The following is a 144,179-nucleotide window of genomic DNA, read 5'->3' as shown; positions in this document are numbered from 1 at the left end:
ATATTAGGGGTTAATAACATAATGTAGGTGGTGGCGGTGTAGGGGGCAGATTAGGGGTTAATAACATAATGTAGGTGGTGGTGGTGTAGGGGGGGCAGATTAGGGGTTAATAACATAATGTAGGTGGCGGCGGTGTAGGGGGGGCAGATTAGGGGTTAATAACATAATGTAGGTGGCGGCGGTGTAGGGGGGCAGATTAGGGGTTAATAACATAATGTAGGTGGCGGCAGTGTTGGGGGGCAGATTAGGGGTTAATAAGTATAATGTAGGTGGCGGCAGTGTAGGAGCAGCAGATAAGGGGTTAATAAGTATAATGTAGGTGGTGGTGGGGTCTGGGAGCGGCGGTTTAGGGGTTAATAACTTTATTTAGTTGCGGCGGGGTCCGGGATCAGCGGGATAGGGGTAAAACAGTTTAGTATAGTGTGGGTGTTTGGTGACAGTATACCAATAAAGCTGGGAAAAAGCTGAAGAGCAGCGAGATCGATGACTGTTAGTTAGCAACAGTCTGCTGCTCATCGCCCCGTACTTGGTGCGCGGCTTTTTGACAGCTTTTTTGGTAACTTTGGAGAACGTATTCAGGTCCGCGGCAGCGATGTTAGGCGATCTTGGGCGAGCGTATTGGTGCCAGAGAATGCAAGTAAGTTGACGAGTTGATAAATAGGGGCCAATGTGTGTCCATTACTTAGTCCATCCTATATAATAAAAGACAAGAGTTTGTCTGAAGCCGTCATGCGCAGTTCAGACAAACTCTTGCCGCGAGGACCCGGCAGCTCAGCTGACAGACAGAGGCGCGCGAGGACCCGGCAGCTCAGCTGAAAGACAGAGGCGCGCGAGGACCCGGCAGCTCAGCTGAAAGACAGAGGCGCGCGAGGACCCGGCAGCTCAGCTGAAAGACAGAGGCGCGCGAGGACCCGGCAGCTCAGCTGAAAGACAGAGGCGCGCGAGGACCCGGCAGCTCAGCTGAAAGACAGAGGCGCGCGAGGACCCGGCAGCTCAGCTGAAAGACAGAGGCGCGCGAGGACCCGGCAGCTCAGCTGAAAGACAGAGGCGCGCGAGGACTAAGGATACACAATGGGTAATAATGACATATGGGGGTACTAAGGATACACAATGGGTAATAATGACATAAAGGGGCACTAAGGATACACAATGGGTAATAATGACATAAGGGGCACTAAGGATACACAATGGGTAATAATGACATAAGGGGGTACTAAGGATACACAATGGGTAATAATGACATAAGGGGGCACTAAGGATACACAATGGGTAATAATGACATAAGGGGCACTAAGGATACACAGTGGGTAATGACATATGGGGCACTAAGGATACACAATGAGTAATAATGACATATGGGGGGTACTAAGGATACACAATGGGTAATAATGACATATAGGGGCACTAAGGATACACAATGGGTAATAATGACATAAGGGGGCACTAAGGATACACAATGGGTAATAATGACATAAGGGGGCACTAAGGATACACAATGGGTAATAATGACATATGGGGGTACTAAGGATGCACAATGGGTAATAATGACATAAGGGGGCACTAAGGATACACAATGGGTAATGACATATGGGGCACTAAGGAGAGAGAGAGAGAGAGAGAGAGAGAGAGAGAGAGAGAGAGAGAGAATGAGAGAGAGAGAGAGAGAATGAGAGAGAGAGAGAGAATGAGAGAATGAGAGAGAGAGAGAGAATGAGAGAGAGAATGAGAGAGAGAGAATGAGAGAGAGAATGAGAGAATGAGAGAATGAGAGAATGAGAGAGAGAGAGAATGAGAGAGAGAGAGAATGAGAGAGAGAGAGAGAGAGAGAGAGATTTAAATATAACACAACACAACACGGCCCGTGTTAACGGGCTTTAGGACTAGTAATAAATATGTGACATTTATATACTGTATAATGCAACATTTAATCATAAATATATAGCCAGAAAGATAGTGGTAGGATCAATCTTTTAATAAGCCTAAATTCTATTCTGAGGCAATATTATTTAATACTATACAATAAATAAAAAAATTATTGCAAATATTTTAAAAAATATTTTAAAAAATACATTAAATTTATGCGCATTACATTATGGAAAGTTACTAAAGTTGGTCTCATTGATCAATGGGTGAGTAAACCCCTCTAATGTGCAGTATATTGAAAATATTGTGAGTAAGCAGAAAAGACCCTTCAACAAACCTAACTCATAATTGCATGTCAAGCATTTCTGTCTAGTTCTCTATGTACCCAAATTTTGTAATTAGAAAGTCACTGTTCCTTAATTTATGCAGAATTTGAGATCAGGTAGGTAGCTCAGTTCATCTGGACTCACAGTATTTAGTCTAAATATCCATTGTGCTTCCTTTTGAAGAAGTACATTGTCTCTATATTGTGTGATTAGAGGAAATTGTGTGTTTATGTACCAGATACATTCCTGTTGATCTGAATGTTGCTTTCCCAGTGCTTGTCTTATTAAGGATTTATGATGGGCCATTCTGTCTAGTAAGGAGATGTTTAATTATCCAGTTATCCAATATAATAATTTTCACATGGACAGGTAAGTGACTGTTGAAAACTTCTATTATTCAGACTTTGTCATGTCACATTCCAGTGGATAACCTTCTTTATTGGTTTGGAGCAGTACACAACTAATTGGACACAAATAACATACTGTTTGCTGAACATTCCTAAGATTGTACTGTATTTATTATTTTGTTATTCTGGCTTTGCCTTGTGGCACCCAGATAGTAACATAGAATTCCTTTTGTGACTTTCCTTAGAAATAACAGTGTACCATGTGAACAAGGCGATCCAGTGCTTTATCTGGGGAGGTAGGAGGACACATATAGCGACTAAAATCCTACAACAGCCGTACCTTAATGGTGGTCTGGCACTCCCTGACCTCAAATTTTACAATTGGGTGGCTGTAGTTCGCTTGGTCATGGATTGGCAACTGAATACGGCACACTTTATAGACCCAGCTCTGGAGATTGCTATCGCCTCTCCACATACCCTTACCTATTTACCGTATATCCCACTATGAGACCTGCCCCTAGAAATAAAAAATAATCCTCTATATAAGAATGCACTAAAAGCTTGGTGGCTCACCTTCAAACACCTTGGAAATAAATCCCCCTCCCCGAAGAATATACCTCTGATAGGAAATAGGGAATTTCCAGCAGGGAATGAAACAGCTGCCTTTCGTATCTGGAAATCTCGAGGAATACACTCGATTGGTGAACTTCTGGACCCGCTGTTGCACATGGCCAGGACCTTCCAAGATCTTAAAAACAGGTACAACCTACCCAACACACAATTCTATGCATATTTTCAGGCCAGACATTATACCCTAATGAACCAACATCCAAATTCCTGGGAACTTACCCCACTTGCTCATATACATGTCAGTTACAAAATGGGTAGCTATTCTCTATCCCCCATCTACCACTTGTTGATAGTATATGCCTTGAAGGAGGTCTTGGAGGGTATCACTTTTAGACTACAAAAGGAAGACTGACATAGGAGAAGTCACAACTAAATAAATACTCACCAGTTTAGAAAGGACTAAAACAGCAAGCTTAGCAGTTTCCATTAGAGAAATGCAGACCAGAATGATAAACAAAGATTACATTACTCCCGCCCGTAGATCACACTGGAACAAAGACTTTCCAAATCAATGTATCAAATGCTCATTACCTGAACCCGCACTTAAGCACTACTTTTATGACTGCCCATTTATCAAACAATTCTGGTGTCAAATACAATACTGGGCTACAACTACTTTTAAAATTACCATACTCTTCGGTGCAAAAACAAAATATTCCTACTCTCTTGGGATACATACCCCATACTTATGTTATGTGCCCTATTAGCACAATGTATCCTGGAATTATGGATCTCCAAAAAAAAGCCCCACTATAGCACAGTTTAAGAAAAACGACTCCGGCAGCTATTTATTGAACAACTGGACTTCAATCTAAACACTAAACATAGGTTACGTCATTTCTTAAATAAGTGGGGAAAAACTTATCATAACCTTACTTTTTCCCCTACAACGTCAGATATTAAAACCTTTCAAACACCATGAGATATTTCTGGAGGCAACTCTTAGAGGAGAATGGAATAACATAATATACTAGGCTATCTGAATATTACCCCATTACCACATTTCGAACTGAATGGACACCGAGGGTATCACTCAAAGTCTCAAATGTATAATTGAAATAAGTGGGGCCTATTGATACAGTCCTGTAACAGAAAGGTACTGAAAACACAATGCCACTGCACAAGCCTTCTTGTCTGAACCTTAGACCACAGTCTTTAGTAGAAATTGTTAACTGATCATCTACTTATGCCTTCATTGTTACTTACTGTTAATATTTCATAGTAGAATGTTTAGATGTTCTTTTTGTTCTTATTTTTGTTTTATAAAAAAAAAAATCCTAGGAAACTCACATGGACTTAATCAATGGAGATGAGTTTCATACTTTTATTATAACACTCAGACTTCTGTTAATAGACATGCTAACTACGTCTAACTTTGTAACTTGACACCAAAGATTTTTTCTTTTCTGTTTCTCTCTTTATGTATATATGTTGTCTGACAACATAAAATTGTCAATGTGTCAAATTGTATGTCTATGTGTGCTTCTGAATAAATAAAAAAAAAATAATAATAAATAACAGTGAAGGTTATATTATTGAAGTTGCGGATACAGAGCTAGCACTATTAATTTTGCAGTTTACATTTTAATATTATGTAAATATCAGTTAATTAGCAGGATTACCACTATGTAGAGACTGTGTTGCTATCGATAACGATAGGGTTAAAATTAACACTTTATTGACATATATACTATAACGAACAATTAATCAAATTGGATCAAGTTTTAAGAAGTAGGTAATCACCATCTACTTCTGTAAATTCATGTAAAGGTGATCCAACAAAGTTAAAAACAATGTATAGAGGGGCTGTGTGTCTAGGTGTTGCTTTCACTAGAGATCCAGGAGAGAGAGTGAAGGTGAAATGCACAAAATGTTGTGTAAGGGATAATAGAATCATACAAATCACACAGACTATGCGCTCAAAGGCGTCCTCCTGCCTGCGTACTGCTGGGATTGAACCCAGTCAGCTGATTGCTAGATAGATTCCCTATATCTTTCCACAACATTCACACTGATCAAAAGTTCAATAAGGTCTGCATATGGTATAATGTGCATATAGTATCACTATATAATCAACTTTCACTCTTATGGCTTGTATTCGTATGCATACAGATGTATATAGTGTGTCACCGTAAATCACTTGTGTAACACAAAAATTCAATAATGTTTCATCTGTATACTGAGTCTATGTCCCCACAAAATGTTACAAAAGAATATACTTCTATATTGATTAACGGTACTCAAAAAGTCCCAAGTTCCTCGCTATTACACATTATATGCACTCAGAACTAGTGCCGTTTTAAAATCAAAGTTGCGCTTCAAATATTAAGTCGCTAAATTGCATCATTTTAGGCTAAAGGGACAAGCCGTAACTCCTCTGAATAGCAATAGCAACGCTAGGACACGCCCACCGACGCGTTTTGTCACTAGTACGTGACTTTGTCAGGGCATAGGGGCGGCCCAGCCATTCAGTCCATGTAATATAGTATTTCGTTACCATGGAAACAGTGTATGTATGCGGAAGTGTTCCCCGCAATCTTTCGGCGATCATGGATATCGAAAACTTGATTCACAATATCACAAAAATGTAGATGTACATGTCCACTTGCTATAATAGTCAAAGGATTATTAAGTATTGGGATCAAAAACGTTTAAAGTATAAATATGTTAGTGTCCGCATTTAGCCAGTAACGTATGTGTGCTTATCAGATTCCTTTTGGTCCACACATATTGGCAAAAACATGCGACTTAAAGTAGCCACTATGTGTTGTGGCGTGCCTCTCAGTGTGCTCTAATGTTTAATAAAGGGCGCATAGATTTAAAGGGACAATCGCAATTTGTATTATTATGTTATTAAATTTTTAAGCCATGATGTTGATCCATTGTTGTTGACATCTCTTAATTCATAATTTATGAACAGCTATAGAATATTTCTAACACACCTGATCTGTGTGATCTTAACAAATATATAAACCTTGTCTATAATATTAATCTGGCATTAGCATAAATATATAAAGTGTAATCCATGGTCATGGTAATCAAGGGGGAGTACACATTCAGCATATTTTCCATAATACTAATGTTCACTGGTTTATTAATTATTGTGCATTTAACCCATAGATGGCTTCTCTAAGGCTCCCAGGATCGTGTGATGTTATTTATCTGACATATGTGTATAAACAACTGTTCATTTATTATGGGATGGCAAAAAAATCATGAGATGCATGGATTATAGAAAGCTCTTATATGAAACTGCTTCATTAAGACCTTTGGGAGATGCAGATTGTAGTTCATATATCCATTTGCATTCTTTTTGCAGAAGTAATTTATTAATATCTCCCCTTCTTCCTCTCAATTTGAGCTGTTCAATTGCAAAAAAATGTACTTGATATTTGTCTTCTTTATGTACAGTATTCATATGTTTGGCTACAGGTACATTGCGATTCCATTTTATGTCTCCAATATGTTCCAGCACCCTAGTGCGTAATTCACGGGAGGTCTCGCCTACATAGATTAGGGGGCATTTGCACATAGCAACATATATAACTCCTTTTGTTCTGCAATTCATAAAATCACTTATCTGATAGCTTTTCCTTGTCTGGGGGTGTACAAAGGTTTTCAAAGGTGCCATATTTTTGCAAGCCTAATAACGGCCACATTTAAAGAAACCTTTAGTTTCTTGAAGCCATGTCCTTTGTTTAGTTTGGGAAAAGTGACTCCTTGTCAGAATATCTTTAAGATTTTGAGATCTCCTATTAGTTATATTGGGTTTCTCAGTGATTACTTCTGACAAGTCAGGATCATCCAGCAAGACGTGCCAGTGTTTTTGGAAAATATTGCGAATAGTATTATGCTTTTCGTCAAAAGTGCCAATTATTCTAATTTTATTGGTACTCTCATCACCTTTATTTACCTTTCTTTCTTGTAGTAAGGTAGGTCTCTCAAGTGCTTTTGCACGTTGATAGGCTTTTTTGAGGCATCTATTAGGGTAACCCCTTTCTTTAAACCTCTTCCTCAGTTCCTTAGCTTCTGACTCAAAATCTTCCATGGTACTGCAATTACGTCTGGCCCTTAGGTATTGTCCAAAAGGAATACCCACGGATTAGTCATTTTCTGAAAATACTGTATAAAATCATATGTTCAGGACACCAAAGATGTATTAAAATGTTTGGAAAACATTTATGTACAAGAAAATACTTTACTGGCAAGTATAGATGTTGAAAGCCTATATTCTAATATCTCTCACCCCTTGGGTAGAGAAGCTATACAGTATTTTCAGAAAATGATCCGTGTGGCAGTGAAGAAGATGATTTTATTATTGACCTCTTGGACTTTGTGTTACAACACAACTATTTTTTGTTTTATAACAAGGTATATCTACAGAAAATGGGCACAGCAATGGGCACATGCTGTGCACCTACCTATGCAAACCTGTTCTTAGGGTGGATAGAACATACACATATCCTTAATCAAGATATTAATCCATTTATGAAGTTTATGGATTTGTAAATTCGCTACATCGATGATGTCCTTATATCATGGACAGGCTCCAAAAAGGATTTCACAGACTTTATGCATTGGCTAAATGACAACAAACATGGCATGCATTATACCTCTTCAATTGAGAAAACCAGTATCTCTTTCCTAGATTTAGAGATTAGAAAAGAAACTGATGGGTCATTATGCACAAAGCTTTTCAGAAAAAAGATATCTACTAATAGCCTCCTTAATTTGAAAAGTTACCATCCGAAAAGTCAAAAGATGGGTATTCCTTTTGGACAATACCTAAGGACCAGACGTAATTGCAGTACCATGGAAGATTTTGAGTCAGAAGCTAAGGAACTGAGGAAAAGGTTTAAAGAAAGGGGTTACCCTAATAGATGCCTCAAAAAAACCTATCAACGTGCAAAAGCACTTGAGAGACCTACCTTACTACAAGAAAGAAAGGTAAATAAAGGTGATGAGAGTACCAATAAAATTAGAATAATTGGCACTTTTGACGAAAAGCATAATACTATTCGCAATATTTTCCAAAAACACTGGCACGTCTTGCAGGATGATCCCGACTTGTCAGAAGTAATCACTGAGAAACCCAATATAACTAATAGGAGATCTCAAAATCTTAAAGATATTCTGACAAGGAGTCACTTTTCCCAAACTAAACAAAGGACATGGCTTCAAGAAACTAAAGGTTTCTTTAAATGTGGCTGTTGTCAGGCTTGCAAAAATATGGCACATTTGAAAACCTTTGTACACCCCCAGACAAGGAAAAGCTATCAGATAAATAATTTTATGAATTGCAGAACAAAAGGAGTTATATATGTTGCTATGTGCAAATGCCCCCTAATCTATGTAGGCGAGGTGAATTACGCACTAGGGTGCTGGAACATATTGGAGACATAAAATGGAATCGCAATGTACCTGTAGCCAAACATATGAATACTGTACATAAAGAAGGCAAATATCAAGTACATTTTTTTGCAATTGAACAGCTCAAATTGAGAGGAAGAAGGGGAGCTATTAATAAATTACTTCTGCAAAAAGAATGCAGATGGATATATGAAATACAATCTGCATCTCCCAAAGGTCTCAATGAAGCAGTTTCATATAAGAGCTTTCTATAATCCATGCATCTCATGATTTTTTTGCCATCCTATAATAAATGAACAGTTGTTTATACACATATGTCAGATAAATAACATCACACGATCCTGGGAGCCTTAGAGAAGCCATCTATGGGTTAAATGCACAATAATTAATAAACCAGTGAACATTAGTATTATGGAAAATATACTGAATGTGTACTCCCCCTTGATTACCATGACCATGAATTACACTTTATATATTTATGCTAATGCCAGATTAATATTATAGACAAGGTTTATATATTTGTTAAGATCACACAGATCAGGTGTGTTAGAAATATTCTATAGCTGTTCATAAATTATGAATTAAGAGATGTCAACAACAACGGATCAACATCATGGCTTAAAAATTTAATAACATAATAATACAAATTGCGATTGTCCCTTTAAATCTATGCACCCTTTATTAAACATTAGAGCACACTGAGAGGCACGCCACAACACATAGTGGCTACTTTAAGTCGCATGTTTTTGCCAATATGTGTGGACCAAAAGGAATCTGATAAGCACACATACGTTACTGGCTAAATGCGGACACTAACATATTTATACTTTAAACGTTTTTGATCGCAATACTTAATAATCCTTTGACTATTATAGCAAGTGGACATGTACACCTACATTTTTGTGATATTGTGAATCAAGTTTTCGATATCCATGATCGCCGAAAGATTGCGGGGAACACTTCCGCATACATACACAGTTTCTATGGTAACAAAATACTATATTACACGGACTGAACGGCTGGGCCGCCCCTATGCCCTGACAAAGTCACGTACTAGTGACAAAACGCGTCGGTGGGCGTGTACTAGCGTTGCTATTGCTATTCAGAGGAGTTACGGCTTGTCCCTTTAGCCTAAAATGATACAATTTAGCGACTTAATATTTGAAGCGCAACTTTGATTTTAAAACGGCACTAGTTCTGAGTGCATATAATGTGTAATAGAGAGGAACTTGGGACTTTTTGAGTACCGTTAATCAATATAGAAGTATATTCTTTTGTAACATTTTGTGGGGACATAGACTCAGTATACAGATGAAACATTATTGAATCTTTGTGTTACACAAGTGATTTACGGTGACACACTATATACATCTGTATGCATACGAATACAAGCCATAAGAGTGAAAGTTGTTTATATAGTGATACTATATGCACATTATACCATATGCAGACCTTATTGAACTTTTGATCAGTGTGAATGTTGTGGAAAGATATAGGGAATCTATCTAGCAATCAGCTGACTGGGTTCAATCCCAGCAGTACGCAGACAGGAGGACACCTTTGAGCGCATAGTCTGTGTGATTTGTATGATTCTATTATCCCTTACACAACATTTTGTGCATTTCACCTTCACTCTCTCTCCTGGATCTCTAGTGAAAGCAACACCTAGACACACAGCCCCTCTATACATTGTTTTTAACTTTGTTGGATCACCTTTACATGAATTTACAGAAGTAGATGGTGATTACCTACTTTTTAAAACTTGATCCAATTTGATTAATTGTTCGTTATAGTATATATGTCAATAAAGTGTTAATTTTAACCCTATCATTATCTATTCTATTAGTATCTAATTCAGCACTTGGCTTTAATGCCATAAATCCTTTGAATTTCTCTAACCTATGTGTACTGTGTTGCTATCCATAGATACTTAGATAAAAACTTATAATATCTTTCTTCAACTTTGAGTATAGGAAATCAACACAAAATATACAATCAAAACACAAATCTCCAAACTTGGACATCTGTCTTTATGACACCCTTGAATTAGGTGTGAATTTAGGGTGGTTCAAGATGAAGAAATCTGGGTTTGAAAAGCTGACCAGAGTTTTTTAAAACTATTTTCTTCTTCCTTTACCTCTCTTCATGTTGTATATAGAGCAATGGATGTGTTAAAAAAAAAAAAGAAAAAAGATGGCGCTACTGGAAAATTCAAAGAAGTTGCAACATTTGAGGTTTGTAGGTGATACAGTAATGAATTGAAGTGCACAAAACACCCACTCCCTGTTAAAACCAGCCCTGTAGCCACTCATTATGAAATTGTATTTGTAAAATATGTGCACATTGTTTTAAATGAACCTTGTTATATGTACTCTAATGCTCTTTGCAATAGCTTGTAATTGTCTATAAAAATCAAATATTTGAAGCTAGTTTATCTCAACATATAGTTTCAGTTATCTTTCCTATAACATACTAAGATCATCATATGCCATTTTGTTACATTCTGTTGCAATGCTCACATCTTACATTTCAGTCATTCCATCACCTGCTACCTGTAATAGTTGATTTTGCTCAAGTTTACATCATAGTTGGCCGTAGTGTTAACTGGGTCAGAGTCAACATTGCACCTAATGACCTGACCTTTCTTGGGCAGAAGGTATTTATAAACTTCTGAGCTTATCTATAACCAGCAGATACACTCACAGTCTCTGTTGTAGCTAAATTACCACTTCAAAATAGTACCTGATCCATAGTAGCTTCATAGTATCCAAAAGATAATTTAACATGAAAATAGATGACTGCATCAAAATAATATAACCTTTGATGATAGAAGAAGCTTAAAAATGAAATTTACTGAAAGAGCAATTATGTTTGATAAGAAAAACTGAGGCTGTCTTACACCATAATTTAAATTGAAAACACTTTTATATTACTTTTTATATTTATATATTACTGAATAAAATTATCTGAGGGGGTGGGGGATAAAACTAATATGAACAAAATAAAAATAAATGAAAATAAAAGTGAATATTTTTAAAAAAACACAACATAACCTGTATTCAATAGAAGTACGAGGATGACGTAGTCACTTTTAGCTGTAAGCTACACAAGCAAAATAGCTTTCTGGTATATATAGTAATTTTCTTGTCTTATTTCAATGACTTTTCTTATGTTGTAAAATGGCTTAGCTATTTTTTTTATACATTTTAAGTGTACAATTAAAATGTTATACATTAAAGAAAAAATGCTAAAATGGTATTTTACACTGAAATGGTATTTTCCCAATGGGATGTTGAAAACAATAAGCTATGAAGCACTCATATAAAATAACGTGCACATTTAACTGTATTTTACCACTCAAATGCAAATAAAAATCTGATTGTAACATCTGATAAAAAATACAAAAAGCAGTTAAGAACATTGAAGCTTTAAAAGAAATAATATATTATATGTTTCTCTAAATTTAAAGCAAAACTGTGGTTGAATGATTATTCCATACACCATAATGAGCATTTTGATCATTCCGATTTCTTTTTTATAATGTTTCTAAGCTTTGCAGAAAGAGAAACAAATAATTACTAAAATAAAAATCTAAATCTACTGAAATGGGGGGCAGAGCGATGAGTTGAGCCGGCAAGACGCACCTTGGGGAAGCTCTTGAACCTCATATAGATTTTATGAATATTTTATTGCCTTTATTCGACATTTGGAAATCTATAGGGGGTATACATATAAGCAGCTCCACAGGAGAATAAAAAAATTGTCCTAAGGTGTGTCTCTAGCCTATGCTGTTCACTCAAATGGCCATGTTACTAGATGGAACGGAGGTCTTAAGCTACCACACACGTACTACATCACATTTTAGTTGGTCTCATATATGGCCAGGAGATGAATACTGAAGTGCGCCTGTTCTAAGATGTGATCAGTGAGGTATTGGCAGAGCATATATACAATCTGACCATATTAATCAGGCAATGCTTTAAAAATATTTCTGTACCACGAGGCGCTCAAGATGGCGGCAGGACAAGAGAGGCCTTCAACAATCACAGCGGACCATACGAGGAATGTAAAGATCTCCAGGGGTATGCTGACAAGACGGAACCCACGATGATAACCGCAGATGCAGCCACTTCTGTACAGGAAACGAAAAGCTGCGCCCCGCTGGTTGCGAGGAAAGAGATCTGGAGGTATAGTAACAATACATTAGACGGTACATCGGATCATGATGTAGTGTGCCAGCTGAGTACTCATCTCCAGCTTTCCACAGAGACGACATCACGTACCCCTAGAACTACAACCGAGTTGCTTAACTGTGTAATGGATCCGGGAATCAACCCAATAGACCTATCTAGGTTGGCAAAAGATTATACATCTGCGCTTACTCTAAAGGCCATAGTTCAGGGTATGCTCTCTGTTTCTCCTGGGCTGGACACTTTGCGCACCCTTCGCACCGCAATCATTGCTCTGCCGCATAGTTGTACTACTCCACAAGACCTGAACATATATACCTCAGATCTAGAAGAGCGCAACCTACAAACAGTCCCATCATATTGTCATGAGATGTGGTCGGTGGCGAGGGGCCCTAGCTATCCGGCCGTGTCTCACCTCATCTGTATATGGATGTTATTTGAAGAGGAGTCTACTAGGGGTACACACGGAGCAGTAAGATCTGGTTTTCTTCATGGACCCACAACCCCTAGACCCTTGAATCTTGCTGCCGTCATATGTACACGCTATAGGACAGACCATCTGGATTACCGGAGTGGGGTAAGATACCTCGCCCCACATGAAAGCGACTACACTATTTCTTGAATATGGTGTCTTGTCTTACATTTTGATAGCAGCCTATCACTTACAGGAACTTTTTATGAAGACATATGTCTGAAAATATGGACCTGTAGCTATATATGGGACAATTATCTGATTTAAGTTAGTTTATAGGTCTATAGGTATTGCATATGTATATTGTTGAATCTATTCTTTTAGATTTTGAGTTATAATAAATGGCTAGATTACGAGTTTTGCGTTATGGCTCATAACGCTGCTTTTTCACTACCTCTGGTATTACGAGTCTTGCAGGTATAGGTGTACCGCACACTTTTTTGGCCGTAAAGCAACGTAACTACCGCACCTTTCAAAAAGTCATTTTTCAATGGGACTCCCATAGCGTCGGTATTACGAGTTTTGCCTTGGAGGCCAAAAAGTGAGTGGTACGGCCTATACCGTGAAGATTCGTACCGCCATCTAAAGTCAGTAGTTATGGGCTTTGCGCTACCAAGCTGTAGCATAAGACTCATAACTAAAGTGTTACAAAGTACACTAACACCCATTAACTACCTATTAACCCCTAAACCGAGGCCCTCCCACATTGCAAATACTAAAATAAATTTATTAACCCCAATCTGCCGCTCCGGACATCGCCGCCACTATAATAAACATATTAACCCCTAAACCGCCGCACTCCCGCATCGCAAACACTAGCTAAATATTATTAATCCCTAATCTGCCACCCCCAATGTCACTGCCACCACTATACTAAAGTTATTAACCCTTAAACCTAACCCTAAGTCTAACCCTAACACCCCTAACTTTAATATAATTAAAATAAATCTAAATAAAAATTACTATCATTAACTAAATAATTCCTATTTCAAACTAAATACTTACCTGTAAAATAAACCCTAAGCTTGCTACAATGTAACTTATAGTTACATTGTAGCTAGCTTAGGTTTTATTTTTATTTCACAGCTATGTTTGTATTTTAACTAGGTAGACTAGTTAGTTAATCGTTATTAACTATTTACTAACTACCTAGTTAAAATAAATACAAATGTACCTGTAAAATAAAACCTATTCTGTCTTACACTAACACCTAACATTACAGTACAATTAACTAAATAAAAAAATAAAAAAATAATTATCAAATATTTAAACTAATTACACCTAATCTAATAGCCCTATTAAAATAAAAAAGCCTCCCCAAAATAAAAAAACCATGCCTAAACTAAACTGCCAATAGCCCTTAAAAGGGCCTTTTGCGGGGCATTGCCCCAAAGAAATCAGCTATTTTACCTGTAAAAAAAAATACAATCAACCCCCAACCCCCAACAACAAAACCCATCACCCACATAACCAAACCCCCCAAATAAAATCCTATCTAAAAAACCTAAGCTCCCCATTGCCCTGAAAAGGGCATTTGGATGGGCATTGCCCTTTAAAGGGCATTTAGCTCTTTTTCTGTGCCCAAACCCTAATCTAAAAATAAAACCCACCCAATAAACCCTTAATAAAACCTAACAGTAACCCCCGAAGATCCACTTACAGTTTTTGAAGACCGGACATCCATCGTCATCAAGCCAGGAGAAGTCTTCATCCAAGCGGCAAGAAGTCCTCAATGAAGCCGGGAGAAGTCTTCATCCAAGCGGCAAGAAGTCATCCTCAAGGCAGGCAGAAGTCTTCATCTAGACTGCATCTTCTATCTTCATCCTTCCAACGCGGAGCGGCTCCATGTTCAAGACATCCGGCGTGGAGCATCCTCTTCTTTCAATGGTTCTTGAAGAATGAAGGTTCCTTTAAATGATGTCATCCAAGATGGCGTCCCTTGAATTCCGATTGGCTGATAGAATTCTATCAGCCAATCGGAATTAAGGGATAAAAAATCCTAGTGGCTTATGCAATCAGCCAATAGGATTGAGCTTCAATCCTATTGGCTGATCCAATCAGCCAATAGGATTAAGCTCGCATTCTATTGGCTGTTCCAATCAGCCAATAGAATGCAAGTTCAATCCAAATGCCCTTTTCAGGGCAATGGGGAGTTTAGTTTTTTTAGGTAGTTTTTTTTTTGGGGGGGGTTTGGTTGTGTGGGTGGTGGGTTTTACTGTTGGGGGGGTTGTTTGTGTTTTGATTTCTTTGGGGCAATGCCCCGAAAAAAGCCCTTTTAAGGGCCATTGGCAGTTTATTGTAGGCTAGGTTTTTTTTTTATTTTGGGGGACTTTTTTATTTTGATAGGGCTATTAGATTAGATGTAATTAGTTTAAATATTTGATAATTTCTTTTTTATTTTCTGTAATTTAGACAAATGTATTTTGTTAATTTAATTTATTTAATTTTAGTGTAATATTAGGTTTTAGTGTAAGACTGGTTAGCTTTTATTTTACAGGTAAATTTGTATTTATTTTAACTAGGTAGTTAATAATTATTTACTAACTAGTTGAAATACAAACTTAGCTGTGAAATAAAAATAAAACCTAAGCTAGCTACAATTTAACTATTAGTTATATTGTAGCTAACTTACGGCTAGATTTAGAGTTCTTGCGGCCAAAGGGGTGCGTTAGCTACGCGTGTATTTTTCCCCCCGTACCTTTTAAATACCGCTGGTATTTAGAGTTCTCTGAAGGGCTGCGTTAGGCTCCAAAAAGGGAGAGCACAGGCATATTTACCGCCACTGCAACTCTAAATACCAGCGGTGCTTACGGACGCGGCCAGCTTCAAAAACGTGCTTGTGCACGATTTCCCCATAGGAATCAATGGGGCAGTTTGAGCTGTAAAAAACCCTAACACCTGCAAAAAAGCAGCGTTCAGCTCCTAACGCAGCCCCATTGTTTCCTATGGGGAAACACTTCCTAAGTCTGCACCTAACATCCTAACATGAACCCCGAGTCTAAACACCCCTAACCTTACACTTATTAACCCCTAATCTGCCGACCCCGCTATCGCTGACCCCTGCATATTATTTTTAACCCCTAATCTAACGCTCCGTACACCGCCGCAACCTACTTTATCCCTATGTACCCCTATTCTGCTGCTCCTAACACCGCCGACCCCTATATTATATTTATTAACCCCTAATCTGCCGCCCCCAACGTCGCCGCCACCTAACTTCAAGTATTAACCCCTAATCTGCCGACCGGACCTCGCCGCTACTCTAATAAATGTATTAACCCCTAAAGCTAAGTCTAACCCTAACCTTAACACCCCCCTAAATTAAATATAATTTAAATCTAACGAAATAAAATAAATCTTATTAAATAAATTATTCCTATTTAAAGCTAAATACTTACCTGTAAAATAAACCCTAATATAGCTACAATATAAATAATATATATAATATAATATAATAATTATATTGTATTATATTGTAGCTATTTTAGGATTAATATTTATTTTACAGGCAACTTTGTATTTATTTTAATCAGGTACAATAGCTATTAAATAGTTAAGAACTATTTAATAGCTACCTAGTTAAAATAATTACAAAATGACCTGTAAAATAAATCCTAACCTAAGTTACAATTAAACCTAACACTACACTATCAATAAATAAATTTAATAAACTATCTACAATTATCTACAATTATCTACAATTATGATCGGAACAGCCAATAGAATGCAAGCTCAATCAGATTGGCTGATTGGATCAGCCAATCGGATTGAACTTGAATCTGATTGGCTTATTCAATCAGCCAATCAGATTTTTCCTTCCTTAATTCCGATTGGCTGATAGAATCCTATCAGCCAATCGGAATTCGAGGGACGCCATCTTGGATGATGTCCCTTAAAGGAACCTTCATTCGTCGTTAGTCCGTCGGTGAAGAAGGATGGCTCTGCGTTGGCTGCTTGAAGATGGTCCCGCGCCGGATGGAAGAAGATAGAAGATGCCGCCTGGATGAAGATGTTTGCCGGTCCGGATGTCCTCTTCTGCCCGGATAGGATGAAGACTTTGGACCCTCTGGAGGAGCTCTTCTTGCCGGATAGGATGAAGACTTCGGACCCTCTTCTGGACGGATCGGTGATACCCGGCGTGGTGAAGACAAGGTAGGGAGATCTTCAGGGGCTTAGTGTTAGGTTTATTTAATGGGGGTTTGGGTTAGATTAGGGGTATGTGGGTGGTGGGTTGTAATGTTGGGGGGGGTATTGTATGTTTTTTTTTACAGGCAAAAGAGCTGAATTCTTTGGGGCATGCCCCGCAAAGGGCCCTGTTCAGGGCTGGTAAGGTAAAAGAGCTTTACAATTTTTATTTAAGAATAGGGTAGGGCATTTTTTTATTTTGGGGGGCTTTGTTATTTTTTTAGGGGGCATAGAGTAGGTGTAATTAGTTTAAAATTCTTGTAATCTTTTTTAATTTTTTGTAATTTAGTGTTTTTTTTTTTTGTAATTTAGTGTTTTGTTTTTTTTGTAATTTAGTTTAGTTTATATAATTGTAGATAATTGTAGATAGTTTATTAAATTTATTTATTGATAGTGTAGTGTTAGGTTTAATTGTAACTTAGGTTAGGATTTATTTTACAGGTAATTTTGTAATTATTTTAACTAGGTAACTATTAAATAGTTCTTAACTATTTAATAGCTTTGTACCTAGTTAAAATAAATACAAAGTTGCCTGTAAAATAAATATTAATCCTAAAATAGCTACAATATAATTATTATTTATATTGTAGCTATATTAGGGTTTATTTTACAGGTACGTATTTAGCTTTAAATAGGATTAATTTATTTAATAAGATTTATTTTATTTTGTTAGATTTAAATTATATTTAATTTAGGGGGGTGTTAGGGTTAGGGTTAGACTTAGCTTTAGGGGTTAATACATTTATTAGAGTAGCAGTGATGTCCGGTCGCCAGATTAGGGGTTAATAATTGTAGGTAGGTAGCGGCGATGTTGGGGGGGGCAGATTAGGGGTTAATAAATATTATGTAGGGGTCGGCGATGTTAGGGGCAGCAGATTAGGGGTACATAGGGATAATGTAGGTGGCGGCGGTGTGCGGCCGGCAGATTAGGGGTTAAAAAATTTTAATAGAGTGGCGGCGATGTGGGGGGCCTCGGTTTAGGGGTACATAGGTAGTTTATGGGTGTTAGTGTACTTTAGAGCACAGTAGTTAAGAGCTTTATGAACCGGCGTTAGCCCAGAAAGCTCTTAACTCCTGGCTTTTCTCTGCGGCTGGAGTCTTGTTGTTAGATTTCTAACGCTCACTTCAGCCAAGACTGGCGTTAGAAAGATCCCATTGAAAAGATAGGATACGCAATTGGCGTAGGGGGATCTGCGGTATGGAAAAGTCGCGGCTGGAAAGTGAGCGTTAGACCCTTTCATGACTGACTCTAAATACCAGCGGGCGGCAAAAACCAGCGTTAGGACCCCCTAACGCTGGTTTAGACGGCTAACGCAGAACTCTAAATCTAGGTGTTAGGGTTTAATTTACAGGTAAGTATTTAGTCTTAAATATGTATTATTTAGGTAATAATTGTAATTTGTATTTAGATTTATTTTAATTATATTAAAGTTAGGGGTGTTAGGGTTAGGGTTAGACTTAGGGTTAGGTTTAGGGGTTAATATATTTATTTAGTGTTAGTGATGTGGGAGGCCAGAGGTTTATGGATTAATAACTTTAGTATAGTGGCAGCTGCGACGTTGGGGGCGGCAGATTAGGGGTTAATAATTATAGGTAGGTGGCGGCGACATTGGGGGTGGCAGATTAGGGGTTAATAAGTGTAGGTAGGTGTCGGTGATGTCAGGAGCGGCAGATTAGGGGTTAATAAGTGTATGTAAGTAGCGGCAACATTGGGGGTGGCAGATTAGGGGAGTTTAGACTCTGGGTTTATGTTAGGGTGTTAGGTGTAAACATAACTTTTCTTTCCCCATAGGAATCAATGGGGCTGCGTTACGGCGCTTTACGCTCCTTTATTGCAGGTGTTAGGCTTTTTTTTAGCCGGCTCTCCCCATTGATGTCTTTGGGGAAATCGTGCACAAGAACATAAAACCAGCTCAAAGCAGCGCTGGTATTTGTGTGTGGTATGGAGCTCAACACTGCCATATTGCCTGCTAACGCCGGGTTTTTGCAAACCTGTAATAGCAGCACTATTAAAGGTGAGTGGTGGAAATAACTTGCAAGTTAGCAGCGAGCCTGCCATAACGCAAAACCCGTAATCTGTCCGAAAGTTAGTAGATTTTCATAGCTAAGCAGTCTGAGACCTATTCTTAATCCCAACTCTCACCATTAGGTGACAGTCACATCTTGGTTTAACCTTACTATTTAAGGTCTTGGGGAACAAATCTAGGGATTGATATATTGTACATTCTTTACTACTCTGTATTCAATACTTGTAGTTCATAGCTCACAATATGCTATTTAAGTGATTATCTTATCTTACTTGTTATACCTTCCTAGTTACATGCTAAAACATTGGTATTAGCAACTTCACTCTGTTCTGTTTCTTGTACCGCCAACTTCGCCCCCCGCAATATGGTTACATGTTAACCGCAGGAAAATGCATCCTATGATCCACCCCCCCAAAAAAAAATCATTATTATTTATGTAAACTTTGGCAACAACTCAGTCCAAGTGTTCAGAAAAGTCATAGTGGCTATCTATAGCAGATCATCTACTTGATACTCCATCTTAGATACCTAGGATCTATGAGATTTGAATATACTATATAAATTGTTCTTTTTAACCCTCACATACCTCAGTCCATGTTTTTTAGTTAAGACATAGAGCTTTAGATTGAGTATAGTATATGACCTTCATTGAACAACCCAAAAGGTATATCTCATTTGCTTTTACGACCATTTCTGAGCGACCTGACATTAAACTAATTTTATACAGTTGGTTGCCACACTTATTGACCAATCCCTAGCATGGTAGGATGTAGTGGAGTTACTTGAATATACATACCAACTGTAGGATATAACATTATGGGTGAGGGACCCTAATGTATACAATTTGTTCTTGGTTGTTGAACATTACACTGAACCTGTGACCATTTTATTTCCACAATGTTTGATTTTTATTTTTTTTTAGCCCATGGTTTACGTTTCCACCATAGTCATACATCCCTCCACCTGGATTTACATGTGTAACAGCACTCTACTCTATCTGAGATTGATATGTAGGCTATTTTCTCTGTAGTATATGTTATATAATATTTCAAAAATCTGAGGTTTATTTTATGCCCTTATCAATCACATATACAGCGTTACTATACGGGAATGACCTTTGGCGCTTGGATTTATATTTACTTTAGCCATTGAATTGTATGTTATCATTCATATCCTTTGAGAATGTTGGTTCTAAATGCTATGTATCCTACCAATACTGTAAACTACTGCATCCTGCTCTTACAGGATGAGGGCCAATGTAAGTGGCTATTTTGTAATATCTTATTGTTTACCTCAATAAAAATACTATTTAAAAAAAATCTATTGAAATAGCAGTTTTTACATTGATTTTTTCCTTAGAGACATGAAACCCAAAAATGTATTTTGTGATTCAGAACATACACATTTCTGATGATTTGTGGATGCACATATATGCTTATTGTCATTGGCTCAACCAATGTGTTCAACTAGCTCCCATTAGTACATTGCTGTCCAAGAGAATGAACCAAATTTGATAATAGAAATAAATTGGATTTTAATTTAATTTTCATCCCCTTTCTGAATCATGAAGGAAAACATGTGTTTTACGTCCCTTTAATATCCTTTTTAAATAATCCAATAGCTAATTATAAGGACAGACAACATTACAAACTGCAATAGCAACAACCAAAAAGAGCTAAGTCCATTCCTCCTGGTCTCACTGCACACCACTCATGGTCACTGCTTCAAAACACACATAAATCTTCAAACATAATCCAAAGAGTGGTAACATAAAAACATTAATTTATTTAATAGAACACATGAAAAACAATGTAGCAACATTTCAAGAATCCTCCCTTAATCATACTGTGTATCAAAACTGTTACAAACAACATATACATTGAAACCACTAGAGGGCGCCAGTTCAATTTCATATATTAATCTTCAATTTACCATTTTCCCCACACAAAGAGGCCTATTTATCAAGCCGTCAACTGTGCTGCATTAGACGGCACCAATACGCTCTCCTGACATCACCTAACATCGCTGCTGTGGACCTGAATACGCTCTCCATATTTAACAAAAAATCTGTCAAAAGCCGGGCACCAAGAATGGGGCGATGAGCAGCGGACTGTTGTTAAATAACAGTCATCAATCTAGCTGCTATTCGGCTTTTTCACAGCTTTATTTGTATACTGTCACTAAACACTGCCACTATACTAAACTGTTCCGCAGTCACCTACATTATGTTCTTAACCCCTAATCTGCCGCCCCCTACACCGCCATCACCTACATTATGTTATTAACCACTATCCCGACACTCACTGAGCCCACCGCAACTAAATAAAGTTATTAACCTGTAAACCGCCAGCTCCCCACATCGCCATAAACTAAATTAAACTATTAACCCCTAAACCTAACAACCCGCTAACTGTACATTAAATATTAACTCAGAGATGAGATCTTATAATAAATTTAAACTTACCTTTAGATTTAAATTAAACTATATTAAACTATTAATTAATCTACCCTAACTATTATACTAAATTACATTAAACTATATTAAACTAATAATTAACCTAACCTAACTATTAGACTAAAATTACATTAAACTATATTAAATTAATAATTAATCTACCCTAACTTTTATACTAAAATTACATTAAACTACAAATTAAATTAACTATATTATATATTTAAACACCTAACCCTACTCAAATAATTTAAGTTACAAAAAACTAACAACTAAGTTACAAAAAATAACAAACACTATGTTACACAAAAAAATAAACACTAAGTTACAAAAAATAAAAAATAAATTAGCAAAGATTTACACTAATTACACCTAATCTGAGGGCCCTATGAAAATAAAAAATCCCCCCCAAAATAAGAAAAGCCCTAGAAAGGGCCTTTTGTGGGGCATTGCCCCAAAGAAATCAGCTCTTTTACCTGTAAATAAAAAATACAAACACCCCCCAACAGTAAAACCCACCACCCACACAACCAACTCCCCCCAAATAAAAACCTAACTAAAAAAATCTAAGCTCCCCATTGCCGTGAAAAGGGCATTTGGATGGGCATTGCCCTTAAAAGGGCATTTAGCTCTATTGCAGCCCAAAACCTAATCTAAAACTAAAACCCACCCAATAAACCCTTAAAAAATACTAACACTAACCCCCGAAGATTCACTTACAGTTTTGATGATTCGTAATCCATCCTCCAAGAAGCCGGCAGAAGTCTTCATCCAAGCGGCCGAAGTCTTCCTCCAAGCCCGCAGAAGTCTTCACCCAGACGCCATTTTCTATCTTCATCCATCCTCTTCAATCGACGTCTTGTTCCCGAATGAAGGTTCCTTTAAATTACGTCTTTAATGAAATAATTATATAACTCAAAATAAGGATGCAAAATTTGAACTTGAATCAAGAGGTCTTCCAGGAGGAGCAGTTAAACGCTTATGAAGTTTGGGAAGGGTATAAACAACTGGAGTATGAGGATCCTACTTGATGAAGTATAAGATTATTATCAATAGCATTATTAAAACAGCCACATGAGTGGCTCTTTTGATCCCTTTCTGTGTCTCTCATTACGAATTGTACAAAAGTTTCAACACTATGGGGCATATTTATCAATGTGTGAGTGGACATGATACTAAGTAGATTCGTGGCCAATCGGCCGCTAGCAGGGGGTGTCAATCAACCTGATTGTATTCGATTGGGTTGATTTCTGTCCGTGGCCTCAGAGCAGGCAGACAAGTTATGGAGCAGCGGTCTTTAGAAGGCTTTTTGGAAACAAGGGGCATCAAGTTCCATACGAAGCTTGATAAATATGCCCCTATGGCTTATCTGTGTAGGAATAAATTTACTTTTGTTCCGCAAACCTAGTTTCTGAAAATTAAAACAACCTTTATTAAAATCACCATGCCTGAAGACTTGAACAAACTGCATTATTTTCAATCTGATATTACGAAATAACATAAATAAATCTTTTTTGGAATGAAAGTGCCTTTTGCATTAATTGTAACTCTTCATTAGAGATATTAAGCCCGGATATATTTACCACAGTATCCTGTAATTGTGTTACCAGCGTTGGTAATTAGGTGAAGACTGTAACTGCAACTGTCATCATCTTCTTGCTGCTTGGATGATTATTATTTGCAAATTCAGGAACAGCCAGGAGTTCCAATGTTGCCCCAAATTACACAAATATATTTATGAATGTTTATGAGTTTGTGCTTCCCAATGATTTGTTTTTACAATATGACGCCACTTGGTGGCACTTTACTGATAATATGTTTGGTATTTGGTTGGGCGTCATTGGAACCCTGGTAGATTTTGTTAACAAGTTAGGGCTAGATTACGATTAGAGTACTATTTATCGTTCCCGCTTGTGGCTTAACTCCGCTAGACTATGGCTTTTATTACAAGTTGAAAGTAAAACGTTTTTGCTTGTGCGCTAACTCAATGTGCACAAAAAGTTGAAGTCTAGTGGAGTTTGTGCACTAGCTCTGCAAGTTATATTCTTTTAAATGGTCCATCGCTAGGGTTAAACACCTGGGAGTCTTTTTATCGCATGATACTAGAGTTGTATGCACTGCTAACTTTGATCCTCTTCTGAGAGAATTTAAAGATCTTGTCTCAAAATAGAATTTTGCAGAGGTCTTCTGGTTTGGATGAGTGATGGATGCTAAAATGATGATACTCCCCAAACTTACCTATCTATTTCAATGTCTACCAATTATTTTATATTTATTAGTTTCAGGCTATTCTTATATTGTATATTTGGTTATGTAAACCTCCTACATCCTCATTACGACTTCCTCAAAAAACATTAAAGTTGGGGGTCTTTCAGTCCCAAATGTTCATTATTACTACAAAGCAGCCATGCTCTTCCATGTGGTTACATGAAAGATGCAAAGGCAGCAGCATTTGTCAAAAGATAAAAGCCATTTTATTAGTGCAGAGAAAGGTTACATCCACGTTTCAAGAACAATCCCTTAGTCATGAGAACGCTTCTTAGTGCCACCCCTATAGCTATTTATACCTGACAAGTGTGTGAATTCAAAGGTGCATAAATTTACCTCCATAATACACACTTAACAGTACTGCCATCTACTGGGAAATAAATAGTATTATACATCTAACACAAAAAAATAAAACATAATCAAATTCAATTTAATATGTTATACATTTTTACAGCTGAGCCTTAGAATCAATTTCAGTATTGACAAAAAGTTTTTAATTCAATCATTAATTTCTGCTAGCTATAATACATTTAATTTTGCAAAAATAATTTTACAAAAAATGGACACCAGTCCAGATCCCTATTAAGAACCCTAGGGTGGAAGGACTCTCAAGTCAAAATAAACTTTTATGATTCAGAAAGATCATGCAGTTTTAAGACACTTTCCAATCTACTTCCATTATCACATTTTTCAGTCTTTTTATAGTCACACTGGGGAACAAGCATGTGCACAAGCTCACAAAGTATATGTATACTAGTCTGTGATTGGCTGATGTCTGTCACATGATACAGGGGGCCGGAAAATGGGAGAAAAAATACATTTGTCAGAAAAAAATCTGTTTATTTAAAAATCAGAGTAGATGTTATTGTATTGTCTTTTTATTATGCACTTGTTCATTATGCAATTCTTCTGCATTGAGTGTTCCTTTAAATTAAAAATCCAAAAGGCCTCATGCATTTTCAAGACGGATTCTCTGTCACATCCCCTCCTAGTTGTCTCAACCTGTTCAATGATCTGCAACCTTATTTGGGATATTTGGTACCCAGCTTAAACAAAATGATTAGAGATTGGCAGAGCACAAGGTATCATTGTCTTCAGAGGCTGCTGACAAATACTTACCAACACAAAGGCTGTTTTTGAAGAACTGAAAAAAAACTATGAAGACATGGTCTAAATTCATGCATAATGAAAAGGACTATCAGTCTGGTCATGTGTTCAGGTGGACATGTGACACAATGACAGAGGATTGAGGCTCTGGTAGGGGATCATGACACCGCAGGAAGTGGCTGACTCAGAAGGAATCCTCTTCATCTAGCTCTAAATCAGAATATTCGCATGGGGGAATCCGACACTACTTGTGCTTCGAGAGGAGGCACTTTCGCTGCAAGAAAAGAGAGCAAGCAAGGCCGGATATGTATAATATATGAAATTGAATTTGATTATGTTTTATTGTTTTGTATTAGATGTGTAATACTATTTATTTCCCAGTAGGTAGCAGTATTGTAATGTTACGTGTGTAATGTGGAGGTAAATGTATGCACCTGTGATTTCACACACCTGCCAGTTATAAATAGCAGTAGGGTTGGCACTAAGAAGTGTTCACATGACTAAGGAATTATTCACGAAATTTGTATGTAACCTTTCTCTGCAATAATAAAATGGCTTTTATCTTTTGATAAGTGCTGCTTCCTTTGCATCTTTCTGGATTGTTTGTGGAGTGGCTCCCTCCTTGCAGCGTGCACTCTCTGTTAGGTGTGCTGAACTCTACACTATACCCTGTGGTTACATGGGCATTTTAAAGCAACCCCTCCAGATGGAGACTGATTGAATAGGCATATTTTCTGTCTGGAGTGGATCTGGAGGATCTAATCTGGATCCCTGGTCATCCTCCAGTACTACTGTGTATAACTAACAAAATTGTTAATTCATTCCTCTGGTTTTGGAAATTTAACAGACATGAAAATTTCATTGCTCAGCATCCTTCATCTGCACACTCCATTCGAGCTCTGTTATTTTGCCTGACTGACTCGCACCCAGGTTGGTGGGAGGACAATGGGTTTATTTATATTAGAGATTTGTATCATGTAGGAGCATTGTTGACATTGCCACAGCTAATAGATGGATGCAATGTGAATGTGTTAGGTTCCTGGCTATGATCCTGGGGATTTCCTAGTGAGTGCCTTAGAACTCTGACTATGTGGAATCAAAGATGGCTGGCAGGTCATCAACCATACATGGCTATCTCATTTCATTATTAAATAATCCTTCATTGTCAAAGTTTTTTAAGTCATGTCAGACAGACCAATGGGAGAATGAATGGGATAGAGATTTAACTGAGAATGAGATGGGTTTTGCCATTTCTTACACTAGGGTGGCTATCTATTGCACAACACTGTACAAACTGTACTAAACTCCACAGTATTTTCCCAGCTTGTATCAACATCTGTTAGAGAGTTTATGGTAAGATTGGCACTGACCTCCATACTTGGTGGAGCTATCCTAGATTGTAAAAATGTTGGCCCTCTGTAGCATGGACCCTACGAGAGCTAGTTTTTTTCCGAACCCTATTAGCCCCAGAGGTGCTCTTTCACCTGGGTATGCAAAGGCTTTTCAAACAGGCCAAATATTGGTCATGTGTACTTATTGACTAAGTTGGCCATAGCGCGTAGGTGGCTGAAGCAGGAGGAACCTATTTGGATACAAACCCTGGACTTTGTGAAAAATACTAGCACCATGGATGAGTACTCTTTAAAGGTAAATGGCTCTGCATAGTATTATATGGGTTGCCTGGGATGAGTGGGCAAACAAGTCTTAGGATATTGTGCCCCCCTTCTTTTTTTCTCTTTCTTTTCTCTTCTTCTCCTCCTCTCTTGGTCTCAACTCAGCTGTCTCTTGGGCAATGTACATCTCTTTATTTAGAAACCCATGTAATATTTTTTTCATGCATGCACAATATTTTCTTTCCAAAGTTTCTTTTTTCTTCTATTAGAGTGACCATTTTCTTATTCAGTAAGTTCACCAACAATTTTCACTTTTCTGTTTTTCAAAGTTATTATTCAAAGCTACTCTAGATTGTATGTATTTTCTGTTTGCTTAATATAACGCTGTTTTATGGACTACATTTAGAATTGATTTGCCACAGGGTTGTATTTTTTATATTGTCTCTAGTGTATACTTCTAAAGAGTTCATGATTTCGGACTCACTTTTTAAACAATAAATATTTTGAAGTAGACTGTCCCTTTAAGGTAGAGAAGATAAATATACTTACCATTGCTTTCAATGGTTTTTGCAAATCATTAATAGTGGCAGTTTTAGATGATTCTATTTTTTTTTTTCATATCAGTACTTAAAGGGACAGTATACTATAAAATTGTTTTTCCCTTAATGTGTTTCCAATTACTTTTTTTACCAGCTGCAGGGTATAAAATGTATGAGATTTGATTTTTTAAGGCTTATTTGTGTATATGAATTAGCTGATTTTGTGTTTTGAAGTCACAACCTAATAAAATAAGTTGAGCTTGTAGGTATAATCAGATCTCATTACTGTATCACATTGTGTACATATACCTGCTTCTTTATCTTATATCTGTTCGTAAACCAATCACCAATACTTGGAGAGTACAATGGAAAATTAACATTTTATTACCTTATCTCTGGGAGTGTAATTTCTTCTACTGGCTGTGTTAATACAGCTTGGCCTTGTGGCCAAAAACTTTCAGGATGGGTGGGGATACCACAGGCTAAATCAACTAATTCAAATGCCAATATAAGGTTAATGGAAATACTTGTAAACAATGTAATACACTCCAGCAGGTAAAGTGAATCAGTGGGAACAAAGTAAATAGGAGAACTTTTTTGAGTAAACTGTCCCTTTAAAGAGACAGTCTATTTAAAATTAAACTTTCATGATTCAGATAGGGCATTCAATTTTGAAAAACTTTCCAATTTACTTTTATCAGCAAATTTGCTTTGTTCACTGGGTATTCTTTGTTGAAAGCTAAACCTAGATGGGTTCCTATGCTAATTTCTAATTTTCCTTTTAGGCCATCTCATATTTCTATGCATTTTGACAGTTTTTCACATATATTTTGCCATATAGATAACATTTGAAGTTATTTATGAGTCAGCACTGATTGGCTAAAATGCAAGTCTGTCAACAGAATTGAAATAAGGGAGTAGTCTGCAGAGGCTTAGATACAAGGTAATCACTGAGTTAAAATTTATATTAATAAAACAGTATTGGTTATGCAAAACTAGGGAATGGGTAATAAAGGGATTATCTTTTTATACTATAAACATTTTCAAGTAGACTGTCTATTTAATTTCTAATATAAACAATGCATATATAAAATGAATTAAATGTCGCAAAAAAATATGATTAACAATAGAATAAAGCTACCCAAACAAATATTTTTACGTGCTAATTTAAGAAGAAACTACATGTAATGGAATCATTAACTGCTCTAAATTAAGTTTTTTGTTTGTCCCCCCCCCTCAGAAATCCAACTAAAATAATAACCACATGATATGACTTTATTTTTCTTTTACCACAAACTAGAATTCTTTGAAGATTAACTTAAAAAATACCTAAATATTTAAGCATCTGAGTCATCATACCTTAATGATGAGTAACAAGACTTTAATAAAATTTAAATTTCAATCCGCTGTAAAAAACAACTTACACTATTTTATAACTTGATTCTACTTGAATAAAGGATATGAGTAATTTATTATCAACAGTATGTGCAAAGCTTATTAAACTAAAGTTAATCTATGTATACAGTGAATGCAAAACTGTGGAATAAATGTCACCAGTTTCATGACTCCTAAGAATTAATTAACTTTGACAGTTTTTTTTTTTTTTTGGCAGCTGAACTCAAATGTAGTTTGAAAGGTATATCCTGAAACATTATTTCAAAAACAACTATTGAATGTTCACCTGTAGATAATGACATTTAGAGGAAACACAAATATTTCTCACTTACTCAAACACATTTCTTTTTTGGCTACAGATGTTTTGTATTACAAATTTGATTAGCATACAGTAATATTTGAATTGCTACCTTTTATTAACTATTGGCTTAAAGTATAAAGGTGTAGCTTTGAAGTCTTTGGGCTCCATGTACTAAGCAGTCAGCGAGCTACCCGCAACAAATCTCGCGTCAAAACTCGCAAACTGATATGTACAAAGCCGTCAATTGTGTTAAAACTCGCATCTTTAAAATTGCGAGCGTACTTATCCGCCAAACCTCGCTACTGCTCCATTTTTCACTGTAATTAGACACATTTGACCACCAACTCGCCAAAAAACGAATGTACTAAAAAATCTATTTGTCCGCTCGCTACAATTTCCGCTCCCACCTCGCTATTTTTGCCTCGCCACCTTTTAGGTGGCGGGCAAGGTACAAAACAATAGGAAAGTCAATCTAGACGCCAGTCTAGACATATATAAAAGGCAGTAATATCAGCATTGTACTTACAGCATAACTGGCGTCTAATTTGTCTCTCATTTCCATGTACATAAATTGCGCCCAATTTGTCGACTGTAATTAAAGAGTAATCTATTTAAATTTGTATTGTTAGTTGTCAATCTTTATAATTATTTTTATATTAATATTTATATATTATCAGATCCAGATGAAGCCATATCCAAATTGTAAATAAATATTACAAAAATAACGCTCTGTTATCACTCTTCAAAAAATTTTGAACAATAATAAAGTTGTTTAGATAAGTTGAACTTTTATAGGAGCAAAATTCTATTCCCGCGACTACTATGATGTTCGTGACACCTTGCATGTCACGTGTTAATAATTGGCCAGACAATTCAACTAAAAGTTAAGTACCATCAGCTTAGTCGCGGCGAGCGAGGCGTCAAATTTATCAACAATCCGCAACTGCTCGCGGCGGGCTAGACTTGTCTATTTATTGGGGGAATATTAGTACATAGCGACAGCGGACACCATTTCGCCCGCGGCGAGTAACGGCGAGTTTATCCGCGTCTACAATGACGGATGAATTGACGGCTTAGTACATGGAGCCCTTTGTGTCTTTTATTGTGTGTTGAATAAAGTATGAACTTAGGTATATTCAAATGTTTTGAAGTTGATAAATTCATATATTTTAATATTTGTAGTTAAAGGGACATAAAACTCATTTTTTTTCTTTGATTTTTTTAGGTAGAACATGTCATTTTAAACAGGGTTCCAATGTACTCCTATTAGCTATTTTGTTTTGTTCTCTTGATATTCTTTGTTGAAAAGGATACCTAGGTGAACTCAGGAGCTGCTGATTTGTGACTGCATATATATATATATATATATATATATATATATGTCTCATGTTATTGGCTCTCCCAATGTATATAGCTAGCTCCCAGTAGTGCATTGCTGCTTCTTCAACAACATATACCAAGATAATTAAGCAAATTAAATAAAATAAGTAAATTGAAAAGTTGTTTAAAATTGTATTCTCTATTTCAATTATGAAAGACATTTTTTTGGGGTTTCATGTCCCTTTAAATGAAGGCAGTGATTGACCTGCTGCTTGAGTGTAGATTTCTAAATAGAGAGACCAAACATTGGGGTAGATCACAATCTTTTGTAGAAATTTATCAAATGATTTTCAACAGAAAATCACCATTAAAGTCTATAGAAATTTTTGTTGCTAAATCATTTTATAAGATATCCTGAAGGATTGTGATCGACCCCTTAGTAAGTAATCAATTTGCACTAGAGACCTATTTGAAGTTGTACATCTTTCTCCATGCAGCCAATCATAAGATATTTTGTGGATTTACATATACAGGTAGCCCTCAGTTTACGCCGGGGTTAGATTCCAGAAGGAATGGTTGTAAATCGAAACCGTTGTAAATTGATACCCAGTTTATAATGTAAGTCAATGGGAAGTGAGGGAGTTAGGTTCCAGGCCCCTCTCAAAATTGTCATAAGTAACACCTAATACATTATTTTTAAAGCTTTGAAATGAAGACTTTAACCCCTTAATGACCACAGCACTTTTCCATTTTCTGTCCGTTTGGGACCAAGGCTATTTTTACATTTCTGCGGTGTTTGTGTTTAGCTGTAATTTTCCTCTTACTCATTTACTGTACCCACACATATTATATACTGTTTTCTTGCTATTAAATGGACTTTCTAAAGATACCATTTTTTCATCATATCTTATAATTTACTATAAAAAAAATTATAAAATATGAGGAAAAAATCGAAAAAACACACTTTTTCTAACTTTGACCCCAAAAATTTGTTACATATCTACAACCACCAAAAAACACCCATGCTAAATAGTTTCTAAATTTTGTCCTGAGTTTAGAAATACCCAATCTCTACATGTTCTTTGCTTTTTTTTGTAAGTTATAGGGCCATAAATACAAGTAGCACTTTGCTATTTCCAAACCATTATTTTTCAAAATTAGCGCTAGTTAGATTAGAACACTGATATCTTTCAGGAATCTCTGAATATCCATTGACATGTATATATTTTTTTTTAGTAGACATCCCAAAGTATTGATCTAGGCCCATTTTGGTATATTTCATGCCATCATTTTGCCGCCAAATGCGATTAAATACAAAAAATCGTTCACTTTTTCACTAATTTTTTCACAAACTTTTGGTTTCTCACTTAAATTATTTACAAACAGCTTGTGCAATTATGGCTTAAATGGTTGTAAATTCTTCTCTGGGATCCCCTTTGTTCAGAAATAGCAGACATATATGGCTTTGGCGTTGCTTTTTAGCAATTAGAAGGCTGCTAAATGCCACTGCGCAATACACGTGTATTATGCCCAGCAGTGAAGGGGTTAATTAGGGAGCATGTAGGGAGCTTTTAGAGGTAATTTTAGCTTTAGTGTAGTGTAGTAGACAACCCCAAGTATTGATCTAGGCCAATTTTGGTATATTTCATGAAACCATTTCACAGCTATATGCGATCAAATTAAAAAAAACGTAAAAGTTGTCACAATTTTAGGTTTCTCACTGAAATTATTTACAAACAGCTTGTGCAATTATGGCATAAAATGATTGTAAATGCTTCTCTGGGATCCCCTTTGTTCAGAAATAGCAGACATATATGGCTTTGGCATTGCTTTTTGGTAATTAGAAGGCCGCCAAATGCTGCTGCGCATCACACGTGTATTATGGCTAGCAGTGATGGGGATAATTATGTAGCTTGTAGGGAGCTTGCAGGGTTAATTTTAGCTTTAGTGTAGAGCTCAGCCTCCCACCTGAAACATCAGACCCCCTGATCCCTCCCAAACAGCTCTCTTCCCTCCCCCACCCCACAATTAACCCCGCCATCTTAAGTACTGGCAGAAACTCTGCCAGTACTAAAATAAAAGCTATATTTGTTTTTTTGTTTTTATAGCATATTTACATATGCTGCTGTGTAGGATCCCCCCTTAGCCCCCAACCTCACTGATCCCCCACCAAACAGCTCTCTAACCCTCCCTCTCTGCCAGTACCCAGTTTAGTAAAAAAAGTATGTTGTTTTTTTTAATTACCCTTTTCTGTAGTGTAGCTCCCCCCCCAAGACCAACCGCCCACCCCTTCCAGATCCCTTAGATGATTATTTAATTTTTAAAAAAAAAAAAATTTTTTTTTACTTTTATTAACTTTGTTTTTCTGCAGTGTAGGGGTTCCCTCCCGCCCCGTGCACGCGCCCGCCCGCTGCCCCCCGTGCACGCGCACGCTCCCGTGCGCGCTCCTGTCTGTCCTGCCCCCGATTCTGCCCCCCTCCACTCCACTCGGCACATCGATGGCTGCTCCCACCCACCAACGATACCGGCCACCGATGTCCGGTGCAGAGAGGGCCACAGAAAGGCTCTCTCCGCATCGGATGGCCAAGGGGGGTTATTGCAGGATGCCTCGATATCGAGGCATAACTGCAATAAGCAGAAATCAGCTGGAAGCGAGCAGGATCGCTTCCAGCTGCTTTCCAGACCAAGGACGTACGCCACACGTCCTCGATCATTAACTGTATTTTTTTTGAGGACGTATGGCGTACGTCCTTGGTCGTTAAGGGGTTAAATGCTAAACAGCATTATAAACCTAATAAAATAATCACACAACACAGCCTTCACTTGCATTTTTCTGCAAACAGTTCTTTCTATGCATTTCAATCTGGACTGATTTATAGACAGGAAGATCTTGTTCATTTGAAATCTGCTCGATAGCTCAGGTCTGGTTAAACTGATTAATTTCAGCTTGCTTGGCTTTGCTGCAACACAAGCAGACAGCTCCACCTACTGGCTATTTTAATAAATGCACTGCTTCTCAATGCTTTTCAATAGCAGTCACATGATTGGAAAAAAAGGTTGTTATTATGAAAAGGTGTAAATTGAACCGTTGTAAAACGAGGGCCACCTGTACAAATATTTGCCCAGAAAGGAAGAGAAAACTCCTTGATATTTTAATATGTGTAGTAAAACAACTTTGCAATATACTTTCATTGTTTATTGTGCCCGGTTTTTATGTAATTTAGCGCTGAAAATAGTGTCTTTTCTATTTCTCAGAACTCTTAAAGCACACTGTTGACTTCTCAAGGATAACCCTGCTACATATATCTTCCTAATTGGCTTTCTGCAAAACAATGTGCTTAACCCCTTAATGACCGAGGACGTGCAGGGTACGTCCTCAAAAAAAAGGCAGTTAATGCCTGAGGACGTACCCTGCACGTCCTCGGTGTGGAAAGCAGCTGGAAGCGATCCTGCTCGCTTCCAGCTGCTTTCCGGTTATTGCAGTGATGCCTCGATATGGAGGCATCCTGCAATAACCATACATGGCCATCCGATGCAGAGAGAGCCACTCTGTGGCCCTCTCTGCACCGGACATCGATGGCCGGTATCGTTGGTGGGTGGGAGCCGAATTGGGAGGCGGGTGGGCGGCCATCGGTGTTGCGCGTGACGTCACGGGGGGCGGGATCGGGACCGTCGAGGGCGCGCACGGGCGCGCGCGCGTGCACGGGGGTGGCGGGCGGGCGCGTGCACGGGGCGGGAGCGGGTGGGAACCGCTACACTACAGAAAAGTTAACAAGTAAAAGTAAAAAAATAATGTAATAAACTTTATTTTAAAAACCATCTAAGGGATCTGGAAGGGGTGGGGGTTGGTCTTGGGGGGGGGGAAAGCTACACTACAGAAAAGGGACATTTTATTTAAAAAAAAAGCTTTTTTTCACTAAACTGGGTACTGGCAGACAGCTGCCAGTACCCAAGATGGCGCACATTAAGTCAGAGGGGGAGGGTTAGAGAGCTGTTTAGTGGGGGATCAGTGAGGTTGGGGGCTAAGGGGGATCCCTACACAGAAGCATATGTAAATATGCTAACAAAAAATGCACAAAAAAGCCCAAATATACCTTTTATTTTAGTACTGGCAGAGTTTCTGCCAGTACTTAAGATGGCGGGGACATTTGTGGGGTAGGGGAGGGAAGAGAGATGTTTGGGAGGGATCAGGGGGTCTGATGTTTCAGGTGGGAGGCTGATCTTTACACTAAAGCTAAAATTAACCCTGCAAGCTCCCTACAAGCTACCTAATTGACCCCTTCACTGCTAGCCATAATACACGTGTGATGCGCAGCGCCATTTAGCAGCATTCTAATTACCAAAAAGCAACTCCAAAGTCATATATGTCTGCTATTTCTGAACAAAGGGGATCCCAGAGAAGCATTTACAACCATTTGTGCCATAATTGCACAAGCTGTTTGTAAATTATTTCAGTGAGAAACCTAAAATTATGAAAAATTTTACGTTTTTTTTAATTTTATCGCATTTGGCGGTGAAATGGTGGCATGAAATATACCAAAATGGGCCTAGATCAATACTTGGGGTTGTCTACTACACTACACTAAAGCTAAAATTACCCCAAAAAGCTCCTTACATGCTCCCTAATTAACCCCTTCACTGCTGGGCATAATACACGTGTGGTGCGCAGTGGCATTTAGCGGCCTTCTAATTACCAAAAAGCAATGCCAAAGCCATATATGTCTGCTATTTCTGAACAAAGGGGATCCCAGAGAAGAATTTACAACCATTTATGCCATAATTGCACAAGCAGTATGTAAATAATTTCAGTGAGAAACTGAAAGTTTGTGAAAAAATTTGTGAAAAAGTGAACAATTTTTTGTATTTGATCGCATTTGGCGGTGAAATGGTGGCATGAAATATACCAAAATGGGCCTAGATCAATAATTTGGGATGTCTTCTAAAAAAAAATATATACATGTCAATGGATATTCAGGGATTCCTGAAAGATATTAGTGTTCTAATGTAACTAGCGTTAATTTTGAAAAAAAATGGTTTGAAAATAGCAAAGTGCTACTTGTATTTATGGCCCTATAAGTTACAAAAAAAGCAAAGAAGATGTAAACATTGGGTATTTCTAAACTCAGGACAAAATTTAGAAACAATTTAGCATGGGTGTTTTTTGGTGGTTGTAGATATGTAACAGATTTTGGGGTTCAAAGTTAGAAAAAGTGTGTTTTTTTCAATTTTTCCTCATATTTTATAATTTTTTTTATAGTAAATGATAAGATATGATGAAAATAATGGTATTTTTAGAAAGTCCATTTAATGGCGAGAAAAACGGTATATAATATGTGTGGGTACAGTAAATGAGTAAGAGGAAAATTTCAGCTAAACACAAACACCGCAGAAATGTAAAAATAGCCTTGGTCCCAAACGGACAGAAAATGGAAAAGTGCTCTGGTCACTAAGGGGTTAATGCTGACAATGGGTCCATGGCTAACCTTGCCTGCTTCATACTCAAGCCTGGATTAGCTTCTCCAAATGTGCCAAATAGTAGATGGAGTTTGGCTATTGAAAAACAATTGCAGTAAACAAGATGTTAATATGTTTTAAAGACATTTAGCTAGGCTGATCATAAGTGTCTTGTAATTACAAGATTTTTACTTTTCCTTTTAAACCTGCTTGTGAAGAAAATATTTTGCAGAAAAAGCTACCCACCCCTAGTCCCTTTCCTAATTTTCATCATAATTAATGGAGTAGCATCTCATATGGAACATGCTCAGTTGAGTTATCCTTTACTAAAAAGCATATGCAGATAGGGTCAGGAAAAGAAATGCACTATCTAGCTGAACTAGCTGGTGATTGGTGGCTATACCCATATGCCTTATACCAATGGTTCACCAGATGTGTTTAGCTATGCCCTAGTTGTGCATTGCTGCTCTGAAACTAACTTTAACTCTGGGTTTAACCCCTTTGCCGAGGTGTAACACACTAATAGGCAAACAAAAATACAATAATAACACATTAGAGCATTTTCTTTTTGCACTTATATGTCCCTTTAAAAGCAAAAGTTGTCTGTGAAAATATTCCCTTCACAGTGCTTGACAACACCAAAGTTATGACTGCCTCTAACCCTTTCTACTGCCTACAAGTAGACCTCTACTCTGCTGTGGGCATGCTCTTAGCTGATAAAACTACAGTCATGACGCCACATGAACGATATTAAGTTGTATAGTAATGTGCTCTTACCAGCCAGATGGAATACACATTGAACTTCTGATGGCAGATGGCTTTAAAATATGAATTTATATGTGGGATTAAATAGGCTCCTGTGATAAAGCACACCGAGGTGAGCTACATCATTTTTTACTAAAAAAAGGCAAAAGTACCAATTATATATCTATCTTCTATCTATCTATTCATCTATCTATCTATCTATCTATCTATCTATCATCTATCTATCTATTCATGTATCTATCTATTCATCTATCTATCTATCTATCTATCTTTCTATCTATCATCTATCATCTATCTATCTATCTATCTATCTATCTATCTATCTATCTATCTATCTATCTATCTATCTATTCATCTATCTATCTATCTATCTATCTATTCATCTATCTATCTATCTATCTATCTATCTAAGTTTGTTCCTTACTATCTCCCTCACACCGTATCACCTGCTCGTTTGACCCTATGCCTTCCCATCTAATACCTTCTCTGTCTTCCACCCTTACTTCTGCTCTTATTCACATCTTCAACCTATCCCTCTCTATTAGTTCATCCCCATCTTCTTTCAAACATACAATGGTCACTCCCATACTTTAAAAAAAAAAAATCTTCCTTGATCCCAGTGGCGTCATTAGAGTTGGTGTCACCCAGTACGGCATCTCACGGTGTCACTCCCCCCATTAAAATGTATGATATAATGAGAATGAACCATGCATGGTCCAAAAGGTGACTTTTTGAGACTACCTAGTTGCATACCTTTGTTAGAAGACCTAGGAGCGCCTATCAGAGGCAGAGGAAGTAAAATCAACAAAATATAGCTAAGTGTAAACCCTATTGGTCATAAATATCTGATAAAAAATAATAAAAAGTCGCTCTGTGACGTATCAAATAACTCTATTGGCTTAACCGAGGTTAATACAAATTTAATAAATGACAGATTATGTTAAAATCATGGATCCAGGACTTCCGGTGGGTGGGCCAAGGGAGCAGCAGCGAGCGAGAGGAGCTCCCCACAAACCAGCAAAGAAATATTGTTTAAAATCTCTTCTGGACTGCTTTTTTTCGTGCTGCTGTAAGCCCTTTGCCCACTAATAATTCCTAGGCAGAGCTTGCTGCCCGGAGTGGAGGGGAAGGGTGATAGACTACCTCCATATTTATTATAGGAGCTGTGCATCGCTCCACCATCGGAGTCACCAGCCTACAAGAAGCGCTGCAACGGCGCACGACGGATCTACTGTACTAGAGACAGTGGCTAGACCCGACTGACATCACCGGCTGGTGGTGTGGCACAGGTGGAGACCGACCTCGCTGGAGGGACATTGTAATCTCGCGTGGGCCGCAACTCACATCTCCCGCCACACAGCTGCAGGGACTACTACCCGATCTGCTCTGTGTACCCACCTACTACTCGATTCTGAAGCGGATCTTCCGAACACTGAGCACATCACCGGATGTCTTGTCCAGGCCATATCTGCTGGAGAGGAGACTGCACGGGAGAACTGCTTGGCGCGAAATCAGGCGCCATCTTGAAAACAGAGTTTCCATTCCTGGTGCCTGGCACAAAGTCTGGAGAGCATAGGAGGTAAAGTATTGTACACACTCACTGCCCAATGAACCCCTGACATCACCAACGACACCTTTGCTCATTGGGACACACGAACACACCAAAGCCCCGATAATAGATCTGAGGGGCCGGGATCAGCGGTTTTGCCACATTCCCTGCTGCAATCCAAATATGTTATACCTCTAATAGTGGACATTTGGCTCAACACAGTGTGGGGGAAAAGAGACCCTGTTTGGGAAACTGACAGTGCTACTGGCGGAGCCCGCCCCAGGGAACACTACAAAGGGCAGAAAGCTTGAACCTTGCAAAGCCTCCCACTGACAGAAATATTGCAGCCTGACCTTTAACAGTGCCACCTAACTCAATTGAATTGCACTTCTCACTTTTTATAGTAGAATTGTGAACCTAGGCTACTCTGACACCTCAAGTCAGTATTTAAGAGAACATTTGGCCTCTATTCCTTTGAGGGGACATTTGAAAGACTCTGTGCTGACAGACCTATGCTGATATCCTTCCTCCCTGGAGGGGGGAGAACTGTATAACTATTATTGTATTGAATGCATGCACTAACCCATGTTTTTCTCCCCTGATAGGACACTGTTACTATCATTTTGAGTAATCCATATGCACTGTGTCACATACTGGTTAAAAAGGGGTTTAGCAATCTATCATTAGAGCACCATTTGCATAGGTAAACAGCATTGTTATTTTCAGAGGTATATGGAGAGATACTTAACTAATACTCCCATGGCAAGCTGCAGCAAAGCTAGCTCAGGAAGAAACAAATCTGGAGCTGACCCCTCTAACCAGGGAACTAGCGCTGAAGCCTGCCCAGACAATATTCTGATTGACACCCATCCTATTGTTAAGCAGATATCTTTACTTTTTATGCCCAAAATTGATAACTTACAGAGAGGTGTTGATACACTCACAGACAACGTCAAGTAGTTTTCCGCTCGTGTAGCTGAAGCGGAGAATAGAATCTCTGATTTAGAGGATTCTAATGTATCAAACTCTAATAAAATTGAAAACTTAGAAAGACAAGCTATGACCCTGCAATTAAAAGTAGACGACCTAGAAAATAGGTCGAGACGCAATAACGTGCGCCTCTTAGGTCTCCCTGAAACAATAAAACAAGCAGACATCATCCACTTTGTTGAAAATACGCTCCCCTTGCTGTTAAAAATTCCCACACAGGATCTTATGGGGGGGGGGGGTAGAGCGAGCTCATAGAGTGGGCCCAGAGAGAGCTGGCCTAGACAATATGCCCCAACCCCGGCCGATAATGATCAAGTTCCTGCATTTCCAGACCAAAACGGTGCTGCTAAGAGCTTACAGAAGAATGGATAGCGTAATGTATGAAAATGCACGCTTGCTCCTATTTCAAGATTTCTCGTGGATCTTATGAAACGCCATAGGGAATTTTCACCAATTTGTTCAAAGCTTCATAGGGAGGGTAGACAAGCCTTCTTACTTTACCCAGCCAGGCTTAAAATTATGACCCCCAGAGGCCCAAAATTTTTTGACACACCCACCGCAGCTCAGCACTTTCTAGAGGGTGGGGGGGCCTCCCCACGCAGTCCACGCCAGAACCACCCAAGAGGGGATGAGGGTTGAGGGCCATAGCCGGGCAAGAGTTATTCCCCTTAAACAGGGTTTCACTTTAGGACTTAAATTAAGTATTCTGCCCTAATGGCTACAGATATAATTGTAAGTGGGTCTGCGGATACACGCGGACACAGAACTTTGGAATTAAGTTTGAGTTTTATATGTTTATATATTGTCATAGGTTACTTTCACGGTTTGGGCTGCTTAGAATGCATAAGTAGAAAGTATGGACTGTTTGTGTGTGAACAGAGACAGGCTGCAAACCTCTGTAATTCACTTACTTTAAACATAGCCCAAGCCCTGATTATGCCAGAGTGCGCTATATTGATGAGAGATTTATTATGTTCGCTTGTTTGTCGGAAAGACATAAATTATCCGTTAAATGTTTCACTGTCTTTTAACACATGTGTCCATTTGTATCACTTACAGATCGTAAATTATTTGGCCATAGCTCTGCATGAGAACTCTCTGACAATCTGTTTGAAAGTTATTACTCTTCTTTTTTTTTATGCTTCACTACTCATATATCAAAGAGGTTACAAAGTATGTCAAGATAACAAATCTTTTTTTTTTTTCCATCCTAGAATTGTCTTTAGTTCAGAATGTTGGTGGGGGCCTGGCGGTGGCTCACTGTGGTGGAGGACTGAACCGGGAGTCTGTCTACTGCGGTGAAAGGTTTGATTTTTTTTTTTTCTTTCTTTATTTCTATCACCTCCCTTTTCCCTATTCTTCCCCCTCCGGGTCTTTACTCTTGGAATACTATGCACACACCTATACACCAGATGCCAAAACAGGCTTTCAGGATCCAGTTAAAAATTAAGATTTAACCTCTATTCCTGGAATATTGGGGGTATCCACTCCCCAATAAAAAGGAAAACAATCCTCACACAACTAAGGAAAAAGAAAGCGGAGATCACGTTCGTTCAAGAGACGCATCTCCTAGACACAGAACATGAGAAGTTGAGATCTGATTGGGTGGGGAGAGTTGAATACACCTCATATAGCTCTGCTAGTAGAGGGGTGGTAATACTTCTAGGCAAGAGGTTGGAATATGAGGTCAGAGAGGTGCTTAAGGACCCAGAAGGTAGATACATAATAGTGCAAATCTGTGTGGCTGAGAAAATCTACACACTATGCAACATTTACGCCCCGAACCTGAGAGATAGAGGTTTCTGGAACAACATTGTGGCAGTTATTTCCCCCTACTTGGACACCCACATCATACTGGGAGGAGATTTTAACCTCACGCCTAATCCTCATTGTGATAGACTGAGAGGGACACATAGCGGGAAGGCTAAAAAGACACTTAGAATCTCGGAAAAATTTGAAAAGGATATCTTTGCACTACTGGGAAGCTCCCTGGATTTGGTGGATATATGGAGGCAATTAAATCCAGATGGGAAAGATTATACTTGTGCGTCACGTGCCTCACCCTCCCTGTCCCGCATTGATATGTTCCTGGTCTCCAATTCTTTCATTACACACATCATTGACACCAGAATTGGTGAAGTGGCGGTCTCAGACCACGCACCCAAAGCGCTTTTTGTAGATAAGAACCCGTTGGTATGCAACAGGCGGACCTTACGATTCCCGAAATATTTATTGTACTCTCAGGAATTTCAGAGCTATCTGACACATTGTTGGGATGACTACCGGATGAACAATGCTCAGCATATAGATTCACCGGAGCTATTCTGGGCAACAGCCAAGGTGGTCTTGTCGGGCAACATAGTTGCCTACTTGGCGCGCAGGAAAAAACAATGCTCAGAGAGAGTTAGGGGACTGAGGGAACGCTTAGCGGAGACTTACTGCACCTAATGCGCAACGCCCTCTAGCCTTAACTACCGCAATTACATTGACACAAAGAAGGAATATGATGCCTTGCTGGCCAATCAAGCCTCGCAGGCTCTTTTCCGAACTAGGGGTAAATATTATAGATTTGGAGATAAATCGGGGAAACTCATGGCGGCATTGGTAAATATAAATACCTCCTCTAAACACGTCGCAGCCCTGAAAAGTCAGGGCAAGCTTGTGAGAGATGCCGAATCAATAGCAGAAGCGTTCGCGTCTTATTACTCCACTCTATACACCAGTGATGGCTCCCCAGGAGCAGAGCTAAAAGATAAGTTCTGGGAAAATATCAATATCCCGCGGATCTCAGAATCTCAACTGGAGAAGTTGAATGGCCATATAGGGGAAGAGGAGATCCAGAGGACAATAATGTCCATGTCACTGGGTAAAGCCCCAGGCCCAGATGGGCTGCCGATAGAATTCTATCGGCTGTTAAAGATGCAGGTCTCCTCGACGTTGGCTAACTTATATACTTCCTATTTTGAGGGGGAGAGAGCTCTGGTGCCGGATTTCTCTGCAGCATATATCACTCTAATTCCTAAGCCAGGGAAGGACAGCATGCTACCAGAGTCTTACCGGCCGATCTCCTTATTAAACTCGGACTACAAGATACTAACCAAATTACTGGCAGAAAGGCTAAAATTTATATTGCCTGATATCATACATATGGATCAAATGGATTCATGTATGTGAGATCATCAGTGGTCAATGTTCGCAGGGTCCTGCAGGTCGTACAACATTATCGGACTGAAAAAGGTAGTGACCCGGTGAGGGATGGCGCGGAGGCCTTCCTGCTGTCTCTCGACGCAGAGAAGGCCTTTGACCGAGTGGAGTGGGATCACCTCTTTTACACTATGGCTAAGGCCCATTTCTCTGGCCCCTTTCTAACTTTTATAAAAAATTTGTATCGAGCCCCCTTTGCTAATATACTAGTTAATAATATATTCTCAGCAAACATCCACTTACATAGAGGGACCCGACAGGGATGTCCATTATCGCCCCTCCTTTTCAATATCGCCCTCGAACCACTGGCTATCAAACTTAGACAAGCTTTTCATGGCATAGATTTAGCAAGGCACCCACAGCATTTAGTTATCTGACACATTGTTGGGATGACTACCGGATGAACAATGCTCAGCATATAGATTCACCGGAGCTATTCTGGGCAACAGCCAAGGTGGTCTTGTCGGGCAACATAGTTGACTACTTGGCGCGCAGGAAAAAACAATGCTCAGAGAGAGTTAGGGGACTGAGGGAACGCTTAGCGGAGACTTACTGCACCTACTGCGCAATGCCCTCTAGCCTTAACTACCGCAATTACATTGACACAAAGAAGGAATATGATGCCTTGCTGGCCAATCAAGCCTCGCAGGCTCTTTTCTGAACTAGGGGTAAATATTATAGATTTGGTGATAAATCGGGGAAACTCATGGCGGCATTGGTAAATATAAATACCTCCTCTAAACACGTTGCAGCCCTGAAAAGTCAGGGCAAGCTTGTGAGAGATGCCAAATCAATAGCAGAAGCGTTCGTGTCTTATTACTCCACTCTATACACCAGTGATGGCTCCCCAGGAGCAGAGCTAAAAGATAAGTTCTGGGAAAATATCAATATCCCGCGGATCTCAGAATCTCAACTGGAGAAGTTGAACGCCCATATAGGGGAAGAGGAGATCCAGAGGACAATAATGTCCATGTCACTGGGTAAAGCCCCAGGCCCAGATGGGCTGCCGATAGAATTCTACCGGCTGTTAAAGATGCAGGTCTCCTCGACGTTGGCTAACTTATATACTTCCTATTTTGAGGGGGAGAGAGCTCCGGTGCCGGAATTCTCTGCAGCATATATCACTCTAATTCCTAAGCCAGGGAAGGACAGCATGCTACCAGAGTCTTACCGGCCGATCTCCTTATTAAACTCGGACTACAAGATACTAACCAAATTACTGGCAGAAAGGCTAAAATTTATATTGCCTGATATCATACATATGGATCAAACGGGATTCATGTATGCAAGATCATCAGTGGTCAATGTTCGCAGGGTCCTGCAGGTCGTACAACATAATCGGACTGAAAAAGGTAATGACCCGGTGAGGGATGGCGCGGAGGCCTTCCTGCTGTCTCTCGACGCAGAGAAGGCCTTTGACCGAGTGGAGTGGGATCACCTCTTTTACACTATGGCTAAGGCCCATTTCTCTGGCCCCTTTCTAACTTTTATAAAAAATTTGTATTGAGCCCCCTTTGCTAATATACTAGTTAATAATATATTCTCAGCAAACATCCACTTACATAAAGGGACCCGACAGGGATGTCCATTATCGCCCCTCCTTTTCAATATCGCCCTCGAACCACTGGCTATCAAACTTAGACAAGCTTTTCCTGGCATAGATTTAGCAGGGCACCCACAGCACTTAGCGCTCTACGCGGATGATATTCTCCTCTTTGTCCAAGATCCCCAAACGCATATTCCGCATATACTAGAGACCCTCACTGACTTTGGCCTGTTTTCAGGTTACAGTGTCAATATGCAGAAATCGGAGATCCTGTGGCTGCTCAGAAAGACCGGCACTGATGAAGATTTCCCATTCTCGGTAGCTAAACATGATATCACATATCTTGGCATCAAGATCTCCGCAAACCCCAATAAGTTGTATGCGAATAATCTGACGCCCCTATGCGCAAAGCTGCAGGCACAAATGAATAGCTGGAGATTGCTACCTTTGTCACTCTCGGGTAGGATCAATCTTCTCAAAATGGTGATACTCCCCCGCCTTCTCTACCCGTTTCTTATGCTACCTTTACTCTTAAGTAAAGCGGATGTCAAACTGTTAAACTCGGCAGCGACCCGATTCATTTGGAAGGGGGGTAAGCCACGGATTTCGAGAGAGAAACTGAGTATGGGTTTCCTTAATGGGGGACTGGCTCTGCCAGACTTCAGACTGTATAACTGGGCGGCCTTAATACGCCTGGTGGTGGACTGGCAGGTGGGCGCTCATCATTTTTGTCGGCCCTCCCTGGAACAAGCGGTTCTGGGAGACGTCTCCTTAGCATATTTACCACATATCACAAATATGAGATCTGTGAAGGCCCTGGGTCTCAATACGCTGTTCAGCGAACCACTTAAGGCCTGCCACCAGGCCCACAAGTTCTTGAAGAAATCGTGCCATGCCTCAAGCTACTTGCCCATTCTCAAAAACCCAGACTTTCCAGCGGGTTCGGAAACCCAGCCCTTCTTAGTCTGGGAGCAGAAGGGACTAAGATCACTCAAACAGTTGCTAGATCCACTCTCAAAAGAGGTTAAGAAGTTTGGTACCTTACAGAGAGAGTTTGGACTACCAAGGGCTCACTTCTTTGCCTTCTTACAGGTACGCCATTACATTGGCGCCCTGGTTCGGAACGCGCCTGAATTCTGGTAGGGTTCCCCCTTCCGCATCACGCAAACGTTGTACAAAATGTGAAAATTTTCCTTATCTGAAATCTATCAAACACTTCTACAGCAGCGCGCACAGAATGTACGGGATTTGGTACAAATGGGATGGGCACAAGAGGGAAGACATACGAGGAGGCCTAGAAAGAACAAAATCAGCCACATTGTCCACCATGTTCAGGGAATCCCAGATACGCTTTCTACATAGGGCATACCTCACACCGAGAACACTAGCCAAATGGATACCTACGAGCTCTAATGAGTGTGTTAGGTGTGCGATGGAAGCCCCTACTCTCTTGCATTATATGTGGGAGTGTCCGTCAGTTAGGCAATATTGGGGTAAAATGCAATACTGGATTAACCAATCCTTGCAGATACGCCTCACACTTCAACCAGAAACCATTATATTCTTAAATTGGGAAACACAGCATAGGCAACAAGATGCAGTACTGAGTCTAGTAATATTGTTAGCCAGAAAGTGCATTTTAAAAAACTGGACGGTAAGAAAGAGCCCTTCCTTCAAGAGCTTTAAGAACCTACTTAGAACACAAATATTCACGGAACAAATGGATGTTAGGATGGATGTCCAGAATAGGCTGGGTCTATTTCTACGTAAATGGCGCAGGCTTATACTCACTTTTGAACTAGAGATCCAAAGACTGATTTTGATACCATTTAAAGACTCAGTATTTTTTATGGAAGCAGGGTTGAGGGGGGAATGGTAACATTTATTCTAAGCGACAATAGCTCAATACCGGAGATGACTCTCCCCCCCTACCTCGCCCCTCTTCTTGTTTCCCCTCCACCGGAATCTACTTCCTAATCCGCTGACACTCCGGATCCCCCTCCCCCTCTCCTCCTCCTTATGTTATTTTATTTCCCTCCCTCTCTTTTTTTTTTTCTTTTGCCACCGCTGGGTCTCATAACTAATAACTATAGGTTAGGTTAGTTTGGTTAATAATTAGGTTTAGTATGGTATAGATTTAGTTTTAAATTTGAACAGATAACGGAAAATGGGTAAGTTGGGGAAGTGCAAGCACACAGACTGGAAAATTGTTACTTGTGATGGAATCAGAATGTATGTAATCAAGAAATATGTCATGCTCTCAATACTTAGACCTTATTATGTACTATTCTGTATATATTGGAGACATTGATGATTAATATATGAATCATACCAAGACTTGTAACATACAGCATATTGCCTTCATAGGCTGTTATAGTAAGAAAATGTGTATTGCCTTGCCTGACAACAATAAAAAAGATATTTAAAAAAAAAAAAATCATGGATCCATGGTACAATATATTCACAAAATACATAAAACAATATCACAGAATACATAAAGTAATATCATAAATCATGTGATAAAATGATAACATAAAATATATTAACTAAGAGTTGGTATGGTTGGGAAATGATACTCCCTGCGAACAATGTGAAATGTTCAAAAAAACAGTGAGAAAAAATTTAAAATCCCTAAAAGTCAAATCGATGTGACAGTATGGAAAAAATCGTAGAGAAACATTGGCCACTTCTAAGAAATGATGAAATTATAGGGGACAAGCTAACGCCCCGCCCGGTATTCATATACAGAAAAACTAACAATTTGAAATACAATAACCAATACAAGAGATGTATATGGTAGAGAATTCAAGGGATTTTTTTCCGTGTGTGAGTTGCAAAGCCTGCCAGAGGGGAGTGAGAACTAAGGAGTTTACCTCGTTTAATACGAGGGTTACATATAAGATCAAGGACTTCATAAAGTGTAGCAGCAAAGGAGTAATTTATATGATATGGTGTAGTTGTGGTTTCCAATATATAGGGCAAACATCCAGAACCCTGAGAGATAGGATCAGGGAACACCTATTAAAGATCAAACACAAAAACACTGAAACAGCACTATACAGACATTTCTTAACCCACCACCAAGCTAAACAAAAGGATTTTAGTTATATTGGCATCCAATTAGTCACACCAAATTGGAGGGGTGGAGACCAAGAAAAAAGATTACTAACTGCAGAATCAAGATGGATTTTTAACATAGATTGCCTATACCCTAGGGGTTTGAATAATAGGGAAGACCTGTCACACCTATTGAGCCTAAAATGAACTATTTTGGAAGTCAGTTTATTTGAGAGATCACATAATCACTTTGCATGTATTTTCATACTAGCTAGACCAGTTAATTTAAACTCTTATTTAAGGACTATTAGACGAACAGTAGGGATAGGTATTTCATCAGGTACTATAGGGAATATATGTTATCTACAGTTACTCCACTGTCACTTAGTTGCACATTTTACTTTGATCTTCCCAGCATAATCCTTTAACTTATTTGGAGAATTAAGTATTTTAATCACTGTATCTCTAGTTAGTTTCAGATACTCTTAGACATTTTATCTTTTGAGGGTATTTTGAATATTTTATTTTTTAATTCGCTGATAATATTCTTTAATTTTTAATGTGTATGGTTTTAGGAGCACATTATCATGTATATGTATATGCTCATATTTGAAATTGTTCCTCTGTGTATTTTTAACTGTATTTTTTAACTGTGTTTTTTAACTTCTTTTTTATGTCATTACCTATGTAATTTCTAAGCGTTTTTTATGTTACTAACTATGCATTTTTTATGAATTTTTATGAATTTTTTATAGTGTTTATTCATGCCGTTATATAATTTATTTTGCTATTACCTAATTCTAAACCATTGCTTATATACATATGTACATTCCCCATTTGGTTTTATCTTCACGATTTTATTCCATCCAAATCTGATCTAAGTTTGATGATTTCATCTAGACTTCTATGTCCCAGATATATACCATCGGCAACACCGATTGGTTCTTTGGCCAGTCAGATCTTTATATTAGCACCCATAATAATAGGCATGTGCGCCATTTACCGCTCGTTATCGATACCGGAAGTGATACCAAAATCATATAACGAGACGGAAGCAAAACAAAAGAGCGAAACCAGAACTAGTATTGACGCGTGATACGCTCAAGGCACTTCCGGTTCTATCGAGCGATAGAAATAAAGGCATAAACAAAGCATTAGGCTACTATTGATTGTAACCGTAAACCAGTCCCAAGTGATTTGTAAGGATGTTATATAAAGGAAAAACTTTGTTTACATTGGGAACTAAGATACATATATTCCCTTCCGGGTCACAATAGAAGAATTGGCGCCAAAATACCAATAATTTTGATTGGATAACAACAGTCTTAAATAGAGCCACCATTATACACCATTTTATAGTCTTGAAAAAGGCCCAGATAAGGGCCAAAACGCGTTGGCAGAAATTGGTGAGCACTTTTCTTAACTACTTGTTTATTTGTTAGCATTATTGCACTATTTCATATTTCTTTTATAGGTTGGATTAAGGGATTGAACCCAGGGTTTACCGGACATCCCCTCACCTATCACATAAACACCTGTATTGACTTTTTGAGGACACACTTAAGGAGGATTAAATTACAGATACAAACCTTTTTTCATATTGGAATTATTTATTCACTAACTTTTCCACGTTTCCTTTTTTTCTTTTTGAATATTTATTTTGATCACTTTTCTGATCACTCATTTGATCACTTTTTTTGGATCACTGTCACATCGATTTGACTCTTAGGGATTTTACATTTTTTTCTCACTGTTTTTTTGAACATTTCACATTGTTCGCAGGGAGTATCATTTCCCAACCATTCCAACTCTTAGTTAATATATTTTATGTTATCATTTTATCACATGATTTATGATATTACTTTATGTATTCTGTGATATTGTTTTATGTATTTTGTGAATATATTGTACCATGGATCCATGATTTTAACATAATCTGTCATTTATTAAATTTGTATTAACCTCGGTTAAGCCAATAGAGTTATTTGATACGTCACAGAGCGACTTTTTATTATTTTTTATCAGATATTTATGACCAATAGGGTTTACACTTAGCTATATTTTGTTGATTTTACTTCCTCGGCCTCTGATAGGCGCTCCTAGGTCTTCTAACATTTATATTACTCAAATCTAAGGGCTAGCTAGGTACCCTTTTTTACCCAGGAGCCAGTAGGAACATCGTTTGAGCTCTGTGAGATACAACATTAGTTGCATACCTTTAGCAGTTTCCTCTGCCATAGCAAAGGCAAGCAATAGCATGGTTACACAGATTTGTTTAATTCTTACTGAACTGTTCCAGATTACATCATTGTGATTGCTCCAGTGTGAAACATTATTACATAGCTTTAATAAACCCTTTCCAAATAATACAAATTTAAATGTTATGTTAGCTTCTACAGCCAAATGACAAATAAAGCCCAATCAAATACCAGAACAGCACCATAATTCATTTTCAGCCTTTTCTATATTCCAGTCAGGCATTCTTGTAATCCAGAATCCAGCCTTACAGTACTTGTCCCTATTAAGGCTGGCATGCATGCATAGTAATATAATATAATAATATTACTATATGCCTGCATGCCATGTATGTCTTACTAGGGACAAATACTGCAATATATGCAGCATGACTACAGACAAAGGACAAAGCCCAAACAAATACCAAAAAGAACAACACCATAATTCATTTTCAGTGCTTTGTTGCAAATTCTAGCCAGGCATGAGGCATCCTTGTAATCCAGCCTTACAGTATAGAGTATTTGTCCCTAGTAAGACTTCATGGCATGCACAGTAATATAATAATATGAAGGCTTGCCATGTATGTCTTACAAGAGAGTCCGGGACAAATACTGCAATATATGCAGCAGGACTACAGCCAAATGACAAATAACAGAAATAAATACACCATAATTAATTTTCAGCCCTTTGTTGTATATTCCAACCAGGCATGAGGCATCCTTGTACATTATCCAGCCTTACAGTATACAGTATTTGTCCCTAGTAAGACCTCATGGCATGCATGCACAGTAATATAATATAATAATATTACTATATGCATGCATGCCATGTACAGTATGTATTACTAGGGACAAATACTGTAAGGCAATACATGCAGCATATCATATCTCCCAAACTGTTTCAAACATGTTTACAGAATCCTAAAGCTCCCGAGTAAACCCATTTTTTCTCCATAAGAACAATTAAATACACCATTTACATAATGAATGCTCCATGCATCTCTAGTCCAGAACGTTCAAGCAGTAGTAGTTCTAGAGGGAGTTAGCTGTGCTAGGCGCCTCCAATCTTTAGTGTCCTCAATCAATCATCAAAGGTGTCATGCAATATGTTTACATTTTCTGTGCAAGTGTGCAGTCTCTTTTTTTACATGTGTTTTTCTCTGCCTGGACCAGGAGAGAGAAAAATGGGTGAAAAATGGGGATTTAACCCCTTAATGACCACAGCACTTTTCCATTTTCTGTCCGTTTGGGACCAAGGCTATTTTTACATTTCTGCGGTGTTTGTGTTTAGCTGTAATTTTCCTCATACTCATTTACTTTACCCATGCATATTATATACCGTTTTTCTCGCCATTAAATGGGCTTTCTAAAGATACCATTATTTTCATCATATCTTATAATTTACTATAAAATTTTTTATAAAATATGAGGAAAAAATGGAAAAAAACACAGTTTTTCTAACTTTGACCCCCAAAATCTGTTAAACATCTACAACCACCAAAAAACACCCATGCTAAATAGTTTCTAAATTTTGTCCTGAGTTTAGAAATACCCAATGTTTACATATTCTTTGCTTTTTTTGCAAGTTATAGGGCAATAAATACAAGTAGCACTTTGCTATTTCCAAACCACTTTTTTTCAAAATTAGCGCTAGTTACATTGGGACACTGATATCTGTCTGGAATCCGTGAATATCCCTTGACATGTATATATATTTTTTTAGAAGACATCCCAAAGTATTGATCTAGGCCCATTTTGGTATATTTCATGCCACCATTTCACTACAAAATGCGATCAAATAAAAAAAATGTTCACTTTTTTACAAAAGTTTTCATAAACTTTAGGTTTCTCATTGAAATTATTTACAAACAACTTGTGCAATTATGGCATACATGGTTGTAAATGTTTCTCTGGGATCCCCTTTGTTCAAAAATAGCAGACATATATGGCTTTGGCATCGCTTTTTGGTATTTAGAAGGCCGCTAAATGCCGCTGCGCACCACACGTGTATTATGCCCAGCAGTGAAGGGGTTAATTAGGGAGCATGTAGGGAGCTTGTAATTTTAATTTTAGCTTTAGTGTAGCGTAGTAGACAACCCAAAGTATTGATCTAGGTCCATTTTGGTATATTTCATGCTACCATTTCACCGCCAAATGCGAACAAATAAAAATAAAACGTAAAATTTTCCCAATTTTAGGTTTCTCACTAAAATTATTTACAAACAGCTTGTGCAATTATGGCATAAATGGTTGTAAAAGCTTCTCTGGGATCCCCTTTGTTCAGAAATAGCAGACATATATGGCTTTGGCTTTGCTTTTTGGTAATTAGAAGGCAGCTAAATGCCGCTGCGCACCATACGTGTATAATGCCCAGCAGTGAAGTGGTTAATTAGGGAGCTTTTAGAGAGCTTGCAGGGTTAATTTTAGCTTTAGTGTAGGTATTAACCTCCCACGTGACACATCACACCCCCAGATCCCTCCCAAACAGCTCTCTTCCCTCCCCCACCCCACAATTGTCCCCGCCATCTTAAGTACTGGCAGTAAGTCTGCCAGTACTAAAATAAGAGTTTTTTGGGGGATTTTTTTTTTTTAAATAATAATTCTGCTCTGTAGTATCCTCCCTTAGCCCCCAACCTCCCTGATCCCCCCCAAACAGCTCTCTAACCCCCCCTCTATCTGCCTTATTGCGCTATATTGGGTACTGGCAGCTGTCTGCCAGTGCCCAATTTGAAATCAAATATGTTTTTTTTTTATTTTTATTTTTTAAAAAAATACTATTTTCTGTAGTGTAGCTGCCCTCCCTCAACCCCCAACCCCCCAACACCTGCCAGACAAACATTTTTAATATGCCCACCCTCACTCCCACCGAGTACCACCTTGTGCTTTCATACAATAGTTCCATAGTGTAGGGTTCCCACCCGCTCGCTCCAGTTCACGCGCGCACACCCGCGTGCGCACCCGCACTCGATCCCGCCCCCCTTCCCACCGATGGCCGCCCACCCTCCTCCCTGGGTAAGCTCCCACCCACCAACGAACATGGCCATCGATGGCCGATGCAGAGAGGGCCACAGGGTGGCTCTCTCTGCATCGGACGGCTAAAAAATGTTATAGCAGGATCAATATCGAGGCATCACTGCTATAACATGAAAGCAGGTGGAAGTGATCAGGATCGCTTCCACTGCTTTCAAAGACCAACGACGTACAGGGTACGTCCTTGGTCGTTAACTGCATTTTTTTGCAGGACGTACCCCATACGTCGTTGGTCGTTAAGGGGTTAAAGGGACATGAAACCCAATTTTTTTTCTTTCATGATTCAGATAGAGAATACAATTTTAAACAACTTTCTAATTTACTTCTATGATCTAATTTGTTTCATTCTCTTGGTATCATTTGTTGAAGGAGCAGCAATGCACTAATGATTTCTAACTGAACTCATAGGTGAGCCAATCACAATCGATATATATATGCAGCTACCAATCAACAGCTAGAACCTAGGTTCTCTGCTGCTCCTGAGCTTGCCTAGATAAACTTTTCAGCAAAGGATAACAAGAGAAGGAAGCACATTAAATAACATAAGTAAATTGGAAAGTTGTTTAAAATTGTTTTCTCTATCTGAATCATGAAAGAAAATTTTTGGGTGTCATGTACCTTTAAAAAGGAAAAGAAGAAATAAGTTGCAGAGTTGGTCAGCTCTACTATTACTACAGTACTACCACCTGCACCTTCAAGCTTACTGACAAACATTGCTAGCATTCCATTTTAGTAGGCCTGTAACCAGCACACAATTCCTAAAACTGCAAGTCTGTAGAACCACAGATTTCTACCTTGGGTGGGTAATAAGCAAGAAACCCTTGTTCTGTAGGACCCCTATGCTAAATACCGGTCCACTGTCTAATTCATTGGAGAATATGCTCTAACTAAGCAGGTGGGGCTGTCTAATGGACCATATGTGTGAATAGCACTGCACTAGTGAGACTGAGTTTTTTTTTTTTTAAAATAAATTTTTTATTTGAGAAAATCACTGGATACAAAAATATCAAACATAGGCAGTATTGTCAATGATACAGAAAAAAAGAAATGGTAGCAACTGTTGATATAGTTTCAGTAGTTTCAATGTACAAGCAATTAACAAGTTGCACAGCACTGCATTATATACTTTTCTCCTTTTTCAAAATTATATATCGTATATAAACATCAGAAAAAACCCCACAAGTGGGAACATATATATACTCTTATAGAATACTCAAAGAAACTAACTAAATGAGTGAGAGATGGAGAAAACACAGAGTGAGGAGCATGAGAGGGAATAAGAAATGAAAAAAAAAAAATGAGGAGGGGCAGCTATCAGCAAAATATTAGGAGGGGGTGACCAAAGTCCATATGCTATCAGCTTGTTCAATTAGGGAATTTTTCCCACCAAGGTGGCCCAGGTTGCGTAATAAAAGTCTAGTTTATCTAGAACAGAGTGTGAGTAAGCTTCCATTTTTGAAAGAAAATTAATTGTGGCTAATATTTGTGGCATAGTCGGAGGAATGGGTTGTTTCCATGCTTTCGCTATTTCTAATTTGGTAGCCATTAGAACATAGATAGATAAGGCTTTATGTGTAGGAGATATAACTGGGAAATCTAAATGTAGTAAGCCAGCTTGGGGACTAAGTGTGATGGTGATACCTAGAGAGTGTAGTAGAGTGGTTACCTGGAGCCAAACAGGGGAAACTCTAGGGTAGAACCACCAGATGTGTGCCTGAGTTCCCAGCTGTCCGCATCCTCTCCAGCAGGCAGGAGAGTGAGAGTCATAGATCCTATGTAAGGTCACCGGGACTAGGTGCCATCGTACTGCAATTTTGTATTGGAGTTCCCATAGGGACGTACAGTGCAACAATTTTTTCGTAGATTTAAGTTCTCCATACCAGGAGTCAGCATCGGCCACAAAGTTCAAATCCGTCTCCCAGGCTATAAACTGGGAAACTTTCTGTTGGGAGAAGGGAACTAGTAGGGTCTCGTAATGGAACGATAAATTTCCCTTGAGTCTGAGAGGTTGTGACCATCGTTGTTCCCAGACTGTAAGAGGCCTAATATTCTCTCTTGGGAACCCCCAGGATCTGATTATAGAGCAGAGTCAGAAGGCTTCAAATTTCAATGGGGTCGGGATCTGAAGTTTATTGCTAATCGCCGAGTAGGATATATTTCCAATTTGCCCGTAAAAATCGGCTAAACGGTCTACTCCAAGAGAGGTCCAGCTAGAGACATGAGTATCAGGTAGGCAGAAGAGAACACTAAAAACAGTTTGGCAAGGGGAAGGATGAGGAGCGATCAGGTTTGAATGTCTCGTCTGATCCCAGAACAGAAGGGTGTCTAAGATCACTGGGTGAGTGGTAAGGAGATTTTTCCAATAATGGGAGGGCACCCACAGGAGATCCGACAGTCTCAAGTCAGAGGGAAGAAGTGATTGTTCCGCCTCTCTCCAAGAAGTTGGGCTGTCGCTATGACCCCATTCTATCACATGTGCTAGGCGTGCTGCTTGATAGTAGAGAATAATGTTTGGCATGCCTAGTCCTCCTTTATCGCTAGGTCTTTGAAGAGTTTGCCTCGACGTTCAAGGTTTCTTACCTTTCCAAATATAACTGGTAATAAGGCTCTGAAGCTTGTTAAGTATCGGTCGTGGTATATTAATTGGGATAGTGCGAAAAAGATATGTTACCTTCGGAATAAAAAACATTTTGATGGCTGCAATCCTACCCGTCCAGGAGATTTCGCGGAATTCCCAGGAATCTAACAGTTTTTTCCATTCTGGGATTCTCTCTGTAAAGTTCCTGGAAAGAATAGTAGAGACATTTGGGGAGAGGTGGGTACCTAACAATTTGAGGGAATGGGGGGACCATTGAAATTTGTATCTATCACGTAGAGCAAGGAGATCTGCAGGCATGATATTGATGTATAGAGCCTCGGTTTTAGAAAGATTTAGTTTATAATAGCTCAAAGATTTAAACTTAGAGATGATTTTAAATACAGCAGGTAGCGACCTATGTGGGTCGGTAAGCAATAGCGTTACATCATCTGCATATAAGGAGATGGTATGTTGACGGGAGCCTATCGGGAAACCGGATATGTCCGGGTTAGATCTGATAGCCTGAGCGAGTGGTTCGATAGAGAAAGCGAACAATAGCGGGGAGAGGGGGCAACCCTGCCTTGTCCCATTTGTTATGTCAAAGCTATTGGATTTAAATCCTATTCCCTTAACACTAGCAGACGGGTTGGCATAAAGAGCTTGAATTGCCGTAATAAATTGCTCCAGAATCCCAAAAGCATAAAGGGTTTCCCACAAATACTCCCACCTCACCCTGTCGAAGGCTTTCTCAGCGTCTAACGACAGGGCTAACGTGGGAGTATCTCCAATTGCACTCTCCAATAATATATCCAGAACGCGTCGTGTGGCATCTGGACCTTCTCTACGGGGCACAAATCCCACCTGGTCCGAATGGATCAAAGAGGGAGTGATGCAGGAGAGACGGGTTGCTAAAATCTTAGCGTAGAGTTTCGTGTCTATGTTGAGTAGAGAAATCGGGCGGTAACTTCCACATTCCTGAGGATCCTTGCCTGGTTTCAGTATAGTGGTGATTGAAGCTTCAAGGAATTCTTTCCTAAAGCTACCTTTATTGAGTACTTCATTGAATACTCCACAGAGGATTGGAGAGATCTGAGGAGAGTAGGATTTATAGAATTGACTCGTGAAGCCATCTGGGCCCGGAGATTTTGCTATTTGGAGTTCTCTGATGGCTAGGGTGACTTCGTCAAGAGAGATAGGGGATGTTAAAGCAGTTTTATCCTTTTGGTCCAGTTGGGGGAGATTTAAAGAGTGTAGATATCTACGAATGTTTTCTGGGTCAATAGTTTTCGTGGGATCCGAAGTACTTAAATTATAAAGCTGATAGTAGAAGTTTTTAAAGGCCTCACCTATAGCAGAAGGAGATGTAACACATCCGCCGCTGGTGTTTATGGCTGTAATTTTGGCTTGTGCCGTCCTATTCCTAAGCTTCCTAGCTAACAATGTGGAGGCCTTGTTACTATTGTGATAATATACTTGTTTAAGTCTTTCTAGCATGTGCTGGGTTTTATTAACTTCTAAAGTCTTTATCTGTTTTGTGATTTCTGATATTTGAGTATTCGTTATAGTAGAGTAGGAGTTAGAGAGTTCGAGTTTCAATGTTCTAAGTTGGCAGTTGAGAGACGCGAGTGTGGCTCCCTGTGACGTCCTAATATGGGATGCCTTATCAATAAAAAAGCCTCTGAGATACACTTTAAGCGTAGCCCAGATCACTTCCTCCGACAAAAGAGGGGAGCGATTTTCAGCAAGAAAGATGGTGATGGCTGCTAAAGTCTCTGTCTTGATCTCCGGGGTAGTGACTAGGAAATTTTTGAGTCACCATGTGATGCCTACAGTGCGCGGGGAATAGCTACCTAGAACTATTGACAGGGAATCATGGTCTGACCATGAGATTACTGAGATTGATGCGTCTGAAATTAAATCTAACAGGCGGGAGCTTAAGAAAAAAAGATCAATCCGAGTATGAGATTTATGGGGGGCTGAATAGAAAGTATATTCTCGTCGGTTCGGGTGGACTGCTCTCCATACGTCGTAAAGGTTATACTGTTTAATCAGGTTTTGAAAAGATACAGATAGAGGAGGTAGAGTTCTCTCTGATGTGGAAATCGGGGGGCCCGTTCTATCTATCAGGGGGTTCCAAATGAGGTTAAAGTCCCCTCCCCAGACTGATTCCCCCTGGGTTACGGCCGACACTGACTCTAAGAGATATCTAAGAAATCTAATTTGGCCTGAATTGGGTGCGTAAATATTTACCAATGTAAAAATTTTAGAATTGAGTTTGCAGATTAAGATTATATAACGAGCTTGCGAATCTTTTTCTATATAAATTGGCTCATATTGGATGGAGGAACTAATCAATATAGCCACCCCTCTGGATATGGAGAGGAAGGGCGCTGTAATTACAGTAGGGAATTTTCTATATGAATATGTAAAATTTGTGTTAACAAGCCAATGCGTCTCCTGAATGAAGGCTACATCAATTTTTTGGCGTGAAAGCATGGTGAGTAGTAGGCTACGTTTGGTCGGGGAGTTGAGCCCTTGGGTATTGAGGGTCAAAAACTTCAATTCTGACATTGTAGAGGTATAACTGTATTTCTCCAAGTCTATTTAAAAATCTCTATGAGAGAACAATGAAAAGAGATTACTATACTTAAATCTATAAGGCCCACTGGATGAGCTAAGGGAGGGGGATGCAGCGGGCAAGAGCCGCTCGAATTGGGGGATAAAAGGGAGTTAAGGGTGGGGTTATGGAGGAGGGAGTTGCTTATAAGATGGATTTTTCGTATAAGGAATTCGTAGTGTGGGTATAGAGATGCAGACCTTAAATAAAGGAAAGAAGGAAAGGGGTAAAGAAGATATTAAAATTAGGTAGAAAAAATGAGTAAAATGGGAGAATGTTAATAAAGGAGTGACTCAGTGATTCTGAAGATTTTAACGTCTCCAGAAAAACTAAAACGGGTCAGTCTGAGGAGCGGAAGAGGAAAATTCGTATGAGGTGTAGAAGCTGAGGGAGAAGGGGAGTGCCTGGGCAAGTACCCTGTTCCAACTAGTGAGCAGAAATCAGAGAGAGAAGAAGTAAAGACAGAGGGATAGAACTTCAACATTACTAGAGTCAGGACAGAAAAAAGGTCCAACCAACACTGAATAAGTATGAAAGGAAACGTATATAACATTTCAAACATATCGAATAAAATTTTCAAAGCATAACAATAGTCTAACTATATAAAAACATCATAAGTAGGATCGTTGTAAATAGGCAATAATATTTTTCATCTATATAAGTAAAAACAGAGGCCTAGATTTGGAGTTTGGCGGTAAAAGGGCTGTTAACGCTCCGCGGGCTTTTTTCTGGCCGCACCATAAATTTAACTCTGGTATCGAGAGTTCAAACAAATGCTGCGTTAGGCTCCAAAAAAGGAGCGTAGAGCATTTTTACCGCAAATGCAACTCTCGATACCAGAGTTGCTTACGGACGCGGCCGGCCTCAAAAACGTGCTTGTGCACGATTCTCCCATAGGAAACAATGGGGCTGTTTGAGCTGAAAAAAACCTAACACCTGCAAAAAAGCAGCGTTCAGCTCCTAACGCAGCCCCATTGTTTCCTATGGGGAAACACTTCCTACGTCTGCACCTCACACTCTAACATGTACCCCGAGTCTAAACACCCCTAGCCTTACACTTATTAACCCCTAATCTGCCGCCCCCGCTATCGCTGACCCCTGCATATTTTTTTAACCCTAATCTGCCGCTCCGTAAACTGCCGCAACCTACGTTATCCCTATGTACCCCTAATCTGCTGCCCTAACATCGCCGACCCCTATATTATATTTATTAACCCCTAATCTGCCCCCCTCAACGTCGCCGACACCTGCCTACACTTATTAACTCCTAATCTGCCGAGCGGACCTGAGCGCTACTATAATAAAGTTATTAACCCCTAATCCGCCTCACTAACCCTATCATAAATAGTATTAACCCCTAATCTGCCCTCCCTAACATCGCCGACACCTACCTTCAATTATTAACCCCTAATCTTCCGAGCGGAGCTCACCGCTACTATAATAAATGTATTAACCCCTAACGCTAAGTCTAACCCTAACACTAACACCCCCATAACTTAAATATAATTTACATCTAACGAAATTAATTAACTCTTATTAAATAAATGATTCCTATTTAAAGCTAAATACTTACCTGTAAAATAAATCCTAATATAGCTACAATATAAATTATAATTATATTATAGCTATTTTAGGATTAATATTTATTTTACAGGCAACTTGGTATTTATTTTAACTAGGTACAATAGCTATTAAATAGTTAAGAACTATTTAATAGCTACCTAGTTAAAATAATAACAAATTTACCTGTAAAATAAATCCTAACCTAAGATATAATTAAACCTAACACTACCCTATCAATAAAATAATTAAATAAACTACCTACAATTACCTACAATTAACCTAACACTACACTATCAATAAATTAATTAAACACAATTGCTACAAATAAATACAATTAAATAAACTAGCTAAAGTACAAAAAATAAAAAAGAACTAAGTTACAAAAAATAAAAAAATATTTACAAACATAAGAAAAATATTACAACAATTTTAAACTAATTACACCTACTCTAAGCCCCCTAATAAAATAACAAAGCCCCCCAAAATAAAAAATTCCCTACCCTATTCTAAATTAAAAAAGTTACAAGCTCTTTTACCTTACCAGCCCTGAACAGGGCCCTTTGCGGGGCATGCCCCAAGAATTTCAGCTCTTTTGCCTGTAAAAGAATAAATACAATACCCCCCCCCCAACATTACAACCCACCACCCACATACCCCTAATCTAACCCAAACCCCCCTTAAATAAACCTAACACTAAGCCCCTGAAGATCTTCCTACCTTGTCTTCACCATCCAGGTTCACCGATCCGTCCTGAAGAGCTCCTCCGATGTCCTGATCCAAGCCCAAGCGGGGGGCTGAAGAGGTCCATGATCCGGTCAAAGTCTTCATCCAAGCGGGGCAGAAGAGGATCTTCCATCCGATTGAAGTCATCATCCAGGCGGCATCTTCTATGGTCTTCCATCCGGAGCGAAGCGGCAGGATCCTGAAGACCTCCAGCGCGGAACATCCATCCGGACCGACGACTGAACGACGAATGACTGTTCCTTTAAGGGACGTCATCCAAGATGGCGTCCCTCGAAATCCGATTGGCTGATAGGATTCTATCAGCCAATCGGAATTAAGGTAGGAATTTTCTGATTGGCTGATGGAATCAGCCAATCAGAATCTAGTTCAATCCGATTGGCTGATCCAATCAGCCAATCAGATTGAGCTCGCATTCTATTGGCTGATCGGAACAGCCAATAGAATGGGAGCTCAATCTGATTGGCTGATTGGATCAGCCAATCGGATTGAACTAGATTCTGATTGGCTGATTCCATCAGCCAATCAGAATTTTCCTACCTTAATTCCGATTGGCTGATAGAATCCTATCAGCCAATCGGAATTCGAGGGACGCCATCTTGGATGACGTCCCTTAAAGGAACAGTCATTCGTCGTTCAGTCGTCGGTCCGGATGGATGTTCCGCGCTGGAGGTCTTCAGGATCCTGCCGCTTCGCTCCGGATGGAAGACCATAGAAGATGCCGCCTGGATGATGACTTAAATCGGATGGAAGATCCTCTTCTGCCCCGCTTGGATGAAGACTTTGACCGGATCATGGACCTCTTCAGCCCCCCGCTTGGGCTTGGATCAGGACATCGGAGGAGCTCTTCAGGACGGATCGGTGAACCTGGATGGTGAAGACAAGGTAGGAAGATCTTCAGGGGCTTAGTGTTAGGTTTATTTAAGGGGGGTTTGGGTTAGATTAGGGGTATGTGGGTGGTGGGTTGTAATGTTGGGGGGGGGGTATTGTATTTATTCTTTTACAGGCAAAAGAGCTGAAATTCTTGGGGCATGCCCCGCAAAGGGCCCTGTTCAGGGCTGGTAAGGTAAAAGAGCTTGTAACTTTTTTAATTTAGAATAGGGTAGGGAATTTTTTATTTTGGGGGTCTTTGTTATTTTATTAGGGGGCTTAGAGTAGGTGTAATTAGTTTAAAATTGTTGTAATATTTTTCTTATGTTTGTAAATATTTTTTTATTTTTTGTAACTTAGTTCTTTTTTATTTTTTGTACTTTAGCTAGTTTATTTAATTGTATTTATTTGTAGGAATTGTGTTTAATTAATTTATTGATAGTGTAGTGTTAGGTTTATTGTAGGTAATTGTAGGTAGTTTATTTAATTATTTTATTGATAGGGTAGTGTTAGGTTTAATTATATCTTAGGTTAGGATTTATTTTACAGGTAAATTAGTTATTATTTTAACTAGGTAACTATTAAATAGTTCTTAACTATTTAATAGCTATTGTACCTGGTTAAAATAATTACAAAGTTGCCTGTAAAATAAATATTAATCCTAAAATAGCTATAATATAATTATAATTTATATTGTAGCTATATTAGGATTTATTTTACAGGTAAGTATTTAGCTTTAAATAGGAATAAGTTATTTAATAAGAGTTAATTTATTTCGTTAGATGTAAATTATATTTAAGTTAGGGGGGTGTTAGGTTTATGGTTAGACTTAGCTTTAGGGGTTAATACATTTATTAGAATAGCGGTGAGCTCCGGTCGTCAGATTAGGGGTTAATAATTGAAGTTAGGTGTCGGCGATGTTAGGGAGGGCAGATTAGGGGGTTAATACTATTTATGATAGGGTTAGTGAGGCGGGTTAGGGGTTAATAACTTTATTATAGTAGCGCTCAGGTCCGCTCGGCAGATTAGGGGTTAATAAGTGTAGGCAGGTGTCGGCGACGTTGAGGGGGGCAGATTAGGGGTTAATAAATATAATATAGGGGTCGGCGGTGTTAGGGGTAGCAGATTAGGGGTACATAGGGATAACGTAGGTGGCGGCGCTTTGCGGTCGGAAGATTAGGGGTTAATTATTTTAAGTAGCTGGCGGCGATGTTGTGGGGGGCAGGTTAGGGGTTAATAAATGTAATACAGGGGTCGGGGCAGCAGATTAGGGGTACATAAGTATAACGTAGGTGGCGGTCGGCAGATTAGGGGTTAAAAATTTTAATCGAGTGGCGGCGATGTGGGGGGAGCTCGGTTTAGGGGTACATAGGTAGTTTATGGGTGTTAGTGTACTTTAGGGTACAGTAGTTAAGAGCTTTATGAACCGGCGTTAGCCAGAAAGCTCTTAACTCCTGCTATTTTCAGGCGGCTGGAGTTTTGTCGTTAGAGCTCTAACGCTCACTTCAGAAACGACTCTAAATACCGGCGTTAGAAAGATCCCATTGAAAAGATAGGATACGCAAATGGCGTAGGGGGATCTGCGGTATGGAAAAGTCGCGGCTGAAAAGTGAGCGTTAGACCCTTTAATCACTGACTCCAAATACCAGCGGGCGGCCTAAACCAGCGTTAGGAGCCTCTAACGCTGGTTTTGACGGCTACCGCCAAACTCCAAATCTAGGCCTAAGAAAGTAGTATCTAAATTGTAGATAAATCACGTGTACATCTCTCTAATTGATACAACCTTATTCCATATGTATGATGACTCAATAGATAGAGACCAGAAAGGGAGAAGTTAAATGTGAACTGTCTAGTGAAATTCCTCCTGCTAATCTCATGATCTAGGCTGAAAAGTAAGGTCGGTCAAACAGGGTATAAGTGCTTTAATGGTAGAATATAAATGAACTCTACCGTTAAAAGGCAACAGCATAATTAGTTTAGAAGTGTCTGTTTTGTGAGGTAGTGATCGGGGCTAATCAATCAATTAAAGGTTGAGTTAAATTCTACTATATGTATAAGTGCCTCTCAATGTTAAGGGAGGAAATTTCTCATATAAGTTTAAAGTGAGGCGTGTAAAGACAGCATATCGTCAGGTGTATAAAAAGATATCAATTGAGAGCTATCTAAAGTGGGTTCTAGAGGCTAAAACAAGTCTCATCTTAGGTAATATCTAAGTTGTGAGTCAACATCTTTCAAGAGCGGAGTGCTATATAGAGCGTGGAATAAGGTGTCCAAGAGGCCTATTATGAATTATAAAAATAAGAAAGAAAAAAAAAAAAAAAAAAGAGAAAAAAAAAAAGAAAATGAAAAATATACAGTGCTAACTGGAATGCAACGAACATCTAAACATAATGGTTAAGCAGTTAAACTCTATACATGATATAGATGCTTTACATTACCCATCCAACATCTTCTAACTACTGGAAGCTGGAAGTCCTGAGGAGTTAAATAACACCAGAACCTAGGAGGCACTGTAGTAGAGAGTAAAATGAGAAAATAAAACAAACAAACACTCAATAGGAGCAAAATGGTGAAAGAGGAGATAGTCTTATTATTATATGCCTCACAAAGTTCAGTTGGAAAAGGGGCAGCATATTAGTCAATAGTTCTTTCTCCTCAAAACTGTGGTCTTTTCGAGGGTAGTGAAGGTGAGGGATCTTCCCTGGCAGACTGAAAACTGAAGGTTTGGTGTTGAGGCCGCCAAGTGGCCGCCGAGGCATTGAGCTTCTTGGAAGGTTCCTGAGGAGCAGAAGACTGATTGTCAGTCGGAAGGAGTTTCAGGGACTGTAGAAGCTGGAAACCTTGTTCAAGATTTGTGATGGTGTATGATATTTCATTGAATTGAAAAAATAGACGGACAGGAAAACCCCATCTATATTTAATATTGTTATTGCGAAGGCATAGGGTAATTTGGTGAAAAAGTCTTCTTCTAGAAAGAGTGTGGGCTGACAGGTCTGGGAAAATCTGTATGTCCTGATATGGATCCTTCAGGTTTTTATTCTGAAAAGAAGCCCTCAGAACTTTCTCTTTGAAAGTAAAATAGTGTAGTCGCACGATTACATCTCTTGCTGCTCCCATAGGTGCATTTCTTGGCCTAAGGGCCCTATGAGCTTTGTCAATCAAATTCTCCTGAGAGGAGACAGAACCAAGAATTTCTGTGAAGAGGGACTGGAGGTAGTTAGATAGATCTGCAGGGCCAATTTCCTCAGGAACACCTCTGATTCTGAGGTTGTTCCGACGTGATCTATCCTCCTGGTCAGCTAATTTAGTCTCCAGGCCGGATATCATTTCTGCTAACGATTGGGTGTAACTTAGTAGGTTGGTATGATCCACATGTAGATCTTCTTGCTTTTTCTCTAATGATTCTGTTCTTTCTCCCAGTAGAGAAATATCCCTCTTCAGCTCAGATACGGAAGCTTTAAGTTCTTGCTTCAGAGATGTGTAATGGGAGTCCATTTTATTTGAGAGATCCTTGATTGATTCAAGGATAGACGAAGAGGAATGAGATACCCTTTCTGTGGAGTGGGAAAGAGACCGGGATGGTCCTTTAGCTGAGGTAATTGAGTCTCGTGAGTCTTCATCTGATAGGTCCTGTTCGAATGTGTTCTTATTTGAAAAGTGATCCGAAAGAGTCCGTTTTGGCATGTCGCCATGTTTCTGTTTCTTTCTCTGCGAGTGGGCCATCTTACTCATGATTGATTTGAGAGGTCAGGAACTTTCTATAGGAGATTTCAAAGTCGGTTTCGATTTCAGAGAATGTAGGAAAAGGGTATGCGTCAGGCACTCCCCCAGTAATGGCGCCTAGCCCAACATGAGATGACGATCCACTGATTAGAAATTTATTGAGTAACCTGGGGGAAGTCTCTCACAGCTCCTCAGTTATTCGCACTTCTTAATCAGTCAGCTTAAAATAAAGTTGTTGTAATCTTCGTTGTCGTCTAAAGTGTCTCTCTCCCCTAGGGATCGCTCTCTTCCGAGCAAGTGGGGAAAAAGGAATTTAGGATATGACCCATGGGCACAGTGGGCCGACAGGAAAGGGAGGGGAGAGAGAGCAGGTAGATGAGGTGGTAGTAAGTATTACCACAGGGGTTCAAAAAAAAAACAAAAAACAGAGAGATAATGAGATGTGGTTGTGATATTTGTAGGGATCAGAGGTAAAGTCTTGGATAACAACAGATCCAGGAGGATTATAGTATAGATTGCTTGCAGATCTGTAAGTCCAGATTATTGCAATATATTGCACTTAGTATAATTCAGTGATTCCCGGCTCTTTAGATAACAGTGTTACAACCTGAGGTTGTAGCTGAGAATTACAGTAAGTTGGAGCAAGAGCAGGGATCATTGTAGGTCTTAATATAGGCTGCTGAGAGATGTAAAAATAGCTGGTAGTTATAGGTGTCACAAGTAAATGTGGGGTGGAAGCTCTTATACAGAGAGTATTTGATGTATCCTTAGTTGCACTGACAGCGGACAGGGGAATGTCACAGATATATGTAAAGTCCCAGCTTGAGTAACGAGGTGTGAGGCCTTACTGTGAGAAGGTAATTGAAAGGTAATGTTATTTTCCCTGTCTGTTAGAGAATGGTCATAGTTAGTAGTACACAGGGGGAAAAGTCTCTTATATCCTTGTATATTTGTTGGGATTATGCTGGTACAATTTAACCCCACTGTATTATAACTTTATAATCAGACTGCTTACCCTGAAGATCTGCGTGGTAGAACTTGCTGAGTCTCCCCATAGGCAGCGGCTGCAGGCAGAAGGCTCCGGTGGGAGAGCGGGTAGGTACTCGGCTCTTGTAGAGAGGCTCAGTAGTAAAGGCCAAATGCACCTGAGGAGCCGTTATCTTGCAGCGTGCTGGAAAATGTAATAGGGCTTCCCTACCGGCGGTATGATGGGGACCGGGAGGATCTGAAAACCTCGCTCTTTCTGTGTACCCCTTTAGATGTGTCCAGGTAGATTGTTGTTCTGCGGGTGTCCGGTGGATGAGGCAAATAACCTTGGCAGTAATAGCGCTGCGTGTTGTCCGGCTCTATTCTCAGTGCCTGTCAGGATGTTAGGGCAATCCGGAAGTCTCTTGGAACACTGCTGTAGATAGTGGCACAGTGGAAATTTCCCTCTTCAAGCTAGTGAAACGGCTCTTTTAAAAAATTAGTTTCACCTAGAAGGTTAACCGGAATGGTCACAGTGGGGTTAGAGAGATATTAGGTAGAAAATAAACAGAAATTAGTTGGGGAAAAATAATAAAATAAGGTATGGTCTGCAGAGCTCTCAAAAAGCGTGACTGCTTGATAGCGTGGCAAACTCCGCCCCCTTACTTGTAATACCAGGTTATCTTCAGTCCAGAAAAATTATTCTGAATCTGACTGCTGTGCTGTCAGCTGTTGTTCTCTCCTGAGTCCTCCTGGGCCCTGGCCTGGCTCCACAGCCGCTCCTGTCTTAGTTTTGTGCAGACAGAGACTTGTCATGCGCATTGCTCCTCCCCCTACTAGCCTGTTCATTATGATCTCCAGTCAGACCGGTCTGAGGGGAGGGTGTGAGGCGATGAGATGGTGGTGTCAGGGTGGGGCCATGAGGGAGCCAGCTGCCAGCACATGTGTTGGGGGGGTGGGTGCGTGCCGTGTACACAGAGCACTCTACTCCTGTCTGCCTCACTCACCTGGCCTACTGCAGTGCTGCATTCTGCCTGATGGTGTCACCCCAGGCCTCCTTATAATTATTTTGGTCCCAGCGGAATGTGACCTAGGGGGTCAGGGGAGCGTGCAAGCCGATGGATGGGGTTCTGGTGGGGCCATAGAAGCCAGCACATGTGTTGGGGGGGGGGGGGGTGCGTACCAGCGGTGCAGTGAACAGTGCACTTAGTTTACTCCTGCCCAGTGCCTACAGCTTGATGGTGTCACCCCCCTTAGAGGTGTCACCCTGGTGTGGTCCACACCCACCCCCAGTGACGCCACTGCTTGATTCTAATTATTCTGCAAAATACTGCCCCATATCACTGCTTCCACTGAAATAAAAACTCCTGGAAAACTAGTTTATCTTTTTTCTGCTAAAAAACAGCCACTACTCTATATTTATCTTACTTTATCTCTCATCTGCCTTTGACACCTTGACCACCCCCCCTCCTACACACCCTAAGCTCTCTTGGTCTTTGTGACACCTCTCTCTCTCTTAAATCCACTCTTATCTTTTCTTATAGGTCCTTTTCTGTGTCATTTGCTGGTGACTCCTCCATTTCAATGTCTCTGTCTGTTGTAGTGCCTCTGTCCTAGGTCCTCTACTGTACCCTATTTATGCTTCCTCACTGGGTAATACTTGCCCTCATCTAACACTGTATTATCATCATTCTCACCCTTGCAGTCCTCACTTCTCTATCTATCTATCTATCTATCTATCTATCTATCTATCATCTGTCTATCTATATATACAGTATCTATCATCTATCTATTTATCTGTCTGTCTGTCTGTCTCTGTATTAAAGATCTCCATCTTCTTATGTTATTCTTATTCAGTACAAGATAGCATAATCATAATGTTTTCATACAATTAGGTAATTAATTGGATGCATTGTATTTGACAAGCACACACACACATAGACACTATGGGGCCAAATGATCAAATGGCGGGCATACATGATTTACTGTAGCGAATCATGTCCGTCCGACATCGCTAAATGCTGACAGCATACGCTGTCGGCATTTAACATTGCACAAGCAATTCTGGTGAACTGCTTGTGCAATGCCGCCCCCTGCAGATTGGCCGCTAGCAGGGGGTGTCAATCAACCCGATCATCCGCCGGCTCTTAACTGCTGTTTTCAGGCTTGCGCGGAAACAGGGCGATTAGGGGCCATTCGGCCCTTGTTAAATCGGCCCCTATGTATGCAGTGGTAAAATATATACCTTTTGCATAGCTTGAGTCTGTGTGTTTTGGTGATTTTTATAAGAGTTGTCAAGATGGCAGTATATTCAGATATGTCCTTGTGCTTTCTCTAGCAACAGCATTCATGATATTGCAAATTATTGGTGCCAATTGCCAAGAAATAAATTCTTTATGTTTTTTTTGTCTCAGGTGGGTGAGTGGGGGGAGGTTTGTAGTCCCTCCAATGTGCTGCAAATAACAAGCGATGTTTATTGAGGAAAAAAGACCATGTTCTACATGTTTTGTAACAACATTTTCAATAAAATAGCAAGAGACCATTCTAATGGGGTTTGGCAAACCATTGTACTTTTTAAATACTTGCTACATTATTCTAATTGTTTTTCTATCGGCAGTGTTCAAATGATTGAGCTGTGAGAGAAGAACACATTAATCACTCATAAAACATTTAGATTAATCAGATACACTCATTAACTACAAAACCAATCAAAAGGAAGATAATTTGTCTTTCTTCATGTGCAAAATAAATTTATTTTCTAAATGATGCAATACATTTTAGATTTATGGGGGGGGGGTAATGCTTGATATCTTTGCTAAACCAAATTTACTTTCTTCAAAATGTTGGGCCCTTATAGAAGTATAAATAATTATTAATTATTTGCATTTTTCATATTTATTTTAGAATTTGTAAAATTGGGTTTGATAGTCATACCATAACTTTGAACAATTTAAGTGCGTCTGTTACATGAGATTAGAATGATGAGATAAATAATGGACATTTTGCTGTCATGCTAATAGTGTGGGAAATATTAAGAATATGTCACAAAACAAGAATGTCAAAAAGAGAATAAATCACATTTTGTACCACTGATTTAGATGTTGCTGGGAAAAGATGTCATGCAGTGTGCATGTTCTATTCGACAGCTTTATCTTCCTTCACAAAAAAGAGTGACAATCCAATTAAATTGTATCTGCCAGATGTTGAGTATGGGGTGTATACTATCAAGTCCATTTTTGATAACATTATCTACTACCATGTTAGACCTGGTGCTATGTATCAACGGCATACACATAGCATGAACATCTTATTTATTAAATTATATATATATATATATATATATATATATATACTTTTTAATGTTTATTTTTTTATTTCTAGACATCAGAGAGTGATATGACATATAATCCAGAAATATCTATTTTTTTTTTCATTACACGTTACATTTAAATTTAATAACTGAAAGAGCTTATATTTAAAATAAATTATATCGAACAAAAAGGAGACTGCAACATAAAGGCAATATAATGCAGCAAGGTGTTTGCATGTGAGTTATATGACTAGCAGACGTTTATGTTAATTGTCAAGTACATAGTGTGTCCTTTTATATTCAGCAGCATCCTATATTTTGCTGTGTTGTTCTGTGTGCTGAGCCCTTGGTGAATTCCTTCACTGATAAGCAATTGCTTAAATGTTTTACCATACTTGCTGCTTTAATTCTGTTCAGATCAATAAAGAATAAAATGAATTACTGTCAGAAGGATATTGTACTTGCAAAGGGGGTTAATAGAGGATTCTAGTCAGCACTTCCCCCACTGGTCTACAAGCTACTTTGTCCCAGTAACTGTCTTCCAGTCAATTTACTAAAGTTTCATAGCTTCAAACTGGGACAAAATCAATGCAGAGCGGCACCTTATTTATCAGAGTAAAGAAACCTCAGTAAATGCAATGACATTTTTACCTTTGATAAATTGTGTGCAATTCTTTATCACTGATATCTGTCTATAAAAGGATATAATTTTCCCTCTCAAGTGTTCATTGAAATATGTCTGAACATGGAAATATATTTATCCTGGATAAAAAAAGCATTATTTTAATTATAAATTCTTTGTAGTATTAGACACATTATTTGACTTGTATTAAAGTCTGGAGGGCAGATTTCAATCTTTCTAATTGTCTTATTGCATGGGCTAATGTGGTCTGAAAAGCCGTATTAAAAGGTGTAACCCATTATATTCAGAGAAAGAATTTAAAATGTATTCAATTTTTTGTAAAATGGATTACCCCGTATTGTGAAAAAAACCAAAACCTTTTCTATTGTTTTTATGCTAGTGAGGTGTGTCGCCAATAGAGCGCCAGATCTTCTGCTTGACTGTGATCTGTCATACGCAGGCTGCAAGAAATGGGAAATATTTTGAAAAATAATTGTTATTTGTAAGTGCTATGATTGTGAAGTGGAAGCATCCTGGAGCAACATCAGTCCAGCCACAAAGAAGTAGACCAGGAAAACTCACAGATGGGGGTTGTGGAGTGTGGAATGCATTTAATGTAAAAGTCGCCTATCATCTGGCGCATCACTCACTACAGAGTTTCAAACTGCCACTGGAATCAACATCAGCCCTAGAGCTATACTGGAACTGACTGGACTGTAATGCACACCTCCACTTGATTCTGGAGTAATGGAAACACGCTTCACTATCCCTCAGACTGATGGAAGAATCTTGGCGTTGTGAATGCCAACAGTAACCTACCTACCAGCAAGCATATCACCTTCTGTAAAGTTTACTAGGGGTATGGTCATAGGTTAGGTTCCAGGAATGATATCACAAAAAAAAATCAAGCACAAAAAAGCTGTTACATTGTAAAAATAATACTAAACTGTTAGATTAGTGATAAGAAAAGTCATAAGGTCAAAAGTAACATTAGTAATAGGACACTAGTCAATGTGGTAGAGGATAATGGGTGGTTTCAAAGGGGTTAATCAGGATTTTTTAGAAATGTTTGCGTATATGGGCATGTATGCTGATAACAGTTTTAAGTGTATGATTTCTAAAACTATATGTGTATGTACCTAAGAAACCATTATATATGAAGTATAGCAATGAGAAACAAAATGTAGGCAAACAATGCACTCTCCAAGAAGCAACAAACAGAGGAAAAAACACTCACTCTCCCTCTCCCAAATCTGAAGCTCCTGTATCTGATGCTGCAGTTAATTACAAGTGAGAAAATAGCACAACACCACAACCTTTCTTAGCAACTGGAGTAGTGTTGCTAGGCAATGTACTCAAGACACAGTTGCTATTTTGATATTACTCGGATGTAGGGGGTGTCATCATTATTTTTGTATGGCTTCCAGTGGGATTTAGTGACTAAAACTGAACCACTAAACAAAAAATGGAACAGCTATATTTATATTTTTTGGGGTAGTGGCTTCATTTTATTGACCTCTATAAGACCTAAACCATAGGTCACCAGTGAAAAATCAGTCGCTAGGGTCTAGCTGTATGTAGACATTCACTTTCTTTTAGCTTTAAAATAAATAGTATTTAAAAAGTTCAATGCCAGTTTAACCGTTAGCAAAGGATTTAAAAAAAAAAAAAAAATGGTAAGCTTTATTTTATCATTACAACTTGCCTTTTGAAAACCCCATTACCTTATTATTGGTATGCTCTAAGTGACATATAAGATATTCAGGACCATTTCAAATATTTTTTACACATATTCATATAACTAAACCAATTCACTTCCAGGTTAATTTAAACATCTTGAATCAGTCATGAAAAACATATTTAAACTATAAAATGTGTTTAAAGTATATTTTTGAATCAAATATACACCACTTTATGTTCGATTTATGTTTTATTTAAATAATTTTAATTAATTAAATTTCCTTTTTCAAAAAGAATGGGTAGTGTCTTATGTTACAAACATGCTGTTTACATTAACATAGTCCACCAATTGAAAATGAGACAGTGAAACAGGTTTTATAAATTATGATAGGAAGAATTGTGTTGTTTATAATTACTAGTTAAACATCTGTGTTTAAAGTAGTAAACAGATCACCATGGTTGAAGCTAACTTTCTTCTCTCTGTTTGTTAGGCTGAAGATTTTTTTTTAGATGTAAGTGTATAAAGGAAGCTGTTGGGTGGAGAGAACGAGAGAGATAAGCCAAGACCATAAAATTGTTTTCACTAAAAAAAAGTTGTTGAGTTTAATGGGATATAAAATATTTGTATTACATTTGAGTTCTACAGCCTCAGAATCCTACTGTGTGTCACATTTGTTGTGTGGTCAGGTGAGTGTAGATTATTATCTGTGGTGATTTCTGACTTAGAGTTCTGATGCTAAAGAAACAGGTTTGCCTTTAGGAAGCTACAACATTTATTAACAAGTACTGGGCTGCAGTCAATGGCTGGTGCAGAAGGCTGGGTACAGGTACCACTTGAGCTCAAGGCAGAGTAGTGGTACCACTGGAGCACAAGTCAAGGTACAGGAACCAATGAAGCACAAGGTTGGGTACAAGCACCACTGAAGCACAGGTCTGGGTAGATGTACCACTGGAGCACAAGGCTGGATAGATGTACCACTGGAGCCCAAGTCTGTGTAGATGTACCACTGGAGCACAAGGCTGGGTAGATGTACAACTGGAGCCCAAGTCTGGGTAGATGTACCACTGGAGCACAAGGCTGGGTAGATGTATCACTGGAGCAGAAGTCAAGGTACATGAACCAATGAAGCACAAGTTTGGGTACAAGCACCACTGGAGCACAGCTCTGGGTAGATGCACCACTGGAGCACAAGGCTGGGTAGATGTACCACTGGAGCCCAAGTCTGGGTAGATGTACCACTGGAGCACAAGGCTGGTTAGATGTACCACTGGAGCACAAGGCAGGGTATAGAAACCACTGAAGCACAATGCTGGGTACAAGTACCAATGGAGCACAAGTCTGGGTAGATGTACCACTGGAGCACAAGGTGGGGTACAGGCACCACTGGAGCACAAGGCTGGGTAAAAGAACCACTGGAGATAAAGGCTAGGTACAGGCACCACTGGAGCACAAGGCTGGGTAGAGGCACCACTAGAGCACAAGGCTGGGCAGAGGCACAACTGGGGCACAAGACTGGGTACAGGGGCCACTGGAGCACAAGGCTGGGTACTGGCACCTCTGGAGCACAAGACTGGGTAGAGGTGCCTCTGCAGCACAAGGCTTGGTAAAGTGTCCACTGAAGCACAATGATGGGTAGAAGTACCACTGGAGAACAAGGCTGGGTAGAGGTACCATTGGAGTACAAGGCTGGGTAGAGGTACCACTGGAGCACAAAGCAGCTAGGTATAGGCACCACTGGAGAACAAGACTGAGTAGAGGCACCACTGGAGCACAAGGCTGGGTACAGGTGCCACAGGAGCACAAGGCTGGGTAGATGTACCACTGGAGCTCAAGTCTGGGTAGATGTACCACTGGAGCACAAGGCTGGGTAGATGTACCACTGGAGCACAAGGCAGGGTATAGGAACCACTGAAGCACAAAGCTGGGTACAAGTAGCTCTGGAGCACAAGGTAGGGTACTGGAGTCTCTGAAGCAGATAATAAACACAGGAAGAAGGCACCTCTTTGTGTATATCAGCCAAGTTCATATACAGTGACTCAAGTCTCTGATGCCATGGTACAAGAACCAAAGATATGCTCCACCACCCTGATCCACTTTCGATCCATATCTCCACCTCTAGCTAGACACAGGAATGGAACAACTCCAACTTCAAATATCGAATATTTATTAAAATCATCTAGCAATGTACATAAAAACAGAGCTCTGAATGTTGCCCTGTGGAATCTCTTTAATTACCTTTTTAGTTTTATTTAAATTATGTCTAACATCTTTACTTTTATTCTTATAAACTTTATAAACTGTTTACGGTGTCTGGATAGTAAAGAGCTAAGTTAATGCCACCCAGGCACCTGTAGTCCTCCATCTGGAGACTATGATTACTGTGCACAATATGGACTGCAACTGCACACTACCAGTCTAGATGTTTGCTGAGTGAATACATATTGTATAGAGAAGAGATGTCTACATATTTACTTTGTGAATAAGCTGCATTTGAATACTTACATTTTTGTGTCTGTATATTTTAGCAGGCATTTTTAAGAAATACATTTGCAGTACTGATTCAAAATTAGTTATTTAATAATAATTTATGAAATGTACTCAAAAAACTACAAAAATACTTATTCATTCCCTCATCCTGTCACGCATTGATTATTGCAATCTACTCTTAAATGGCCTTCCAAAACACTACCTCTCCTCCCTCCAATCTATTATGAATGCTTCTGCTAGACTCATCCACCTAAGTCGACGATCTACATCAGCTGCCCCGCTCTGCCAGTCCCACTTAAGTGAATTACTTATATAAATTATCATAGGGCATATTCCTTTAAGATCTCCAACATACAATATCATAAACAGAGCTATTTAACTCACAGAGTGGTATATAAGGGGGGGGGGTGTATACGGTATCTAGGTAGCTAACCTCTGTAGAAGCCGATTGGCCAGTGAAACGCTTAAGGACACACCCACTTGATACTGCTTCGTTGAATGGACATAGACACATTGGTCTACCTTGCTCCATCGAAGTTCTGAAAAACAAGTAACAGTGACCTGTTTGTTAACCCAGGAAGATCCATGGTACTGTTTGCTGTATATTTAGGAACTTGGAGCATCAGCGATATATATTTTTATTCATGCGATCACAAGTATAAACCCATGGGACAGATCGAATTCAGCATTGAACTTAAAGAGATGTTATTAACATTTTAGATGTATTTTTATTTACATTTGAACTCATGGTAACGATTTTAATTCACTTTAAATTTTTTGTATTTTAATTGGATGGGCACTTGTGTTTTGTTCTCTTTAAATACTATATATTTGGGAGAAATAATAAAAATTCAAGGTGTTAAACCAGTAGTCACTCCCAGATTTGTGTTTGACTTGTAGGTAAATACCTACAAAATTTATCTTGAGCAATTATCTTGAAGTGTGTATTTATTATAGAATACCTGCATTGACAGTGCGCTAGCATTTTTTCTTATTCATACAGATTGCACTGCTATAGAATTAAATAAATAAAGGTAAATGCTTAATAAATGTAAAACAAAGGATTAAAAAGCAAAAACATTTTTATGGAAGGTTAAAGAGATAAGATATATGAGAAGGGGCTATAGTGGGAAGGAGTATATGTGTGAACGTGTGTGTATTTTTGTATGTGTGTGTGTATGTACAGTATATTTTAAGACTTATATGCAATATTAACATTGAAAATGTATAGCAAAGAACTAAATGAAAAACTCCACTACATGAGCAAAAGATTTACACTCAATCTATATCTTACATGAATATTTTTAGAAGCAAAACCATAAGTAAAATAGGCTTGAAAAAAGTGTACCTTTAGTATCTGAGGGAATGTTCCATTGTCTCCTCTGGAACCGTGTTAACTGAGTAACAAGGACACCTAAAGCTCCTGTTGTCAGTGGATAGGTAAGTCAAAAAGGGTGCACCTCTAGCGGTACACATTAATTCAAAAGTCTAACGTAAAGGCACTCTGCTTATGGAAAGATAAGTAAAAACTACCTTTATTTAATCCAAGTTAAAAATAACAATCTCACAGAATAGACATGAGCCTAAACCGCTTTCTCAAAAGACGAATATTTTGAGTGTAGGCCCTCATAAAAATCTATTACATGAAGGGAATTATGCACCCTTGTTATCTGACGTAAATACTATAGTTGGGATGTACTGAAAAAACTGTAACCAACAGAGGGGCCCACAGCTGTACAGGGCCAGACTGGCCTCATGGGAAAATGGAAGAATTTCTGGTGGGCTGCAGTAGCTGGGGCTGGCTAGCCATAATTGAAGGAAGTAAATGTTGCTGGGGAGGGATATTTGCCTGTCAAAGGTGCTGAAACACCCTGTCCCTTTATTTCTACAAGAAGCTAGTAGGGGCACTGTCTGGGGTCACTGTGTGTAACTAGGTGCTGTTGCTTCAGGATATCCAGGGGAATGGGGGTCTGAGTTTTGGAAGACAGGAGGAGCAGGCCAGTCACCAGGAAAGCAGAAATGTGGTGTAGCCTGGATATAACCAAGGTCACAAGGCCTAGACCCTAACTTTATCTCATTTACTTTACTGGCCCCTGGTTGCTACTGCTAGAAACTTGCCCTAAATGAGGTTAATTAATTTACAAAAGTACTATCTGGAGTCAGAGAAATGCTCCTAAAACTTAGTTTAATGGCAGGGAGGTGCACCCTTCAGTCAGGGAACCACCAGCGCATATTGAAGCAGTGTGCTATTGAGGTGGGGTTTTTGGAGAGTTCCCAGTTAATAATAATAATATAAAATAATTTTTTATAACAAAGTCTGAACTGTGTGTATGCAAATATACTACTATTGGACAGGCAATCAAGACAGAGACCCTAGTCAGACAGACAGGGAGAGTCAGGGATGAAGATGGCCCTTAACTTTGTTCCTGCGGGCCCCATTGGTTGTGCACCTGTAGTGTAGAGTTCCCTATACTACTGCTGGCACATTACATAAATATTAACCTTTGACTTGTAAATTGTGTATACGATTATATAGATTATGCACAAGAGGTATTAGCCATCCATACCACTTGCATTTGTGTAATCTAGACCTGAATGTCTAATAGACTTGCTCTGATCTACATATTGCTAGTGAGCATACTATGCTAGGTAGTATGACAAATGAGCCATCAGAACTATATGAAAGGAGGACATCTCTTCTCATTACGAGGAAAATGTGCCTGCCTAAAATATTGGTGAGTGGAGAGTAAAGATGAGACACTTGATATTTCTCTGACGGTCGGAGACTCTATTCTAAACCCATCACCCCAGATCCACTGTCTTGGGGTCACACTTGACTCAGAACTCACATTCAACCCACATATACAAGCACTTACCAAATCTTGCACAACTACGCAACGTTTACAGAATTTGTCCCTTCCTTACTCAAAAAACTACAAAAATACTAATTCATTCCTTCATTTTGTCACGCATTAACTATTGCAATCTACTTCTAAATGGTCTTCCAAAATACCACCTCTCCTCCCTCCAATTTATTATGAATGCTTCAGCTAGACTCATCCACCTAAATTGCCGATCTACATGAGCTGCTCCACTCTGCCAGTCTCTACACTGGCTCTCCATACTCTCCAGAATATAATTTAAAGTATTAACCCTAACTTACAAAGCACTCAATAGCCTCACTACCAACTATATTTCCTCTCTTATCCCCAAATATATCCCTTTCCTGTCCTCTTCGATCAAACTTAGACCTACGTCTCTCAACTCCTGCTATCTCTACATTCCACTACCGTCTCCAACTCTTCTCATGTGCTGCTCCTGTCCTCTGGAACTCTCTACCCCACTCCATAACCTTCAACCTTGTATAGCTTCAGACGCTCCTTGAAAACACACCTATTCAGAAAATGCTTACCATGTCTCCTCCATCTAGCATCCTAACCAAAATAATTCTTAAACTGCCTGACTTATTGCTGCAACCAGTGTTCCCTATAAGGCCACTTTTCTGTGTGGCCCAGCAGGGAAACAGTTAATTAGGTAATCACACCCTGCAATTAGCAAACACTGCACGGGTATGGTTCTCTTATTAACAGTTTCACTGCTGGGCCGCACACAAACCTGGCCTTAGAGGGAACACTGGCTGCAACTACAATTAACGTGACAAGCTGCCCAAACCTTATGTCTCTGCAACCTCAACCTGTAGACTGTAAGCTCTCTGGACCAGGGCCCTCTTCCTCCTGTACTAGAAATTTTTAGTTTGTTATGTTTTGTATTTTATTACAAATCCTTGTCATTGTATGCCCATGTCTTTGCACCCAGCGTTGCGGAATTTTGTGGTGCTATACAAAAAAATTATGAGAATAATAAGTGAACTCAGAATTTCTCTGATTACATTATAAAATGCTTCTGTCATTAACCCCTTAGGAGTGAATGACAACACTTTGGGAGCTTATTGCAGCCCCCACCTGCACATACCCTGCAACCCTTGTGGGCTAATTCTCTGGCATCACCTGGGGAATCCACGGGATGCTGATGACATCACCATGCATGGTGGCGTCACCAAAACCTGGAAACCCGGAAGTGGGCTAGATTATGAGTGGAGCACTATTGGGTTTTGCGGCTGTTTGCACGCAAGTAAAATTCCACTCGTATTACAAGTTGAGAGTAAATGTAAACGCATGAGCACATTTGTGATTTACGCTAGAATAATTATCGCAAATTCAGAGCTCTGGTTAACTGTCACACTTGAATAAAAAGTGTCAAAAATACATTACAAAGTACAGTTACACTCATTATAACACTATCTAATAAAAAATCCTGCAAAGGGGAAATTTGCCCATTTGCGGGCGCATGATAAATAACCAGCAATTATAAATAGCGCTCAGAAAATTAACCAGAGATCAGAACTCTGGTTCATTTTCTAAAAGTGCTCCAAAAGAAAGGTACTATTAGTTTTTTATGAAAAAAGTGGGTTAAAAGTGGCGGATGTGGGGTGTTAGAAAAACAAAAAGCAGCACTTAAAAATGCCTTTACATAGCGAACTGTATGTTCCCTGTGAATATATATGCATATGCTTATATACATATATATTTAGGTATTAACAGTTTGCGCTTTCATAATACACTGTTGGAGGCTGTCGACACATTGAGAAAAACTACAGACACCTCAATCAGGTGTGAAAAGAGGAAAAAGGAGCTTTTTGAGATCATATCCTATCGACATTTTAAAACTTGGAAATAATTAAAGTGTTTCAATGTAGAAAAAAATTGTAAAATGAAATATTTATTGTTGTCCTATGTATAGGAATAGTTGCACTTATGTTCTTATGGAAATATCAGTATGTATTTACATATAAAAATATATGCAAGCACATATCTACAAAATTCAAACTAGACATATGTTTAGGGCAGCAATACATATTACATACATCAATAAAGTGAAAAATATAATTAAAATAAAAAATTACATTTGTAGTCTGAGGTTCTGACAATGGCCTTTATTATCAATATATTTGAAATATCACAGATTCTTAAAGCTTCAGTTAGTGTGCTAAGTTTTTGCTATAAGCGATTCTCAGCCTTCCTCGAGTTGCATTAACTTGTTCCCAAGGCTTAAAATACCTTTCTTTACTTCTGACAGATTTTCTTTGATAATCTGTCCTACATATTCAAGGAAAGTTGTGAAATCTTTCTTTGACGGTAAGAAGAATAAATGAGCTATAGTGAGTGATGCATTTTCATCTTAAGAAATATAGGATTAAATAGTTGAGGTATCCCCAACTTTAGGTGCAGACTCAAGTTGAAGTTCCCCTTCCACCTCTTAAAGGGACAGTTTACTCAAAACATTTTTTTACCTGCTGGAGTGTATTCAATTGTTTACAAGTATTTCCATTACCCTTATATTGGCATTTGAAATTGTTTATTTAGCCTGTGGTATCCCCACCCATCCTGAAAGTTTTTGGTCTCAAGGCCAAGCTGTGTTAACATAACCAGTAGAAGAAATTACACTCCCAGTGGGTTATAGAAGAGATAAGGTAATAAAATGTTAATTTTCCATTTTTCTCTCCATGAGATTTGTTGTAAGAGGATAAGGACACTTCACTGACGGTTCGAGGCTAGTCAATATGGTAGCAATGCAGAGAGGCGCACTTTAATGAACTATACCGAAGGCTCCTATCTGGCTGCAGATCTAACTGCTGTAAATGTCATAGAGTGGCTCCGATCTCAGTATCAGGCTGCTCTGAAAAGTTTCCTCAGCATGGTCCAGTCTTTTATTACATGCAATCGAGGTTTTGGACATTATGATCTGTGTGGTAGCTGCCTCTCAGCTGGCGCTCTTGCAATGTGTGACCATCTTTTAGATTCTCTGGCTCCACCCCTGTATGCTTTCTTTTTTTATTTATAAAAATAAAAAGGGAACAAAAGAATAAGAAATTCACATATTTACATGCAAACCATTATGTTCCATATCTGTGTGTAGATCAGAAATAATAATATTAGTACACCAGACCCCCTAGGGGATCACAAAAATCCATTACATCTGTTCACAGTTGAACACCATTCATTCACAGTGTAGGGGCCACAGATAGATTTTAGTCCCACGCTGTGGAATTGCATACATAAGTATTATATAAATAAAAAAGTGGGATTAAAAGTATAGCACTACGATAATTTATTAATTAACTACTCATAAAAATAAAACAAAAGTGATAGAAAGAAGGATTGAAAGGGTTTACTATGAGAGGTTCACAATTCCTATCCTCTCTGTCTAATAGTCATCAACCACCATCCAGAAACATTTAAATACAAGACCATGGGGCCAAGGAGGAAAAACAAAAATATATAAATCCAGTTACTATGTGTAGCACTTGTTCACATATCAAAAAGGGATCTAGAAATAGGGAAAATTAATTCCTTTCACATTCAGGAAAACATTTATACCTAGGCGCTGAAAGGCATCCTCTACCTGCCAGCTTCACGAGCTAAAAGCCTTGAAGTCTAAAGTTCACACACACACTCCGTATATTCTTATGTAATACTTTAATTCGATGTTGCCCAGTAATTATCAATGAATTGTAACATATTATCTAACATTTGATAAGACATGTAACCACTTTCATATAGGGTAAATATCTTAAGTTTAGTTCACCCTCGGCCTGTCCACTGATGTGTTTCGTCACTACTACATAACTTCTTCAGGGTGAGGGGCTGCTCCTAATTATCATTGATTTTAAATAGGCCTCATTGCTATGGTAGCACTATCAACAAATCAGAAGCACTAGCCACCCATAATTACATCATCATGGCATTTATATTGCCCATTCAGATTGTGACAACCAGTACAATACAATAAGTTTGAGGATCCTATCTGATTAACATCCTGGTTTACCATCTCATCATCCAGACTTGTCCAAAAATGGCAAATCTTTACATCCCCCCTACAGCTCCGTAAGCAGCTCACTCAACTGAAAATCCAGTACATTCATATTTGCTTTAATTCTCACCACTTTAAAAGTGATTATAAATCAAAGCTATACCGAACCAATATGTAAAAAGCTGTCAGCTCTTTATTAGTCATCTGTTAGTACATTAATCACCAATCAGCAAGCATAGCAACATCACCAACACATTCACCGATAGGTTGACTATCTCACTGCCTATATGCACATCATGAGACTACCAAGTCAGCCCTCAGGACAGTGTTAAATAATATCGATCCACTTTGCAATGTTAATCATGTTATGATAACAGCGCCAACAAATCAACCGCCCATCTGTGTATCATATGACCACTCATTCAACTCACGGGGCTATGTTACACAGTAAACAGACTCATAAGTAAAGGTTTAAAAAATCAATCTAACATCTCATATTCATTGTTTTTACATTTGATATATTAAAAACAGTGTCCCATGTCAATTGCTCATATTAGGATTTCCATCAATTTGCAGAGATTGATATATGGAAAGCCATTAAATATCGACAGAACTACCCATCATGTGATAGGTTGGAAAAGTAATCAATGGAAATACCCATTTTGTGATAGGTTTATGTGTATGCAATGTTTATGCATATATTACCTTTCAAAACTTAAAAGTCAGTCACATAATTAATAAAAAAAAATCCAGATCTTACTAAAAAAAGCTAGACTGAACAGTTATGCAGATAGATAATTATAGAAAACATAAAAAAAAAGATATTCATTTACACTCAAAGAGGATTTACTTAAAGGGACATTAAACACGAAATACATGCTAAATAGAATGATGCATTCAAAGAAAAGATTAGTCCATGACTTACATGTAGATGTATTTTTTAAAGTTTCATTAGTTGTTTAAAAAGTGACAAAATAAGTGTAAAGTTTTAGTGTCTATAAAACACTGGGAGCTGCCATGTTGTAACTTGTGTTACCTTCTCTGCTGTGGCCAATTAGGGTCAGTTATAAATAGGTCACTAGAGTGTGCAGCAAATGGTTGTGCTGGATTTAACAGTGTTCTGCACTTCCATTTCTAACAGGAACTGAAAAGCTCACAATTTCAGAATGGAATTACAGGCAAAGAGGACAAAATAAATAATGAAAGTATATTGCAGAGTTGTTTTATTATATACAATTTATCATTTTATATTACCATCTCAAAGTGTTTAATGTCCCTTTAATAAATCCACTTGAATTCACACTGTAGCTGTTTTTTATTCAAATCACCCTTCCTTTGGGTGTTCCGTATTGGACCAATTTAAAAAAATCTAATATTGTATTTATTTGTTCAATGTATTGTATTCATATGTGTTGCTACTGGGACAGGGTGACCCTATTTTATGTTGCCTAGTAATTCCATTACTCTAGTACACAATTCTCTAATTGTTTTCCCAATGTATATTTTTTGGGCATTTGCAGATGCCTACGTACACCACAAGATTTACAATTTAAAAAAATAAGAGATCTGGTATTTCTTCTTGAGTCAGAGTGATGAAATACTTTTATTGGTAGCTTGCTCTTACATATCCACGTTTGAAAAAAAAAAACAACCACTCCGTTTTAGAAAGCCATTTTTTTTGTATTCTTTAAACATAATTGCTAGAGGTCCTCCTATAAGAAATCAATGGTTCTGCCGGGATTATGCCTCTAAGGTCAGGGTCCCGAGTAATAACTGTCCAGAATTTTTTTTAAATCCTTATCTCCTCATGTTCAACATCAAAAGTACCGGTTATCCTTATGGGATTCACAAACTGTCTTTCTGCTTGTGTTTTATTTAGTAGAGTATTTCTATCAGTATTTAATGCTCTTTTATATGCCCTTTTGAGACATCTATTGGTATTCCCTCTGTTTAAAACGCTATTGTAAATCCCTTGCAGCTATTTTAAAATCTTCCTTATTGCTGCAATTTCTCCTCAGCCTTAGAAATTGTCCAATTGGGATAAACATCTTTTTTTTTTTTTGGATGAAAGCTGTCCCAATTTAAGAGACTATTGGTGGCAGTTGGTTTTCTGTATACTGTTGTTCTTAACTGGTTTTCCACATCCTTTGTGATCAAAATATCCAAAAATGAATTTTGACATTGTTATGTATTGTTAAATCTCTCAATGGTCCTAACACATCTTTCATATCCTGCAGATATGAAGTAAGAGTCAGTACAAAGGGTTGTAAGTATTTATCAACGAAGATGCTCACATTCTAAGTCAAACAATCATTTCCTGAGACTATGGGTCTCCTTGGTCAATCCACAGCGTTCTTATGTATTTCGGGTAGACTAAAATGTAGCAACCCTTGCTTTGCTGTTATATATAACATTAAATTCATCTTAGTTTATCAAACCAGTGTGGAAGCCATGTTTCAAAATTACTCTCAATTCTCTTGTAAGTCTCATGGTTCGATCTTGTAAGTCTCATGGTTCGATCATTAGTTAGAACATAATAATTATCTCCAACATCCAAAATACTCTGACACATAATTGGCATTTAGCATGATAACAATATTACCTCCTTTATTAGCACCCTTAATTGTAATCTCTTTATTGTCCCTTAGTTCTTGTAATGCACATCTTTGTTTAAAACTAAGATTATATTTTGTTTTTAGTCTATCTATTAAAGGGACATGCCACCCACATGTTTTCTTTTATGATCTAGAAAGAGAATGCAAGTCTCATGGTTCGATCATTAGTTAGAACATAATAATTATCTCCAACATCCAAAATACTCTGACACATAATTGGCATTTAGCATGATAACAATATTACCTCCTTTATTAGCACCCTTAATTGTAATCTCTTTATTGTCCCTTAGTTCTTGTAATGCACATCTTTGTTTAAAACTAAGATTATATTTTGTTTTTAGTCTATCTATTAAAGGGACATGCCACCCACATGTTTTCTTTTATGATCTAGAAAGAGAATGCAATTTTAAACATCTTTCTAATTTACTTATATTATCTAATTTGTTTTATTCTCTTGATATTCTTTGATGAAAAGCATATCTAGATATGCTCACTAGCTGCTGATTGGTTGCTGCACATTGAAGCATCATGTGATTGGCTCACCATGTGCATTGCTTTTTCTTCAAATAAGGATATTTAAAAAATGAAGCAAAATAAATTATGGAAGTAAATTGTAATGTTGTTTAAATTTCTATTCTCTATCTGAATCATGAAAGAAAGATTTTGGGTTTAGTGGCCCTTTAACTACTACCTATTCAGATGTAACCAAAGAGTCAAATTTCTCTCTTTTAGGAAATTGTGAAATAGAGGGCATAAAGGTATTCTTTGATCTAAGTACAGTACATGCTCTTTTTGATCCATTAAATGACATTCATTATCATTTAATAAACTAACCAACATTTCCACATCCTCAAAATCATCAGACTGTACTACTAGTCTTTCCTCCTGAGTTTGAGAAATTTATGTAAGGCTAGCTTAAAGGGACACTGAACCCAATTTTTGTCTTTCATTATTCCGATAGAGCATGCACATTTAACCCCTTAACGACCAAGGACGTACGCCACACGTCCTCAAAAAAAATACACTTAATGACCGAGGACGTGTGGCGTACGTCCTTGGTCTGGAAAGCAGCTGGAAGCGATCCTGCTCGCTTCCAGTTGCTTTCCGGTTATTGCAGTGATGCCTCGATATTGAGGCATCCTGCAATAACAATCCGGTGCAGAGAGAGCCACTCTGTGGCCCTCTCTGCACCGGACATCACCGGCTAAATTCGTTGGTGGGTGGGAGCCGGTTCGGGAGGCGGGTGGCGGCCATCGATGGCCCTGATGATGTGTAGGGGGGCGGGATCGTGGGCGGGGGTGATCGGAGGCGTGCACGGGAGGGCGGGGGCGGGCACGTGCACGGGGAGGGAGCGGATGGGAACCGCTACACTACAGAAAAAAAGATGTATTAAAAGTTTAAAAAAAATAGTATTTATTCATATAAAATACATTAGTCAGGGGGTGGGGGATTGGTCTGTGGGGGGGGGGGGGGAAGCTACACTACAGAAAAAGAACATAATAATTAAAAAAAAAACATTTCTCTTGCAAACTGGGTACTGGCAGACAGCTGCCAGTACCCAAGATGGCCCCCAATAAGGCAGAGGGGGGGGGTTAGAGAGCTGTTTTGTGGGGGGATCAGGGAGGTTGGGGGCTAAGGGGGGATCCTACAAAGTAGCATATGTAAATATGCTAAAAATGTATTTTTTTTTTTTTTAAAAAACACTTTTATTTTAGTACTGGCAGACTTTCTGCCAGTACTTAAGATGGCAGGGACAATTGTGGGGTGGGGGAGGGAAGGGAGCTGTTTGGGAGGGATCAGGGGGTCTGATGTGTCAGGTGGGAGTCTGATCTCTACACTAAAGCTAAAATTAACCCTGCAAGCTCCCTACAAACTACCTAATTAACCCCTTCACTGCTACCCATAATACACGTGTGATGCGCAGCAGCACTTAGCGGCCTAATTACCAAAAAGCAACGCCAAAGTCATATATGTCTGCTATTTCTGAACAAAGGGGATCCCAGAGAACCATTTACAACCATTTGTGCCATAATTGCACATACTGTTTGTAAATAATTTTAGTGAGAAACCTAAAATTGTGAAAAATTTAGCGTTTTTTTTAATTTGATTGCATTTGGCGGTGAAATGGTGGCATGAAATATACCAAAATGGGCCTAGATCAATACTTGGGGTTGTCTACTACACTACACTGAAGATAAAATTAACCCTAGAAGCTCCCTACATGCTCCCTAATTAACCCCTTCACTGCTGGGCATATTACACGTGTGGTGCGCAGTCGCATTTAGCAGCCTTCTAATTAGTAAAAATCAAAACCAAAGCCATATATGTCTGCTATTTATGAACAAAGGGGATCCCAGAGAAGCATTTACAACCATGTATGCTATAATTGCATAAGTTTTTTGTAAATAATTTCAGTGAGAAACCTAAAGTTTGTGAAAAAAATTGTGAAAAAGTGAACAATTTTTTTTATTTGATCGCATTTGGCGGTGAAATGGTGGCATGAAATATACCAAAATGGGCCTAGATCAATACTTTGGGATGTCTTCTAAAAAAAAAATATATACATGTCAATGGATATTTGGGGATTCCTGAAAGATATCAGTGTCCCAATATAACTATCGCTAATTTTGAAAAAAAGTGGTTTGGAAATAGCAAAGTGCTACTTGTATTTATGGCCCTATAACTTGCAAAAAAAGCAAAGAACATGTAAACATTGGGTATTTCTAAACTCAGGACAAAATTTAGAAACTATTTAGCATATGTTTTTTTTGGTGGTTGTAGATGTATAACAGATTTTGGGGGTCAAAGTTAGAAAAAGTGTGTTTTTTTCCATTTTTTCCTCATATTTTATAATTTTTTTATAGTAAATTATAAGATATGATGAAAATAATGGTATATTTTGAAAGTCCATTTAATGGCGAGAAAAACGGTATATAATATGTGTGGATACAGTAAACGAGTAAGAGGAAAATTACAGCTAAACACAAACACCTCAAAATGTAAAAATAGCCTTGGTCCCAAACGGACAGAAAATGGAAAAGTGCTGTGGTCATTAAGGGGTTAAGCAACTTTCTAATTTACTCCTATTATCAATTTTTCTTTGTTCTCTTGCTTTCTTTATTTGAAAAAGAAGGCATCTAAGCTATTTTTTGGTTCAGGACCATGGAAAGCACTTGTTTATTGGTGGGTGAATTTATCCACCAATCAGCAAGAACAACACAGTGTGTTCACCAAAATGGGCCGGCATCTAAACTTACATTCTTGCATTTCAAATAAAGATACCAAGAGAATGAAGAAAATTTGATAATAGGAGTAAATTAAAAAGTTGCTTGAAATTGCATGCTCTATCTGAATCACGAAAGAAAAAAAATTGGGTTCAGTGTCCCTTTAAGTGGTAAATGTATCAAATCTGGCTGTTTAAAAAAAATTAGACCCTAAGCCTAGATTTATAATCTGTAATATATCTTCTGTAGTGATGTCGCGAACAGTTCTGCCGCGAATAGTTTGCAGCGAACATAGCATGTTCACGTTCGCAGTGGACGGCGAACATATGCAATGTTCGATCCGCCCCCTATTCGTCATCATTGAGTAAACTTTGACCCTGTAGCTCACAGTCACAAGACACATTCCAGCCAATCAGACACTCCCTCCCAGACCCTCCTACCTCCTGGACAGCATCCATTTTAGATTCATTTGGAGCCTGCATTCTTAGTGAGAGGAGGGACAGTGTAGCTTTTTTTTTTTTTTTTTTTTCCTGTGTAATCTAAGTGCAGCCTGCCTGCCAGCTCAGGCTCACAGCGTATACTGTGCCCACTTGCCCAGTGCTACCAAACATATCTGGTGTAACAGTAGTGTACATTTAAAAAAAACAAACAAACTTTTTTAAATTTGAAATAATAGCAGTCATTTTCCTTCACACGTGTGCGTTTGAGGTCCTGCCAGGGCACAGTGTGACACCAGTGCAAGTCATATCTGCTAAAAAAAAGTAGTGTGCATTTAAAATAAAAAAAAACTTTTTTTAATTTGAAATAATAGCAGTCATTTTCCTTCACATGTGTGCGTTTGAGGTCCTGCCAGGGCACAGTGTGACACCAGTGCAAGTCATATCTGCTAAAACAGTAGTGTACATTTTAAAAAAAAAACAACCTTTTTTAATTTGAAATGATAGCAGTCAGTTTCCTTCCCACGTGTGCATTTCAGGTCCTGCCAGGGCACAGTGTGACACCAGTGCAAGTCATATCTGCTAAAACAGTAGTGTACATTTAAAAAACAAACAAACCTTTTTTTACTGTGAAATAATAGCAGTCAGTTTCCTTCACACGTGTGCGCTCCAGGTCCTGCCAGGGCACAGTGTCACACCAGTGCAAGTCATATCTGCTAAAACAGTAGTGTACATACATTTAAAAAAAACAAACTTTTTTTATTGTGAAATAATAGCAGTCAGTTTCCCTCACACGTGTGTGCTCCAGGTCCTGCCAGGGCACAGTGTGACACCAGTGCAAGTCATATCTACTAAAACAGTAGTGTACATACATTTAAAAAAAAAACTTTTTTATTGTGAAATAATAGCAGTCAGTTTCCCTCACACGTGTGCGCTCCAGGTCCTGCCAGGGCACAGTGTCACACCAGTGCAAGTCATATCTGCTTAAACAGTAGTGTACATTTCAACAACAAAAAACCCTTACACTACCTGAACGATACAACATCATACCTGATGTTTTAAAGCACGTTATTCCAAACAATTTAGGAATGTTAGGTGATTTATGCCCTTTATGGATTAAAACCAGACTCTGCATCAACTATGTAATTTTCCATGGGAGTTTGCCATGGATCCCCCTCCGGCATACCACAGTCCAGGTGTTAGTCCCCTTGAAACAACTTTTCCATCACTTTTGTGGCCAGAAAGAGTCCCTGTGGGTTTTAAAATTCGCCTGCCTATTGAAGTCTATAGCGGTTCGCCCGGTTCGCAAACTTTTGCGGAAGTTCGCGTTCGCCATTCGCGAACGCAAAATTTTAGGTTCGCGTCATCACTAATCTTCTGTTATTTCCTGGCCTGTTCTTGCTTTTGTTAAACCTTTTATTGATATCTCATACTCACTGTCCATTTTTGAGGGTAATAGTTATTTTTCTAAAAATATTGTAGCAACAGCCGATTCATTAACTGGGATTGTGTTTCCATCGCTATTTGTCCTGATCAGATGTAACAATCTCTGTAGATGATTTATCTGAAATGCTTTGTGGTTGTCTTACATACTTTCTTTAAAGCCTGCTTATAAACATTCCCCTTTTAGAAATCAAACCAGTCTTTTTGCAATTTTTTATTTTTAGTATGGCTCAGTTCTTCTTTCAGTGTATCTATATCATAATTCAGTTCTGATCTAAAACATCATAATCTTTGCTAGATCTAAAATGATCTGTCTGCGCCTTTGATTCCTCTACCAATTTTGGGCTAGATTACAAGTGAGGCGCAAACTTTTTTGTGCTAGCGATATCATGTTTTCGTGAGCTTTTTCAATTACGCTGATATTGCTAGCGCAATCTTGATTTATGCTTACCGCAGTCTTAGAGTTGTGGTTAACTGTTTTCTGAAACGAAAAAATTGCACAAAACACTTAAAAAAAACATTATAAAGTACAGTTATAGACATATTAACACTGTCTAATAAAAATTATTAAAATAAAATATTGCACACAAACGTTATAAGGGCTCAAAGATATGAAGTCTCGGGTGTTAGAAAAAAAAAAGCTGCAAAAGGACTTTAAAGAAACAGTATACTATAAAATTGTTTTTCCCTTAAAGGGACACTGAACCCAAATTTTGTATTTCATGTTTCAGATAGAGCATGCAATTTTAAGCAACTTTCTAATTTACTCCTATTATCAATTTTTCTTCATTCTCTTCTTATCTTTATTTGAAAAAGAAGGAATCTAAGCTAAGGAGCCAGCAAATTTTTGGTTCAGACCATAGACAGCACTTGTTTATTGGTGCTGTCCAATCAGCAAGGACAACCCAGGTTGTTCACAAAAAATGGGCCGGCATCTAAACTTACATTCTTGCTTTTTAAATAAACATACCAAGAGAATGAAGAAAATTTGATAATAGGAGTAAATTAGATAGTTGCTTTAAAATTGCATGCTCTATCTGAATCATGAAAGAAAACATTTGGGTTCAGTGTCCCTTTAATGTGTTTACAATTACTTTTTTTACCAGCTGCAGAGTATAACATTTATGAGATTTGTTTTTTAAGGCTTATTTGTGCATATGAATTAGCTGATTTTGTGTTTTGAAGCCACAATCTAATAAAATGAGTTGAGCTTGTAGGTATAATCAGATCTCATTACTTTATCACATTGTGTACATATACCTGCTTCTTTATCTTATATCTGTCCATAAACCAATCATCAATACTTGGAGAGAACAATTTAAAATTAACAGTTTATTACCTTATCTCTTCTATAACCCCCTGGGAGTGTAATTTCTTCTACTGGCTGTGTTAACACAGCTTGGCCTCGAGTCTTCTTTTTGGGGTTATCCCACTCTCTTTATAAATATTTTTAATTAATGTTTAATAAAGTTAAAAACATTTTATATATTTTTGGTGCTTGGCGTGTTTTTCATTTTTTTCTGGCATACCACAGCCTAAATCAACTGTTTCAAATGCGAATATAATGGTAATGGAAATACTTGTAAACAATTTAATACACTCCAGCAGGTAAAGTGGATAATTCCGATCAGCCAATAGAATGCGAGCTCAATCTGATTGGCTGATTGGATCAGCCAATCGGATTGAACTTGAATCTGATTGGCTGATTCAATCAGCCAATCAGATTTTTTTAACTTAATTCCGATTGGCTGATAGAATCCTATCAGCCAATCGGAATTCGGCGGACGCCATCTTGGATGACGTCATTTAAAGGTACCTCATTCCAAGTTCAGCAGTCGGCCGGGATGGATGCTCCGCGGCGGCGGAGCGAAGAAAGAAGATTGAAGATGCCGCCGGAAGAATGAAGACTTTGCTGCCGCTTGGAGGAAGACGTCGCCGGAGGAAGAATTCTTCTTTGCCGCTTGGAGGAAGACATCGCCCGGATCGGATCAGGAGTTCGGCCCGGTGTGGTGAAGACAAGGTAGGGAGATCTTCAGGGGGGTAGTGTTAGGCTTTTTTAAGGGGGGTTTGGGTGGGTTTAGAATAGGGGTATGTGGGTGGTGGGTTGTAATGGGGGGGGGGTATTGTATTTGTTGTATGCAAAAGAGCTGAATTCTTTGGGGCATGCCCCACAAAAGGCCCTTTTAAGGGCTGGTAAGGTAAAGAGCTTTGAAATTTGTTAAATTTAGAATAGGGCAGGGAATTTTTTTTATTTTGGGGGTTTATTATTTTATTAGGGGGCTTAGAATAGGTGTAATTAGCTTAAATATCTTGTAATCTTTTTTTATTTTTTGTAATTTAGTGTTTTTTTTTTTTGTAATTTAGTTTAGTTAATTTAATTGTATTTTTAGATAGATGTTTGTAGTTTATTAAATTTATTGATAGTGTAGGTGTATTTGTAACTTAGGTTAGGATTTATTTTACAGGTAATTGGGTAATTATTTTAACTAGGTAGATATTAAATAGTTAATAACTATTTAATATCTATTATACCTAGTTAAAATAATTAACAATTTACCTGTAAAATAAATATTAACCCTAACATAGCTACAATGTAATTATTAATTATATTGTAGCTATCTTAGGGTTTATTTTATAGGTAAGTATTTAGATTTAAATAGGAATATTTTAGTTTATAAATGAATTAGATTAATTTAATATAAATTTAGTTAGGGTTAGATAGAGTTAATATAGTTAATATAAATACTATAGTAACTATATTAACTATATTAACCCTAATATAATTAGGGTTAATATAGTTAATATATATAATGTAATACCTATATTAACTATAATATACTTAGGGTTAATATAGATAACATAGCTGGCGGCGGGGTAGGTAGATTAAATTAGGGGTTAATCATTTTAATAGAGATGGCGGCGGTGTAAGGGGCTTACATTAGGGGTTAATAATTTTAATATAGATGGCGGCGGTGTTAGGGGCTCACTTTAGGGGGTTATAGATATAATATAGCTGGCGGCGGGGTACGGGAGCGGCGGTTTAGGGGTTAATAGCTTTTTTATTGTTAGGCTAGTGAGGGGGGATAGCGGATAGAGGGTTAGACAGTGCGGGCTATATTAGGGAGGCGTGTTAGACAGTGCGGGCTATGTTAGGGAGGCGTGTTAGACAGTGCGGGCTATGTTAGGGAGGCGTGTTAGACAGTGCGGGTGTTTTAAACTTTAGTCAGGTTTTATAGGCGCCGGCAGATTCTAACGTGGCGCAAGTCACTGGCGACGCCAGAAATTTGTACTTACGCAGATTTCTGGACATCGCTGGTTTGTGAGACTTACGGCACGTTAGCATCTGACGGCGACCTATATGGGATGGCTCGAGTTGCGAGCTGAAACTGCGGGCGACGCCGGTTCCCTCGCTTGCGCCGCAAACTGCGATCGATATCGGATCGCGCCCGAGATGTTTAAAAAAAACACACCAATTATTTCATATAATCATTTTAGTGCTGTGCAAATAATTGTTCAATACTGTCATCAAAACATTTCCTGATGGCAAGATAGTTTGATTATCTGTCAAATTAATCTAAAGCTGTGGGTTTTTTATTCCTTACATTGTATAACCCAGTAATTCTATGTTGTGGCTGCTTTTGATATTTGCAGTATACATTCATTTCAAGATGGCCAAATTTGTATAGAATCTGCAATCACTTATAAGGCCTGCAGACAAATGATTTTAATGCTGACATTCTAATAAAACCCTCCTCTCATTTTAATTGAAATTTTACTAAAGGGATATTAAATGGTAAATACATTTTATAAGCATAGTATAGAGGTTAATCCACACCTCCCTCTCAAAATGGGTGCCTCCATGTTGAAATCTAGCTTTCACTGCATTCCATGTCCAGTAACTCTCCTTCATATGCCTGTAGTGTAACCTAGGTTTCAAAATGGCAGCACCCATAATATCAGGGAGGTTATGAAAACACACTTAGGACTTATGATCTAAAAGTCTCTGGGCTGGTGAGATTATTAAAGAATGCTTGCCAGCCCCTCTATTTCCTTGGTAGAATAATCTAAAGCCATGTTGTACCCTGAAAACAGGGTGTTTCGCTAATGGGCGTATACTGCATTTTCATATGGGGAGGAGATGCATACATTACAAAAGTACACAATAAAATTTATATTAAAAAAATCTTGCAAAAAGAATAATTGAACCATTCACACAACAATGCGCAGGAAAAAAATGTATTGTTAAGGTGCATCAAAGATCGTAACAAAATTCTTCACAAAAAATCTTATTTTATTAAAAAATGTAAAATTTGTATGTAAATTGCACATGAATAAATCGTATTAAATATGTATAGGCTTACCAGAAGTCCCACTTTTACTGGGATTGTCCCGGTTTGGAGGCGCTGTCCCAGTGTCCCACCCAGTTGTTCATTCTGTCCCAGTAGGGTTGCCACCTCCAGGTTTCAAATCATGTGTCCGGGTTTCAGACCACCTGAAACCCAGACACATTATTCAAAATGACTGGACTGTGGCTCTTCCGCATAGTCTGATGCTGGTACTTTGTTACATACAGCCCTGCTTAGCTTAACGTTCGTGTCCTTCAAAGTTTACATTTAATAATACAGGCTGAGTGAGCAGCATAGGGTTTTTTTAATTTTGTAGTACTACTTGGTTTATTTTTCTAAGAATTTACCCCTGACCCCTGGTGACAATGCCGGTAATACACCTTTACGGGAATCATATGGGTATTATTATTATACTTTATTTATGAAGCGCCAACATATTCCGCAGCGCTGTCCATGGATACAATTCATTTAAATAAAACAATACAAGACTTGTAAAAGACAGGACAAAATTTACAAACACATACAGGAGGGATTGAGGGCCCTATTCCCGTGGGAACTTACAATCTATGACTAGGAAGTACAGACAGGCAGGATTTTTGGCCTGGATCTTGCTTTACTTCATGCAGGATAGCATTTTGGCTATAATCTTCCTGCATTATGGTATAGAGTAGCCTCTTAAACAGCTTTAGCAGGTACGTGTTTCTTTTTTACTTTAATTCAATGTTGTATTTATGCCTTATCAGTATTTGGCTCTGTTCCTTAATTAGACACATAAAACACATATTACACTGCAGATATTAAATTGTGAAATTGATCATTATGAGAGTGATAATTATGCTTGATGTTTGGCATTATTTAAAATCTGAGATTTAGATTAATGACTTATTTGCCATGACAACATAATGGTGCCTTTTTCACTAGGGGGTGGTGTTGTGCTCTATTTAAACTGTGTGATTCACTTGTGTGACTGAGGAAGGGTAGAGTATCCACAAAACATTACACACATAAAAACTACTACTTTAAAAGGACCAGTAATTTCCACGCCCCCTTGACCTCGCTCCTGACCACACCCCCACTGGCACCGCACCAGGTGGTCCCAGTTTCACCTCTAAAAATTATGGTAAGCCTAAATATGTACATCATAGATCATAATTTTATTACACTGGATGCGCAAAAAACACACCAAAATGTGTACTTATAAGAACAAAATACATAGTGTAATTGTTGTTTTTTAGTAAAATAGGCTAAACATGGGCTTTCTATGGGTATATATGAAATGATGTCTCTAATCCCAGCAAAGTGATTTTCGCTCTACAAATCTAACAGTTTTCTCTCGCAAACTAAAATGTGGCAAGCTTTTCTCAAAACACTCATAATACTAAATACTCTAATAGAAAAAGACATGTACAAAAATATAGGCAATTGTAAGATGCTATACGCAGAAAGCAGCGTAATGTGATTTATATTGGCTGTAGGATTTACTTTTTAAAGTGTGCCTCCGGCTTACTGCTAACCTTGCTCTAGTGAGTGAAGTGTCTCTTTCTAGTGAGCTCCATTACTTTCAATAGGAGACATCTTGCCATTCGCAGGAATTGCCCTTTTTTTAACAATAATTCCACCAGGGCAGCCCCTGCAAGGGTTGGCGTGAAAACCACATCTGATCTGGTGAAGCTTAGATCATCAGATCATCAGGCCTTTAGAGAGGATACACACAATGAACAATGAATATTTGATTGTTCAAAGCAGACAGTTGAACAAGTCTATAAATTATTTTGTAAAGTAATCAACACTTAGGGTGAGATTACAAGTTGCACGGCAAATCTAAATTTACTGTTAGTGAAAACACCGCTAGGAATATGCTTTTAATGCTTCTCGGAATCTACTCGTATTATTAGCTGATTTGAATTTGAAGAATATAAAAGGGGCTCCTTGCATTCAATCTTCAGTGTGTGGCTGGAGGCCGCATGAAGAGGGAACTCCGTGTCGATCGTCTGAAGAGGACCACCAACGTCACAGCTGACCTTACCGCCGCCGGAATGAAGATAGAAGATGGACTGCGGCCGGGAAGAAGATGGAACCATGATGGATGAAGATGGAGCACCACTGGGATGAAGATGGAGCGCCGCCCATCATCATTGGTGAGTACCAATTTTCGGGTTAGACTATTTTTTTTTTAAGATTAGATTTTTTTTTATGGGCAGAAAAAGAGCTGAATGCCCATGCAATGCCTATCCAAATGCCCTTTTCAGGCAATAGGTAGTTTATGTTTTTTTATTTTTTTTATTTTGGGCGTTGTAATATTAGTAGGTAATTGTTTTATTTTATGCAAAAGAGCTGTTAGCTGTAGGACAATGCCCTACAAAAGGCCCTTTTAATGGCTATTGGTTGTTTATTTGTAGAATAGGGTTTTTTTATTTTGTGGTGGTTTTTTGAGGGTATTAGAATATTTTTTTTATTTTTGGTAATTTTGTTTGTTATGTTTTGTAAGGGTAGCTTTTGTTATTTTTTGTAATGTTTTTTTATATGTTGTAAAGGGTATTTTTTTGGTAATGTTAGGTTTTGTATTTTTTGTAATGTATTTTTTTTAACTAATGTTATTTAGATAGTTTGCATTGTGGGAGGATGGTGGTTTAGGGTTAATAATTTATTAAGAATGTTTGCTTTGTGGGGGATGGCGGTTTAGGGGTTAATAATTTATATAGATAGTTTGTGTTGTGATTATATTGAGGTTAAGGGGTTAGTAGTTTATTTAGATAGTTTGCATTGTGGGGGGATGGCGGTTTAGTGGTTAAAAATTTAATAAAATAGTTTGCATTGTTGGGGGATGGCAGTTTAGGGGTTAATAATTTATTCTGATGTTTTGCATTGTGGGGATGGTGGTTTAGGGGTTAACAGTTTATTTAGATAGTTTGCGTTGTGGGGGATGGTGGTTTAGGGGTTAATAATTTGTTCAGATGGTTTGTGTTGTGCAGGGGTGGCGGTCAATGGCATCTAAGCAAAAACACTTTTCTGTTAACTGCTAAGGAACTTGCTTTAAAAACTAGGGACAAGGAACACCCTAAGAATTGTTGGATTTGTGGGCACGCTCCCCATAGTAATAATGGCTTTCCATGGATGGGAATCGTGCTCAGTAATGTAACTTTTTTTTAACTTTAGCCAAATACATTGGGATGAATGGGTGCTTAAACTTGTTGACCACCAGACTAAACATAGAGGGGGAGGTACTAGGTTGGTACTGTCATATGTACAAACTAAAGGGGTCATGTGTATAACTAGGACATGCTATGTGTCTGAAATTGCATTAATTGTCCATGGGAACCCAATATATGTAGGGGGAGCTGAGGATTGTATGGATTATTCTGTAAGAGTAACTGTAAACTGTAGAGGGAATCTGGGGTCTAGTACCTGCCTTATGAGCACCATTTTAAATCCCCAGTTGAATGACACAAAGGGGCATATTTATAAAGATCCGCTCTAAAGATCGCTGCTACATAACCTGTCCATCTGCTCTGAGGTGGCAGACAGACATAGCCAGAAATCATCCCGATAGAATACGATCGGTTTGATTGACACACCCTACTAGCGGGATTGGCCACAAATCTGCAGGGGGCGGCATTGCACCAGCAGTTCTGGTGCGTATGCTGTCGGAATTTATCGATGTGCAGCGGACATGATCTGCAATATCGGATCATGTCCGCTCGCACTATTATAATGAGGCCCCAAACACACATATATGGTATCAGGGGTTAAACAACACAAGTAAATTTTCCCTAATACAGGAGGTTTTATATGATGTATTCTTTGCCCTAATTTCTAGGCCTGTGAGTGAACAAAATAATAATTGTGAGAGATACACATTACCGAGAGGGGTTTATTGGATATCCAGTCAATATGCATATAGAAGTCTTCCCTGTCAATGGTACGGTACTTGCTATTTAGGAAATGTTATGCCAGCAATCAGACGGACTAATCAATTAGGGGAGGGAAGAATTAGAAATAGAAGAGATGCTCCACCTATAGAGTCTATAGAGTCTATGATAGTGAAAAGGCAGGTGCATTTTTCTTACACTTCTATGAGTTTATGAGATTAGCTCAGAAACACAACGACCTAGCAACACTACTAGACTGGGTTTTGAATCACACTACTGATAGCATTGAAAAGTTAAACCAAGAACAAATCCAAATCAGAATGGTTGCTTTGCAAAATCGTATGGCTTTAGATTTTATTTTAGCTGCAAAAGGGGGCACATGTGCGCTTATAGGTAGTCAATGTTGTGTATATATTAATGACACCTCAGGTGAAGTTACTGCTAATATTGAAGCTATAAGAGAAGTACAAGACAAACTCAGGTATTACCTTGGAGATAAGTGGAATACAGCGTGGTTTACTTCCTTATTTGGTGAAGGGCTCCTGCATTGGTTGCTTGTGATTGCTCTTGTGGTGGTTGCTGTCATGGTCCTTGTCTGTCTGTGTAAGTGTTTAGTTAACCAATTGTCCAGTATCTCCAGCACCCCTCTTCTGTTGCAACAGGAAATTGCACATACTTGTTCGAAAACAGATCCTGAACTTGCTAGTTATGTCACCCTGACTAAGTCATCTTGCAGAGGCCTCGTAAAGACAATGCATAAAAAAGGTACAGATTGTTTCCAGGAGCTTGCAAACTTAAGAGCAAGACATCACATTATCCTCATGGAGCAACTTCATTTGGGAGCTATCGAGTATGGTGATGATGAATAAGGGTTTACTTGTTTGGTTGTCATTACAACCTCAATTTCCACTCACCTAATGACTTGTTTTAGCTCTTGCTTGAACTTCACATCTGCTCTACACCTAAGCCTCAGTTACACTCTGGAGAGTGGACACCAGCCATTAAGAGGTTCCTGTATCAACTTCAAGAATTCTGTTGTGAGCTGACCACCTGTGACACCACTAACTACCATCAAGAAGAATGTTGCTTTGTTGTTTTGTTGTCCATATTTAAAGGTGTTTTCATAGGACAAAAAGGGGGGACTGATGGATAATACCTTTTATTATACAATTTGCTGGAGTCATGCAACATGAACATTACTAACTAACAGCTAGATTATGAGTTTTGAGCGCTATAGGGAAATTAACGACCGCAACATTTTCTGCGTTATTTCACCTCCCTATAGCGCTGCTATTACAGGTTTTAAAAAAGCAGGCTTGCACAGGCAATATGCTTGCGTTAAGCTCCATACCGCACCGAAATCAAGTGCTGCTTTGATGTGCTTGTGCACAATTTCCCCATAGACATCAATGGGGAGAGCCGGCAAAAAAAAGCCTAACACCTGCGATCGCTGAAACAAAAGCTCCGTAACGCAGCCCCATTGATGCCTATGGGGAAAGAAAAAAAGCTACGTTTAAACCTAACACCCTAACATAAACCCAGAGTCTAAACACCCCTAATCTGCTGCCCCTAACATCGCCGCCACCTACACACAGTTATTAACCCCTAATCTGCCGCCCCGATATCGCCGTCACCTACATACAGTTATTATTAACCCCTAATCTGCTGCCCCTAACATCGCCGCCACCTACATTACAGTTATTAACCCCTAATCTGCCACCCCAAATTTCGCTGCCACTATACTAAAGTTATTAACCCCTAAACCTAACCCTAACGTAACCCTAAGTCTAACCCTAACCCTAACATAACCCTAACCCTAACACCCCCTAACTTAAATATAATTAAAATAAATCTAAATAAACCTTACAATTATTAACTAAATAATTCCTATTTAAAACTAAATACATACTTACCTGTAAAAAAACCCTAAGCTAGCTACAATATAACTAATAGTTATATTGTAGCTATCTTAGGTTTTATTTTTATTTCACAGTTAAGTTTGTATTTATTTTAACTAGGTAGACTAGTTAGTAAATACTCGTAATCCCGAAGCCATGGGAGTCCCATTGAAAAAGGACTTTTTTAAAAGTGCGGTACTGATGTGGCGTGACGCCCAAAAAGGTGTGCGGTACAGCTATACCTACAAGACTCAAAAATCGTAATCTAGTTGTAAGTGTTTTGTTTTGTGTGTGTGTGAATGGTAAGGAATGCGTTAAAGTTTTGTCTGTCTTAATGTTCAGCAGGGCTATCTCAGTAAATTCAGTTAGCACTTCCCTTATCAATGCAAATAGGAGACACATACATCCTGAGTCTAGCTCACCACTATATGTTGGTTATACATGGTACAAATAGGGTATGGTAAGGTTCCGGTCATGCTAAGAATGTACTTCATGAACTGATCACTCGCTGATCAGGCCTTAGGTGATAGATATCCACTTATGCTTGTTGGTTTATAATCTATATGCATGCAACGCCACTTGCTTATTGGTTTGTGTATTATGAGTGTATATGACTCAAATTGTATTATATATACTGAGTGAGGAATGTCCTCCCTCAGATTCTGTAACAACCCTGTTATATTATCTCCCTGTGCACTTAATAAACTATATTATTCACCTTACATCCTCCTGGTTCTTTCCAAGGTCAACTGAAAGACCCACAGGGGTTAACAGTTTATTTATGTAGTTTGCATTGTGGGGGATGGCGGTTTAGGGGTTAATATTTTTTTTTAGATGGATTGCATTGTGGGTGGATGGCGATTTAGGGGTTAATAAAATATTAAGTTAGTTTGTGTTGTGGGGGGATGGTGGCTTAGTGTTTAATACTTATATTTAGTGTTTGTGATGTGGGGGGATGGCGGTTTGGGGTTAATACTTTTATTTAGTGTTTGTGATGGGGGGGATGGCGGTTTAGGGGTTAAAAGTTATATTTAGGTTTGGAGATGTAAGGGGGCAGATTAGGGGTTAATAGTTTGATTTAGGGTTGGCTATGTGGGTGATGGTGGTTTAGGAGTTAATTGTGTAGTTTTAGGGGTGTATGTGTACTTTGTAATGTATTTTTGTTGTGTTTTGTGCAACTTTTTTATTATGGAACACACTTTACCACAGCTCTTAGATCGTGGTATGGAATGATGCAGAAATGACTATTGCGCTAGCGCAATGGCAATTTCTTCCGACTTGTAATATCAGCGGAAGAAAAAATGGATTGTGAAATCGCCGTTGCGCTAGCGCAAAGTCCATTGCACTCACTTGTAATCTTCCCATTAGAAGGCATTTTTCTTAATTTCCCTAAAACTTTACTAAATAGAGGAAACATTTTTATATGTGGTATGGCTTGCTTATAAATGATGATACAGGATCAATATGGTTATGTAAAATGATTGCTCAAATGAAACCAGGGCCGGACTGGGAATAAAAAGCAGCCCTAGAAAATTTGGAGACCAGCTTTTTTTTTTTTATTGAGGACAGAAAGTATACAACATATATAATATAAACAATGTACAAAAAATTCTCTTCATATCTCAAAGTGAGTAAATATTTTGAGTTATAGTCCTCGTTTTCCTTCCCCATTTTTGATGTATTAGGCCACTCTCGGACCATTCAGGGGATCTTGTTAAAGTCCAGGGGATATTATAGTATTGGGATGAAAAACTGTAACTGAAAAATGAAAATAAAGGAGAATCAATTAAATCAGCATCTTACAAAAGGTCTTTTTAAATGTAAACTGAATAGGTTGTTATCTAGATGCTGATGCCAGAGCTAAACATATTAAACACATATAATGCTTCGACACAATCTATTGACCACAAAGCAATTATGTTATAGATTAAGAAAATCATTGACATGAGTTAAGAGCTCAAAAACTATGCATGCAGCAATTTAGAAAAATTATGGATAACTAATTTAAAATGGCGGACTTCGCATATATATAGGCTAGCCTATGAGCTCAATCTTAGAGTGTAAGTTGGTGTTCCATACTATAAGAGTAAGCAAAATAGAAATAAATAAATAAATAAATATGGGTAAGTTGCTGCATGCTGCATGTATATCTGAAGGCGTCCATTTATAGCAGAGATGCAGTATTCTGTATATTGTATATATATTCTATGTCCATCTCGCAGTCCCAGCCGCAGACCGCCAGACAGGACAGTATTAATATGTCTGCACCACCACCAGGGTTAACATTTCGTGAAACCTAGTAGCCTATACTCTGTGTACCCTAAATTAATGTTTTCCCTAGGGGCCCCCCACTAACCCCCAGAAGAAACGCCTTCCTACAAGGAATGTTAGAGAATGAGAGCACCTCACCAAACAACTGTATATGTGTGTTAATTTAATACCTCAGTTAAGAAAAGTACAAGAGTTATCAACACCTTAATGGAGATTCTGCTTTTCTAAGTTTTCTCTACCCATATATTGTGTGTTTGGATCTATGGTATTTTATGTACATAAACAGTAAAAATTTAAGTAAACAAGATATAACAATCGTTGCTGCTTGTACAATTAAACTTTCAAACCTTATGTGCATTCAAAAACAGAACAAACTTTTTACTTAGGATATGGCAAAACTATGTTACTTAGCTAGAATTCTAATGTTTTCCAGTCTAGTTTCCTCTTATGGCTGTTGCTAGGTGACAAAATACCCCCAAGATGGGTGCCTTGTTTTAATCTCTGAACCGAGTGCGGTTAATGAGGGATTGGTGTGTTTTCCTAGTGGTTGTGCTCGTTTTTTATCTATTACCACTGAGGTTATTTTTGGCAGGCTCAAATTCTGCTTTGGGCTGCATGGTGTGGCGGGATCTCCATCTTGCGGAGCATGTTTTACAAGGATTTCTGGAGGGTCTCCAAGAAGTTAAGGGTTTGAGGTATTAGAGTTCACGATCCTCCCAGAGCTCCCCATCTGACCCCGAGGCAGTCCCATTGGCTCCAATTTGTGCCTAATCTGATAAAGCAGACGTGCTATCTCAAGGCGATGTCTTTATGCTTCCTTCACATACACCTTCGTTATGGCCTTTACTGCTGTGATCTAGTACTTCCATCTTTTCGGCCATCTTAGTCTGGTGGTTGTGCTGCTGCAGTAGATCGCCCTGCACTGGAAGAAGATATGCTGTATTTTGAGTATTCCGGTAGGTGCTATTCATTAACCTGTTCTGTATCCCTGGTATAGGCAGTGTTATTAGGGTATCAGCTAGCTGCGGAGACTCCCCAGTTATCTGCGTGTTGAAATTTGCAACTTTCTTGGAATTTGTGTGTAAGTCGGGTCTCTGGCTCATAGTTTGTTGCGTAGTTTGTGCTTCAGCTTTAACCATTGGTGTTCTATTTATGAGAAGTTGTAGCTCATTTTCAGTTAGCGCTCTCTCTATTAGAGGTTAAAACAGTGCCTCTAGTCTGGTGAGCAGTATATCCCACTTGTTGAGAAGGGTTTCACCCTGCATGGTAGCTGTAAAGATCAATGTCCTTTCTTTTTCTTGTTGTTCTGTGTGGAACTATGCTTTTGGTAGCAAAGGTGGTTAATGCTGTAGACGATATTGTGTGTCGAGACTTAACAAGAGATGCAAACAGCTCTGGCCAGACACCCCGGGGGAATCCAGGGGGGAGGTGCAGCCTCTGAGTTTGCCGCCACTTCAGGCCTCAGGTGTCCTTTTCCGTCCCTGGGGTCATTAATACAGCAATCTATGTAGATTTTGTATTGGAGATCTTGTATAATTACGAAACCAGTCATGTTAGCACTTGATGCTGTGAATATAGATCAATAATTGGCGGATTATAAACTCCTCTCCCGGAGCTCTAGAAAAATGCGACTGTTCAGAGCTGCTACCTGGACACGCCCCAGACCAGCTTTTTTTTTATGTTGCGCACACACCATTTTGATCAAAAGTAATTACTGGGATACTCCTTCCCTAAATATTTTATATTAGAAATATATTATATTAGTATTTTATTTAAAAAAGTGCCAGATTGTGGTTATATAGGTAGCCTACAACCCACTTGCATCCATTAATCACCCCTTTAAATTGTAGCTTTCCAGCCCCAGCTGCTGCAGCCCACCGGGAAATCTCCTGGTATCCTGGTAGACCACTCCTGCTTTGAATGAAACAAATAGCAGCTGATATTTGAAGGGTCTGCCTTTGACTTACCATAAGTCAGCAATGGGATAATGGATTACTTGTGTTATGAATGAAATGGCACATAAATATGCATATAAAATAAACACATATTCAACATCAAAATGAAAAAAAACAAAACAACAGTTATAAATGTATACAATATGGTGAAATGACACCCTTTATGGCTAGAAGGAAATCTGTTTCACCAACAACAGATAAAAGACAAAAGTTTCCACTGTAAGAACAGTACAGCTGTGAAACTTGCTACTTAGAAAAAAAATAGGAAAAATGGAATTAGACATATTTTATTATTATATTAATATTACTCTGAGCAGCAAGTTATGAAAGCTATGAGAAAAAGGATAATCAGTATTAATTATCATTTCACTTGGCAGGGAACAAGAACAATCTGTGAAAGTAAAATTCAGACAGCATTTTCTTTTTCACACCTAATCTACTATGTTTCTCTGTGTGCATTTATGTAAAGATTTTGATGAAATCAATGTAAAGAATAAGTTCACTATCTGAATCTTGTATTTCATAACTTTTCTTTATTAGATTTTATAACAATGAAAGTTCTAATTTATATATTTTACAACATCAGCATCAAACAACATAGCTTGAGTCTTCATTCTTTAGAAAATACTGATGAAGAGAACAGCTGAGGGAAAATAAAATATCAAAAGTCCATAGAAATGTGTAAAAAAAAATCTTTCAACTTGCAAAAAATTAACTTCCTTATTTTTATTAAATACATTTCTTGACAGTCTTTATTTGGAGGCTTTACATTAATAAAACACAACTTTTTGTGATGGTTTTTGGACTGAACTATTCTATTTAAGGTTGTTTACAATTTTTAATCATAGATCATTTATAAATATAGACAAGTTTGCTCCTGTATTACTCTTGATCTTCACATAATCTGTTTATAAAAGTAAATTAATTTTATTAGTGTCTAAAGTTCCAGAGTAATAATCAAGAATAAACAGTTCTTGCATTAAATATCATAAGTAGCATCCCTTTAATGATTTAAAAAACAAAAAACATTGTAAACTTATTTTACTTATTTAAAAGCTGAGACGTATGATACTCACAAAAGCAATGAATATAATACCTTTCAGTTTAGCAAAAAATAAGCTTAAAGAACATGAAACCCAAAAATATTATTTTGTGATTTAGGTAGAACATACAATTTTAAACAACTTTCTCTTGGTATCATTTGTTGAAGGAGCAGCAATGCACTGCTGGTTTCTAAATGAACACATGGGTGAGCCAATGACAATCGATATATATATATATATGCAGCCACCAATCAGCAGCTAGAACCTAGGTTATTTGCTGCTCCTGAGCTTTCCTAGATAAACCTTTCAGCAAATGATAACAAGAGAAGGAGGCAAATTAAATAATAGAAGTAAATTGGAAAGTTGTTTAAAATTTTATGCTCTGTCTAAATCATGAATGTCTAATTATGACTTTACTATCCCTTTAAGGAACATGAAACCCATTTTTTTCATTAACCAGACAGAGTAAGTAATTTTAAGCAACTTTACAGTTTACTTCTATTATTAAATTTGCCTCATTTTCTTGGTATCCTTTGCTTACTGAGCAGCAGAGTATTACTGGGAGCTAGCTGAGCACATCTGGTGAACCAATGAAAAGAGGCATTGATGTGCAGCCACCAATCAGTAGCTAGCTCCCAGTAATGTCTACCTAGGTATGTTTTTAAATTAAAGATGCCAAGAAAATTAAACAAATTAGATAAAAGAAGTACATTGGAACATTGTTTAAAATCACATTTTCTGCCTGAATCATGAAAGAAATGTTTTGGGTTTTAGGCGATTATCTCAGTATCACATTTTAAACTTATAACAAGACATTTCCACTAGTCACAGATGATTTTAAAAAAAAGGACCTATACAGAAAGCAGAAGATGAATAAAAGATTTAGAAGTTGAATTTACACCTTAACTTATAAAATGTATAACTAAAACTTACAGAGTAGAAGTAACAACTTAGGGGCCGATTTATGAAGGGCTGAATGTCCCCTGATGCCCCTGTTTCCGCGAGAGTCTTCAGGCTCACCGGAAACAGCAGTTATGAAGCAGCGGTCTTAAGACCGCTGCTCCTTAACTTGTCCACCTGCTCTGAGGCTGCAGACATCAATCCGCCTGATCGTGTACGTTCGGGTGGATTGACACCCCCTGCTAGCGGCCCCTTAGAATCAAATCAGACAGTGTAGAATTAAACAATATGTATAAAGCTATCTGATTGGACAGCAATAAATAAAGCTGTTAACTTGTACAGGATTTAAACACAAAACACTTTTCTCACATTTCATGAACCCTCACTAACTATGAGTACTGTCATTTTAGAATCTACATTTCACTTCAGGTATCTGAAAAAGAGTTGCTTTATTTTAAAATGCAATAAAAACAGCACTTTATTTTAAAATGCAATAAAAACAGCAACGCGCTTTTCAGCCAACCAGTGGCTGTTTCATCAGACTTAAACCTGGCTGAGAAATGTGTTGCTGTTTGTATTGTATTTTAAAATAAAGTAAGTTTTGTACTTACCTCTTGCTGTTATACCACCTATTTTTATTTACACCTTATTATACGGTGTACCACTTTTGGGATATCGTATCCTGATCCATTGGAGTTTGAGCCACAACGGAGGTCAGTCTGCTGGGTGACTGTTTGTTTCCAGCCTGTTTTACTTGCACCAAGAGGGGTTAGTTAGCATATATAGTAACGTCTATTGTGTGGCTGAATATTCCTCATAGTTTAAAATAAGTTAAAATTCCCTTGCGTGTAAATAAACTCTATAAGCATTGTCTATAATCAAGACAAGTTAAAGAATATTATCAAAACAGAGCTGTGATAAAAACAAAAGTTACTATTTGTTTGTTTTTTGTTGTTGTTTTTGTTTGTTTTATCTTTTAATATTTAAGGCACAAACACTTTTAGTAACGTTTGCTTTTAACGCAGATTTATTTTGTTTTGGAAATATTCCTCATGCACATATTTATGCAGATATTTAAAAAGCTTTGTATTGTTGAACATATTAAAGCACCATCATGATGGAACCTACAATATACTGGCCTCCTTATCCAAAACACACCGTACATGGTGATCTGTAGGGTTACAAATGTGGGTTTATTAACTGTATAAACTCAAAAACCAGATATGGCCCCCCTTACAAGTGGGTCTCTCACAAATGACTCCACAAGTTAATTTTACAAGGAAAAGAGAAAATGAAGGGGGCGTCTGTAGCAATCTGGTGATCTTATATACCTTTATCTGTGATAGTGTTAATAATGTTATTAAAGTTAAAGTTGTAAATTCAACCTATATTGGTTTTTCTTGTGCTAAGTGTTGAAAATTCACAATATCCGTTTTAAATATTTGTGACAAAATAAAGTGTGGTTTATACTAACCTAAGTGGTTTTTTACTATGCTGTTTTTAACTAGATAATTAATTCCAAGTGTGCTTAAAGTGCTAGTGCTCATTAAAATAGAGACTAATCTGTGTTACTGAGACTTCATAAATGTGAAGGGGTAATACTTTGTGGTTGAATACACTAAAACAATGGTAGCTATAATTAAAAATTACACCAATATCACTGCATAAATAATTACAGCTATAATTCAGATTATTCTTGGTTAAGGTATCGCTTGCAGTATTGTATTAAATTCAGTTTTTGAATAGATGACTTCATAATCAATTAATTCAGGAATAAAGCATATATAAAAATATATTAACCACAATAACAATTTATTTATTTGATCATATGTATTTCTTACACATAATATAAATAATAATTAATTGAAGTTCCCTCAAGTAGAAAAATTATGAATGGAAAACTAAAAAATAATAATAATAATAAAAAACACTGGTGTCGAAAAAAGTTCTTATATAAGCTTAAAATATGCTTGTATCTGCTTAAAAAGCTTCCATTCATTGATGTTTGGTAAAAAGTTAGATGTATACCGTATATAAAAATGAGTATACATTGGCCTATTGAATCAGATATTGGATTGTATAAAGAAACATTTGTTGCAAAGAGATTGAATCTGTGTGTCAACTTTTTCAGTCTTTTAGTTGTAGCATATATGGTATTGTTGTTAATCAATTTATCCGTCTAAGGTAGAAAACAAACTGGTATTTTTTCTTAGTTCTTATTGTGACAAATGTCTTAGTGTTCCTAATGGTATTTTTGAGTATTGGATCAAGGAATCAATTATTACACAGTACCTTACTTTCTTTTTAAAGGTCCATAGAGTTACCGTGCTTCTTACGGCGTCTCTTATCGTCATGTTCTGTCCTTGATTCAGTTGTTTGATCACATGGGTCTAACTGACCAGATGTATTGTTATTAACCTTCGGTTCGGATCTTGATAAAAGCTTTCTGGAAGCCGATACACGTGGATGTTACCAATTAGCTCAGACTGAATACTACTGCTAAGAACCTCCCAGGACCGCTGCACCGGAGCCTGCCGTACACAGATTGAATAACGGAGGAGTTCAGAGGAATAGCGAGAGGGGCTGAGAACACCCAGAACTAATCACTGAAGTGCGCGCACTACCGAAGGTTAATAACAATACAACTGGTCAGTTAGACCCATGTGATCAAACAACTGAATCAAGGACAGAACATAACGATAAAAGATGCTGTAAGAAGAACGGTAACTCTATGGACTTTTAAAAAGAAAGTAAGGTACATTAGGAACACTAAGACATTTGTCACAATAAGAACTAAGAAAAAATACCAGTTTGTTTTCTACCTAAGATTAACAACAATACCATATATGCTACAACTAAAAGACTGAAAAAGTTGACACACAGATTCAATATTTTTGCAACAAATGTTTCTTTATACAATCCAATATCTGATTCAATAGGCCAGTGTATACTCATTTAATTTTTTTATACGGTAAACATCTAACTTTTTATCAAACATCAATGAATGGAAGTTTTTTTAAGCAGATACAAGCACATTGTAAGCTTATATAAGCACTTTTTATGACCCCGGTGTTTTTTATTATTATTATTATTTTTATTTTTCCATTCATCATTTTTCTACTTGAGGGTACTTTGATGAATTATTATTTATATTATGTGTAAGAAATACATATGATCAAATAAATAAGTTGTTATTGTGGTTAATATATTTTTATATATGCTTTATTCCTGAATTAATTGATTATAAAGTCACCTGTTCAAAAACTAAATTTAATACAATACTGCAAGTGATACCTTAACCAAGAATAATTTTAATTATAGCTGTAATTATTTATGCAGTGATATTGGTGTTATTTTCAATTATAGCTACCATTGTTTTAGTTTATTCAACCACAAAGTATTAATCCGTCGCATTTATGAAGTCTCAGTTTAGTCTCTTTTTTAATGAGCACTAGCACTAGCACTTTAAACACACTTTAAACACACTTGGAATTAATTATCTAGTTAAAAATTGCATAGTAAAAAAAACACTAGTGTGCACAAAATCAAGGAGCCGTCAAACCTTCCTGATGAGTGAGTTTACGTCGAGGTTTGGAGTACATGATTGATGACTTCAACGCGTTTCATCTGACAGCGTTCAGACTTTGTCAAGAGGAATTTTTAAAGCACTAACAGGAAGACATTAAATAGTCTGTGGAAAGTTCTGATTGGACAAATCACAACTAATGGTAAATGACAGTGGAATCGGTAATCCATAAGGTCGTAATTATATCGGAAATAAAGATCTCTTATATTATATATGTAAACCACATAATATAAAAGGACACATAATATAAAGGATATATATACATATAGTTATAAATAAGTATATAAATGGTAAGTATATTTATATATCAAACATATTTAAAAAGCAAATTTCATTAAAAAGCATTTTAAAAAACATTCAACAAAGTAGTATACTTAAAAAAAATCACAAAAAGGTATAAAAGTGGCATAAAAGAGAATGACGTATTTAATTTTTGTTGGTGTAAGCGTTACTGCTATATATAAAAAAAGAAGATAGAAAGAGTTCTAATGCAAAGATTTACATGAAAGCTTGCAAATCAAGGTCAATGTTAAGACCATTAGGGACTAGAGTTCATGGATCCAGAATGTTTCCCATTGGCATAAGGTTCTTAGTCTATTTGCATGTTTATTAGGTGGGGTCCCTTCAATAATTTTCACTTTCAAACAATCTGGATTGGACTTATGTTTTATTTTGAAGTGTCGTGAAAGGCTGTGTGTGTCTTATTTATTTTTAATATTATTCTTATGTTCGCTGAACCTCTTGCATATAGTTCTTTTAGTGCGCCCTTTATAGATCAAATTGCACTCACAACTTAGTAGGTCCACAACATAGGTGGAGCTGCACATTAATCTATTTTTAATTGCGTATTCTTTGAGACTGCTAGTGTCCTTAAATTTATCATTGTGGCAAATATGGGTGCACATTCCTCAACGTGGTGTCCCAACACTTCTATCAAGTGGCTAGGTAATTCTAAGGATACTTGGAGGTGTGGGACACCATGTTGTGAAATTTGCACCCATATTTGCTACAATGATAAATTTAAGGACACTATCGGTGTCAAAGAATACACCATTAAAAATAGATTCACATGCAGCTCCACCTATGTAGTGTACCTACTAAGTTGTGAGTGCAATTTGATCTATATAGGGCGCACTAAAAGAACTATATGCAAGAGGTTCAGCGAACATAAGAATAATATTAAAAATAAATTAGACACACACAGCCTTTCACAACACTTCAAAATAAATTATAAGTCCAATCCAGACTGTTTGAAAGTGAAAATCATTGAAAGGATCCCACCTAATAAATATGCGAATAGACTAAGAACCTTAAGCCAACGGGAAACGTTCTGAATCCATCAACTCAGGTCCCTAACACCCTTCATTGATCTTGATTTGCAAGAAGTCATGTAAATCTATGCATTAGAACTCTATCTTTTTTTTTATATACTGTATATAGCAGTAACGCTTACACCAAAAAAATGAAATACATCATTCTGTTATGTCCTCTTTTATGCCACTTGTATACCGTTTTGTGTTTTTTTAAGTATACTACTTTGTTGAATATTTTTTTAAATATTTTTTTTATGAAAATTGCTTTTTAAATATGTTTGATATATACATATATTTTACATTGATATACTTCTTTATATCTATATGTATATATATATATATATATATAGGCAAAATGAGTCAGTTGCACTCTCACAAACAGTTTCCCAAGGGCCAGGGTGCTAGAATAGGTGAAATGTAGTCAGGTAGAAAACAGCACTCTCTGGACTTAAGTTTTAAACAAATAGTTTAATTAGTAACGTTTCGGGGAATGCTCCCCTTCATCAGACCAACAACATACAAGTGAATCAAACATTTATGTACACATAGACCCCTCCCCCTAGTGCAAAAACCGCCAAAAACTGGTTGTCATGGCAACCAAACCCACAGTGCAAAGTAAATACAAATAATACAGCATATAATCCAGCAAGCAATAAATAAAGCAGTCAATAACGCAATAATCACACCTGTGAACCCACAGATGCATGATCCTGGTAAATGGGCAGATATACACTGGGATATAAAATGTGAACTAGAGGATACAGACATATGCCAAATGATGCAGTACAGAGTATGAGGAGGAATCCTAGATAACAAACCAGCATCGAGCTGTATAAATTCTTCCTATTCAATACAATTTATAGAACAGTAACACCTTCATTTAGAGCATAATGGCATATCTGTATTAGCCATCTGTAACTAGATCCGTTCTACATTACACATAATACATTCGCAGTGACACTTAATGACTACCACTGATAAGGCATAAGTAACCCTACTTTAGGGATCAGACATTAACCTCAGTCCTAATGCAATGTGTTAATAGTAAAGAGAAAGCATTGACCGTAGTATCAGAGCGTAACCCAGAGGGATCATTCCGTGTAGCCGTGTCAGATGCAGGCCCATGTTAGTGCTTACAGTCTGCACCGCGCATCGCACAGCTAAGTAGTGCGCATGCGTATCGCCCAGGGGCGATCCGCCCCCAATGCTCCCCAGAAGCGTTACCATAGGCTCAATGTGACAAGCCCCTACTTAAGTGCATGTAAACAAATAACACATTTATACTCGCTGTCCAGCTATTGGGCAGAGTAAAATACTAAACTAAACTAAAATAAGTCATTATGACTCGGCGTCCGTGAATAAAAATATTCAAATGGGGTATAGGCAAGGGTATACTACGTGTGAGATGTCAGTGACAGGCAACCCAGCCCGCAGTCCACTAGACATAAGACATCTAATCAAAACGGCAGCTTTCAACCCACAGAATACTTAGTGACTCGGCCCGTATAGTGCAGGAGCCCCCATATAGGATGGGTGTAGCTTGATTATAGTAACTATGGTCATAACTCTCAGTACTTGGATCTACATATTAATTGGCCATAATGGGACAAAGCCCACCATGACGTCATAATATGTGTGGGAGTCACAAGCTAGCGCACACCTTTACACAGAAACTGGGTAGCAGATACCAATAGGTTAGGGCAAATCCCGCCTAGAGCATACGGGAGGGAAACTTAGGTTATCTATCATGTGAGGCAATATTATAATGCACAAATACAATACCCAACCTAATCGGGGTATTAACATACTTCCAGGACAAATCAGCATAATAAAACGTATCACATAAAAAGCATAGTGTGTTAACCCACCGGGGACAGTGGTTAGAAAACCAGAGAAGGATGCATATAAGCGGCCTGACCAATCTAAGTCAATATTAAGTGACAAATCCCTGATGGCAGCATGGGGTGTGCTCAGACAAACACTCATAAAGAATGTTTTGGTAACCAGGGGAACGACACATACCTATGAAGAAGATAGGTGTGCTACGTGCAGCCACATCTACTTTACAAGGTGGAAAACACACAGCATCAATACACATGTAGCAGACAAAAATTAACCAAACACACAGTAATAAAGAATACAAATAAGAATGAACAATCAAAAATCATAGAAAACAGTGCCAGTCTATTTCCATATTCAAACCTCTGGGATGTATGGTGTCCAATTTAAAGATCCACTCCGCTTCTTTTTGTAGGAGACGTGTGTCCCTATCCCCGCCCCTCGGGAGTGGGGGTACGTGGTCAATAAGCTTAAATCTAAGGTCTGCAACAGAGTGACCCTTTTCCATGAAATGTCTGGCCACTGGCTGGTCACTCTTGCCTTTTTCAATTGCTGTCCGAATAGCGCTCCTGTGATTGGCCATCCTTTTCTTGATGTCGTCTGAGGTTTTACCAATGTAAAAAAGGCCACAGCTGCAATTCAACATATATACCACAAACTTCGTGGTGCACGTAAGATAGTGCTTGATCCTATAGCTTGTATTGTTGTGTGGATGTCTGAACTGCTTACATTGCAACATAGAGTTGCACGTCACGCAACTAGGGCATTTGTAGGAACCTTTTTTGGTGATTGGTGTCACTTTATTGTAGCTGTCAGTAGGGTCTGTATTCATCAGAATATCTTTTAGGTTCCTTCCCCTTTTGTACCCAATCCTGGGTGGTCCATAGTGCTGGTAAGGTAGTGATGGGTCTGTCTGGATGATGTCCCACTTCTCTTTTAGCGTAACCCCCAGTGTCCTTGTGTTGGGGGTGTAGGCTGTGACGAAATTCATTCTCTTCTGGTGATCACTCTTAGTAACCTCCAAATCCACCTGGGACCTTGCTTCTTTTACAATGTTGCATTTGTATCCTCTGTTGTAGAATCTTGCTTCCATTTCATTTAATTGTAACTCCTTTTTCTCATCAGATGTATTATTGCGACAAACTCTCAGCATTTGTGCCCTGGGGATCGCCTTTATGAGTGATCTGGGATGGTAGCTGGAAGCGTGTAGCAATGTATTTCTGTCAGTAGACTTTTTAAATAGGGTAGTTCCAAGTTTGTTGTCAACCTTATAGATTCTCAGATCAAGGAAATCAACTTCGTTGTAGCTGGAAACCTCTTTAAGTTGAACCTGTCCCCCTCTTTCATTCAGGGATAAGACCCATTCACCAAAGGACTCGATTGTTCCTCGCCAGATGATCACGATATCATCAATGTACCGCTTGTAAAAATATACCTGTTGGTTGTCATACACCTTGAATATATTCTCTTCAACATACTCCATAAAGAGATTTGCAAATGCAGGTGCCATATTCGAGCCCATGGCTGTTCCCATGAGCTGCAAATAGAATCTTCTCTCAAACTTAAAGTAGTTCAATTTTAGGCATAAGGATAAGAGTTCAACAATAAAACCTGTTGGTGGTCCCACATAGGGGCACCTCTCAAGGCAGTTGGTGATTATCTCCATCCCCATTTCATGCGGTATAATGGTGTACAAGCTTGTGACGTCAAGACTAGCAAGCACATCACCTGGTTGTATATCAGTCAGTTTGGTAAGATACGTGATAAGAGCCGAGGAGTCCCGTAGGTAGGATCGCATATTAACAACTAGAGGTTGTAGCAAAGAATCAACAAATTTAGCCAAGGGCTGTAATAATGACCCCCGTGCTGAAACTATGGGGCGTCCAGGTGGGTTTACCAACTGCTTGTGTATCTTTGGTAATGTATACAGTATTGGTCTCACCGGGTTGACAGTTGTCAGCCAGTCTTTAGTAGTTGAGTCTATCCAATTCATTCGAGCTGCATGCTCAATAACAGAATCAATCTGTGTTTTATAAGAAATGGTCGGATCACAGGGTAGAGCCCTATAGGTAGAATTATCCGCCAATTGTCTGTCTATTTCAGCTTTGTAATCCTGGTAGTCCTGCAGGACAACCGCACCACCCTTATCCGCTGGGCGTATGACTATTGTAGAGTCATTCCTAAGGGATTGTACAGCTTCCCAATCACTTGTTGTCATGTTGTTTCTAGTCAGGTCATGTTCCCCCTGTCTTATTCTTTGTTGTACCATGCGAGTAAAAGTTTTAATACTTGGGTTAGTTGTGGGGGGTTCAAATGTGCTGGGTTTTTTGAAAGGGTGTCTGTTGTCTTCCATCACCTTTCCCTGGAAAAAATCTCCCAATTTTAGGAGGTTCAGAACGTATGCACACCGGCAACTGAATACTGTGGATTCCAGCTCTGGATCAGACACTGATTATTCGAATGACCGGCTACAGGAGACAGAGAATCAGCACAATACACAGCCTTTTTTAGGCATTACCACCCGCTCCAGGGGAAGGGGCGAAGACCGCACACACGCAGGGGCGGATTTTGGAAGAAGACCCCCGCTACCTCGCAGAAGGAGGAGGATGTGACGGTCAACCTTAGCCAACATGTTCTGACTGAGAATGAAAGGCGAGTACTCATGAAGGGCCTCTCCTTTGTACCGACAACCAAACCTGACGATTTTGCCACATATATCGACTCTATGCGTTTCCAGAGACAACTAAAATTGGGAGATTTTTTCCAGGGAAAGGTGATGGAAGACAACAGACACCCTTTCAAAAAACCCAGCACATTTGAACCCCCCACAACTAACCCAAGTATTAAAACTTTTACTCGCATGGTACAACAAAGAATAAGACAGGGGGAACATGACCTGACTAGAAACAACATGACAACAAGTGATTGGGAAGCTGTACAATCCCTTAGGAATGACTCTACAATAGTCATACGCCCAGCGGATAAGGGTGGTGCGGTTGTCCTGCAGGACTACCAGGATTACAAAGCTGAAATAGACAGACAATTGGCGGATAATTCTACCTATAGGGCTCTACCCTGTGATCCGACCATTTCTTATAAAACACAGATTGATTCTGTTATTGAGCATGCAGCTCGAATGAATTGGATAGACTCAACTACTAAAGACTGGCTGACAACTGTCAACCCGGTGAGACCAATACTGTATACATTACCAAAGATACACAAGCAGTTGGTAAACCCACCTGGACGCCCCATAGTTTCAGCACGGGGGTCATTATTACAGCCCTTGGCTAAATTTGTTGATTCTTTGCTACAACCTCTAGTTGTTAATATGCGATCCTACCTACGGGACTCCTCGGCTCTTATCACGTATCTTACCAAACTGACTGATATACAACCAGGTGATGTGCTTGCTAGTCTTGACGTCACAAGCTTGTACACCATTATACCGCATGAAATGGGGATGGAGATAATCACCAACTGCCTTGAGAGGTGCCCCTATGTGGGACCACCAACAGGTTTTATTGTTGAACTCTTATCCTTATGCCTAAAATTGAACTACTTTAAGTTTGAGAGAAGATTCTATTTGCAGCTCATGGGAACAGCCATGGGCTCGAATATGGCACCTGCATTTGCAAATCTCTTTATGGAGTATGTTGAAGAGAATATATTCAAGGTGTATGACAACCAACAGGTATATTTTTACAAGCGGTACATTGATGATATCGTGATCATCTGGCGAGGAACAATCGAGTCCTTTGGTGAATGGGTCTTATCCCTGAATGAAAGAGGGGGACAGGTTCAACTTAAAGAGGTTTCCAGCTACAACGAAGTTGATTTCCTTGATCTGAGAATCTATAAGGTTGACAACAAACTTGGAACTACCCTATTTAAAAAGTCTACTGACAGAAATACATTGCTACACGCTTCCAGCTACCATCCCAGATCACTCATAAAGGCGATCCCCAGGGCACAAATGCTGAGAGTTTGTCGCAATAATACATCTGATGAGAAAAAGGAGTTACAATTAAATGAAATGGAAGCAAGATTCTACAACAGAGGATACAAATGCAACATTGTAAAAGAAGCAAGGTCCCAGGTGGATTTGGAGGTTACTAAGAGTGATCACCAGAAGAGAATGAATTTCGTCACAGCCTACACCCCCAACACAAGGACACTGGGGGTTACGCTAAAAGAGAAGTGGGACATCATCCAGACAGACCCATCACTACCTTACCAGCACTATGGACCACCCAGGATTGGGTACAAAAGGGGAAGGAACCTAAAAGATATTCTGATGAATACAGACCCTACTGACAGCTACAATAAAGTGACACCAATCACCAAAAAAGGTTCCTACAAATGCCCTAGTTGCGTGACGTGCAACTCTATGTTGCAATGTAAGCAGTTCAGACATCCACACAACAATACAAGCTATAGGATCAAGCACTATCTTACGTGCACCACGAAGTTTGTGGTATATATGTTGAATTGCAGCTGTGGCCTTTTTTACATTGGTAAAACCTCAGACGACATCAAGAAAAGGATGGCCAATCACAGGAGCGCTATTCGGACAGCAATTGAAAAAGGCAAGAGTGACCAGCCAGTGGCCAGACATTTCATGGAAAAGGGTCACTCTGTTGCAGACCTTAGATTTAAGCTTATTGACCACGTACCCCCACTCCCGAGGGGCGGGGATAGGGACACACGTCTCCTACAAAAAGAAGCGGAGTGGATCTTTAAACTGGACACCATACATCCCAGAGGTTTGAATATGGAAATAGACTGGCACTGTTTTCTATGATTTTTGATTGTTCATTCTTATTTGTATTCTTTATTACTGTGTGTTTGGTTAATTTTTGTCTGCTACATGTGTATTGATGCTGTGTGTTTTCCACCTTGTAAAGTAGATGTGGCTGCACGTAGCACACCTATCTTCTTCATAGGTATGTGTCGTTCCCCTGGTTACCAAAACATTCTTTATGAGTGTTTGTCTGAGCACACCCCATGCTGCCATCAGGGATTTGTCACTTAATATTGACTTAGATTGGTCAGGCCGCTTATATGCATCCTTCTCTGGTTTTCTAACCACTGTCCCCGGTGGGTTAACACACTATGCTTTTTATGTGATACGTTTTATTATGCTGATTTGTCCTGGAAGTATGTTAATACCCCGATTAGGTTGGGTATTGTATTTGTGCATTATAATATTGCCTCACATGATAGATAACCTAAGTTTCCCTCCCGTATGCTCTAGGCGGGATTTGCCCTAACCTATTGGTATCTGCTACCCAGTTTCTGTGTAAAGGTGTGCGCTAGCTTGTGACTCCCACACATATTATGACGTCATGGTGGGCTTTGTCCCATTATGGCCAATTAATATGTAGATCCAAGTACTGAGAGTTATGACCATAGTTACTATAATCAAGCTACACCCATCCTATATGGGGGCTCCTGCACTATACGGGCCGAGTCACTAAGTATTCTGTGGGTTGAAAGCTGCCGTTTTGATTAGATGTCTTATGTCTAGTGGACTGCGGGCTGGGTTGCCTGTCACTGACATCTCACACGTAGTATACCCTTGCCTATACCCCATTTGAATATTTTTATTCACGGACGCCGAGTCATAATGACTTATTTTAGTTTAGTTTAGTATTTTACTCTGCCCAATAGCTGGACAGCGAGTATAAATGTGTTATTTGTTTACATGCACTTAAGTAGGGGCTTGTCACATTGAGCCTATGGTAACGCTTCTGGGGAGCATTGGGGGCGGATCGCCCCTGGGCGATACGCATGCGCACTACTTAGCTGTGCGATGCGCGGTGCAGACTGTAAGCACTAACATGGGCCTGCATCTGACACGGCTACACGGAATGATCCCTCTGGGTTACGCTCTGATACTACGGTCAATGCTTTCTCTTTACTATTAACACATTGCATTAGGACTGAGGTTAATGTCTGATCCCTAAAGTAGGGTTACTTATGCCTTATCAGTGGTAGTCATTAAGTGTCACTGCGAATGTATTATGTGTAATGTAGAACGGATCTAGTTACAGATGGCTAATACAGATATGCCATTATGCTCTAAATGAAGGTGTTACTGTTCTATAAATTGTATTGAATAGGAAGAATTTATACAGCTCGATGCTGGTTTGTTATCTAGGATTCCTCCTCATACTCTGTACTGCATCATTTGGCATATGTCTGTATCCTCTAGTTCACATTTTATATCCCAGTGTATATCTGCCCATTTACCAGGATCATGCATCTGTGGGTTCACAGGTGTGATTATTGCGTTATTGACTGCTTTATTTATTGCTTGCTGGATTATATGCTGTATTATTTGTATTTACTTTGCACTGTGGGTTTGGTTGCCATGACAACCAGTTTTTGGCGGTTTTTGCACTAGGGGGAGGGGTCTATGTGTACATAAATGTTTGATTCACTTGTATGTTGTTGGTCTGATGAAGGGGAGCATTCCCCGAAACGTTACTAATTAAACTATTTGTTTAAAACTTAAGTCCAGAGAGTGCTGTTTTCTACCTGACTATATATATATATATATATATATATATTGAGAGGAAAAGAAATGGCACTAGCACTACAATACTGTAGATACAGGGTTGCTCAATTAGATTAGATTGATATCTGTATTGTATACGTATATATTTCTCTATACACATACATACATCTATACACACATTCGCGTCTGTATTTATATCAGTCTGTGAGTGTAGCTTAGGGTGAGCTGGGGTGCTTGTGCACAGGAACAAATTTTAGATTGAGTCTGGAGCCCAGGTAAAGGGATCAAGACTAGAAAAAGTGCACTTTGGCAGCACTCCCGTCCCTGATTGAAGTAATTAATAATGAACTCACATTCAGGACCAAAAAGTTTCTATTCAAAAGAATTAACTTAAAGCATAACTTTTATTCAACAATAGTTATACAATTAATACGTGTATGTGTGTGCTTTAAAAACACATAGGAACTGGGTTGTAAATGTTGGCTAATGTTCAGTTGGACAACCTAATTATGCAGATATTGAGGGCACCTCAAAAGGGGTCCCACTCTTATATAGATGGTCGTTTGTATTTATATCTTGTGCTAGGGGTGGATTAGGGTGTTTCACAGTGGGTTCATACCTATGTGCTGTGTGTAGCACTTTCTGAGTTAGTAGTATGGCTGATCAAATATCTGATTCAGGTTTTACAAATGTAACGTCTAATATAATCTATACTCAGGTCTGGTTTAGTATGCTAGACTTCAGGCTATCTAGTGGTATGATAAGTTTTGTTTTAGTCGAGTATCTTCTGTCAATACCCTAATATCTCACACAATACCTTTGTACTTTATATTGACAAAGTAAAGATATAAATGTCATAAGTTATTCATATTGGTGCCAATATATTTAATAGCAGATTTTATTAGAGTGAATATATTCCTTGCTTCCAAATAGTACACAGAGTCTAAATCACACCTTATTTAATTTACAAGATTTGTCAATCTTGGGATGAGGAATTAAATTTATTTTAGCTGAACTGGAATTTGCTTTGTGCAATATATTTTTTCTTTTTGTATATTGTGCATAAATTGCCAGTTTAGATAGCTAATAACATACAAAGTCTGTAAGGACCTACTATTTAGTCCTCACCTAAAGGTGCTTGGTGTAAACTTTCGGATTTAGAATCTTATATTTGGCTTATTTTGAGAGTATGAAATGATTTTGTTTTATTACCTTGTACCGGTAATTTAAAAATATATCTTATTTTGGCAAGTGTTCTTGCAAGTTGAACCTATATGTTATCACCCGACATTCACCTCATAGGTGTGGTTAGATTCTTATTATATATTGGTTCACAACGGTTTATATATTGTTGTCCAAATAGAATGCCCTTTATCGGCTTAACCGAATTTAAATTGGACACACATTGCTGTTAAAGTTAAATAGTGAAGTAACTTGTTTGTGCGTGTTGTGACCAATATATCCTTTATATCTATTACACCTCTGGCATGTGGTACAAATGTCGAAATGCCTGAGACCGCAAGGGTCAGTGTATTATTACTCAAATGTGGTACACTTTATAGAATTTGCAGTCAACATTAACTCGATACTCAGTAGCACCTGCACTGCTTGAAGTGCTAGTACTGTAATAGCGTGGTATACGTCTTGTAGCAATTCTCAAATAGTGTCTATTAGAATTGGGTGTTAGCTTGTCTAAAGAATCTAGAGAGATGTCTTATTTTGGCATCTATTGATTATCGATTAAGCTTCTATAATTTAGAGAACCGCTACTAGAAGTTAACTAACCCCAGACTTTTGCCCCAAAGTGTGTCACCGATTACTAATGTAGTTCTGACCGTCCCGGTCAATAAGTTATAGGTTCTTTAACAACAACTACAAGTATATATATTAAATATAAGTTTTTTTAAATTGCCAACGCATTAAATTAAGTAATATTCAACCAGTTCCTATGCCATTTAAAAACGGCTGATTGGGGTGTGTATTGGACTATATCCTTTATATTATATACAGTTTTAAATCAAAATTCTAGGGCTTGTATATTTGTGCTTATATTAGCAGGTCCTAGAATTCTGGAGTTTGAGGTAGTAAAATACATGTTTATAAACCAAAATGCAAATAGTTTTGCAAAAAAGAAAAAGACTGCTAAGCTCCAAAGATATATTACCACAAGAGAAAAGATATCTTTCAAAATAAAGGTGGAAAAGAAATTAATAAATAATTGCCCTCCCATAAAATATTTCCACCTAATTTAGTTTCTGAGATAGATGAAATATCAGCTTAGTTACTTGCCTGTCTGAACTGGTATAGAGCGCAGATGTTATATATACAAATTGTGTCAGGAAATGTAACCATTGGAACTTAAACATGAAGTAACATAATTATCAACTGTAGAGTGAGGAACTGGCTACAATTAGTAAGCAGTTGCCTACGTTACCTATGATTGCAGCCAAATTCAGTATAAATTATACTTGAGCAATAGTAAAATATAATGAGTACTTAACAAGTAATACATTATAAACCATTCATGGGGTATTACCGTAATGTGCTAACAAAAGCTATTGCTCAGAGATTATCATGGAATGTTTAAGAATTCTTAATAGTAGCAGGGTCGCTAGCTGTGACCTCAAACTCAGGGTAATGAGTTAAAAAGGTAGTTATGTTTTGTCATGTTCTAAGTTCAGTGCATATGCAAGTAGCTGTGCCATTTATAATAAATAACTTTTAGCTAGGTTACAAGTTTCGTGTTGTGGCTTGTAACGCTGAAAATATGGCATTTTCAGCGTTAAAACAGCACCGCAGCTATTACAAGTGTTGTCGGTATAGGTGTACCGCACACCTTTTAGCCTGTACCACAACGTCAGTCCTGCACACGTAAAAATTAAGTTTTTTCATGAGATTCCCATAGCGCCAGTATTACGAGTTTTGCGGTACAGCTAAAAAGTGACCGTTACAGCCTAAAACAACAAGATCCGTACCGCCATCTAAAGTCAGTAGTTATGAGTTTTATGCTACAAAGCTGTTACATAAAACTCCTAACTAAAGTACACTAAACACCCATAAACTACCTATTAACCCCTAAACCGAGGCCTCCCCGCATCGCAAACACTATAACAAATTTATTAACCAGTAATCTGCCGCTCCCGACATCGCCACCACTAAAATTTTTTATTAACCCTTATTCTGCTGCTCCCTTACATCGTCACCACTATACTAAAGTTAATAACCCATAAACCGCCACCCTCCCGCATCAAAAACACAATTTAAATATTATTAACCCCTAATCTGCCTTCGCCCACACAACCGCTATAATAAACCTATTACCCCTAAACCGCAAGCCCCCCACAATGAAATATACTAAAATAAACTATTCACCCCTAAACCGAAAGCCCCCCACAACAAAATAAATTAATTTAAACTAGTAACCCCTAAACCTAACGACTCCCTAACTTTATATTAAAATTATAATTTCCCTAGCTTAAATTAAAATAAAACTTACCTGTCAAATTAAAAAAATGTATTTTAAACTAACAATTAAACTATTATAATTATTTAACTAAAATTAAACTAACTACCAATTAAATAAAACTAAACTACCAATAAAAAAATCCCTACACTACTCTAAAAATTGCAAAAAGTATTTAATTACAAAAAATAAAAACTAACTAAATTACAAAAAAACAAACACTAAATTATGAAAAAGAAATTATCAAAAATAAAAAAGAATTACACCTAATCTAATAGCCCTATCAAAATAAAAAATCCCACCCAAAATAAAAAAAAAACCCTAGCCTACAATAAACTACTAATGGCTCTTAAAAGGGCCTTTTGTGGGGCATTGCCCCAAATTTATCAGCTCTTTTACCTGTAAAAAAATAGAAACACCCCCCCAACAGTAAAACCCACCACCCAACCAACCCCCACCAAATAAAAAAAATAACCTAAGCTAACCATTGCCCTGAAAAGGGCATTTGTATGGGCATTGTCCTTAAAAGGGCATTTAGCTCTTTTACTGCCCAGACCCTAAACAAAAAAATAAAACCCACCCAATAAACCCTTAAAAAAACCTCACACTAACCCCTGACGATCCAATTACAGTCATCATCCATGCGGCAAGTTGTCTTCATCCAGGCGGCCTCTTCTGTCTTCATCCAGCCGGGAAAAGTCCTCATCCATGCGGCAAGAAGTCTTCATCCAGGCGGCCTCTTCGATCTTCATCCAGCCGATGCAGAGTGGGTCCATCCTAAAGACATCCGGCGTGGAGCATCCTCTTCATTTGGTCGCCGCTGTACACTGAATCTTCAATGCAAGGGACGCGATTCAAGATGGCGTCCCTTGCATTCTATTGGCTGAATCAGTGAATAGGAATTAGGGCTGCTAAAATCATCTCTCATGCTATTGGCTAATTCAAATTTGAATTTAGGGGGGTGTTAGGGTTAGGTTAGAGGTTAATAAATGTAGTATAGTGGCAGCGATATCGGGAGCGTCAGATTAGGGGTTAATAATTTTATTTAGGTAGCGGTGATATCGGGAGCGTCAGATTAGGGGTTAATAACTGTAGGCAGGCATCAGCGATGTTGTGGGGCAGCAGATTAGGGGTGTTTAAACGTAGGGTTTATGTTAGGGTGTTTAAACAGTATTTTTATTTCCCCATAGACATCAATGGGGCTGCGGTACAGAACTTTTGTTTCTGCAGGTGTTTGGCTAGCTCTCCCCATTGATGTCTATGGGGAAATTGTGCACAAACACGTCTCAGCAGTGCTCTGATTGTGTGCGGTATGGAGCTCAACGCAACCATATCGCACACAAAAGGCATATGTTTGAAAACTTGTAATAGCAGCGCTATAGGAAATTAAATAACGTAACTTTTGTTGCGTTCGTTAATTTCTCTATAGCGCTCAAAACTCATAATCTAGGTAATAGAGAGCCAAAGTGCGTAATTAAAGTAATATCAATCTAAGCTGAAAAAGCCTCTTCTATAACGGAGGCTCACATTTAAGTTATTCTAATCACTGGTATAATATAGGTGACGATATCGTCTACAAACAAATGCCATAAGTGTGTGAGCAAATTAATGACAGGCTAAGCTGAAAGAGCATCTTCTATAGGGGAGGCTCACATTAAAGTTAATCTGATTTCTAATATAATATAAGTATTATTATAGGATACTGAGTAAGCGCAATAAAAACTAGAGGTACCGTGACCTTGTGAGAGTGCCCCTGACGCGCGTTTCATATAACGCTTCTTCAAAGTGGTACCATTCCTGATAATGCTCTTCGGACTGTAGAAGGGTCAAGTTGGCATCCTGATGAAGCTGCCAGATGCTGAGCCAGGTTCTTGCTGGACTTCTTCTGGTCTCTCAAAGAAGAAACTCTGAGAAACTTATCAGATTTTGAAAGTCTTCTTGGCCTTCCAGTCCTTTTTTTTGTCCTTGACCTCTCGTGATGCTTCACATTTCTTTATAACAACTTAAATACCACATCTTGAATATCCAATTTGTTTGCTGGTTTCCCTTTGGGAGTGGCCTTGCTGATGAAAAAGTATGATTTTACATCTTTCAAATTCAGTGCTCTTTGGCATTTTGAATGAAATGATGTGATTGAAAGTTTGTCTTATTAGCATGCTTCCAATTAATTAAACTCATACCACATGTGTATGTAATGCTCAAGCATGTTTTGCACAAACCTGGTGTAATAGACCTTTTTCACAGCATTCATTTTAACAAATTTTGAGCATTTTGATATAGTAGGACAAATACAGGTGTTTGAAATGAATGACATTAGTGAGGGTTCCATTCCATTTAGGTTTACCAGAGCCAGGTTCCTGCTATTGCTCAAGTGTCAGGGGAGGTCACACTAAATACTTGTCACTTTAGCCTATGTAAGCCATTTTTTCTGATTTTTTTTTTCTGTTCTTTAATACTACGTACAAATATCCTGTATGTTCTGGTTGTATTCTAATAAAGAGACTGAGAAATAATTATAAATTGTCATTATACCACTGCTAAAACAACAAATCTAATGGTGGCCTAAAACTGTTTCACAGTACTATATATATATATATATATATATATATATATATATATATATATATATATATATATACACACACACACATAAAAATACATATTTAGACAAGTATATATATATATATATATATATATATGTTTAAGCCCTTTGCCTGCCTTTTTTTTTCTCTAGCACCTGAGACCTCATATCTATGAGCCCTTATAACTTTTTAATGCAATATATATATTTTTTTTTATATAGTGTTATTATGAATATAATTGTTCTTTTATATGTTATTTTGATGTGTTTTTTTGCAACTTTTTAGTTGAGTGTAACAGTTACCCAGAGCCCTAAAGTAACAATATACCGACACGCGTTAAATTCAATTGCGCTCAAGTGAACGAGTTTACTTTCAACTCATAAACAGCCACGATAAACATCTTTTCGCTCCCGCGCAACAGTATGCCACTCATAATCTAACCCAAAATGTTAAAAATATATATATATAATGATTATTTGAGTCCTGTTGCGGATTATGTTCTGGCTGACTTCCTATTTGGCCAAGATGCGTTACATCTTTTCTCCTGCCAGATAAACAAATCGAGATTTAGACCTCAGTAAGTCAATATCATTAATGATTATGTTTAATAAAGCAGCACAAAACATTTAGCTATCTAAATTGTAATTATGGTATTTAATAAAATTCAATAGTTTTGTAGCAGCTATAAAATGCTTTATATTGAACAGTTTATTTGACTAGCTCATACTGCTCATAGATTAATACTAATATATCTGTTGCATTTTAAACAAATCTCTTTGTAATTAATTAATGCATCTATGTGAAATAGTACTTGCCAAAATTTGTATTTTTTAGCACTGATTTATTACATCATTGAAATGCTTTAGATAAGGGAGTGATTTGATTCAGTAGTTAGTTTTACAGAAATATAACAGATTTGTCTTTGATACAGTTTAAAAAAATAGAATTACATATCTAGCTTTATATTTGCCCTTTTTCAAGGCAAGAAGAAAATAAAAATATATAAAGGCACACTAAAATGCAATAGCAAAATATAAAAACACTTCCCACCCCACTAAAAATAACAAACATATACAAACATAAACCTATATATGTTGAATTTAGCTTCAAAACACAACCAAAACAATATAATGAAAATATTGTCTATAATAGTAAAACTTCCGTCTCTGGGAGCAATATTTATGAATGTATGTGTGTATCTTTTAATGTCAGTAAAGGTTCATAATACTTGCAATCCAAGAACAATATTTTACATTGTCCACTTCAACGAGAGATTTGCCAACCACTCAATTTCTCTATAAACCAATTTCCAATATTGCTATAAAATGAGATGAGTCTTCTCAGGATACAAGATATAATATTTCATTATGATGTGAACCTGTATAAATCTGCACAGTCATGAAGAGCACTATGTTCATATAATGACTCTGTCCAAGTAAAGAGGTGGGCAGCCCATAAAATTGTTTCAAATGAAAGTCGTCTTAACAATATTTTAAAATGTTGCTGTCTCGTCATTTAACATACAATAAAAGTCAGTGACATTGTGCTTGCAATATCTAGAATACCGAGACTGCTGACAAGCATTATTTTAAAGCCTTTCTTCTATATTATGGTCTTTGTATACTGAGTTACATTGGTTTAAATATTATTTGTTTTACTGCAGGCTAAATTAGTAAAATATTTTAAAATATTTTTGTAGAGAAATGTTTTAATCACATAAAGATTATTCCTGAAGCATTACAGGATGTTATGTGCCTAGCGCTATCCAGAAAAAATAATTATGTTTGTTTCCTAAATTAGATTCTGGAATTCTTTGATTCGTCTAATAAGGCAAGCTATGGTTTATGTTCATCAGTTTCAAAAGCATTTGGTGATCAAATAGAAAAATAAATACTCTCCTCCAGTGTTCCCTCTAAGGTCACATCTTGGGAGAGGCCCAGGACCCTGCAGTGTACAAACACTACACAATGCAGACTGCAAGGTATGGTTCCCTTATTAACTGTTTTACTGCTGGGCCGCTCACAAAATGTGGCCTTAGAGGGAACACTGCTTGTCTCCTCTATGCATACTGTGTTTGGGATAAATAGTAGGTCCCCGATTATATAAAGTTCTCTGGGCTTGTGAGATTCTATAAGAAAGCTCACCAGTACTATGAAGCCCCTGTCCTAATTCCATAAAGGAAGTTTTTACTGCAATGGGGTGTTTTCTGCTTTTAAGTATGTGAAGGTGATGCATACATTATAATAGGACTATATAATAGTATGAATAATATTTGGAGACATTTATGTTAATGTACTTCATAACAGCTATATAGTTATTTTTTTGAATTCTATTATGTTTTTATAATAAATGTTTTTAACCATTAACTATTAGAGCTGATTATTGGGAAGGAAGCTGCAGCCACTAGACGCTTGTAATGTCTGGATGCCAGCTAGCTGACAGGCGGAGAAGTGTGCCGCTACTAGCACAAGAGAGTGATTTCCTAAATGTGACTACCCTCATTCCCAGTGTCCTTTGACCGCTGACTGTTGAAGATCGATACACACATGGGCTCTCTCTTTGTTTTTTGTATTATTTTAGTGCATTTTTTGTGAAGTTGGAGAAGATGGCAGCCTGAGAAAAGGTCCTAGGAATGGTTTCCATTTAATCTACACTAGTTGGAGTACTGACTGTATGTATATATACACATACAGTATATATTTTTATATATCTTCAAGCTCCAATCCAAACATCCAGATGGTTTAAATTCCATTATGGATGTAAATTTGTTTTACTAAATTCTCATCTCCATCACGATTTGAAAAAAAGGGGTAAATAGGGTAAACAAGTAGTACATAAGGGAAAGGTTTCTCAACATTGAATTTATTGTATTAAGAGCATTTCCATATAATGCTGCTATATAATCCCTTTTGTTTTGTTGTTGATTTCATTGGATATGTACAGTCTATATATATATATATATATATATATATATATATATATATATATATATATATATATATATATATATATGATATTTAATTAGGACTTTTATATAAACATTTATATCAAGTGTACATATAATGTTTTTTTTACAACAGACAGCTAATATACAGAAATACACCTTTAAGATGTACCGTAATTGAATCAGGTGTCTCTGAGCTAATTAGAGACTCCTTTGTCTTAAATAGTAGTCTGGTTGGAGTCTGTGTGTATGCCAGTGAACAAGGGCTTGGGACAGGCCCAAAACATGTGTGGCACTCTTTTCCACTATACCACAGCATTTTTTCTAATGTTTTTATGGTTTTTGTGTGTGTTTTTTTAATTATCTTTACAATAAATGCTAATTTGGTACTATTTTTTGTTTTTCCTTCATCTTTGAGAGGTGCGGATGATACCTGCTTCCTATATTTATATATACACATTTTGACTCATTACAAATAATTTGGACAATATATATAGCGCCCACTATGTTTTGGTAATTTTTAAAAAGTAATGAATGAAATATTGAAATAAAAATATGCAGTCATTTTTTTTTATTGTTTAATCAGATTAAAAATTGTAACAAAATTGCTCTGAGAAAATTGTATTGTATTAAAAAATACAATTTGTTTTGAAATTTGCGTAGGAAATTATTTAAGGTACACAGCAGAAACTGGAAAAACCCCCACAATGCACATGTTGAAATGGCTGTGAAATTCGTATTTAAAATATGAAATTCTTTTACATATTTTAAAATTAGTTTTGCCGTCTCTGCTAGTGGGCTGAACCTGGGCGTTTCATGAGAGTAGCTGAAATTTCTCCTCCAGGTCTGGTGTATTCTGTAAACATTTCGATCTGCAGTTCTCGCTATTTTTTTCTCACAAAATATGCAAAACACTTTACACTTAAAGAAAAGTACTTGAATGAGAAGGCGATCTTAAGATACTATATGCTTTCTATGGGATACATGTCACCACTCGCAGGGTCAGACACCTTTTTATAGAATTCCCTGAGGACAGCCCCAGCAACTGCTGCCATGGTTTTCCATGTCTGACCCAGTGAAGTTTTTTTGGTCCAAAGGTTACTGTGATGAGAGCAGGATGTGATGTCACTAGCATGTGGGCGGGGCTTAGGTCCAGTGTCTGTGTCGCAGTTAGTTTAGTACAATCAACCTGTCTGGATGTGTATTGCTATGCTCTGTAATAAAATAGAGTTGTACCATCATTGCTGTGTCCTGCATATGTCCTGCATCTCATGACATGGTGTCAGAAGTTCTGGACTGCGCTTCTGTTTCTGATCGATTGCAATGTCAAAGTTTACCCCACCTGAGCCTTTTGACTTTTCTCAGCCTGCAGCTTGGCCCACATGGCGTCAGCGGTTTCAGCGCTTCAGGATTGCATCCAAACTGAACAAGGAGAGTGGTGAAGTACAAGTAAATTCTCTTTTATATTCTATGGGGAAAGATGTAGAGCCAGTGTTCAATGCTTTTACTTTCCAAGAAGGGGAAGAAGTTAACTTTGATATAGTTATGGATAAACTCAGTGCCCACTTTGTGCCCAAAAGAAATGTGATTCATGAGAGAGCTTGTTTTCACAAACGTAATCAGCGTGTGGGAGAATCTGTGGAGTCATTTGTGCGCAGCCTGTATGAATTAGCTGAATTCTGTGAGTTTGGTGTTGCTAAAGAAGAGCAAATCAGAGACAGAATAGTTATTGGAATTGCAGATGCTGAAGTCTCCCTGAAGCTGCAGTTAGAGCCTGATTTAACGTTAGACGGGGCTATTAGGATGGCCCGCCAGAGTGAACTGGTGAAAAAGCAAAGTGCTGATCTGAGGTCTGAGAGTATTGTGGATGAAGTGCAACAGTCTAGGAAAATTACTAGTGAAAGGCACAGTGTGAGCGGTAGATCTAAAGTACTGGAAAGGCCTAGAAGTGGATGGGCGCAACATGGCCGATGCACACGGTGCTACCGGGCTCATGATCAGAGTGCTATATGCCCGGCCAGAGATAAAAGATGCAGAAAATGTAACAGAACAGGCCATTTTGAAGTGGTGTGTAAAACTGAATACATTAAGGAGATGCAGGTGGACAGTGACCAGGAGGGTCAGGAAGTGTCTTTTGTGGGGTCTGTTGTGGAACGGACAAGCTCAGAGGAAGATTGGAAAGTTACCTTTACTGTAATGGGAGCCAAAGTTGATTTTAAGATTGACACAGGAGCAGATATCACTGTAATGTCTTTTGCTGAATTTATGAAACTACCTCGACAGCCCCAGCTGGCGAAGGTTACTACAAATGTTCATAGTCCTGGTGGCCGCATTGATTGTGTGGGGAAATTTCTTGCCAGCTGTGAGTACAAACAAAGGAAGTTCACCATGTGGGTGCATGTGATCCGAGGTCAGTGTGTTAACAGTTTATTGAGCAGAAAAGCAGCCTGTGACTTGGGCCTAGTGGCCAGAGTGAATGAGATCTCTGAAGATATGTTTGGCGAGTTGGGCCTACTGAGCTGCAAACCTGTCCGTATAGCACTTAAAAGTGACGCAGTCCCGTACAGTATTTCTACTCCTCGTAGAATTCCGTTCCCGCTCATGCCTCAAGTGGAGAAAGAGCTCATGCGCATGAAGTCTATGGGGGTTATTGAAGAGGTTGTTGAAGCAACTGATTGGTGTGCCCCCATTGTTCCAGTTGCAAAGAAAAACGGAAAGGTGCGCATCTGTGTGGACCTGAAAAGGTTGAATGAGGCAGTGAAGAGGGAGAGATTTGTGCTGCCGACACTGGAAGATATAGCCCCGAAGTTGGCTGGGGCGAAGTTCTTTTCCACATTAGACGCTTCTAGCGGCTTTTGGCAGATCCCCCTGGATCCAAAGTGCCGCAAACTGACTACCTTTATCACTCCGGTAGGTCGGTTCTGCTTCTGCAGACTTCCCTTTGGGATATCCTCCGCTCCTGAGATCTTTCAGAGGGAAATGAGTTCTCTCCTGAGTGGCCACGTGGGCACAGCAGTCGTCATGGACGACATTCTAGTGTATGGGTCTACAGTGGAGGAGCATGATCAGCGTTTGAGTTGTGTGCTGCAGGCTATCAAAGAGTCTGGGCTGAAGCTGAATAAAGAAAAATGTCATTTTAGGAAAACTGAATTATGCTACTTTGGGCATATCATCAACGGGGATGGCATCAAGCCGGACCCCGAGAAAATTCGGGCTATCGAACAGATGAAAAGCCCTTCTGATGTACATGAGCTGAGACAGATATTGGGCCTTGTAAATTACGTGGGCAAGTTTCTTCCAGATTTATCTACAGTTTTGCACCCTATCACAGAGTTGCTTAAGAAAGATGTTGCCTGGGTCTGGGGACCCTCACAAGAAAAAGCGTTCCTGCATGCTAAGTCCCTGCTGGGGTCTGCCCCAGTGCTGGGGTTCTACGACCCTTCAAAAAAGACTGTGGTTAGTGCTGATGCAAGCAGTTATGGGTTGGGGGCTGCACTCCTGCAGCTGAATGACAACAAACTACAGCCCATCGCCTACTGTTCCCGCACACTGACGGCTGCAGAGTCAAAATACGCTCAAATTGAGAAAGAGTGCCTGGCTGCAGTTTGGGCCTGTGAGCGCTTTCAGCGTTATCTAGTGGGTTTGGAGAAATTTAGTCTGGAAACTGACCACAAACCGCTAGTCCCTCTTATCAATTCTTATGACATCGACAAAACACCCTTGAGATGCCAGAGACTTTTAATGAGACTACTCAGGTTCAATGTTCAGGCAGTGCATGTGCCGGGGAAGCAGCTGGTTGTGGCAGATACACTGTCCAGGCTCCCGCTGGCTGCTGCTGAAGAATCCTCCACAGAGTCGGATGTAAAAGTGTATGTTGATTCAGTTCTGGCCTCTAAGTCCATTTCTTCAAGGAAACTGGAAGAGATAAAGAAAGAGACATATTTGGACACAGATCTGCAAGAAGTTATAAGGTACATAAGAGATGGCTGGCCCGAGAGCCGGGCAGCCTGGATGTCTTTAAATGCTTACCAGCCAGAGAGGTCGCAGCTCACGGAGCTGGAGGGGTTGGTGCTGTTCCAAGACCGTATTGTAATTCCTGTCAGCATGAGGAAGGAGATGTTGAACAGGATACACGATGGGCACTTAGGCATTACAAAGTGCAGAGAAAGAGCAGCTACAGCTGTGTGGTGGCCTGGGATCAGCTCCGACATTGCAAATCACGTGTCTAAATGTGCCTTTTGCCGGGAACGCCGGCCTACTCAGAGAAGGGAGCCCTTAATGTCTACTCCGCTGCCTGCGGGGCCGTGGCAGAAAATAGCTGCTGATTTGTGCGAACTGCACGGGAAAAAGTTTCTTGTTGTTATCGACTACTATTCCAGGTATTTGGAAATAGCACCCCTGAATGATATCACAAGTCAGGCCGTTATCATTCGCCTGAAGAGCCTGTTCGCCCGCTGGGGCATTCCAATGGAGCTGGTGAGTGATAATGGCATGCAGTTCGCTTCTACAGAGTTCAGTGCTTTCAGCAGGGAATATGATTTTGTACATTCCACGTCAAGTCCACATTATCCGCAGGCCAACGGAATGGCTGAAAGGGCAGTTCAAACAACAAAATTCATTCTAAAGCAATCTGAACCGTACCTAGCCCTCTTGTCATACAGGGCGACGCCCATTCAAGCCACCGGGTTTAGCCCGGCACAGCTGATGCTAGGACGCCAGATTCGCACCACTTTACCCTCAGTGGGTGTCTTCAAGCCGCCTGGCCCTGTTCCTCGGGACGAAGTCCTTAGGAGGGATGAAGAGGCCAAAAAGGGTTATCGTTTCTTCTACGACAGGAGACATTCTGTCAGGCCTTTACAGGAACTGAAAGCGGGCCAAAGTGTCAGAATTAAACTGGATGATGAGAAGAAATGGAAGACGCCTGGTACGGTAGTGGGCCGCTCTCCAGAACCAAGGTCTTACACAGTCCTTACAGAGGGAGGGACGGTTACACGCCGTAACCGAAGACATCTTCAGCCTGTACCTGAGAGTCTGGAACCGGATACCTCAGTACCACCGCCGGTGGGATCCCCTGTTCTAAGAGAGGTGCCTTCCCCTCAGCAAGATCATAGCGGGGATATATCTTTGCCTCCAGCAGACTCTTGTTCACCATCTTCTGTATCAGAGGACAGTTCATGCAAAGTTACATCAAGCGGAAGAGTGGTGAAACTTCCGGCCCGATACAGGGACTGACTTTAGCTAGAACAGTGACCGGAAGTATGGGCAGAATAATCCCATGGTCACTGTGGACTAGGGTAGTCTACCCCGATGTCCAAGTCAGGATGTAATTTATTTGTTCATGTTTTCTAATTTATCTGTTTTTATAATGTTCTAAAACAAAATGTTGTTGTATACCCTGTTGGTGTACCTTGTTATTTAATATATGCGAATGTATGCTTTGCCTTTGAAAAAGGGGAAGATGTGATGAGAGCAGGATGTGATGTCACTAGCATGTGGGCGGGGCTTAGGTCCGGTGTCTGTGTCGCAGTTAGTTTAGTACAATCAACCTGTCTGGATGTGTATTGCTATGCTCTGTAATAAAATAGAGTTGTACCATCATTGCTGTGTCCTGCATATGTCCTGCATCTCATGACAGTTACCTATTTGATCAGTTTTTTATTCTTATACGTTTGTGATTTCAAAGTGTCAAAAGCTGAACGAATAATCTGAGATCTTGTTTGTCCTATTTTATAATACCTTGGTAATGCTAAAAAAAAAGCTTGAGCATGGCTTGAGTGGCATTAGGTTTTAAATTTGAGGCCATTACATTGTAACATAATGTAAAAGCAGAATTCTAAACCATTAAAAATATTTTTTTGGCATCTTTTTTGTGTGTGTGTGTATGAGCGAGCTTGCTTTACGCAATATAAGAAGCAGTAGTCATATAACTGTCTCTGTCACTTTGGAGGAGGTGGAGATAAAACACCCCAAACATGTTAATTCAGGGTGATTAACAGGGGACATGCATTCAGTTGATGAACAGTGACCACCCGCTGCTCATTCCCCGCAAATGGCGGCCAAAAAGGATTCCATGTTAGGAACTCTGTCTCTCGCATTCTAGTACATGTGTCCCTATGAATCTTGTACCCCATTTTAATACAGACAATTAAGTGATTGAGCATTTATAGAATGTTGGTGTTGATCACTATTTATAGTTTTATCATAATGTTAACAGCTGCTGATAAGTTGTTTTAGTTGTCAATGTGATCACATTCGGACATCTTCATTGTTTATCAACAGCACTTTTTTCATTATCAATTCGGTAAAAATTGCTCTTTAAAGGTAAATTCAAAATTAAACTTTTAAGGTTTAGACAGAACAAGGAATTTAAAGAACTTTACAATATACTTATTTTTATTATGATTTATTTTTTTTCTTGCTATCCTTCAATGAAAGTAAATCTAGGTAGGTTCTCAGCAGCATGCATGTGTCTTTATTACTCTATGGTCAGATAACAAGTTGTGCACTATTTAGTGCTTTCGCTCACTTGCAAACACTGCTAGAAGTAAACTTTTAACATGCACAGGTTAGCGCGCGTATTACAAGATGAAAGTAAACTACGTGAACAAGAAAGCTGACGCACACAAGTTTCAGGACTTAGGATATATTGCGAGCACACTAACATTTTCTTACCATAGACTTCAATGGAGAAACTGGAAAAAAACTATAACTTATTGCTTGTGCGATAACCTGACAGGAGTTAAAACTAGAGAGCTACAAAAAAATACATTAGCGATATATATATATATATAAGAATATGTATTTAAAAATACATAGAGCATTTACCCCATGTGAAGAACATTGGAATGCAAAATATTTACAATACATACACAGTAAAACACAATGTTAAATTGTAAAAAATAATATTTTTAATTTTTTTTTTCCAAGTATTTGAGCAGAAAGTGCTCCAAAGAATATATATTCATACGAAGTCTTCATGCAAAGTCTTCAGGTGTGCTAACCCGAAGAGCGTAAATTTAGTTTGCACTCATGCAGTCATTTTTGCTTTCAACATGTAATACGAGTGCAAGTTCACCTAGGCCACTTGCTATTGTTACTGCTTGTGTAATACATATGGATATGTATGTGTGTATATGTATATATGTATATATATATATACTGTATGTATATATATATATATGGATGTGTGAGTGTACGTATGTGTATGTATGTATATATATATATATATATATATATATATATATATATATGTACATATATATATATATATATGTGTGTGTGTGAGAGTATATATATATATATATATATATATATATATATATATATATATATAGATACTTATATAATATTCTGGTAATATTAACTAGCAATCGCCTAGATTACGAGTTTTGCGCTAAACAGGGTGTGAAACTAACGCCAAAAAAGTTGTGTTATTTTTACCCTCCATATCGCTGCTCCATACCACACAAAATCCAAGGGCTGATTTGACGTGCTCGTACACGCTTTCCCCCATAGACATCAATGGGGAGAGAGTGTTAGAAAACACCTGAAGTGCGGAATGAAAAAAATTTGTAACGCTACCCCATTGATGTCTATGAAGAAAAAAAGTTACATTTAAACCTAACACCCTAACGCAAACCCCTAGTCTTAACACCCCTAATCTGCAGCCCCCGACATTGCCAACACCTAAATAAAGTTATTAACCCCTAATCCGCAACTCCCGACATCGCCGACACTAATAAAAGCTATTAACCCCAAATCCACCGCTCCCCGACATTGCCGCCACTAAATAAAATGATTAACCCCTAAACCACCACTCCCCAACATTGCTGCCACTAAATAAAATGATTATCCCCTAAACCTCCGGCTACCATATCACTGCTACTAAATAAAACTGTTAACCCCTAAACCTCTGGCCCCCCACATCGTCGCCACTAAACAAACCTATTAACCCCTAAACTCCCACCCCCCCCACATCACAAAACACTAAATTAAACTATTAACTGCTAAACCTAACACACCCCCAACTTTAAATTAAAATTACAATATAACTATTCTAAAATAAATAAAACTTACCTGTGAAATAAAAAAAATTCTAAATTTAAACTATAAATTAACTTAACATAACTATTCTAATAAAAAAAACTACCAATTAAAAAATCTAAATTACAAATTAAAAAAACCTAAGAAAAAAAAAATCTAAAATAAAAAAAAACAAAACACTAAATTACAAAAAAAACAAAAAAAAAACACTATTACAAAAATAATAAACAATATTATCAAAAATAAAAACAATTACACCTAATCTAATAGCCCTATAAAAATAAAAAAGACCCCCTAAAATAAAAACACCACCTAACCTACAATAAACTACCAACAGCCCTTAAAAGGGCCTTTTGTAGGGCATTGCCCTAAATTAAACAGCTCTTTTACCTGTAAAGAAACACAATCTCCCCCCCCAACAGTAAAACCCACCACCCAACCAATCCCCTAAAATAAAAAAACCTAACTCTAAAAAATCCTTAACTACCCTTTGCCCCTAAATGGGGCATTTGTATGGGCATTGCCCTTAAAAGGACATTCAGCTCTTTTTCAATTGCCCATTCCTAATCTAAAAAAACCCACTCAAACCCCCCCCCAAAAAAAAAAACGAACACTAACCCCATAAAATCTACTCATGGTTCCTTAAGTTGGGACATCCATCTTAAAAACAGCCAATAAGATGAGAGCTACTGAAATCCTATTGGCTGTTCAAATCCTTGCAGGATGTCTTCCAGGATAGTGCCACTCCATGCCGCCAGGATGAAGATAGAAGACATCCCCGAGATGGATGAACGTGTCGCTGCCAGGATGAAGACTTCTCGCCACCTGGATGAAAATGGCTGTCTGGACTTCAGGAACCATGAGTAGATTTTATGGGGTTAGTGTTAGTTGTTTTACAGCTAAAAGAGCTGTTTAACTTAGGGCAATGCCCTACAAAAGGCCCTTTTAAGGGCTATTGGTAGTTTATTGTAGGTTAGGGGGCGTTTTTATTTTGGGGGGGCTTTTTATTTTTAAAGGGCTATTAGATTAGGTTTAATTGTTTATATTTTTGATAATTTTGTTAATTCATAATTTAGTGTTTATTATTGTAATTTTTTTATTTTTTTATTTTGTAATTTTTTTTTCGTAGTGTTAAGGTTTATTTAAATTTGTAATTTAGATTTTTTTTAATTGGTAGTTTTTTTTATTTTATTAGAATAGTTATGTTAGGGTAATTTATAGTTTAATATTAGGTTTATTTTTATTTCACAGGTAAATTTTTATTTATTTAAATATAGTTATAATGTAATTTTAATTTAAAGTTAGGGGGCTGTTAGGTTTAGGGGTTAATAGTTTAATTTAGTGTTTTGCGATGCAGGCAGGTGGCATTTTAAGGGTTAATAGGTAGTTTATGGGTGTTAGTGTACTTTGAAACAGTTTAGTTATGAGTTTTGTGAAACATTTTTATTTTGCAAAATCCATAACTTCTGGTCTCAGATAGCGGTATGGATCATGTCGGTATCGGCTGTAATGCAAGCATTTTAGCTAGACTGCACAACCTGTAATACCAGCGTTATGAAAATCCCCCACAAAAACTTCATTTTTTGAGTGCGGAATGGAGATTGTGTTACAGGCTAAAATGCTTGCGGTATAGCTATACCGACACAACTCGTAATATGCGTTCCTGGCCAATACGCTGAATTTTTCAGCATTAAAAGCCGAACCGCACCGTAACACAAAACTCGTAATCTAGCCAAATCAAAGGAGCCTACTGTTTACTGTGCCCTGTTCTCAGGTACAAAAGCCATAAAGAAAGTCAAGGGATGGTAAATAAAAGGGATTCCATGAATTATTTATTTCCCAGGCTTCCTTCCATTCAATAGAGCCACCAAATGTTTACATTTAAATAGGAGTGTTTCAAGTGGCTGTTAGGGTGAGGATACAGTAAATATCAGGTCATCATAAACAAAAGGACATCTGACCTTACAATCATAACAGTTGTCCAGGCCCTGTGATTTATAGATATCTAGCCCCTGCAATAGCCTCTATTTACATATAAACAAAGCTAAGACCAATGAGGTTCCTTTTTTCCAAATATGGCTAGAGAGGGAAGATTGGTCCAATTAGGTTCAAGTTAATATTAGCAGATGGGGCATTCTTTGAAATATATAGAATGGTTATAGTCAGTTAGAGAAGAAGAACAAAAAGGAAGCAAAAGGGGACAAGAAGAGAGCTATCTGAAACATAATTCTTTGACAGACTGTCTACAGGAGAATCCCAATGGTACCTATGTCATATATATTTGTATAAGTGTATATTTGTTTTGTAAGTAAATGTAATTGTTATTGTGTTCTTGAAATATTAGTGATTTTGTAGGCCTAAAGTATTGATTATTGTGTGATTTAATGTTTTTGTAGCTGATCTAATAAATAATTGTGTATTTGGAAACCAACAGTCTTTCAAGAGTTCTTATTGAATTTGGGTTATATATCATTTATTTATCTTAATGTGTATTTATGCAATATTTCCAAGAATACATATAAAAAGCTAGAACCTAATCAATTTTACCTGTTAATCTAATATAGAAATATCTAATCCCATAGTTTTATAAATTATGTATTGCAGACCCCGTTTAGTTAAATAATAGGCCAGACTTCATATAGTTATATCTTGCATGGTCAAGAAATATAAGTATATATATATATATATATATATATTTCTGGATTAATTAGAATTTAATTGTTAATTTCCCAGATGAGCCACATAAACTGAGTAGATAAATAGTTAAATTTTGTGGACGTAGCCAAATTGCGACTTTGGGATAAAACCAAGTAATATTGCATAAACATACATACACACACACACATACTGCATATATATATATATATATATATACGTATATATATATATTATATATTTGTATATATATATATATATACGTATATATATATATATATATATATATATATATATATATATATATATATACACTTTAAATTTAACCCAAAAGAAAGTATTAAAAGTTAAGTTAAGGATTTGAAATTCTTCAAATTAAAAATTAAGAAATTCATACACATTTAAGAATAATTTAAGACAATCTAGTGATATAGCAGCAGTGTTTGCAACAATTTATAACACATTTACAAATAATGGTGCAAAATACTGCTGCCATCAAGTACCAGACACATGCAGGCTACTGAACTCCTATGAGCATACCTAGACTTAAGTTTCAACAAAGAAAAACAAAGCAAATTTGATAATAAAAGCAAATTGGAAAGTTGTTTAAAATGACATTCTCTGTCTGAATCATGAACGTTTATTTTTTACTTTACTGTCTCTTTTTTTGTGTCATTCCTATTTTTCTGATCAAAATCTGAGTTCTTAATAGTTACTTAACTTATTTTTTTACTTATCAAATTCAACAGCCAAAAGGAGTTGATAAACCCAGACATTATTTTTTGACTCATTAGCAAGTATCACACAAAAAGTTTTCAAATGTATAATTGGTTTTATGCATGGAGGAAACACACTAAAATTACACCTGCCATATTGGATGACATTAGGAAGCAAATCGACACACACACTACCTGCTTAATCAATCAAACGTAAAAAGTAATAATAATAATAAATAATAATAAGCACTTTTACACTAATAAAAAATAGCCAAATCTATAACACACATGCCCACCATACCGATAATGCCTCTGTTCAAATACCTTAAAAAGACACACACACACACATCATATATGAGTTTATTCCATCACAAAAAGGGGCTCTCAATCATCCCACAAGCTTAAATCACTAAGGCCTCAAAGCTGTATCCGCAGGTTAATAAAATTGGGCCCTTTGTTTCTATTAACATCCAGTCTCTTTAACGTAACAGCTAAACCCACACAATGGCCATTTTGTTTGTCCTTAATCCTGCACATTTTTTAGAGTATGTAATTGGGATATTTAGGATTCATTGTTTTGTTTGTTTGGGAGGTAATGATTTTGATTTAAAGGCAGAAGCGTTTTCAGATTGTGATAATTGGAAAAATGCACTGACAGTACTGGCTGAAGTTCAGAAATTATTTATGAAAAACAAGTGCAAGATTTGGATTAACAGAATTATTTTCAAACTTAATCAAAATAATATATAAATGTTATGTCAACATTTCATGAATTGATACTAAGGCCCCCATGTATCAAAAGGCGTGTGGACAGCTTCTTAACTTGAGAAGCTGTCCGCACACCTTCGCCACATACGGACAGCGGATCTGTTTATCTGCTGGCCTGTATGTATCATTACACGATCCGCTGAGTGTGTAATGCCCGCCCCTTCACTCATGCTACCAATCGCGCGAGAGAAAGGACTGTCAATCACTGAGAGCTTGCAAGCTCTCAGGGATTTCTCAACGCCATAGCAGAATATGTTCTAGTTATTCATAAATACATATTTCTACATATATATGATTTTATTTTGGTATAATATATATCTGTGCAGAACATTGGAATGTGAAATATTTATAGTACATATACAAAATAACACTTTATTAAATATGAATATTTCATAAATATGCTTTTATACGTTTTCATCTACATGACTGCAAAGGGCTCCCATACACTTATATATGGCTATATATGTGTACATATGTATCTATGTGTTTATTTGTGTGTGTATATGTAGATATCTCAATGTTAAAGTCTTTTGTCTGTATTTTTTTCTTACACCTGAGACCTCATATCGTTGAGCCCTTTTTACTATTGTTGTGCAATTTTTTTTAAAATAATTTTTATTAGTTTTATTATGTGTGTAACTGTACTTTGTAATGTATTTTTGAGGTGTTTTGTGACACTTTGTTTCACAAAACAGCTACCAGAGCTCTGAGGATGCACTATCCAGACAAGCGTTAACTTAATTACGCTCAAGCAATCGTGTTTATTTTCAACTTGTAATACGAGCAAACTGCTGCAAGAAACCCCTTTTTGCTCACATGTACATATTAGCACTCCTCTTGTAATCTGGTCCTAAATGTTTGCATTGATTTTGTCGATTTGTTATGTTAAAGTAGTCTCGCTGAGTAGAATAGTATTCGTATCAGATATCTCAGAGATTGAAAAAAGGCGTTGAGAGTAGGCGTTATGGGTTGTTCTGGCTTATTATCAAGGTGTGGTTGGGATGTTTCACCTTAAAGATGACTTAGCATGCAGAATTTAAATAAACAAAATCGCTCGTGTAAAATTTAGCAAACGTGTATCTCCAGCAGGAATGTCTGAATTTCAAAAAAGAAAAATCAGATATTTCCTATGGGAATGACAGTTTGAATTAACATTTGAGTGTGAACATTTTGTCTTCTTTCAACATCATCTACTTTGACATGAGATTAAACCTGAACAGTTGGTTGACTGCTTGATAAATGGGAGCTACAAGAACAAAAATAAAGAAGTGTATGGTCTTATCTCTATGGCACCTTGTAGAGAATATAACAACTTTAGCTGGTAATAAATTGATAACTTTTATTTTTAGTGCGAGAAAATGGAAAATGGAATGTCCATCATTTATAAATAGAATTTCAAGAACAAAATAATTTATCTTAAAACAAATTAAATTGCTAGTATTATATATTTTTAGAAGGTGAACTAATTTGTTAAATAAAAGGCACACTTTCTTTTATATAGCAAGCAAGTTTAGGAGGAATGCTCATTTAAATAATGGTACAAATCTAAGGACACTTAATGTATGAATTAATCCTTTTTAGATTTTGTCTTTCTGTTATATACATAATGTAATTTATCTTTGTATTCTCTTACACAAGCCTTTTTGCTTACTCAGTTGCAATTGATATAGTATTGCATTATTGTATCATTTAGATTAGCTTTCAAATCACAGCACCCAACATTTTCCTTTCTTAATTGCATAACCAAATAAGGAAGCAAATAAATCAAACACAACAGCTAATGTATATAAGAATAGCAGCGGATTAAACATCCAGTGAAAAATGGATAGTATTTTACATTTACTTTGTCTTAATGAGTACTGCAAGTACAGAACATACATAATAGGTCTATTTTAAAAATATTACCATTACGCTTCCCTGATTATAATAAGTAAGAATGGACACAATACTCAATTGATTAAATATATTTTAATCTACAAATAACTGAATATTATTTGCATATAAGGATATATAAAAAACACTCTATTATTCCTGCAGTTTGCTTGATGTATTTTTAATCTCAGAAAACAAGAGATGTTTAGTTCTTTTCATTTTATTCATTATCTGAAACACATTGCAAGGATTATAAATACACGATTAATTCCCTTAAGACATGTTTACATTAAGAAAGTAAAATCAAAGAACCATCACACAATCTTTTTCTTATTCCATTTTAAAGAAGTTCTTTAAAGCATTTTAAAATGTATTTCAGTTTTTTCCTCCTTAACAAAAAAATGGATGCCAAAATACGTAATTGACACACACTTCCTTGCCATGCTTGTGAACGCTTGTCTGTTCCGTGCACAACCAACTGGCAGTCATTCATTAAAGGGACACAAAACCCCAAAAAATTATTTCATGAATTAGGTAGAACATACAATTTTAAACAACTTCCCAGTTTACTTCTATTATCAAATTTGTTACACTCTCTTGGTATCATTTGTTAAATGAGCAGCAATGCACTACTGGTTTCTAACTGAACACATGGGTGAGACAATATATATATATATATATATATATATATATATGCAACCACCAATCAGCAGCTAGAACCTAGATTCTTTGCTGCTCCTGAGCTTGCTTAGATACAGTAAACATTTCACATAGGATAACAAGAGAAGTAAGCAAATTAAATCATAGAAGTAAATTGGAAAGCTGTTTACAATTGTACACTCTTTCTAAATCATGAATGTCTTACTATGACTTTACTGTCCTTTTAATGTATGATGGTCACTGAAAAAATGATTCATAATTCATTGTTGTTACACACACAAACAACTAATTAATATAAACATTGAAATTATTAAGCAAAGGCACAAAACCTAAAAATGCATCCATATGTAATAAAAATTATTCCAGGGATACAGTTTCATTTAATTATTCAATGTAAGTGAGGGTTAAACTAAAGCATTTCCAAGATTTTGTAAATTTGTGCATTTGATTCAGAAATATATATAATATATATATATATATATATATATATATATATATATATATATATATACTGTATATATATATATATATATATATATATATATATATATATATATATATATATATATATATATATACACATACATACATATAAACAAACTTTTCCTTTATTTTATGCTGAAGAAGATTGATAGGTAGTCCATTTTTAAGAAGTGCTCCTTATGATGATATACACATTAACAAAAGTGTAGGAAAGATCATTTGCATGAAGAAATCCTTCATGAAAACTTTTGATTGCTTATAAATGTCGGACATGGGCATAGATTAATAGAATTCAGGGCCTGCACTAAAGGAGAAGATTCTTTAATGTAGACCCTGGGAGCCACCGCTCGAAGCCTCTTATTAGCGTGGCCGGGGCTCTGTGAAGGAGCAGGTAGCGCCACTCTCCATATGTACACACTTATATATATACATGTACAGGGAGTGCAGAATTATTAGGCAAATGAGTATTTTGACCACATCATCCTCTTTATGCATGTTGTCTTACTCCAAGCTGTATAGGCTCGAAAGCCTACTACCAATTAAGCATATTAGGTGATGTGCATCTCTGTAATGAGAAGGGGTGTGGTCTAATGACATCAACACCCTATATCAGGTGTGCATAATTATTAGGCAACTTCCTTTCCTTTGGCAAAATGGGTCAAAAGAAGGACTTGACAGGCTCAGAAAAGTCAAAAATAGTGAGATATCTTGCAGAGGGATGCAGCACTCTTAAAATTGCAAAGCTTCTGAAGCGTGATCATCGAACAATCAAGCGTTTCATTCAAAATAGTCAACAGGGTCGCAAGAAGCGTGTGGAAAAACCAAGGTGCAAAATAACTGCCCATGAACTGAGAAAAGTCAAGCGTGCAGCTGCCAAGATGCCACTTGCCACCAGTTTGGCCATATTTCAGAGCTGCAACATCACTGGAGTGCCCAAAAGCACAAGGTGTGCAATACTCAGAGACATGGCCAAGGTAAGAAAGGCTGAAAGACGACCACCACTGAACAAGACACACAAGCTGAAACGTCAAGACTGGGCCAAGAAATATCTCAAGACTGATTCTTCTAAGGTTTTATGGACTGATGAAATGAGAGTGAGTCTTGATGGGCCAGATGGATGGGCCCGTGGCTGGATTGGTAAAGGGCAGAGAGCTCCAGTCCGACTCAGACGCCAGCAAGGTGGAGGTGGAGTACTGGTTTGGGCTGGTATCATCAAAGATGAGCTTGTGGGGCCTTTTCGGGTTGAGGATAGAGTCAAGCTCAACTCCCAGTCCTACTGCCAGTTTCTGGAAGACACCTTCTTCAAGCAGTGGTACAGGAAGAAGTCTGCATCCTTCAAGAAAAACATGATTTTCATGCAGGACAATGCTCCATCACACGCGTCCAAGTACTCCACAGCGTGGCTGGCAAGAAAGGGTATAAAAGAAGAAAATCTAATGACATGGCCTCCTTGTTCACCTGATCTGAACCCCATTGAGAACCTGTGGTCCATCATCAAATGTCAGATTTACAAGGAGGGAAAACAGTACACCTCTCTGAACAGTGTCTGGGAGGCTGTGGTTGCTGCTGCACGCAATGTTGATGGTGAAAAGATCAAAACACTGACAGAATCCATGGATGGCAGGCTTTTGAGTGTCCTTGCAAAGAAAGGTGGCTATTGGTCACTGATGTGTTTTTGTTTTGTTTTTGAATGTCAGAAATGTATATTTGTGAATGTTGAGATGTTATATTGGTTTCACTGGTAAAAATAAATAATTGAAATGGGTATATATTTGTTTTTTGTTAAGTTGCCTAATAATTATGCACAGTAATAGTCACCTGCACACACAGATATCCCCCTAAAATAGCTATAACTAAAAACAAACTAAAAACTACTTCCAAAAATATTCAGCATTGATATTAATTAGTTTTTTGGGTTCATTGAGAACATGGTTGTTGTTCAATAATAAAATTAATCCTCAAAAATACAACTTGCCTAATAATTCTGCACTCCCTGTAAATATATTCATACATATACATATTTAGACATGTATATGCGTGTATCTGTTTGTTAAAGCCCCTTTTTCTAACACCTAAGACCTCATATCTTTTATTTGAGCTCTTTGTTGCAAATTTTTTTTTAAATATTTTTCATTAGTGTTATTATGAGTGTAACTGTACCTTTAAATGTATTTCTAATTTTCTTTTGTTCAACTTTTTATTTAGGCGTAATAGTTAACCAGAGCTCTGAGGTAGCGCTAACCCGACGTATGCTAAATTCTATTTCACTTGATCAAACTCGACTTGTAATATGCGCGCTACTTCGGACGCATCCAAAAAGACGCCATAAACTCAATATTGAAACTGTTAGGGTGCCACTCGTTATCTGGCCCATAGTGAGATAAACATTTCTCAAGGTAAAATTTGTGTTTCTAAAATTCTTTGAGGGAACTGCTACTACTACTACTTCATATTGGCATTGACTTTTTT

The sequence above is a fragment of the Bombina bombina genome, chromosome 3 (assembly GCF_027579735.1).
Source record: "Bombina bombina isolate aBomBom1 chromosome 3, aBomBom1.pri, whole genome shotgun sequence".
NCBI classification, from domain to species: Eukaryota; Metazoa; Chordata; class Amphibia; order Anura; family Bombinatoridae; genus Bombina; species Bombina bombina.
The sequence above is the reverse complement of the archived record's forward strand: the minus strand, read 5'-3'. Positions refer to the sequence as shown.